The sequence below is a fragment of the Melanostigma gelatinosum genome (assembly GCF_949748355.1).
Source record: "Melanostigma gelatinosum genome assembly, chromosome: 18".
In the NCBI taxonomy this organism is placed as follows: Eukaryota; Metazoa; Chordata; class Actinopteri; order Perciformes; family Zoarcidae; genus Melanostigma; species Melanostigma gelatinosum.
The window spans coordinates 8,647,403-8,791,581 of NC_136651.1; the positions used below are offsets into that span (position 1 = coordinate 8,647,403).

The 144,179-nt window shown below is 42.8% G+C and overlaps 5 protein-coding genes and 1 long non-coding RNA gene across 6 annotated transcripts; all 6 read left to right on the plus strand.

The window, feature by feature from the left end:
- Window positions 1-5,772: 5,772 nt before the first annotated feature.
- Window positions 5,773-11,016, plus strand: LOC306792712 (BCL2/adenovirus E1B 19 kDa protein-interacting protein 3; the record flags this gene model as incomplete). Its single annotated transcript, XM_079289995.1, has 6 exons — window positions 5,773-5,815; window positions 8,782-8,932; window positions 9,174-9,255; window positions 9,812-9,885; window positions 10,587-10,733; window positions 10,906-11,016. 6 exons carry the CDS (start codon window positions 5,773-5,775, stop codon window positions 10,952-10,954), a joined length of 546 nt encoding a protein of 181 aa, XP_079146121.1. The 3' UTR covers window positions 10,955-11,016.
- Window positions 11,017-19,233: 8,217 nt separating this feature from the next.
- On the plus strand, window positions 19,234-32,721 carry LOC306792597 (thrombospondin-4-B-like). Its single transcript, XM_079289843.1, has 22 exons — window positions 19,234-19,501; window positions 22,380-22,577; window positions 23,091-23,341; window positions 23,458-23,560; window positions 23,744-23,826; window positions 23,907-23,958; window positions 24,086-24,237; window positions 24,979-25,116; window positions 25,698-25,772; window positions 25,883-26,035; window positions 26,166-26,270; window positions 26,361-26,468; window positions 26,957-27,116; window positions 28,387-28,505; window positions 28,639-28,691; window positions 28,813-29,006; window positions 29,858-30,036; window positions 30,706-30,754; window positions 30,841-31,037; window positions 31,180-31,352; window positions 31,516-31,655; window positions 31,929-32,721. Exons 1-22 carry the CDS (start codon window positions 19,423-19,425, stop codon window positions 31,985-31,987), a joined length of 2,820 nt encoding a protein of 939 aa, XP_079145969.1. The 5' UTR covers window positions 19,234-19,422; the 3' UTR covers window positions 31,988-32,721.
- Window positions 32,722-46,215: 13,494 nt separating this feature from the next.
- LOC306792299 (thrombospondin-4-B-like) lies at window positions 46,216-52,257 on the plus strand (the record flags this gene model as incomplete). The annotated part of the gene is made up of 10 exons (XM_079289372.1): window positions 46,216-46,411; window positions 47,683-47,801; window positions 47,935-47,987; window positions 48,109-48,302; window positions 49,389-49,567; window positions 50,237-50,285; window positions 50,372-50,568; window positions 50,711-50,883; window positions 51,047-51,186; window positions 51,460-52,257. Coding segments are annotated over 10 exons (1,359 nt in total), but the record flags the coding sequence as incomplete, so codon positions are not given.
- Window positions 52,258-54,809: 2,552 nt separating this feature from the next.
- Window positions 54,810-92,633, plus strand: LOC306792300 (thrombospondin-4-B-like; the record flags this gene model as incomplete). The annotated part of the gene is made up of 13 exons (XM_079289373.1): window positions 54,810-54,849; window positions 57,056-57,195; window positions 66,347-66,460; window positions 86,629-86,788; window positions 88,060-88,178; window positions 88,312-88,364; window positions 88,486-88,679; window positions 89,765-89,943; window positions 90,613-90,661; window positions 90,748-90,944; window positions 91,087-91,259; window positions 91,423-91,562; window positions 91,836-92,633. The coding sequence occupies 13 exons, from the start codon at window positions 54,810-54,812 to the stop codon at window positions 91,892-91,894; spliced, it is 1,617 nt and encodes a 538-aa protein (XP_079145499.1). The 3' UTR covers window positions 91,895-92,633.
- Window positions 92,634-123,407: 30,774 nt separating this feature from the next.
- Window positions 123,408-138,952, plus strand: LOC306792301 (thrombospondin-4-B-like; the record flags this gene model as incomplete). Its single annotated transcript, XM_079289374.1, has 9 exons — window positions 123,408-123,419; window positions 134,218-134,383; window positions 135,655-135,773; window positions 135,907-135,959; window positions 136,081-136,274; window positions 137,361-137,539; window positions 138,209-138,257; window positions 138,344-138,540; window positions 138,683-138,952. 9 exons carry the CDS (start codon window positions 123,408-123,410, stop codon window positions 138,950-138,952), a joined length of 1,239 nt encoding a protein of 412 aa, XP_079145500.1.
- Window positions 138,953-139,024: 72 nt separating this feature from the next.
- Window positions 139,025-140,229, plus strand: LOC306792599. Its single transcript, XR_013772827.1, has 2 exons — window positions 139,025-139,158; window positions 139,432-140,229. It is a non-coding gene; the product is annotated as an uncharacterized lncRNA (long non-coding RNA).
- Window positions 140,230-144,179: the final 3,950 nt, after the last annotated feature.

Here is a 144,179-nt window from a genome sequence, read left to right on the forward strand (position 1 = left end):
ACCAGTTGAAAAAAAGGAGTATTCGACCGCAGCTTGTGTCTTTGATCCACATGGCACTGTAAAGAGTGTCGAGCACACATCATGTTGTGTCAGATCTCCTTTCCTCTCTGTATATATCTTTCCTTATCTGGATTTGTGTTGTCCACGTGAGTCATTTACCATCCACTCGAGGTGAGCCCACAAACTGTAATTATTTTTTCATCAAGCTAATAAGCTCCCTGCATATAGCCAATCAGAATAATGTTTTTTAACTGTGCCCACAGAGCCACCAGAAGAACACCACTAGTTTCACTGGCACTCATTAATCAGCCTCTGAGTCTGAACAGCTACAAAAAAAAAGAAGTGAATTTTACGCAGATCCTTTTATGTACGCTCAGATCAAGTCATCAATCATAGGGTTGCAGGACAGGGGACGTGCCTAATGGCGAGATCTAACTGCGGCCATTACCTGAAAAGGTTTTATTATTTTGCTATCTCAGTTTCAAGCATGATGGATGAGCAGGGTGGGCAGTCACTTACCGGACCTGACTACAACTGGCGTCTCTCTCTTTGATCTGAGCCGGGGTCCAGGACATTGTCAAAGATCTTAAGCAGCTTTGATGGATGAGGGAACTTTCTCTGCTTTGTTTCTGGGCCGAATAATGACTTTCCGTGTCCGTCCTCTTGTCTAGGAACAAGGCTGGAGGTCAGAAGAGAAATGCTACTTGGCAACATAATAAATGGCTGAGAAGATAGATTGTGAAAGCAGAGAGATTTCGGGCTGCTGCTGTGCACCAGAAGGCACGAACAACACATTGCATCATTCTTAATTTGGTCTTCTTGTCTACCTCAAATAAGTCTTACAAAAGTGAGTTACACAAAAGTTATAAGGCAGTTGTATGGAGCTGTATTACATGAAAGTTTTCATTTTGATGCTGGTAGATAGAATTGCCTCGGGACAAGGACGTCTTTTGGTTGCTCTCTCCACCAGGTGGTGATGTTGTTTTTCATTACAATTCACCCTCATTGTTTGTGTTGACTGAACTGTTCATTGTTCGTAAGTAATCAGAGTAAAGGGGTTAAAACATGATGATGATGAGAGTGTAGTGTGTGCATATCCTCTCTGTTTGCTCTTGGCTACATGACTGAAATCGCTGCTGATGTCGCTGATGCCAAGCGTCTTAAAGGAATGCCACAGAAATAGACGACGATGGTGATGGGGCCATGGGGCTCATTAGATACGGCCACAATCGGAAAAAATATTAACGAATGCTTGATCTCATTCATTAAAAACAGTGTAAATATAACACTGAGTTCTTAAATGTTCTCCAGGTATATGATGCCGATGATGCAGCAACCGTGAACATCCTGATCTTCTCTGGTCCATTTCATTTGATGTTTTTAAGGCACACATCAAAGGGTACTCTCCAGCCTACATGCAGCATGCCAAAGATTAAAAGGGAGTGCTTTTAAAACTATCTATATATTTTCTAGATGTTGGCACTAGCCTTAATAATTTGACTTTAGAACTGCAGCCCACTAGAAAGATCTTGACATTTTGCATGGAAATCCCTGGATTAGAGAGCTGAAATATGTTGTGAAATATATTTATTCTATATTTTTCAAAACAGGTTACAGTGTAATGTTGTAGGTGTTCAATACAAACTGTTCCATACCTGTGAGGAAAGATTTTAATGTATATATATATATAAAAATTTTAATCTTCAGAGGTTCAAAACAGACGTATGTCAGATGTAACAAGTTCCAGATTCCAGGTTTCAGGGAGCACATAACTGAATCCAGATTACAGCACATGGCAACAACATGGAGCAGGTGTGGAGAGAGTGGAACAGGGCTGGTTAAATATCGTCAGGGCTGAGAGGGACAGTAGGAACAGGTGAGCAGGTGGTCGGGGATGGTCAAGTGACTGGAACTGGAGGAAAAGGGGCTTTTGCAGGGCAGGAGGGAGTGTCTGGATGGGACGGGGGAAATAGTCAGAGGGCATCTGGTGGACAAGAAGAGAATGCCAATGAATGGGTTTGAGGAAGTGGGAATGTGGCTGGAGGGCAGAATGTGACAAACCATGTGTCTCTTGATCATGAACAGATCTGTAGTTTTGCTCGTCAGATTGCCACGGAATTTTTTGGATGGACATTCATGGTGCCCAGAGGATGATTTCTAATGTTTTTAGTGACAGATAAAGTTACCCCTGACTGACGATTTGGTTCAAACCAAACCAAATGTACTGTGAATACACCTAAAATATCAATGTTTTGGTAACCCTGTATGTGGTACCACCATCGGACCAGAATACGATTACGACTTCTACCACTACCAACTTTGTGGGTAAATGTCAATTGACCCTTTCCTTTTAAGATAAATAGAATATATATCCTCTCTTTTTAAAACAAAAATGCTGTTTAACTTCTACCACAAATGAAATGTGCGCTCATTATACTGATACGGTTTCTTAAGGTGATTGCTACAGCTTTTAGTTTATGTTTATTAAAAGTTTTTTAAATATGTATGTGATTTTGAAACCAGAAATCAGAACTGTTTACTGTTTACTGTCGAGGTGTTCTGGGCTTTAGTTATCAAGGACACTGAGGCCATTCATTTCTTGGAATTTGCAAGTTGTTGTTTCCAAACTGTTGCTTCATCAAATGAGTGGAAGTGGTTACTGGCTGGTGTTTGGTCCTCCAGAAAGAGACTTGACTGATATTTTTAGACAGTTATTTAGTTTATCAGGTAGACACTCTTATGAACCAATAATATGGAAAAAATAAAACCCTTAAATAATCAACTTATTAACTTTTAGAATTGATAATTCTAGACTTGTTGACTTATTAGACAGTGTGAAAGTATTTTCTGATGAACTGCCAACATCTGTAACTGCTTTATTACAAAAGGATACACACCAGCCGAAGGGAATGTTTTAAAGCTGGACACCCAAAATGATGTATTACCATCAATAAAACCACTAGTACTCTAATATTCAGATTCTTGTTCAACTCTTTATAAAGTCAGGATCTTTAATTCCCCAGCGTTCCCGCACCACTGCTGTTTTCCTCTACATCAGTGATTCTTAACCATAGGGCCGCGGCCCATGATTGGGCCGCGAGCGCCACCTAGAGGGCCGCGAAAAACTTTCAGTTTTGCACCTGTGGGCCGCGGGACCGCATAGGTTATCAATTGAAGACACCAGAGATATTACTGTTATCCATGAGACGCTCAGTTACAATATAGCTTCCCACCACCTGGTGGCGGTAATGCGTCAGTCAGTTGTTTAACAAGCTGCAATAAGCAGAAGAAGACACTCAGCTAGCCGCTAGCCTGTAGCGAAAGTTATGGATAAGTTATTAAAAAGAAAAAATTAAGACGACAGTGGTGCCATACCCCCCCAAAGGTCTAAATGTGTGCGCAAGTACAACCCTGACTTTCTTAAGTACGGCTTTGTGAACGGAGGCAACGAGGCAGAGCCGAGTGCTCAGTGTGTGGAATGTGAGCTAATGCTATCAAACGAAGCACTGGAGCCTTCAAAAATAAAGCGACACGTAGCGACGAAACATCCAACGCTCGTGGGAAAGTCTGTTGGGCTTCTTGTTGTGTGTGCAGGTTTACATACACATGATAATAAATGTCTTTGTGATCATCACATTCTATCATCTCATTTATTTAACAAGGGTTTTGCCTGGTCAACACCGGCATCCTCGATCCCCTCCCCTTCCGTTCCTACGGCTTGTTTGCGCAAATACGTCACAAAACATGTCCGTGTTTGGTATCCCAGCATGCCCAAAATCCTCTTCTTTGCAAAGAAATCATCGATTTTCTTTCATTTCTTATGGTTTCTCCACAAAAGGAGACCACACACACACTGTCCAAAGTCGCCATAACCGCTGCAAGTCGTATCTTGCAGCATTTCGACGGAAAAAGACACATTACAGACCCAACAACGTGCTAGCGGATGTTACCATGGAGCTAGTGCCTTCAGAAAACGCTAGTACTTATAGTACAAACCGTATCCTCCTCTTCCATAAGCCGTCAACCAACGTTTGCGTAACTGAGCTATTCTCATTCTCGTTCGTGCGCTCGGTCGCAGCCATTAAGCACAGCAAGTCCGCTACTCACACACCATGTCTTCGACCATATATACATAGTTTTTGCAATTTGCAAAGGCTAAAAATAAAAGGAAAATAATATAAAATCACAATATAAAGGGAGAAACACCTTTAGTGTGTCAGAATATCATGTGGTTACCATGTGTCCATTTGGGCCTCCAAATGTCCTTTTAGAGCTCCGCCTGGATCTCTTCATGAAGAAACACTGTAGAATGGTCATACTTTGTCCAATCTTCTTCAAATTTGAGGCAGTTGTTCACTGATAGTGTAGTTACAGCCCTACACTGTCCTTTACCTGTACAGATACAGCCACCGGCAGTTATTTATACTGAAAGATACTTTTTTATTTTATGCGGACAAAAATCTTAAATTTTTACTGACTCCAAAGGCCCACTGCTCTGTTTCTGTATGACCTACAGGTTGTCCGACACTTTTGATGCATATAGTCAGAGTGGGCCCCGGGACACTTTGTACTTGAAAAGTTGGGCCCCGAGGTCAAAAAGGTTAAGAACCCCTGCTCTACATAAACCTGAACCATCCTTTATCCCTAATCCCAACAGAAACACTATTCAACAGACAGATGACTATTGGGGGCAGCTGCGGTCATCGCAACAGACATGTTAAACATGTAGCGACATATTCACACCCACATAACAGATAGAAGCTCAGCTCATGATACACATTTTTTACCAAAGCGAAACACAATTCCAACACCAAGAAAACTAAATGAACATACAGTAAAAACACACAAATGCTGCTTTCAATTTTGCTACTTCATGCCACCCGCAAAAACAGAAACATGAAGCTGAGACTCCAGATTCCAACAGTCTTTCCGACCAAAACTCACTAAACCAGCAGTCGAAGAAGAGAAAACGTTAACTTCATACAGCCATAGCCATTATGTCTTACCCAAATGGCCAATTTGTAGATCATGTCTTAACATGTTTTTTTTCTAAAACGTCTCCAACTTTGCTCTGCTTCATTTTATTAGCGTTAGTCTGTTCACAAAAGTGTTACCTTCATTATGACAGTGAAATCATTTAAATAGGCAGAGCAGCTGTAGAAATATTCATTTTGGGCATGTTTCAAGCGGGCCTGAGCCAGAAGTCTATCACATGACTTAGTCTCTCCAATATTGTAATTGCTGCCAATAGATTATGTGATCGTCATCAACAGCGAGCTGAGAGGTTTAGTACGTGATATGTAGCCTGCATAGAAGTTAAAGTGGTGTTTTTGTACTTTCATGTCAAATTATAAAAAGGTAATGAGGTATAAATAAAACTTAAAAGTAATGAGGTATAAATCAAAATTTCTTACGCAATCATTTTATGGATAACTTTAAGTAAATTACCAGTAAAATGGTGGTTAAGGTGCAATTGTTTGGGCACACACTGCGTCATGCACCTTGTTGTTGGTGTGGCTTTTGACCCTGCTGAGCTCTTTCTCAGCTTGTTTTGTTTACCGCTTCCCTCCTGGCACGTGGGAGAGGGATGGTGAGGGAGGGGAGGGGGGAGATTAGCGCAGCGTCGGTGCCCGGTGTCTCTTTTAGACAACAACAAACTCAAGAGTGAAAAGCGTACACGGCAGAAAGCCATTTGCACCCGCTAGTCCTCGGCCAGTGTCAGCATCTCTCCGAGCTCTGTGCTTCTCTCCATCCAGACCCCGGCGTTCAAGCATGTCTCTGTCCGGCTCGCAGACACCAGAGGACGGACTCTACGGTGAGTGATGGTGGTACATGAACCAGGCAGTTTGTTTTTTCTGTCATATGACATTTATTTATTTGCCTTTCACGGGCCGTGACGTAGAGGCTGTTTTTGCGCACGTGTATAAACAATAACCGAGATCCTTATTGAAGCCGTTGCGTACAGATCGATTTCCCAAAACGCAAATATCAACAAAATGGGTAAACAACGAGTCCATTCATTCGCTCAGTGTGATGTGCAGACATCCTATTATCGCCGGTGTAGTTTGCATTGTTGTTGCCACTGACACTGTCATTGTGTAAACGGATTCCCTGACTCACCTGTTTGTATCTCTTTCAGCCAATTAAGATGTGGAGATTTCCTGACGCTTATAGCTCCATTGTGCTGCATGCACATTGGCACAGAGGCTGCTGGGTAACAATGTCACGGGAGCAGGACATAAGGGACTATATGGAGGTGAAGTTGAGCCTTATATTTGACTTTTTAAAAAGCAAGACAGGGTTATCGGTTATAGGCCATTAGTTGCAATAACTGAGTTTTAAGGCCAATATATCAAAATTTGGAAATTTGAAAAGTCAGATTGTATATATATATATATTAACTTACAATATTAACAATCCTTTAGGAGTTGTTTTTTTGTAAGAATTGTGACAGAGATACAGTCAGTGGGACATTTTAAAGTTGTAAAATCATCTTGTCAGTGTTCTGTTAACTTGTCATGTAATGGTGACACGGTTTCTAAATACCTCAAACCTAGTTTTGCATTTCTGTAAAGCAATTTATTCTTATTCATCAGCTGACACACACAAACCCATAAATCTACAATAAGGTAATATCGGCTGATATATTTGGCAAATTTATCGGCCAAGCTGTTATAATTGTTTGCTTTGAACGACCCCCCCTACGTGTAATACCCAGTTTAACGTGTTTAATGTGAATGAGACAATATTTTTTTACACTGCCTGAATTGCACATAATAGGTAGCAATTGCCCAAAAAAATAACAAATGTGTGTAGCGTTTACAGAAAATGTCCCGCTGCTCTCTATGTTTGAACTAAGGGCTACTAAATGAACAGTTATTACCAGTTTCCATCCAAATGTGGCGCAAATTGAAAGCAAAATCTGCAAAAGGAAACGCTATTTTGTGTCCGTCCAGTACTGATTCTCATGTCCGGGGCCATTCAATTACTCAAGAAGAATAGGGCACCTTTTGTTCAGCATTGGCACTTGTGTATTTTTATCCTCAAATTGAAAAGATGCATAAAAAAGATGCATGAAAATTAATTTCGTTAGATTGGACACAAAATCCGCCTTTGTAAATGCACACAATGTAACTATTCAGTCTGTCTAAAAGCTGAAATTAAATCTAAATTCCAGGCAAGAAAAAACTATCCCAAAACAATCCCACTACCCTCCCTCCAGCAAAAAAGCATCGACAACATAACCTCCCCACTTTTTGCCCCCTCCCTGTCCTTTGACATTTCTCTAAACTGGAAGCAGACATTCATAGCAAATCAAAAACAAGCCTGTTGTGCTGCAGTTCATTGATTCTTTTAGCATCCAGCTCTTGTCCACATTACATAAAGCTGATTTGGCAGTGTCACGGATGAATGAGTAAGGGATTGCACCATATAAACTGATTTAGTGCTGCAGAATGATGACAGATAGATAGGTCAGGCAGCAAGGCAGTTGTTATGTCATAACCCCCCTCTGTAAAAAACAAATAAATAAATAACTATAGCAATGGCACAGTTCCCATGCTCTCCCCTCCCTCCAGCTCTGTGCCCACTTACTCTATCCCCTCTGCTGCTTTTTGTGCAATTACAGTGTCAAAAACCCATGTAAAGTGAGGATGAGAGCGATCAGATGAGGACAGATGAGGTGTTGATATTTTGTAAATGCTGCCTATGTCACAGAGGGATGCAGACAGCATGACAAGAGAGAACCAAGGGGAGGAAGGCAGAGGGGGAATGGCTAATCTCTAAATAAGATCTTACATAAGCAAGCATGCTGTCAGCCTGAGTTAGCCTTGCCCTACTGTTTGACTGTGGGTGTGTGTGGGTGTGTGTGTGTGCGTGTTTGTGTAAATCTCTTCCTGCTCATGCACCCAATGAACCGGAGTGACCATTCATTCATTCATTCATAGGCTGTGTGCGTTCTCCAAACTCATTGATTGAGGGACGCAGATTCTGTCTTTACTCTTGGTCTCAGTGTTTGCGTGTACATGTGTGTAACACGACGCTGTCCAGCTGAATGTCCACCTAGCGTCCATCGTCTCGCCGGTCATCGAATGTCATGTCAGGACATCCGTGGTGCTGCATAAGTCCCCATATGTCAACACACACACACACACACACACACCTGTCTACTCACTGACCAGCTGCAACATTATAGAAGGAAACTAATTGGCCGATATGGTTGAAATAATAATATTGCAATTGTGGAATTGTTCAGAGAAAAATATTTATTGTACGAGTGAAAGAAGGTTCACTTCATGCATCATTCTGAGCCTCATAATGGGATTAGTGGGTTATTCAGGGCAACAAAAGATACAGTGGCCAGTAATGGGGGAAAATCTTAAGTTAAATGCAGTTTCATGCATTAATATAATGCGTTTCATGTCCTGTGACTTACAACCACATTACAAACACAATTCAGTTGATTTTTATTTCATTCGTTTTTTTGTTTTATATGCGTTTGTAAGTCACATAACATGAACACATTATATTAATGAATGAAACTGCATTTAATTTAATATTTTTAATATTTTATTCCCAGTGCCAGGTCTGCTCTCAGCAGCAAAACAAAATGTGACTCAACACTAAATTATTCGGCTATGGGTTTGTTTACCTTCCTCCTGTTTACTCCTTTCTGGCTTATGCAGTGTGGCATATGTGCATGAAGCCTCATCGCCGTCTGCCTCCTTGCCGGCTGCCTGAGCATCATCACAAACTCTGCTGCTCCTATTGTTTCCTCATCAGGCTCCTGGGTCGAGCTGGAGGAGCTGATCACAGCCGTGAGCCGCAGGGAGAGTCCTGCAGGGCCGCAGGACGGCGTCTCCTCCACCCTGCAGGGGGAGCTGGAGAGCATCCTTCTGGAGGCACAGCTGGAGTGTGAGAGGAGCAGAGACAGGTAATGGTGCAGTTTCTTTGTGTGGGTGGTTTTTTTTTGTGTCCGCTTTGTTGTTAGGGGGTTTGAGCTGCACAGCGCGGTGTAAGAATAATTTGCACAGTAATGAGTTTCATTCTGTGCTTGTTGTTCACAATATGTGTTTACTTTCTTCGTGTTTGTTTGTTTGTTTTAACAGAAGCTGCAGTCTGTCCATATCTTGTTACTTAAACCCACATTGTAAATGTCTGTTTGTGGTCCACAGTCCTACGCAGGAGGGGACTCCACGGTCCACCGGTTCCCCGAGACCCAGTAGTGAGCATGACAGTGACTGTATCACCATTCAGGTATTCATTCTGAACACTGACATGTGTCGTTAATATCCATCAGATAAGTGCATCCTCCGTTTTGTAATCTTAAATCAAAAACAGATAAATCAGAAAAATAGACATTTCATTTTGTTGTGACTGGTGTTTGTTTTTAGAGCCCATTACCTACAAATCAAATACAGTATACTTTTAATTCAATTTATTTTAGATTATTGCCGACCACTTACCAAAGAACCTTTTTTTTCTTTTTGATTTCCGACTTTCCTGCCACTCATTTCCATTTATTAAAGTTAAACAATCATTTCAGAGATATTATTTGCTTTAGACAGGTCATCGATCTCATGGAAGTTGTTCTGTTTTGCTGATCCGTCTTTGAGCCGTAGCTTCTCGTTAAATGGTTTTGTTCTTTGAGATTTCCTCCCGAAGATTTATGTTCAAACTCAAGTCGATGTGGATGTAGGTATCAGTGATGTGTGCTGAGGTTTCTCAGGTTAAAGTCACTTTCTCTGTCTGGATTTTCTCTTCTGTGTCGTCTGGTCTTTGCACATCATCTGATCCCTTATGCACGTTGCAGGAGGAAGCTGAGCGGCGAGTTGACACTGACTGGGTGTGGGATTGGTCCAGCAGACCTGAAAATATGCCACCAAAGTAAGACCAGCTCTTTTTAGTTCACTTTCTTTTGTAGTTATTTACGTTTGCTTTCATTTTTTTTACAACATCCCTCAGTTATTAGAGTACATGGAAGCACTTGCAAAGACGTATAGGTGTTCAAAAGTTCAAAAGGAATAGTACTTTCCTGCCAAGAGTTGGACGAGAAGATCAATACCTCTCACTTTGGTGCATATAGAACTGGAGGCTATTAGCTTAGCTTAGCATAAAGAGTGAAATCAGGGGAAACCACTAGCCTAGCTCTCTCTGCCTCCCAGCACCGCTAAAACACACTAATCAGCGTGTTGTATTTAGTTTGTTTAAATCAGTACAAAACAACAATTTTGTGTTTTTATGGGGAGTTATGTGTTGCAACTATTTCTTGGCGCAGTGAGTCTTTTCGTCACCGGGTCTCTTGACTTTGACAGCATGTTCCAATGCTGTGCCTTAAATTATGTTTACGCATTATACCTTTGAGTGTTGAGGAGCACATGAATCACACTCATTTTCTTCTACGCTGCCACACTTGACGTTGAATCTTCTGCATTTCAATAAGTCTAATTGACAGACAGCAGCTCTTAATGGTCTCTCTACTTCGCAACTGTTCTTGCATTCTCGGTTTTCTCTCTCGTGTTCTCATTACCTCTGTTTTTTTCCTTTTCCATCCTCCCTTTGCCTGCAAAACTCTACTTTCTCTGCAGAGAGTTTGTGTTTCAGCACCCTAAGCAGCAAAGCTCCCTCAGCGTGAGGAAGACTGAGGTGATGAAGAGAAGAATCTTCTCCTCTGATGTTTTCCTCATCCTTGTTCCCGCTCTGCTGGCTTCACACCTGCTCACACTTGGAGTCGGGTGAGACACACACAAACTTACTCAATATCTGTAGCAAAACGTGTCAAGAAACCCAAAACATGACAGGCCTTCTGAAGCTAGTTACAGTTCCTAAGTTATGATTGGACAACTGCTGTTTGTGGGAGGGGTTTAGCAAATTATCAACTTTCTCTTTCCTACTGTCTCTTTTTAGGATCTACATAGGAAAGCGTTTGGCCGCTTCTACAACTAGCACGCTGTGACGTCGGCTGTAGCCCAGTTCCCCCTTCGCTAACAGTCCGGCCATTAAGGTCGGACTGTTAGCGCACTAATATGCCTCCTTCCTTCTCCGTCATGGGGCAACCTCAGGACCCTGCCCGCCTGTACCTCCGTCTCTCTGTCCATCTGTCTACCCAGAAGCACTCTGCCAGTCTGTCTCTCTGTCAGCCTCTGCATGTCGTAGAGGCCGGACCAATGAGTCAGGCTGAGGTCACTTTTACTCTCCCGGAGAATAACACTGATCTCAACCAGCATGATCAGAGAGGAGAGATAACCCAGATACAAGAGAAAGGAGAGAAAGAATTTTAGCCAGCTAGAACAATACATCCCTTTGATTGGAGGAGATGAAAACGGTGATTTGGGAACCGTGTGTTCGGACGAAGTGAGAAAGATAAGATGTGGCAGCCCATCGCCTAACCTTCGAAAAAAGCAACATATGACCCTCTGTAACACTGAGCTGCTGAAAGCGGTTCTGGAGGTTTATCCTGCACTGATGGTGTAACGTAGAGACTTTTAGTTGGCTGAGTGAATGTAGGAGTGGCTCTGGTTGTGCTTTTTGTCCTGTAAACCAATTCAATATTTGACCACCGACAAAGACAATCATGATCCCATTAAACTTCACTCCTCAAAATCTTTAATGTGCCTCTAGGGTCTTTTATTCTTCTCTTCCAGTCTCATCCTGCCAGTTTTCGCCGGACACATGTTCATCTCGTTTAATATATGCAGGGAAATTGAATCACTTTCAGCAAGATTTACTGAATTAAGCCTGGGCCAGTAATTTATACTGTATGTGTGCAGTGTATTTTTAGTTTTTGTCTGAAGATTATGTGCAGGCAATCATATAAAACTAAAAAAACACTTTGACAACCCACTCTGTTGTTGACAAAATGCAAATGAACCTGAGCATCTGTTCAGAATTTATTCCCTTTTCCATATGAGGTAAATCACTGAAAATCACTCTGTTGATTTGTCCTGATAAGCTCTTTGATGTGCATTTCATTCTTGTTTTTTAAACCTGATCTCCACCAGCAATGACTCCACGTCTTGTCTAGCATGACATCACACCAGCCTGTCTCTTTCCATCTGCCGTTGTCATTCTTTACCTCACAAAAGTCTTTTCTCTTTTTTTATAACAAGCTGCTACTTGACCAGTCAAGAATTTGACATTTTATTGGTTTCCCATAAACCAAAAAGCCGTTTCCTCCTCACATCTCGTGACAATAGCTGGCTTGGATCAAGAACGAATGGCTTGACAAGCAAACTGAGGTTTTGCTGTGCTGCCTTGAACGTAAACGTGCCCATTTGCTGTCCGGCCCGACCAAACCCAATGAGTTTATCAGCCATTAGCGCAGTGTTTGATGTGAGGGGTCCTGCTGAGCTCGTTAAGCTACTTCTAGATACACCGAGCTGACGATGCAACAACAGCACAAAAGCACCTGGTTTCCATTCCCAGATATCCACACATAAGACACCCACATGTAAACTAAGCCTAGTTACTAGTACATGTTTTGGCATCACTTTTACACAACAAGGAACAACAGGAAGTGCTCAGTACTGTTTAAATGTGCTTATAAAGTGTCCATTCATCCTTCACTGCCATTAATTAATTTATGTTGTGTAATGTTGCAATTAAGGGTGTATAACAACTTTGTTTACGACAACTTTGTCGTAACCAAAGCTATGACTAAAATACTTGTTGATGTCATTTTTTGATGACAAGACACTAAACACATAAACCTTTTTTAGAACAAAACTGTGATGAAATACAACCACCCAAAATGTCTCTTCCTCATAAGGGGATTTAGCCGCTTGAGGTGCGTTTGCGGTTATTGGAAGGAAAAAAAGCAACAGATCTATAGACGTAACGGATCCACAGTCCTGCTGAAAATGAATCAAGAGGCGGCAACAAAAACAGATGCATGAAGACACACAGGCCAGCACTCAGAAGGTAAGCTACCTTTAAGCTTTATGGCCACCTGTAAGCATGGAAACTGTACACAAACATGGTGACAGCTGTAGACTTTTGTTGACTAGAAACTGACCAACAACTAGAAAGGTGCACTCAGCAGAGTGTAGAGCTCTGCAACAACCACTGCTGGTATGTTTGATTGACTGAATACAACCCACAATTGGGTTCGAGTGAGGAGTCAGCAGTCAATCGATGGCAGTATTACTCAATAAAAGACGTTTTGAGAAATTGTGAGTCACTGTAACCCCAAGAGGCCCTTGGGTAGGAAGCCATAAATGAGCACCCAAAACAAGATGCAGTTTGGTGCAGCAGTATGCGAGATTAGCCGTGGACAGACAAATAGATGCACACTCACTCACACACAACCATACTCAATCTCATTATCTCCTGGTGCCGATGATAATAATAATAAATTGACTAAAATGTGACTAAAACAGTTCAATTGTTCATCAGGTGACATTCTACTAGCTTTGCCTGCTGTGTTCCCAGATCTCAGTGATTGCTTTGATAAGCACAGTTTTATCATAATCTAGAGAAATCATAGTGAAAGCTATACGGCAATAGATCAGAATTATCCTTAAAGCAGTTTTTTGTGCCTGATTCAACCCCCTGACTCGTTTATCCTCAGCTTGGGGCAAACAGGCAGTCACAGGTGGCACAGGCTGTTGTAAATCACCATGTTTTCACACAGTTATATCCTCTGTTGCTGTGAACCTGGTGACTTCTTTATAGCAGGGGACTGTGTTAGGATCCGTCGACCCTGTATTATCCTCCCTGAAGGAAGGGGGACAATTACTACAGCAAACAGCCTTAAATGCCACATGTGATTAAAAGTGAAGTAGCCGACTTTCGGATACATATGGAATACGGCGGTCAACAGAAGTCTGAGCGTTTGGCATTACGTAAGAACTTGTAGCTGTTGAAGGTAGAGGACACTAAGGCTGAAACAAAATGTGGAATAAATCTGTTAATTTCCTGGACTCTACTTCAGAGATCGGACATCTGACTCTCTCTGGGAAATGCATTATCTTCCTACTCCTATACTGCTAGACAGGAAATAGAGAGAGAGTCCCGTTTCAAAGGGTTTGGATGTAACAAAGGAAGTCAGTTAAGTTGGCACGCTGTCCGTGCATCGACATTCAAACAAGGGCACTAATTTGAGCCTTACTAGCATCTCAAGTAACTTCACTTTACCACATGTGGCCCACTTCCCCCTCACAAACCACGTATTATAAGAAATAGTAGGTCATAGTTCCACATCAGAGAATGATGTTCTCCCACTCAAAAATCAGACGTATAATAACACTAACCGATCCAGCACACTCCTACGCGAGTAAAAGGAAAACTTTTGTACATAAATAGTTGCACTCGTGCGCAATAAATACATCTGATATTTGATGTCTGCTTCAATGAATATGTAATTAATGTTTGTAGGAGGAGATCACCGCATCCCTTCAGATGTGATTTGACGATGAATGCCCTGCCGGAAACATTTTCAGACAGAGATCCTTGTATTTTTTTTTATACTCTTGTCACTCTTGAAAACACTGCAGCAATTTCACTGTGTCTGAACAAATGACCCAGTGTGCTCTCCCACTATGTGCCGTTTCCCAGCGTATGGCGGGCCTTCCTAGCCCAGACACGCTTGGTCTCAACGTGCCAGAACTATGAAGGATTAATGAGAGCACCTGGAATAAGGCTCAATGGAGCTTAATGGAGCACAATGCAGCGCTGTTCGTACTGTGTAAACAAGCTGCTTAATATAGCGTAGGTGTGTTTTGTCCTCAAAAAATTGTTGTGCAATTGTTTGATATCTGTTTTTTCTATTTAGAACGCTTGTTGTTGGAGAGCTGACTAAAATGGGACATTCAGTGTTTTTTACATTTATGTGTGTCGGTTTATAATAAATGCTGAAGAGAGGAAACAACTCAGAACCTGCCAGTAAGCTTCATCAGAACTCCTTGTCAGATGGCCAAACAGCTTCGGAAACCCCTTCCCACCTTTCTAACGTCAGCATTTGGGAAACCAAGAAGTCAGGATTTGAACTTTTGAATTTTTTCCAATCTTGACACAACTATTTCTTTCACTTTTTGTATGAATAACCGTAACCCTTCTCTCTCTATGCCCAATTCACTCCGCTTTCAAGTGTGGCTTTTCGGAACAACTATAAACACTTTCCAATGTGGTCGGACAACACATCATTCAAAACAGTTCTTTCATTCATAACCTGGCCCGAAGAGTCTACAGCCATGCTTGGGGCTCATTAAGGCTGTAAGCTAAATGCTAATATCAGCATTGCTAGCATGCACGCAATGATGATGCATGCATCTTTGTTTAGCCGGTTTTAGCAGGCTAACATTTGCTGATTAGCACTAAGCACAAACCACAGCTGAGACTAATGAAGAAGAATTTAAAGTGTACCCTGATGATTGAGGTCATGCGATATTAAATGTCAGAGGAGTTATTACAATTCATCCTGAGGGAAACATGAATGTCTGTACCAAATGTTGTGGAACCGTTCACGCAAAACCTCATTCTCACACTAGAAAACAACTCAGGGGACCACTTAAGTCATTAGGATTCATCCTCTTGGGAACATGAATGTCTGTGCAAAATAGTTTGGCAATCTATCAAACAGTTGTTGAGATATTTCAGTCTGGATCCAAGTGGTGATTTGAAAAGGCCATCCCCAGAGACATGCTGCTAGCGTGGCTAAAAACGTAAAAGGAAAGAGAGAAAGTTTAGAAAAATAGGAAAAGGTTGCATCGGGGGCGGTGTTGTGAAAAACAGAGATTGCAGCGTGGCTGACTTGGCGTCACGTATCCGAGATGATTTACAGCAGTCTGCGACCATGAGGTGTAGGTGAGACATGCATTAGGATGGAGTGAGTGAGTGTGAACACATCCAGCTGGTGTGAGTGACTAAAGGAGCAGCTGGATCGTCTGAGATGGTCACAGAGTGAACTCACAGTTTACACATGGCAAAACCATCAACAGCAGCTTCAACCGGCGGGGCCTTCATCACGTATTGCATAATACTGAGAAATGTAGTGAGACACTCGAACCACATTGTTGTTTTAGAAACGATATGTTCCCCTGATCGCACTTGGGCTATTCTGAGAATACCTCAGTGCACCTATCATCAATCTTCAGGCGTAGGAGCCATGTTTTTCCAAGAAGGGGTTGTGTTACGGCGTCCACAACCGAGATCATTTTGAGTGATTTTACAGAGCGATGTGAAGGCGGGCGGTTCGGTCAGGTAAATGGAATTGAAAAAATCTATCATTGGTTTTATTCGTTTCCTGACGTCTGCTTACAAAAATCCAGTTTGTATCGTACACACACCAGACTAACGGTCCATCTCACAGTCAGCGCAAACAAATATGTTTGCAGAAATGTGGTTTGAATAGCTCAAGGCCAACAACTGAATAAATCTACAGTTATCAGGAGCAGTGCCTTATTTATAAAGATTTTCTGTTGCTTATTAGCTCAGAATACTTTTTCTGATTAATTTGGGTTCGATAACTTTTTATGTATAATTTGTATTCATGCCCTCTCTGCTGTGTTAGACGATTCCAGGAAACTCGACGGCATTATCCACCATGACACACCAATTTGGCTCAAGAGTTGAGCCAAATTGTGGTTTGCTGTGTTGTAAAAGTCTGTCAAGCACGAGGGCACTGATGTAAGTCGTTTCATGAAAGAACTTCTTGTGAGGAGGAACCTTCATGTGGTCAATGTAAATCTGTTTTAAATGTCTGTAATATATTGTATACTTATGTGTACCAAGAGAATAAAAATGGTATAGAAGTAAGAAAAGCAAAATACTTGCAGTGGCATGCGAGTAAATCATGTTACCATTTGTGCACAGCATACTATTCACAATTAAATCAATGGAGCTCTATAAATGATCCTTCAATAATGTACCAGAAGAAGAAAAACAATTAATTCAGACAAATGTTTAGATTAAGGGTCCTTTCACATGGGTGGTTTGGTTTATTTTGTCAGGACCAAGGAAAAAAAAAGAAAGAATAGATTGTTGGATTTTAGTTTTGGTCCGGTTCCTGTTCCCACTAACTTATTAGAAGTGGGGAAATCAAATCCTGGTGACTGACAGCAGTTTATCCAGCACTTAATCCATTCTGATGTGGATATTTGTGTATGTTGTCACAAAGAGTGCACGAATAAATAACCAATTATAAACATTCGTAGTAGGACTAGACTGCAAATCAACCCGCATCTTATGAATAATGACTAAAAGGTCGTGCCAGGGCAGTACAACAGCCTCTTTGGGCACTCCCAGATGACGGTGAACCGTGAGGAGCACACAGAGGTGTCTCGTACAGTAACACATCGGGACTTATTACTGTGGGATCGCTGTCACACACTTTTAATGGACTTAATGAACTGACAAAGTAGGGCTTGGAGACAGAATTGTGTTGAAACATTTCATGATAAAATGAGATAAAAGTGATAAATATATATATATTTTTTGAATCCATTTTTGAATATCCAATACAATGTAGGCTCTGCCGAATACTCCTTTGCTGCTGCTGTAAAACAAGAATCTCAACATCGATCAATATTTAAAAAAACAAAACCTATTGTGGTAAAAAAACAAAAACAGAGTTTGATTGACAGCTTTCACACCAGCCCAAACAAACTGTACTAGCCGGGCAAACGAACTGAGTGTTCCTAAAACACCATAAGGAACTTGAACATGGGTAAGAAAGACACACACAGAATAGAAAAACATAGAAGGATGAATTTCCACTGCGGGTGGATTTGATGAGAATAAATAATATCAATAAAGTATTAGTAGGTCAAGCATGTTTCTCCTTTTGTATTCCGTGGACAAGACACATTCCTTCAATGAGCGATTAATGCACCACATGCTTCCCATTATGCACCTTTAATCATTCTTGTTTCTGACCAATTTGTATTGTTTTCTTCTACGATTCAGAGGTTTTGAAAAATGCTAATTGTCAGACCTCCGCTGAGAGCACATGCAGTCGTTACATGCAGTCTGGCTGCTGAACAAAACTACTGCTTCAGGTCGGCTTCATTGGTAACACAGTACATTTTGTTGTCATTGTGGGTCGGTTGCCAACGGACCATATGAGGAGAAGCTGAGTTACGAGTGTTTGAATGTCTCTGGATTCGGTCATATTGGTATCACGAACAAAAATAGTCCAGAGATGGTGTCAGAGACATTTGGGGTTTGGTTTTATGTCCGAGCCAGCTGCAGCGTTCACTGTCTGACCTCATTAACCGCACCATGATGTGACTCTGCCCAAGTCTATTGAGCTCCTCATCGCAGCTGCAGACCATGCATGGAGGTCTGTGGGGCTTTCTGTGATCCAGAACCAAAACGCCTGCAAAGGCTCACTCTAAAAACCAATCAGATGGCAGATAAAACTCTGGGTGTCCTGCTGCCGACTGGCTGGAGTCCATCTCGGTAGACAACAAAATACCGGAGCAGCGGTGTACAGACTAACCACAAGGAACACCTGCGATAGACGTATGGAAACTGTGACTCATTTGCTGCCGTTTGTTGCTATAGATACTTGTGTTTGTCCTTTTAAGTGGGAACATCATCTGGCAGCCACTGAAACTTGGCTTTTATTGAATTAGTGAAACATCATTACAGACTCAGTATTTTTTTTATGCTCAATGGCAGTTTCTTAAATCATGGAATAAGGCTCTGTTGGGTTGAAAATAAGATGCAACACCAGTAGAGGAATGGAAAAACAAACAATCATTAAGACCCGAGCCTCCTCATCTCTGCCAAATGTGACAACTTGCATGGTGCCAGACTTGCTGACGAACTGGAGGCCGCGAGAGCCAGCTCTGAAGCTTTGCTGGCCGGTTAACACGGCTTGTTAAGGTGTCACATCTGATCCCTGGAAGGAAAGTGAAAGCGCCTCTCTGTTTCTCAGACAGAGTGTGAAATAAATTCTCAAAGTCTAATTGCTGGAAGTGGGAAACTTTTTTTATTCAACTTAAGCATGAACTCAAGAGTCAAAAAGCTCAATTTCAGTTGAAAAATGATGTCAGTGGCCAAACATGGGTTCCTAGGCTGGATTAATAGCTACTCGCGTTCAGCATATTTGTCTAAGAGCCGGTGGGAAATGGTAGCAGCCAGCAGGAACCAATGCAAAGAGATTCTCCAGGTCACTCCTTTTCGACATGGGGCCGTCTGAGGAAGGTTTTAAAAGCAGGTTCTGGCCCTGAAGCTCCTCCCTTAGTAAGACTCCTTCGATCTTCACTTTCCCAGACCAATTCAGACACACACACACACACACAAACAGCAGCTTCTATCAAGCTCACCATGACAGTCTTGTCTCACTTCTGATTCAAAAAAGGAGGCAAGGACACAAAAGGCACCACTCACAGCAGGCGCAGACATACGTGAAACTGCGTGTCACATATTGATAAGTCACTACAGAGAAAGTGCTGATCTGGGACCAGCTGGAAGGACAAAATGGGTGTGTGGACAGCCCTGATTCTGGCCTCGCAGCTGCTATTAAAACTGAGCTTACACGTGGAAGCCCAGGCTTTAGGTGAGTGTTGTTTGACGTTTTTTATAATTTCCTTTTCATCTCAGTTCTTTAAACGTCGTTACGATTTTAACAAAATGTGTTATTGATTGGCAATAACCGATTGCAACAGCTATAGCTGCTGCTGGGGATGACAGCAATTCAAGAAATAGAATATCATTGCAGGTTCTCCGTTTACATTTTACTAGACACACACACAAAGATAAATGTCTTTGATTCCATTTCAATGCCACATTTTTCTGACTTCCTGGCTGTGATGTAATCCTCCGTTTTCATTATCTGTCAGAAAAGATTTAATGGCTCCATCACTGGGTATTTTAACACACTATGTATGAGTTCAATGCACAATGGATAAAGCAGCCACTGTGAAAGAGGATATCATATGCATAAAGAACACAAAGGATTAGACATGGTGTGTGATACTCACTGAGGTATGAATAAAATGCTAAATATCCCGTCAGCTCAAGAAGAGAGGAGGCAGCCGAATGCATTTGCGAGAGGAAGAAGGCAAAGGTAAAGAATAAAAGCAGATATCTTTCTGCTAAAGTAAAATGACTCTGCTTTTCATATCCATCCAGACAGATTTGCTTGATTACTTCAGCTTCAGGAGGTTCTGCTTTCTGGCTCATATTAATTCAAACAAAGTCTCAGCTCGGTTACACACATGGGAACAATCAGAGTTGATCTGGGAGCAATATTGAACTTCAAGTCACACATACGCACAAACTCTCCCCTCCCTTTCTCTCTCTCCCTTTCTCTCTCTCTCTTTCACAGTCGCACTGAAATGCATTGAAGGTCACACACAAACCAAGCTGCAGACGACATGCAGAAAGATTGGTGTTGATAGTTTATCAGCTTCTTGCAAATCACTCCAGTGATAGATGGCATACCTTTCATGCACCCATTAATCCCTACAATGTTTGGTCAATAGCTGCCTGATGTTATGTATAAAACAAGTCCAGTTAAATGGAGTTCATCATCTATCATTTCCCTTGCAAATGAGTCATTGCCTGCATGACTGGAATTGTTCAAAAGGAGAAAGGTTAAAGCTGCAGTAAGTAAGATTTTAGCAGCACCAAGCAGCCATTCTATCTCTGTGAAGGGTTATTGATCAGTACGAGTGTCCTTTAGGATGACTTCACCAGGAGCTGAGATTAACTGAATTCAAAACTCACTTTCTACACTGGGCACAAAGGCTCCTTGCCCAGGGACAGAACACATATTTAAAGCAGCTATAATCAATACTGCTACAATAACAATGTATTATATGACAATGACAAAGGAGTCACACGTGGTGATGAACCTACAAAGAATTATCCGCCCAATCTGCAGGTCCCCTTGGCTTTAAAGAGCATCATCATTTCAGCTCTTTCGCAACTTTGCTGTTTTGGTTCACTCTCGGTGCATCATTTTTGACAACTCGTTTCCGCTGCTTCCAACTGTCCAAAACAAATCAGTTGTTGGAGGTTTAAAGGTTTTTGTCGCAAGTGTGACCTCACACATAACATGCCGATGTCATTTCTTCATCATTACTAATGGCTGATTAGGCACCTCTAAACAGGAAAATGAAGTAAATCACAGCTTTCAACATGCATGCTCTCAAATGTGTATTTGTTGAGCAGTAAAATGAAGAATGCTGACCATTTGTACACTTAACAGTACTTTGTAGTCGTGATATATATGCTGGTGTTAAGGAGAGGACAAGACACTGAATTACTTTATGGCTTTCAGCTAAACTAGTTTTATGAAGCTTGAAATCGGAGGTTAAACAGGGTGGGAAATGAGGCACTTTCTCAGGATGGTGTAACACGACACTGACCCCCACAGAGCCCTCCTGTCCAGAAGATTTATGAACAGCAGGACTGTCTGCTTTATGTACGTGTCTGTGCGTGCCGTTGTAGTGTTACAGTAACTCAAAAAACATGCAGCGAGCTTCATTTGTTCCCCTGTTGTTTTGTTCATTTTTGGACTTTGTCAATTTGATGCACCAATGAGTCACACTAAGTCAAAAAGAGACACGTTGGCGTGAAACTCAACAGGTGATCTTGGCAATCACAAATACAAAAGACTCATCTTCGTGGTGGTTGTTGACACTGTGGAAGCAGTCATTTAACTGCAACATTTTTAAAGGCCCTGTGTTTTGCTGAAATTCGGCATGTGACGAACAAAACACAAGGAGAGAGTTACAAGGGGGGAAAAAAGTAGACGTCATCTGGGGATCATGCTTCGCAATCTTGGCTGACAATAGCTAATCTCTGGGAGCATTTGGGAGCAATTTGCTCCCTCATGACTTTGGGCCTTGCAGACTGCTTTTAGGGTGCTTGTGTATTCATGATGCGTGCAGATGGCGGACTAGAGATTCACTGCATATCCTCTCGTGGGGAGCCCAGCTCCCAAGTCACTTTATTAGAAGGAGGACCCTAACCAGGAGTGCAAGTGGCTTTTCACACCCACTAAGCAGCTTCTCAGTAAAGTCTGCCATACCTCTGCCTGTGAGAACAATGAATAGAACTGTGGCTGAAAAAGAGAAATCACATATATATTTTATTGGCCGAGCAGCTTTGGTGGGGATCTGACAAAATAATGACAATAACACCAAACACCTAGCCGTCACAGTACATTGCTCTGATTTGCTTCGAAATCCAAATATTTCTGATTTCTCTGAGCCAACTCTGCCTGCCAAGTCGGTGCTGACTGATTGACACAGCGTCTCGCAAGAGCAACAATCACTGGGTCAACATCATCATCATCTTCACTTCGTCGACTCAGGATGTGTTTACTCAGGGATCGGAGCGGCTGCAGGTTGTAAATATTCATATCTCATCATCATCATTACTCATGTGCATTACCGGCGTCTCTCTTTTCCCATCCCCGTCAACAGTCTATGATCTGCTCACTTCGCCTGATTGCCTGCCAGACCTGCTGCAGGGGGGTCTGGTCGAGCAAGGGGTGCGCGAGGCTTTCATCCTAACCTCCTTCAAGTTGCAGCCCAAGACCGGAACCAGCTTGTTTTCCCTGTACAACCCCCGGGACAACAGCAAGTACTTTGAGTTCACTGTGATGGGGAAGCTCAACAGAGGTAGGAGACCATGCGAGGCCGTGGTTCTATTTTAAGCTGCACTCAACCTTTTTGTATTAATGTGTTAAAAGAAAAAGGAGTCCCTTATAATGGTGAACCCACAGAGAAGTATTTCTGTCGTTCCTCTCACGTCTGTGGGTCATTTTCTCATATTTCAGCGCATTGCTTTGGTTTTACAGGTACTACTATGGTACTATGGTTTTACAGGTACTACTTAGCAAATGTTTGCATTCTACATGAAGACGTTAAACGTGGTAAACAGTATACCCGCTTAAAATCTGCATGTTAGCATCGTCACTGTCAGCATGCTGATGTTACCATTTTGTTCAAAGCAAAGCTGTGCATATACAGCCTCACAGAGCCGCTATATGTCATGGCTGTAGACTTAGCCTTGTTGTAATTTGGATGAATCAACCCTTTACAGTAAAAGCACCTTGTAAATCCTCCTCTATTTCTCCCCATTATCTCTTCCTTGCCACCACCGCTTCCCCTCCTTGCTCTGTCCTCTAAAAGCTGTGTTACGCTACCTGCGGAGTGACAAGCGGATGAGCTCAGTAACCTTCAACAACCTGGTCCTGGCAGACGGCCAACAACACCGACTGTTGTTCCACCTGAAGGGGATGCAGCAGCCCGGGCCGGGCGGGGTGGAGCTGCATCTGGACTGCAAGCTGGTGGAGACGGTCAGGGATCTCCCTGCTGCCTTCCAAGGTTTGCCAGCAGGCTACGGTATGGTGGAGCTGAAGACCATGCAAGCCAGGGATCAGGTGACCCCTCGCTTACAGTATTTACATACAATAATGAATGTGGTTCTGTCCCAATAATTAATCCAGAGGTTTCCAAATGTCTTCGATGTTCACTTTGACCCGTTTTATTCCAACAGGAGAGTTTAGACGAGCTCATTCTGGTGGTTGGGGACACATTTGAGAATGTTGCGGCACTACAAGACTGCCACTTCCAACAAAGAGACTCCGTCCAAACTCTGGGTAAGATTCTTTCTGTGGAAGCAAATGTCCACAAAGACGGCCAAATATTTCTCAGGAGAACAATCTCAGCGTTAGGAAAAAAACAACACTCAAACAACAGTTTGTCGGAGTGGGTTGAGGACAGGCTCAGAGAATCCCCCACCTCTTCTTCAGTTTAACAAAATAACAGTCCTTTTCTCTTAGGGGTCAACACGAAGCAGCTGTCTAATCAAATGCTGGACTTAACCAAGGTGATAAATGAGCTGAAAGACGTCCTCATTCAGCAGGTAACTACCACTAACGGCTCCTCTGAGGCCGCTGCTTCCCCACCCCTGACCTCCCCTGACTTGTTTTTATGTTTTTCCAGGTCAAAGAGACCTCATTTCTCAGAAACACCATTTCAGAGTGTCAGGCTTGTGGTAAGTCACACCACTCACCTTTAAATACCATGCTTAATTAATGAATACTTTTGGATTGTTGGACAAACAAAATAAAATTGCAGATGATGAATTAAATGATTTTTTTTTTTACCTCTGTTGTTTAAAGGTCTGGGTGGTACTGAGGTGGTGAAACCAAGGTGTGCCCCAGGTGTCTGTTTCCGTAATGATATGTGTATAGAGACAGCGGATGGTGTCGAGTGTGGACCGTGTCCTGACGGCTACACTGGGGATGGTTTCAACTGTGATGATGTGGACGAGGTAAGGCTCAGGTTCTTGTATTTCAGGGCTATTTATTGGTCTCCATGGTAAAGACTGGAGTTAGGGTTAAACCTCTTGAACCAGACAGAGCGCCCCCAGCACCGGGGACCATTGCGCATATGGAAACAAACACCTGATGGACACGTTAAACATGTAGCAACGTATTCGTCCTGCATACCCACATAGCAAGAAGAAGCTCAACTAAAAGCTCAGGATAACCATTTTTACTTAAAGAAATACAACTCCAGTAGCTACCAATGTCTCTGGATCCTTTTTTGGGTTGATTCCAGCCGTCTGTATTCATTTTTACATGGCTTGTAGCATTTCCACTCTGCCTTCCTCCAGCATTGAACAGCCTAGCTCAGCCTTCCACGTGAAGCAGCATAGAGGTGACGCATAATTAGGTGAGACATAACATGAAACTCCACAGAAGCTAATGTGGTAGAATGGGGTTTAGGAATGAAAGCCACAGGTAAAAGTTTGGGAATTCAGTTCAAGTTAAGGCACGACTTTTAATGAGGTCATAAGGATAGAAGTACAAAGATATGGGCGTGTGTGTTTGCCTGTCTGTCTTCTCGTGTTTGCACTGACCTCTTTTTATAAGGACTGGCCCCTTCAGCATTCTCTTTTTTGCATGAGCAAAAGTGTCGTCAAAACTAAAAGCTTTTGGGGAGAAGCCCAGTGAGAACCATATACATTTTTCAGCTTCAACAGAGCTCATGTCCTCCTTCCTTCCTGCAGTGCCAGTTTAACCCCTGCTTCCCTGGAGTGAAGTGTGTGAACACTGCCCCGGGCTTCCGCTGCGACGCCTGTCCGCTGGGCTTCACCGGCCTGGCAGTGGAGGGTGTGGGCATTTTGTATGCCCAGACCAACAAACAGGTAAAAGAGTGAATCAAATATGGAAGACACAAATACAACTAGAAAACAAAAAAAAAAGGATGCATGCAAATTACAGCATCAATCAACGACATAAAATATCGTTATGAAAAGAGTTTTCCATGCTTTTGTGCTACAAGAGAATACAATGCTTTAGATTACAGCCGTAAAATGATGGTGTCATTAATTGGTGCATATTGGATCAATATTTACTGGTGACCTAGGACAATGTAGCTACAATGTAGTGTATGTTAAGTTATAATGAAGTACTGAGGACAGGTATTGTAGTTTTGCCATCTATCTGATGATCAAAACGGATACAGAAGAAGAACCTGGAACCGCTTCCTATCATATCATCAGATAATAAACAATTATCCTCTGGAATGAAGTTGAGCAGAAGTATAAGTACCTCAAAATTGTACGAAAGAACAGTACTTGAGTAAATGTACTTAATTTCCACAGCTGTTTATTGAGTATTTTATGCAGTAATTATTGGAACCTTCAAATCATAAAAAGGGAAATAATGTAAATTGTCATTAAATCGAAGCTTTGGATGAATTCACATCTTACGTTCATCATTTCAGGTCTGTGATGACGTTGACGAATGTAAAGGGCCCAACAACGGCTGCGCCGCAAACTCCGTCTGTTACAACTCTGTGGTAAGACCACTGTAGAACAGTATCCGAATATCACACACATGGCTCATGTAAGACATTTATTTCATTGAAGTGGCTGTCCAAAGAAACTAGATGTCCTCATTCCTGCACAGGGCTCGTATCAATGCGGCAGCTGTAACACAGGTTTCAGAGGGGATCAAGTGAAGGGCTGTAAGCCAGAGATCAGCTGTGGTAACAGCCTGACCAACCCCTGCGATAACAACGCCCAGTGTATCGCAGAGAGGGACGGGTCAGTCCATTGTCTGGTAGGATTCCACACTCCAACCCCCCCCCCCCCCCCCACACACACACACACACACTTACTACCTGCACACACAAACTGCACATAGGCACAACCCCACATATATGTCGTCTGAGTTTCCTTTGTCTCGTCAGTGTGGAATTGGCTGGGCCGGTAACGGATTCCTGTGTGGGAAGGATACCGACATTGACGGATACCCAGATGACAAACTCAAATGCAAAGATTCGAGCTGTAGAAAGGTAACCATGGTGCAAATTGTCAGTAAATGCAACGTTGATGCCTTTCAGGCTTTATTTAACTTTTTTTTTTATTGCAACATGTCTTCACAGGATAACTGCATCTTCGTCCCTAACTCCGGTCAAGAGGATGCAGACAGGGATGGTTATGGAGATGCCTGTGACGACGATGCCGATGGTGACGGTATACCAAACGAGCAGGTAGGTGTTCATGTTTTAACAAATGCATGCAAGCACACACTGGCTGCAACTGGTGATTATTTTCCTCATTGATTGATCTGTTGGTTATTTTTTCAGATGAATCGATTCATTTAGTCTGTATTACGCCAAAAATGTATATGCACATCACAGTTTCCTCAAGCTCCCTGGGATGTCTTTAATTCGCTTGGTTTGTCCAACCAACAGTCCAAAAACCCAAAGGTGTTTCAATCGTGTAAAAAAAAAAGAAAAACAGTAACACATTACTACAATTAATTACCTGGGAGTGATAGCTTAGCTTAGCATAACAACTGAAAGCAGAGAAAAACAGCTAGCCTAGCTATATTATCCATAACTAATATAATATATTTATATTTGTATATATATATATAGTTGTATTAATCCGTACAAAAACATGCATGCACATGCAAGCTTGTCCAGTGAAAACAAATACACGTGATGTGAATCTTTGTGTTCTCCGTCTGTCTCAGGACAACTGCAGGTTGAAGGCCAACGTGGACCAGAGGAACAGCGATAAGGACAGCCACGGCGACGCCTGTGATAACTGTCGCACGGTGGAGAACCCGGACCAGAAGGACACCGACAGCGACGGCAAAGGGGACGCCTGCGATGATGATATGGATGGAGACGGTATGGAGATAAATAAAATAGCACCGATGCTCGTGCTTATATAACCAGCACTGAAGGCACTCTCCGTTTAATTAAACGTATTATTCTGTTCCTTCCTTCACATTTACACCCTGCTCTTACATTAAATAATGCAGATTTTACAGTACAAATCTCTCTTAATCATGTTGTAAAAAAATGCAGTTGTATGGATGTTTTTATAAGCCAGCTGAGGCATAACAAACAGCACTGCAAAAAAAAAGAAAAGTTAAGGCCAAAAGCAGTCTGACCCCTGAGCGAACACAAGCTTTGATCATTCACCAGCATGATTACACCTCAGAAAACCCCATGGCAGAGAAGATGGTTTCTCCTCTATTGCTGCTGCTTGACCTTTATGCTTTCGTGGGGCTGCTGCTGCCTCCCTGCGATGAATAAGAAATAGCATCTGAACACAAACTGCCGTTCACCTTCACAGCAAATACAACAGTGCAACCTAGTGGTGGAATTACAAGTACCACGCCATATAATTATTCAGTCGATATAGTTCAAACAGTAGTATGGATGTAATGTCTACATTTTTCATATGCATTCAAAAATCAAATATAAATTCACTGATTGACTTCACTAAGTGTGAGAGAGTTACTTTAATGCATTACTTTGATTTTAGAGCTCAAACCTCAATTCAAACAGATGAAGATAATATCTCATTATGTATCCATGTAATCATTCTTCCATATTGGCAACATCCATATCTGTTAATATGTCCACTGGGCAGTAGCTTGGTTTCTTTTATGATAGGGCTGCAGCCAACGATTCCAATCTGCCGATAATTCTCTCTATAAAACGAGGGGTTTGTAAAATGACCAAAAATAGTGGAAAATGTCTTAAAGCCCAAGTTGAAATATTCAAAAAGCTTGTTTTGTCTGACCAATGGTCCAAAAGCCGGAGTAAAATCAATTTACTAACACATAAGATTTCCCAATTCCTAAAATGAGTAAACTGGAACTAAATATTTTTGGGCATTTTTGGATTTATTATCAGAATTGTTGCAGGTAAATATTCTGTCAATCGACTTATTGTCACAGAATCATAGAAATTCACTGATATCTTTTGTGAGAGTTCAGAAAAAGGGACAATGAGAAGAGTATTTATTCTACTACAGTACAATATTATCTGTACTTGCCACCTCCGAATATGTCATCCATGACAATACCATATATTTCCCTGCTGAGACGGAGTCAGACTGACTGCTAAATAACACGAACCATCTCCTCCTGTTGACTGGCGAGCATAGGCCTGAAGAACTTTCTGGACAATTGCCAGCTTGTCCAAAACAGAGACCAGCTGGACCGGGACGGAGACGGAGTGGGAGACGCCTGCGACAGCTGCCCCGACATCCCCAACCCAAACCAGGTCAGTCAGAACCAGATGGAGGGATGGAGGGACGGATAGCTGTGGTGGAAAGTAACTGAGTACACTTTGTTACTAGAGTCCCTCAAGTGTAAAAGAAATGGTGTTTTTCATGAACTCTCTGCTCTTGTTTCAGTCTGATATTGACCACGACCTGGTAGGAGACTCCTGTGACACAAACCAAGACAGGTAACGATATTCTCCCAGTCTTCATGTTGTGTTCTTGCAGATATCTGAACTGCTGTTTCATACTACTGCTAGTACTACAGCCTTTTTTCACATCATGCGATCGTGTCACTTTCCCTTGTAGTGATGGCGACGGTCACCAGGACACCAAGGATAATTGCCCATTCGTAATAAATAGCTCCCAGCTGGACAGTGACAAAGACGGGCTGGGTGACGAGTGTGACGATGACGACGACAACGACGGGATCCCTGACACTCTGCCACCGGGACCAGACAACTGCCGGCTGGCACCAAATCCTGACCAGATCGACGACAACGGTGAGCGATGGTCTAAAAGACATCGCACCTCCTCATATACCACGCAGTCAAATCAGTTTACAGTAATAATCACATATGATTGTTGATATATTTGGCTGAAAACCAGCCTGGTGATCAGATAAATGTTCATAATTTCATCTCCACATTCTCCCCGAACTGCTCCCTGACTTTCCTTTGAAAGCAATTTTGGTCCCCAGTTGCACACCAACGCAGATCAAACAAAAGCAACTGTGAGCACATTGAGTGGCATTTTTGGTGACTCATTGGGACATTTTCTGTGTAAAACATGCCCCCTGGAGTGTCAATTCAAATCAAGTCAAGACAGCTTTTTTTGGCAGTCAGGGAGTCAAGAGATGTAAGTTGGAGCTGACAGTTGGGAAAATAACAAAACACAAAAAGTGTATTTACTGAGTCCAAATGTTTTACAAGATGCACACAAGACATTCAGGCATTTGCCCGATTGAGCATCAATTCAATCGTTGACACAGAATGAAGCTTTTATGCCAAGAACCGCCAAGTCGGACCTTCTTGACGTCGTAGCAGCTGTTGCACTTAAAGCCCCTTAAGAAAGGACATTTGGGGATGTTTTATATTCAGCTCTGTCGGCCTTTTTGACATTTTTGCTTAAGCCAGTCTGAAATCTCCTCATTGTGACAACGCAGGAAACACGCTGGTTTAAAAAGGATTTAAAAGGAGCTCGTTACTTTGAATAAATGACGCAACACAATCTTTGTCAGTGTGTGTAATCAAAAACTGTTAACAAGTCTCTGCACCTCTGACCTATTGGAACAATGACTCACGGTCTTTCTTACTTTAATTTAAGTCTAAATCTCCTCTCTGTTGTCCCTCAGATGATGGAGTTGGAGACATGTGCGAGTCTGACTTTGACCAGGACAAAGTGATTGACAGGATCGACAACTGCCCTGAGAATGCTGAGGTCACCTTGACTGACTTCAGGGCCTATCAGACGGTGGTGCTGGACCCTGAGGGCGACGCCCAGATCGACCCCAACTGGGTTGTTCTGAACCAGGTGAGATTACTAAAAGCTGAAAATTCCCTCTCCATGTACAAGTTGAAGCTGCTATGGTCGATATTTTTATCTAAACAACAGAACCAATAACAATAAGAAATGTGAATCGTGATGCGTGAAATCGTACCACGACGACAAAAAATACACAAGACAATATACAACAGTGCCTCGTTTAACCGTGTTGTTGATTCTCGATTTTTTAACTGTGAGGTGCCATACCATATTTAATGATGCTTTCCAGCACAGCGTTGTCCAACGTTGACGTGATCTCAGTTCAGTCTGAGTCTGCAGAGAAAGCCTCTGAGCCAGCCTAGCACACGGATAATCAACGTGGACACTCTCAATTTAATTTATTGTCCATTTGTATTCCCGAGTACTTATAGGAGCACACCTGCTCAATTGCACTGTCACCAATGATTACAGGGCCATGAGCTGCAGCTCTCAAATATGATTTCCTCTGTCTTTTGGTATTACCGTTAAAAATGAGGCGGTGGCTGTCACACCAGTCTTTAAAAGTGGCAATCTCCAGCAGCAGACTTAATATAGCCGTATCATCTGAAAATCTGATGGAATTATTTGGCTGTCTGCTTCTGCATTAATTCGTGTACAGTGTAGCAAATGAAGGCATCAGGGTGCAAAATGTCTTATTCACAACTCTTTCTCACACAGGGAATGGAAATTATCCAGACCATGAATAGTGACCCAGGACTTGCTGTTGGTAAGAAGTATTTCCTCTGCGTTGAATATCAGTGAATAAAATGCACAATGTCTGAACATCAGTAATATACTGATTTCTGTTGCCAGGTTACACTGCTTTCAGTGGAGTGGACTTCGAAGGAACATTTCACGTAAATACAGTGACCGACGACGACTACGCCGGCTTCATCTTTGGCTACCAGGACTCGTCCTCCTTCTACGTGGTGATGTGGAAGCAGACTGAACAGACCTACTGGCAGGCAACACCCTTCAGAGCTGTGGCTGAGCCCGGCATCCAACTTAAGGTGAAAGCACAAGTCATCAACTCCCCCAGGCAGCAGATTCGTGCTCATCCTATTTTTAATCCCTCGACATATTTTCCACATTTCGTCCTCTCTCTCTCTCTCTCCCCCTTACTTCTCTCTGTTATCTGTCGCTGTTCATCAGGCTGTGAAGTCTAAATCGGGTCCCGGGGAGCACTTGAGAAACTCTCTGTGGCACACGGGAGACACCAACGACCAGGTGCGTCTGCTGTGGAAGGACCCCAGGAATGTGGGCTGGAAGGACAAGGTGTCCTACCGTTGGTACCTGCAGCATCGCCCACAGGTTGGATACATCAGGTATACGACCAACCGTGTTCCGGACAATCTTCATATTGATTACACGAAAAAACCCGTAATTGTTGCTCCATCTAACTCTCAGCAAGCAAGTGAATAAGCATATTTCCCCAAAGTGGTGAGAGTGGAACGTCGATTATTTGTTTTAATTGTGTGTTTTGTTTAGGGCGCGGTTCTATGAAGGAACTGAGCTGGTGGCCGACTCTGGCGTGACAATTGACACGACCATGAGAGGAGGACGACTCGGCGTGTTCTGTTTCTCTCAGGAAAACATCATCTGGTCCAATTTGAAATACCGCTGCAATGGTGAGGGAGGAACACTGAATCACAAATCCACATATTCTATTATTTTTATATATTTTGAATTACCCTGATTGCATGCTATGCAGCGATTGTCTTGAGGTTTGTTTCCAATACATATCTTCTTACGGTCTTTCATTGCTTGCGTCTGGAAAGTGATTTTAGATTGAGATCTGATGTTGTTGTTGCAGACTACAGCTGTGAATAGAATTGGTTTGGCCTCGTTTTGGCTTTAGAGTCTGAGCTCATCTCATGATACCCGACTTCTCACTTCCACAGACACCATCCCAGAGGATTTCCAGGAGTTCAGCACTCAGCACGGCGCCGACTCACTCTGAAGTCGAGAGAGAAACATGACGCCAGATCTCTGAAGACTGCTTGTGTGTGAATGTGTGAATGTGTGAGTGTGTGTCTGTCCGTCTGTGTATTGACGTGTACAGTTTCAGTGCATATATGATCACAATCTCCGTACTGTATGTGCATATTATCATGTCTCTTTCTGTTACCCGAATGTGTTTTTACTGTTTGATTAACTCTTAATGAATCCAGCTCATTATGCTGAAGGTTATAAGTTATAATGATTTTTACTGAAAATGATGCTATGTGATATGACATAAATACACCGAAAACATGTAACATCAAATTACAAAATGCAAAATATGGTCAATAATGGACAGTTTCCATATATTTTCAAAATAAAGGGAACATTATTATAATTTTTAAACGGTATTTTCCACACGAGAGATTTTAGCATATGTGTAGCATGATAAAATTGTTCAAACAACTGGAAGGAAAGTTACCGCTTCGGATCAGCCTCATACTGATGTTACATTTTGATCATAAACTGGTTTTATTTGTTTATCAGAGCGGTATTTCTACTACGTTTGTAAAGAGGACACCAAGTCTTGTATGACTCAAATGTCAGACTGTGCCTTGCCTCACTTACTGTAGAAGATTAACTTAAAGCTCAGTTTAGCCATGTTTTCTCTTTCCATCATTTGGTCCTTGACATCTTGATCATTTCATATCTATGTAGTCACAATCCTGGTCAAAGTAAAAGGGCTTTAAAGTACATCGGTGTTGAACAGGCTCATTCTTATTTTTCCTTTAAAATGTTGACATGTTTTGATGATTAGATATGTTAAAGACAACACATACTGCGCATGCATACAACAAATGAACTAATTGAATGCATGAAAATAACCTCTATACTTCCCCAGAGGATTGACACGTTCTCGGTTGAAACTCTAGAAACAAAGGCCACGGTTTAGCTTGAGCAGGAAATACTTTCCTAATAAGAACATTCTTATCCCCGATTAGCTGCGCTGATGAATTGAGAGACATTGGTCTTTGCTCCCGGGAGGAGGTCCTCCGGAAAAGAAACAATTAACAACGCTCATTGAGTCCACGCTCAGATTTGGTACTGTCTTTAGCTTGATCCAGTAGACTAATTGAGTTTTTATTTTCTAGTTAGTGTTGGTTTTCTAGAGGGGGCCGGGGACACGCTCACCTGGAAGAAAATGTTGTACATTTTAAAGTTAAATGCATCAGTCTGGTGCACTCTGAGACCAACATCAACAACATGAACATAATTCATGCTGAAAGTAACGCAGTTTAAACTGACAAATGCAGGAAGGACAGCTGGCAAGAAATCACTAACTGTCATTCTGTAAATGAACCGATTTATAATATCACTGCTTCATCTATAACGCGATAGATCTGACTATAATAACACGTGTATTCACGTTCATGTTTTACTTTGATGTATTCTTATTCTTTCAGCTGAGACCCCAGCGATGTGAAACTGACTTTTGGGCAAATAAATAAAAATATATATAAATATGATTCTAAGCAGTAAGGAAGTTTCCTTCCATAACTTAAAATCACCCACACCAAACATTAAAGTAGCCGGAGACTGTGAGACACGACTCAAGAAGCCGACACACGTCAGTGAATGTGTGATGAGAGAATATTTACACATTTCTTTTCTATTTACTCCCAAGTCTGTTTCGCACCACTAAGGCTACAGCTGAAAGAACAAGGCTAAAATATCGTCATACACGCCATGAAAACACATCTGCAACACATTAATTTACCATAATACACACATGTACTTATAGTCAGATCTATCCTGCTCTAAATGAAGCAGTGATGTCATAAATCTGTTAATTTACTAATTCACACAGTCTGAGATTTATTGCCAGCTGTCTTTTTTTGCATTTGTCAGTTTAAACTGTGATTATGTAATATTCATTAACGGTCCACGTCCCGAGCTCTGATTGGTCAGTGTGTATTTGAAGAAAATGAATTCAATCACACGTTGCTGAGGGAGCAGAGGGGCAGAAAACGGTCTGAAGGCAATTCATTGGTGATATTTTGTCTTCAATAAATAAATGTTGGAAAACAATCACTTGAGTCGTCTCGTTCCACGACCCACAACTGTTACATATGTACAGATGGAAGGTAACTGAAGATAGGAGTAATGATATACTTTTTTATTAGTTTAAGGGGCTTTTGTTACCCACCAAGTTGCAGCGGAACCGGATGTTCCTCGTAGAACCTGTCTGAATGGACTTTTATCTATTCACCTTTTCTTCTGGATGGTTCTCCTCTGACTCATCTCCCGAGTCAAAACCACACCCATAATGCATTGCTGGTGAAATCCAGGGAACTGCCATTACATGTGAGGAGAACTGAGTTTGCACTATCACACTGGATTAGAATTCAGGGTGGACTTAAAGGAAATATAGCATCGACTGTCCTGTACAATGGTTGGGAGTACTCGACATTCTCTGGTAAAAGCTTTGGATGGGACATCTTGGCAGGACATTTGGAATTATGACAATAACGGTAGAAATTACAACACAATTCAGACATCAGTCAGAGTGAGAAGTGATGGAAGTAAAAGTAGAAAAGAAGATGTTACTTTCAGATTAAGGTTCGGACATACAGGACTCAATGACACATTATACACATCATGAAAAAGACAGAGTGGGATAAATGTGAGATATGCAACTGTAAAGAAACTGTAGAACATGTGCTGATAGAGTGGAGGAAGTTCAGAGTGGAAAGAGAGACTGAAGAACAGAGTGGTAGATACAGGAAGGGAGTGAAGCATGAAAGGACTGTTAGAGACAGGGGACAAACAAGTTCAGTTTAAAAGGGCTTTATTTAATATTTTGAATGGAACGGGTTAAAAAGCCAGAATATGACTGCAATATGAAGTTTATTTATAATTGTTTCATTATATTTATAAATAACATTATTATTGTGTTTAAATGATAACTGTCATAAAGTCATGATGTTACACACTCCGGTCCAGTAGGTGGCGCCTTACACATTGGTTTGTAGTCCGCCATTAAAGTGAAAGAAGAAGAAGGAGGAGAGGAAGAAGAAGAGTACTAATCTCCTGGTAGCCTATAAAGCTATTGAGGTTAGCTTAGCATGCTACCTGGAAACAGACGGACGAGGACGGAAGTGACCAACACAACGCTAGTCAGAGTTTAATGAGAGTAAACGGTGTTTTTAACGGAGTTCGTCTGGAGGAAAACGGTTGAGCATATTCCTTATATGAGTAGCAAAGCCATGTTGAGTGGCCTGTGCAGTGATGTGCCTGTGTGCTGTTGTGCGCATGCGCAAAATAAACGGTCAGTGAGTTCCCAGACCAAAGAGACAATGGCGGCTTGCTCTTTTTCTCCCGTGAATGCTAGCTACTAGGAGCTACTAGCTAACCACTTTGGTGACTGGAATAACGGGGATAGCTGCAGGAATGTCTAACGCCACAAAAACTTCCTGTGGTTTAGTGAAAATGTCTAAAGTAGAAATGTTGAGATCTTTAGTCAGCCAGCGACTAACTGCGGCTGAAGAAGATATATTAGGTATGTTTGAAAGAACGAAAGCAGAATACGAGGAGGAAATCTCTCGTTCAAAAGAGGCGAATAAGCGACAACGGGAACTTCTGGACGCCGTTCACAACCCGGAAGTCCGGATACAAAGAGCACGTGGGTTCACTTTATTTCTTCTTTCAAACACTGTTCATGCTCCGGCTGATAACTTTTAATGTAGTTTGGAGTGAGACTCTGTTGCAATTCGTCGTTTTCTTCTTGTCCTGATTTAATACCTGCAAACGTGTCGCTTTTCGGTGAAATAAGCCGTTTTGAATCAAAATATATCATCCACGTGAGTGTAGATCCGTAGAGTTTTCAATTTGGGGGGGGGGGGGGTCAACTGGCCAGCCAGCGTTTCTCAGATTGGAGTGAGACAAGGAGAAAATGTGATTTCGTGATCTTCTCAATAAAACATATTTGATGCGACGTGTCGAGTCTTGGCCAATCAGCGTTAAGATGTCTACACTGTCTTAATTTCGATGGTTCTCGCTACTGTAGAAATATGCTTGCGGTATTTACAGGCATTAAACTTATAAGTATTGTGAGGAATTTAAGTGTTAAAGCGCACCTAGCGATGGATATGATGTTACAATCTGTTTACTTGTAGAAGGTTTAAACTAAAGGGAGAGTCACTGAATTTGTTGTGCACTGTGAGAGAAACCAGAGAATTTATGACACCGCAATAAAGTGAGAGAGGGGGGATGTTGCTGAAGAGTTTCTGAGCACAGCCTTAAAGAAGGGGGGTGAATTGGTCAAGGAAGTGGCCGAATGAAGTCCGAAGGGTTCAGCCAATCACTGAGCTGATCGATGGGCTAAGGAATGTGTAATATGAGACATTTCAGAGACTTTGGAGGGACAAAGAAACTGAATCCCCGGAGATAATCAGACCTCATCTGGACCATGAGGCGGACACACCAGTCTGTCGTGTGGTGCGGATGGGGCCTCTATTTCATGAAGTATTACTACTGATAATGTAATTCAGTTTGTAACTGCATTTTCTTTTGTTAGTATATTAAATTCCTTTTGATTTAAACTTCAACCAGCTGATTCGGCCCTGCTTAATGATGGAAGAAAGGGAGGGGGGGCTGCCTCTTCTCCTCTGCATGCTTCTTCATCTCTGGAACAAGGAGGGGGGCTTTTTCCTTTACCTTTTGTTTGAGAAATTTTGAACATAACGTGTGTGTGTGTGTGTGCGCTGATTTGCAATAGTGTTGCGTGTGTCATAGAGCAAAGGTTTGAATCTCCGGGTGAGGCACTCGCGCGCTCCCTGTACAAAGAGGGAGCTCTGACACGCAGGTGGTTCAGCTTAAAACTTGTAACTAGTTGTGTTGTGAATCGGGGTCGTCGGTGGGATATTGTGTAGCAACCTGCAGGAACAGCACCTTCCCCATCCCTGAGACTCCAGGACTCCCACACACAATGTGGCCCAACCCTGGCTTGTGTGTGGGTGAAGATAATGCGTCCCTGTGCTGGACAAGTTCAAATAAAGTATAAAGATACAGGGCTCACAAAACACTGAGAGGAGAGATGCGTATGCGGAGCCCTGACTTTGTTTGTTGCTAGGGCTACTTAATCAATTATTGTGTTTTGTGAAACCATAGATCTATGTTTTTGATGCTTGACTTAATAAATTGTTAATACTTGTAGATCGTCTACCCCCCCGTCCCCCCCGTCCCCCTTCGGGTGCTTGGCACCTCTTTCACCTCTTATGAGTTTGCAGGTATGCTGATTTCTTCTCTCAGCTTCTAGATGACAGGAAATATTTCAACTTAAAGTACAAGTTTGTTCTCTTTGATAACGCCACATGGATTTGGCAGCTTAAAATGGTTCATATGTTCATGTCACATAAGTTGATTACATTATTGTATTATCTGGTTCTAGTGATACTCTGGAAGTGTATGTCCAGGAGACTATTTGCTCAATTCTAAAATGTCTTTGTAACCCCTCTGTGTGTGTTTACTGTTTTCCTGCAGACGTCCAGCAGCTGTTGTTGGTTAAAGAAGAGGTTCCCTCTGAGCAGCAGGAGTGGAGCTCCAGTCTGGACCAGGAGGACCCAGAGCCCCTACACATGAAAGAAGAACAGGAGGAACTCTGCACCAGTCAGGAAGGAGAGCAGCTTCAAGGTCTGGAGGAGGCCGATGTCAAGTTCTCATTCACTCCTGTGAAGAGTGAAGATGAAGAAGAGGAAGCTCAGTCCTCACAGCTTCATCAAAGACAAACTAAACAGATGGGAACAGAAGCTGATGGAGAGGACTGTGGAGGACCAGAACCAGACAGGAACTTGGATCCAGATAGACATCCAGAACCAGATACTGATGAGAAGACTGGAGACTCTTCTGACACTGATGAGGGTGCTGATGGGAAGAAGACCAGAGAACCTCAGTCAGGTTTAAACTATGTGAAACCTGATGAAGTCCGTGTCAGTGATTCACGATGTAGCGCTGGTGAAAAACATTTTAGATGCTCTGAGTGTGAGAAAACATTTGGCAATAGTCAAAATCTGAAGAGACACATGAGAACCCACACAGGAGAAAAGCCTTTCAGCTGCTCAGTCTGTAAGAAATCTTTTAACAGGCGTTCACATTTACAGACACACATGAGAACCCACACAGGAGAAAAGCCTTTCAGCTGCTCAGTCTGTAAGAAATCTTATAACGAGCGTTCAGCTTTACAGATACACATGAGAACCCACACAGGAGAAAAGCCTTTCAGCTGCTCAGTCTGTAAGAAATCTTTTAACCAGAGTTCAACTTTACAGAGCCACATGAGAACCCACACAGGAGAAAAGCCTTTCAGCTGCTCAGTCTGTAAGAAATCTTTTAACAGGCGTTCAAATTTACAGACACACATGAGAACCCACACAGGAGAAAAGCCTTTCAGCTGCTCAGTCTGTAAGAAATCTTTTAACATGCGTTCAACTTTACAGATACACATGAGAACCCACACAGGAGAAAAGCCTTTCAGCTGCTCAGTCTGTAAGAAATCTTTTAACATGCGTTCAACTTTACAGATACACATGAGAACCCACACAGGAGAAAAGCCTTTCAGCTGCTCAATCTGTAAGAAATCTTTTAACCATCGTTCACATTTACAGAGCCACATGAGAACCCACACAGGAGAAAAGCCTTTCAGCTGCTCAGTCTGTAAGAAATCTTTTAACCATCGTTCACATTTACAGAGCCACATGAGAACCCACACAGGAGAAAAGCCTTTCAGCTGCTCAATCTGTAAGAAATCTTTTAACCAGCGTTCAACTTTACAGAGCCACATGAGAACCCACACAGGAGAAAAACCTTTCAGCTGCTCAGTCTGTAAGAAATCTTTTAACAGGCGTTCACATTTACAGACACACATGAGAACCCACACAGGAGAAAAGCCTTTCAGCTGCTCAGTCTGTAAGAAATCTTTTAACCAGCGTTCAACTTTACAGACACACATGAGAACCCACACAGGAAACAATCCCCTTTAGCTGTTGTGGTTGCAGTAAAGTTTCCGTTTGTGATAAAAGCTTTCAGCACGAGTCACCTCTGAAGTGACACATGATTAACCGCGGTTCAACTACACTGATTTCAATACAAAAAGTTATTCACTGAATGAGCGCCAACTGTACAGTTTGAAATAGTTTTGATGATTATATTGATGATTGATTTGATGGTAATGTAAGTTTAAGACGATGGTTTTACCTGCATCTGTGCACAGTATATTGTATTCAAATGATTTCATCAATAAAAAGTAAAAGGTTTGTGTATTTCACTGGTTCATACAGTTGTACATAGCACACTTTGTTCATCAGGATTAAATCCATCAGTGACTGGAGTGAGACTCAATAGTTCTTTGTCTTGTTTGCACTCTTTGCTGCCATTACTGGAATAAAATTGTCATCTTGTCTAACACAAACTTGTAAAAAGGATAAAAAAAGGTCCTGAGATAAAGCAATCTACACATTCTTTGGAATTACAAACCAACAACATCCTTATCTCGATCTATAGTTCCTTCCAGTTGATCAACAGGCCGACACATTCCTGAATGTGTTCACAACTTGTCGATACTTTTTTAGATTGCCGGTGGCTTTTCTTGATCGTACCATCATCTTATCCTAATCGTGCTCCCCAGGCCTCTTGTTCATGTGTATGAGCACTTTTACCAGCTCAACTTTAGGTAACCATGAAACAGGCCCCACCTTTGACTTCATCACACAGCTCCAACACAATATATCAGGATTGGTGCGGCAGCAAAGGGGTTGGACCTGATCACACCCGGCCCTCATACATTGTGTTACATAATGCTGTTTGGAAAATACTAAATGCTAAAAATAGTGCGGAATGAAAGAAATCTATAGAGATTAAAACAATAAATAAAATGTCAGTGAATCAAAAGACTAGCTAACTGATGCAGATCAATCAAAGAAAAACAACTCGCTTTTATACGAGGGAAAAGACAATAGCTCAATCATAGAGTTGGAAATATGTCTTTAATGGTAAATACACGTTTTATGTCGCTCTCACACGGAGCCATCTAAAAAATACATATTACAGGGAGGAACTGAGACAGAGCTCCAGTATTTATCCCACTATGACTACGTCCTCCTCAGTGAACTCATAGAAGGGAACCTCCAGCTTTAGAGGAGCAGGTCCCTTTCTTATCCTTCCTGAAGCATCGTAGTGGGAGCCATGGCACGGACAGTAGTAGCCTCCGAAGTCTCCGGCGTTGGCGATGGGCACACAACCCAGATGGGTGCACACACCGAGGACGATGATCCAGCGGGGGTTAATCACTCTATCCTTGTCATGCTGTGTGTGTTTGTGTGTGCAATCATAATTCCACATGTTTGAAACCCTTTTCCCCTGTAGGCGGTGCTGTCGGAGGCCTTCTGGGCTGCTGGCTGACCAGTGGACAGTTCAAACCGCTGCCTCAGGTCATAATGGAGCTCAGTCCTCAGCAGCAGCAGAAGCTTGATGGTAGTCTTCTGGCCGTGCTGGGAGACATTCAGTGGACAGATTTGGCTCAGCTAACTGCTCTAGTGATGGGCAACGCCACCCTGAAGCAGCAGCTGACGGCGACCCTTCTCGGGTACATCTCCAAGGAGCTCCAGGCGCAGGTGCACTACGTGGATTAGTGTCTGTGGAAGAACTGGGATACTCTCACTCAGGGGCCCACATGCTCAGAATGTCTTTTGAAAAGAATGTGAACTGTTTGTATGACGCTGGAGAGACTCTTTATCAAATATGAAATCACAGATTGTAAATTTGCACAGACGCCATCACAGTCTTGGTTACAGGTTGTTGTGAAAACAGCTGTATACCTGGATTCATTTATTATTGGAAGTACACTCATCCGATGAAGGAATTATTTATTCATCAATGGCACTGTTAATCATATAAGAGACATAGTGGTTCTGTTTGTGATAACGGTTTTATACCAAATGTATGAAATACATTTGACATACCACATGAAACATCACACAGGGGAGGAACGATGGAGCTTTCATCCTATCTTTATCCAAGAGCGTGTTCTTTCAATTTGAGAGCATCGCTCATTGAGTCCACGCTCAGATTTGGTACTGTCTTTAGCTTGATCCAGTAGACTAATTGAGTTTTTATTTTCTAGTTCGTGTTGGTTTTCTAGAGGGGGCCGGGGACACGCTCACCTGGAAGAAAATGTTGTACATTTTAAAGTTAAATGCATCAGTCTGGTGCACTCTCAGACCAACATCAACAACATGAACATAATTCATGTTGAAAGTAAAGCAGTTTAAACTGACAAATGCAGGAAGGACAGCTGGCAAGAAATCACTAACTGTCATTCTGTAAATGAACCGATTTATAATATCACTGCTTCATCTATAACGCGATATATCTGACTATAATAACACGTGTATTCACGTTCATGTTTTACTTTGATGTATTCTTATTCTTTCAGCTGCGACCCCAGCGATGTGAAACTGACTTTTGGGCAAATAAATAAAAATATATATAAATATAATTCTAAGCAGTACGGAAGTTTCCTTCCATAACTTAAAATCACCCACACCAAACATTAAAGTAGCCGGAGACTGTGAGACACGACTCAAGAAGCCGACACACGTCAGTGAATGTGTGATGAGAGAATATTTACACATTTCTTTTCTATTTACTCCCAAGTCTGTTTCGCACCACTGAGGCTACAGCTGAAAGAACAAGGCTAAAATATCGTCATACACGCCATGAAAACACATCTGCAACACATTAATTTACCATAATACACACATGTACTTATAGTCAGATCTATCTTATACTTGGAAATGCCATTACATGTGAGGAGAACTGAGTTAGCACTATCACACTGGATTAGAATTCAGGGTGGACTTAACGGAAATATAGCATCGACTGTCCTGTGCAATGGTTGGGAGTACTCCACATTCTCTGGTAAAAGCTTTGGATGGGACATCTTGGCAGGACATTTGGAATTATGACAATAAGGGTAGAAATTACAACAAAATTCAGACATCAGTCAGAGTGAGAAGTGATGGAAGTAAAAGTAGAAAAGAAGATGTTACTTTCAGATTAAGGTTCGGACATACAGGACTCAATGACACATTATACACATCATGAAAAAGACAGAGTGGGATAAATGTGAGATATGCAACTGTAAAGAAACTGTAGAACATGTGCTGATAGAGTGGAGGAAGAGAAAGACTGAGGAACAGAGTGGTAGATACAGGAAGGGAGTGGAGCATCAAAGGACTGTTAGAGACAGGGGACAAACAAGTTCAGCTTAAAAGGGCTTTATTTAATATTTTGAATGGAACGGGTTAAAAAGACAGACTATGACTGCAATATGGAGTTTATTTCTAATTGTTTCATTATATTTATAAATAACATTATGATTGTGTTTAAATGATAACTGTCATAAAGTCATGATGTTACACACTCGGTCCAGTAGGTGGCGCCTTAAACATTGGTTTGGAGTCCGCCATTATAGTGAAAGAAGAAGAAGAAGAAGAAGACGAAGAAGAAGAAGACGGAGGAGAGGAAGAAGAAGAGGACTAATCTCCTGGTAGCCGATAAAGCTATTGAAGTTAGCTTAGCATGCTACCTGGAAACAGACGGACGAGGACGGAAGTGACCAACACAGCGCAAGTCAGAGTAAACGGTGACAAGGAGTTGACGGAGTTCGTCTGGAGGAAACCTTTCTGTGGTTGAGTGAAAATGTCTAAAGTAGAAATGTTGAGATCTTTAGTCAGCCAGCGACTAACTGCGGCTGAAGAAGATATATTAGGTATGTTTGAAAGAACGATAGCAGAGTACGAGGAGGAAATCTCTCGTTCAAAAGAGGCGAATAAGCGACAACGGGAACTTCTGGACGCCGTTCACAACCCGGAAGTCCGGATACAAAGAGCACGTGGGTTCACTTTATTTCTTCTCTCAAACACTGTTCATGCTCCGGCTGATAACTTTTAATGTAGTTTGGAGTGAGACTCTGTTGCAATTCGTCGTTTTCTTCTTCTCCTGATTTGATACCAGCAAACGTGTCGCTTTTTGGCGAAATAAGCCGTTTTGAATCAAAATAGATCATCCACGTGAGTGTAGATCCGTAGAGTTTTAAAAAGAATGTTGGGGGGGGTTCAACTGGCCAGCCAGCGTTTCTCAGATTGGAGTGAGACAAAGAGAAAATGTGATGTCGTGATCTTCGCAATAAAACATATTTGATGCGACGTGTCGAGTCTTGGCCAATCAGCGTTAAGATGTCTACACTGTCTTCATTTCGATGGTCATTTCGATGGTTCTCGCTACTGTAGAAATATGCTTGCGGTATTTACAGGCATTAAACTTATAAGTATTGTGAGGAATTTAAGTTTTAAAGCGCTCCTAGCAATGGATATTATGCGTTACAATCTGTTTACTTGTAGAAGGTTTAAACTAAAGGGAGAGTTACTGAATTTTGTTGTGCACTGTGAGAGAAACCAGAGAATTTATGACACCGCCATTAAGTCAGAGAGGGGGGATGTTGCTGAAGAGTTTCTGAGTACAGCCTTAAAGAAGGGGGGTGAATTGGTCAAGGAAGTGGCCGAATGAAGTCCGAAGGGTTCAGCCAATCACTGAGCTGATCGATGGGCTAAGGAATGTGTAATATGAGACATTTCAGAGACTTTGGAGGGACAAAGAAACTGAATCCCCGGAGATAATCAGACCTCATCTGGACCATGAGGCGGACACACCAGTCTGTCGTGTGGTGCGGATGGGGCCTCTATTTCATGAAGTATTACTACTGATAATGTAATTCAGTTTGTAACTGCATTTTCTTTTGTTAGTATATTAAATTCCTTTTGATTTAAGCTTCAACCAGCTGATTCTGCCCTGCTTAATGATGGAAGAAAGGGGGGGGGGCTGCCTCTTCTCCTCTGCATGCTTCTTCATCTCTGGAGCAAGGAGGGGGGCTTTTACCTTTTTGTTTGAGAAATTTTGAACATAACGTGTGTGTGCGCTCATTTGCAATAGTGTTGCGTGTGTCATAGACCAAAGGTTTGAATCTCCAGGTGAGGCGCTCACGCGCTCGCCGTACAAAGAGGGAGCTCTGACACGCAGGTGGTTCAGCTTAAAACTTGTAACTAGTTGTGTTGTGAATCGGGTTAGTCGGTGGGATATTGTGTAGCAACCTGCAGGAACAGCACCTTCCCCATCCCTGAGACTCCAGGACTCCCACACACAATGTGGCCCAACCCTGGCTTGTGTGTGGGTGAAGATAATGCGTCCCTGTGCTGGACAAGTTCAAATAAAGTATAAAGATACAGGGCTCACAAAACACTGAGAGGAGAGATGCGTATGCGGAGCCCTGACTTTGTGTCTGTTGCTAGGGCTACTTAATCAATTATTGTGTTTTGTGAAACCATAGATCTATGTTTTTGATGCTTGACTTAATAAACAATAAATTCTTAATACTTGTAGATTGTCTACCCCCCCCCCCCCCCCCCCCCCCCCCCCCCTTCGGGTGCTTGGCACCTCTTTCACCTCTTATGAGTTTGCAGGTATGCTGATTTCTTCTCTCAGCTTCTAGATGACAGGAAATATTTCAACTTAAAGTACAAGTTTGTTCTCTTTGATAACGCCACATGGATTTGGCAGCTTAAAATGGTTCATATGTTCATGTCACATAAGTTGATTACATTATTGTATTATCTGGTTCTAGTGATACTCTGGAAGTGTATGTCCAGGAGACTATTTGCTCAATTCTAAAATGTCTTTGTAACCCCTCTGTGTGTGTTTACTGTTTTCCTGCAGACGTCCAGCAGCTGTTGTTGGTTAAAGAAGAGGTTCCCTCTGAGCAGCAGGAGTGGAGCTCCAGTCTGGACCAGGAGGACCCAGAGCCCCCACACATGAAAGAAGAACAGGAGGAACTCTGCACCAGTCAGGAAGGAGAGCAGCTTCAAGGTCTGGAGGAGGCCGATGTCAAGTTCTCATTCACTCCTGTGAAGATGAAGAAGAGGAAGCTCAGTCCTCACAGCTTCATCAAAGACAAACTAAACAGATGGGAACAGAAGCTGATGGAGAGGACTGTGGAGGACCAGAACCAGACAGGAACTTGGATCCAGATAGACATCCAGAACCAGATACTGATGAGAAGCCTGGAGACTCTTCTGACACTGATGAGGGTGCTGATGGGAAGAAGACCAGAGAACCTCAGTCAGGTTTAAACTATGTGAAACCTGATGAAGTCAGTGATTCAAGATGTAGCGCTGGTGAAAAACAGTTTAGATGCTCTGAGTGTGAGAAAACATTTGGCAAGACTCAAAATCTGAAGATACACATGAGAACCCACACAGGAGAAAAACCTTTCAGCTGCTCAGTCTGTAAGAAATCTTTTAACCAGCGTTCAACTTTACAGAGCCACATGAGAACCCACACAGGAGAAAAACCGTTCAGCTGCTCAGTCTGTAAGAAATCTTTTAACCATCGTTCAACTTTACAGACACACATGAGAACCCACACAGGAGAAAAACCTTTCAGCTGCTCAGTCTGTAAGAAATCTTTTAACGTGCGTTCAACTTTACAGACACACATGAGAACCCACACAGGAAACAATCCCCTTTAGCTGGTGTGGTTGCAGTAAAGTTTCCGTTTGTGATAAAAGCTTTCAGCACGAGTCACCTCTGAAGTGACACATGATTAACCGCGGTTCAACTACACTGATTTCAATACAAAAAGTTATTCACTGAATGAGCGCCAACTGTACAGTTTGAAATAGTTTTGATGATTATATTGATGATTGATTTGATGGTAATGTAAGTTTAAGACGATGGTTTTACCTGCATCTGTGCACAGTATATTGTATTCAAATGATTTCATCAATAAAAAGTAAAAGGTTTGTGTATTTCACTGGTTCATACAGTTGTACATAGCACACTTTGTTCGTCAGGATTAAATCCATCAGTGACTGGAGTGTGACTCAATAGTTCTTTGTCTTGTTTGCTCTCTTTGCTGCCATTACTGGAATAAAATTGTCATCTTGTCTGACACAAACTCGTAAAAAGGATAAAAAAGGTCCTGAGATGAAGCAATCTACACATTCTTTGGAGTCACAAACCAACAACATCCTTATCTCGATCTATAGTTCCTTCCAGTTGATATATATATAGTTGTATTAATCCGTACGAAAACATGCATGCACATGCAAGCTTGTCCACTGAAAACAAATACACGTGATGTGAACGGGGCCTTTGTGTTCTCCGTCTGTCTCAGGACAACTGCAGGTTGAAGGCCAACGTGGACCAGAGGAACAGCGATAAGGACAGCCACGGCGACGCCTGTGATAACTGTCGCACGGTGGAGAACCCGGACCAGAAGGACACCGACAGCGACGGCAAAGGGGACGCCTGCGATGATGATATGGATGGAGACGGTATGGAGATAAATAAAATAGCACCGATGCTCGTGCTTATATAACCAGCACTGAAGGCACTCTCCGTTTAATTAAACGTATTATTCTGTTCCTTCCTTCACATTTACACCCTGCTCTTACATTAAATAATGCAGATTTTACAGTACAAATCTCTCTTAATCATGTTGTAAAAAAAATGCAGTTGTATGGATGTTTTCATAAGCCAGCTGAGGCATAACAAACAGCACTGCAAAAAAAAAGAAAAGTTAAGGCCAAAAGCAGTCTGACCCCTGAGCGAACACAAGCTTTGATCATTCACCAGCATGATTACACCTCAGAAAACCCCATGGCAGAGAAGATGGTTTCTCCTCTATTGCTGCTGCTTGACCTTTATGCATTCGTGGGGCTGCTGCTGCCTCCCTGCGATGAATAAGAAATAGCATCTGAACACAAACTGCCGTTCACCTTCACAGCAAATACAACAGTGCAACCTAGTGGTGGAATTACAAGTACCACGCCATATAATTATTCAGTCGATATAGTTCAAACAGTAGTATGGATGTAATGTCTACATTTTTCATATGCATTCAAAAATCAAATATAAATTCACTGATTGACTTCACTAAGTGTGAGAGAGTTACTTTAATGCATTACTTTGATTTTAGAGCTCAAACCTCAATTCAAACAGATGAAGATAATATCTCATTATGTATCCATGTAATCATTCTTCCATATTGGCAACATCTATATCTGTTAATATTTCCACTGGGCAGTAACTTGGTTTCTTTTATGATAGGTCTGCAGCCAACGATTCCAATCTGCCGATAATTCTCTCTATAAAACGAGGGGTTTGTAAAATGACCAAAAATAGTGGAAAATGTCTTAAAGCCCAAGTTGAAATATTCAAAAAGCTTGTTTTGTCTGACCAATGGTCCAAAAGCCGGAGTAAAATCAATTTACTAACACATAAGATTCCCCAATTCCTAAAATGAGTAAACTGGAACTAAATATTTTTGGGCATTTTTGGATTTATTATCAGAATTGTTGCAGGTAAATATTCTGTCAATCGACTTATTGTCACAGAATCATAGAAATTCACTGATATCTTTTGTGAGAGTTCAGAAAAAGGGACAATGAGAAGAGTATTTATTCTACTACAGTACAATATTATCTGTACTTGCCACCTCCGAATATGTCATCCATGACAATACCATATATTTCCCTGCTGAGACGGAGTCAGACTGACTGCTAAATAACACGAACCATCTCCTCCTGTTGACTGGCGAGCATAGGCCTGAAGAACTTTCTGGACAATTGCCAGCTTGTCCAAAACAGAGACCAGCTGGACCGGGACGGAGACGGAGTGGGAGACGCCTGCGACAGCTGCCCCGACATCCCCAACCCAAACCAGGTCAGTCAGAACCAGATGGAGGGATGGAGGGACGGATAGCTGTGGTGGAAAGTAACTGAGTACACTTTGTTACTAGAGTCCCTCAAGTGTAAAAGAAATGGTGTTTTTCGTGAACTCTCTGCTCTTGTTTCAGTCTGATATTGACCACGACCTGGTTGGAGACTCCTGTGACACAAACCAAGACAGGTAACGATATTCTCCCAGTCTTCATGTTGTGTTCTTGCAGATATCTGAACTGCTGTTTCATACTACTGCTAGTACTACAGCCTTTTTTCACATCATGCGATCGTGTCACTTTCCCTTGTAGTGATGGCGACGGTCACCAGGACACCAAGGATAATTGCCCATTCGTAATAAATAGCTCCCAGCTGGACAGTGACAAAGACGGGCTGGGTGACGAGTGTGACGATGACGACGACAACGACGGGATCCCTGACACTCTGCCACCGGGACCAGACAACTGCCGGCTGGCACCAAATCCTGACCAGATCGACGACAACGGTGAGCGATGGTCTAAAAGACATCGCACCTCCTCATATACCACGCAGTCAAATCAGTTTACAGTAATAATCACATATGATTGTTGATATATTTGGCTGAAAACCAGCCTGGTGATCAGATAAATGTTCATAATTTCATCTCCACATTCTCCCCGAACTGCTCCCTGACTTTCCTTTGAAAGCAATTTTGGTCCCCAGTTGCACACCAACGCAGATCAAACAAAAGCAACTGTGAGCACATTGAGTGGCATTTTTGGTGACTCATTGGGACATTTTCTGTGTAAAACATGCCCCCTGGAGTGTCAATTCAAATCAAGTCAAGACAGCTTTTTTTGGCAGTCAGGGAGTCAAGAGATGTAAGTTGGAGCTGACAGTTGGGAAAATAACAAAACACAAAAAGTGTATTTACTGAGTCCAAATGTTTTACAAGATGCACACAAGACATTCAGGCATTTGCCCGATTGAGCATCAATTCAATCGTTGACACAGAATGAAGCTTTTATGCCAAGAACCGCCAAGTCGGACCTTCTTGACGTCGTAGCAGCTGTTGCACTTCCACAGTGATAAAAGTGCATCAACACATTTCCTTCCATTTAATAATCCATATCAGAACTGCACACTACAAGACACGAACACCACCGAGTAGACTACAGCGTGGCACTTTTTTAACCACGGCAGACACAGCAGCTCTAATGCTGAACCCACACAGCAGGGTGCAGACTAGAGAGATACAATCCATCTATATTAAACCAATGCAACATACAGCCTTGCTCTTTTGCTTGAAATGTGAATAGCCCCTTAAGAAAGGACATTTGGGGATGTTTTATATTCAGCTCTGTCGGCCTTTTTGACATTTTTGCTTAAGCCAGTCTGAAATCTCCTCATTGTGACAACGCAGGAAACACGCTGGTTTAAAAAGGATTTAAAAGGAGCTCGTTACTTTGAATAAATGACGCAACACAATCTTTGCCAGTGTGTGTAATCAAAAACTGTTAACAAGTCTCTGCACCTCTGACCTATTGGAACAATGACTCACGGTCTTTCTTACTTTAATTTAAGTCTAAATCTCCTCTCTGTTGTCCCTCAGATGATGGAGTTGGAGACATGTGCGAGTCTGACTTTGACCAGGACAAAGTGATTGACAGGATCGACAACTGCCCTGAGAATGCTGAGGTCACCTTGACTGACTTCAGGGCCTATCAGACGGTGGTGCTGGACCCTGAGGGCGACGCCCAGATCGACCCCAACTGGGTTGTTCTGAACCAGGTGAGATTACTAAAAGCTGAAAATTCCCTCTCCATGTACAAGTTGAAGCAGCTATGGTCGATATTTTTATCTAAACAACAGAACCAATAACAATAAGAAATGTGAATCGTGATGCGTGAAATCGTACCACGACGACAAAAAATACACAAGACAATATACAACAGTGCCTCGTTTAACCGTGTTGTTGATTCTCGATTTTTTAACTGTGAGGTGCCATACCATATTTAATGATGCTTTCCAGCACAGCGTTGTCCAACGTTGACGTGATCTCAGTTCAGTCTGAGTCTGCAGAGAAAGCCTCTGAGCCAGCCTAGCACACGGATAATCAACGTGGACACTCTCAATTTAATTTATTGTCCATTTGTATTCCCGAGTACTTATAGGAGCACACCTGCTCAATTGCACTGTCACCAATGATTACAGGGCCATGAGCTGCAGCTCTCAAATATGATTTCCTCTGTCTTTTGGTATTACCGTTAAAAATGAGGCGGTGGCTGTCACACCAGTCTTTAAAAGTGGCAATCTCCAGCAGCAGACTTAATATAGCCGTATCATCTGAAAATCTGATGGAATTATTTGGCTGTCTGCTTCTGCATTAATTCGTGTACAGTGTAGCAGATGAAGGCATCAGGGTGCAAAATGTCTTATTCACAACTCTTTCTCACACAGGGAATGGAAATTATCCAGACCATGAATAGTGACCCAGGACTTGCTGTTGGTAAGAAGTATTTCCTCTGCGTTGAATATCAGTGAATAAAATGCACAATGTCTGAACATCAGTAATATACTGATTTCTGTTGCCAGGTTACACTGCTTTCAGTGGAGTGGACTTCGAAGGAACATTTCACGTAAATACAGTGACCGACGACGACTACGCCGGCTTCATCTTTGGCTACCAGGACTCGTCCTCCTTCTACGTGGTGATGTGGAAGCAGACTGAACAGACCTACTGGCAGGCAACACCCTTCAGAGCTGTGGCTGAGCCCGGCATCCAACTTAAGGTGAAAGCACAAGTCATCAACTCCCCCAGGCAGCAGATTCGTGCTCATCCTATTTTTAATCCCTCGACATATTTTCCACATTTCTTCCTCTCTCTCGCTCTCTCCCCCTTACTTCTCTCTGTTATCTGTCGCTGTTCATCAGGCTGTGAAGTCTAAATCGGGTCCCGGGGAGCACTTGAGGAACTCTCTGTGGCACACGGGAGACACCAACGACCAGGTGCGTCTGCTGTGGAAGGACCCCAGGAATGTGGGCTGGAAGGACAAGGTGTCCTACCGTTGGTACCTGCAGCATCGCCCACAGGTTGGATACATCAGGTATACGACCAACCGTGTTCCGGACAATCTTCATATTGATTACACGAAAAAACCCGTAATTGTTGCTCCATCTAACTCTCAGCAAGCAAGTGAATAAGCATATTTCCCCAAAGTGGTGAGAGTGGAACGTCGATTATTTGTTTTAATTGTGTGTTTTGTTTAGGGCGCGGTTCTATGAAGGAACTGAGCTGGTGGCCGACTCTGGCGTGACAATTGACACGACCATGAGAGGAGGACGACTCGGCGTGTTCTGTTTCTCTCAGGAAAACATCATCTGGTCCAATTTGAAATACCGCTGCAATGGTGAGGGAGGAACACTGAATCACAAATCCACATATTCTATTATTTTTATATATTTTGAATTACCCTGATTGCATGCTATGCAGCGATTGTCTTGAGGTTTGTTTCCAATACATATCTTCTTACGGTCTTTCATTGCTTGCGTCTGGAAAGTGATTTTAGATTGAGATCTGATGTTGTTGTTGCAGACTACAGCTGTGAATAGAATTGGTTTGGCCTCGTTTTGGCTTTAGAGTCTGAGCTCATCTCATGATACCCGACTTCTCACTTCCACAGACACCATCCCAGAGGATTTCCAGGAGTTCAGCACTCAGCACGGCGCCGACTCACTCTGAAGTCGAGAGAGAAACATGACGCCAGATCTCTGAAGACTGCTTGTGTGTGAATGTGTGAATGTGTGAGTGTGTGTCTGTCCGTCTGTGTATTGACGTGTACAGTTTCAGTGCATATATGATCACAATCTCCGTACTGTATGTGCATATTATCATGTCTCTTTCTGTTACCCGAATGTGTTTTTACTGTTTGATTAACTCTTAATGAATCCAGCTGAGCTCATTATGCTGAAGGTTATAAGTTATAATGATTTTTACTGAAAATGATGCTATGTGATATGACATAAATACACCGAAAACATGTAACATCAAATTACAAAATGCAAAATATGGTCAATAATGGACAGTTTCCATATATTTTCAAAATAAAGGGAACATTATTATAATTTTTAAACGGTATTTTCCACACGAGAGATTTTAGCATATGTGTAGCATGATAAAATTGTTCAAACAACTGGAAGGAAAGTTACCGCTTCGGATCAGCCTCATACTGATGTTACATTTTGATCATAAACTGGTTTTATTTGTTTATCAGAGCGGTATTTCTACTACGTTTGTAAAGAGGACACCAAGTCTTGTATGACTCAAATGTCAGACTGTGCCTTGCCTCACTTACTGTAGAAGATTAACTTAAAGCTCAGTTTAGCCATGTTTTCTCTTTCCATCATTTGGTCCTTGACATCTTGATCATTTCATATCTATGTAGTCACAATCCTGGTCAAAGTAAAAGGGCTTTAAAGTACATCGGTGTTGAACAGGCTCATTCTTATTTTTCCTTTAAAATGTTGACATGTTTTGATGATTAGATATGTTAAAGACAACACATGCTGCGCATGCATACAACAAATGAACTAATTGAATGCATGAAAATAACCTCTATACTTCCCCAGAGGATTGACACGTTCTCGGTTGAAACTCTAGAAACAAAGGCCACGGTTTAGCTTGAGCAGGAAATACTTTCCTAATAAGAACATTCTTATCCCCGATTAGCTGCGCTGATGAATTGAGAGACTTTGGTCTTTGCTCCCGGGAGGAGGTCCTCCGGAAAAGATACAATTAACAACGCTCATTGAGTCCACGCTCAGATTTGGTACTGTCTTTAGCTTGATCCAGTAGACTAATTGAGTTTTTATTTTCTAGTTAGTGTTGGTTTTCTAGAGGGGGCCGGGGACACGCTCACCTGGAAGAAAATGTTGTACATTTTAAAGTTAAATGCATCAGTCTGGTGCACTATGAGACCAACATCAACAACATGAACATAATTCATGCTGAAAGTAACGCAGTTTAAACTGACAAATGCTGGAAGGACAGCTGGCAAGAAATCACTAACTGGCATTAACCGATGCCAGTTAACCGTAAATTAACCGATTTATAATATCACTGCTTCATCTATAACGCGATAGATCTGACTATAATAACACGTGTATTCACGTTCATGTTTTACTTTGATGTATTCTTATTCTTTCAGCTGAGACCCCAGCGATGTGAAACTGACTTTTGGGCAAATAAATAAAAAAATATATAAATATAATTCTAAGCAGGAAGGAAGTTTCCTTCCATAACTTAAAATCACCCACACCAAACATTAAAGTAGCCGGAGACTGTGAGACACGACTCAAGAAGCCGACACACGTCAGTGAATGTGTGATGAGAGAATATTTACACATTTCTTTTCTATTTACTCCCAAGTCTGTTTCGCACCACTAAGGCTACAGCTGAAAGAACAAGGCTAAAATATCGTCATACACGCCATGAAAACACATCTGCAACACATTAATTTACCATAATACACACATGTACTTATAGTCAGATCTATCCTGCTCTAAATGAAGCAGTGATGTCATAAATCTGTTAATTTACTAATTCACACAGTCTGAGATTTATTGCCAGCTGTCTTTTTTTGCATTTGTCAGTTTAAACTGTGATTATGTAATATTCATTAACGGTCCACGTCCCGAGCTCTGATTGGTCAGTGTGTATTTGAAGAAAATGAATTCAATCACACGTTGCTGAGGGAGCAGAGGGGCAGAAAACGGTCTGAAGGCAATTCATTGGTGATATTTTGTCTTCAATAAATAAATGTTGGAAAACAATCACTTGAGTCGTCTCGTTCCACGACCCACAACTGTTACATATGTACCAGATGGAAGGTAACTGAAGATAGGAGTAATGATATACTTTTTTATTAGTTTAAGGGGCTTTTGTTACCCACCAAGTTGCAGCGGAACCGGATGTTCCTCGTAGAACCTGTCTGAATGGACTTTTATCTGTTCACCTTGTCTTCTGGATGGTTCTCCTCTGACTCATCTCCCGAGTCAAAACCACACCCATAATGCATTGCTGGTGAAATCCAGGGAACTGCCATTACATGTGAGGAGAACTGAGTTAGCACTATCACACTGGATTAGAATTCAGGGTGGATTTAAAGGAAATATAGCATCGACTGTCCTGTACAATGGTTGGGAGTACTCGACATTCTCTGGTAAAAGTTTTGGATGGGACATCTTGGCAGGACATTTGGAATTATGACAATAAGGGTAGAAATTACAACACAATTCAGACATCAGTCAGAGTGAGAAGTGATGGAAGTAAAAGTAGAAAAGAAGATGTTACTTTCAGATTAAGGTTCGTCAATACAGGACTCAATGACACGTTATACACATCATGAAAAAGACAGAGTGGGATAAATGTGAGATATGCAACTGTAAAGAAACTGTAGAACATGTGCTGATAGAGTGGAGGAAGTTCAGAGTGGAAAGAGAGACTGAAGAACAGAGTGGTAGATACAGGAAGGGAGTGAAGCATGAAAGGACTGTTAGAGACAGGGGACAAACAAGTTCAGCTTAAAAGGGCTTTATTTAATATTTTGAATGGAACGGGTTAAAAAGCCAGAATATGACTGCAATATGAAGTTTATTTATAATTGTTTCATTATATTTATAAATAACATTATTATTGTGTTTAAATGATAACTGTCATAAAGTCATGATGTTACACACTCCGGTCCAGTAGGTGGCGCCTTACACATTGGTTTGTAGTCCGCCATTAAAGTGAAAGAAGAAGAAGGAGGAGAGGAAGAAGAAGAGTACTAATCTCCTGGTAGCCTATAAAGCTATTGAGGTTAGCTTAGCATGCTACCTGGAAACAGACGGACGAGGACGGAAGTGACCAACACAACGCTAGTCAGAGTTTAATGAGAGTAAACGGTGTTTTTAACGGAGTTCGTCTGGAGGAAAACGGTTGAGCATATTCCTTATATGAGTAGCAAAGCCATGTTGGGTGGCCTGTGCAGTGATGTGCCTGTGTGCTGTTGTGCGCATGCGCAAAATAAACGGTCAGTGAGTTCCCAGACCAAAGAGACAATGGCGGCTTGCTCTTTTTCTCCCGTGAATGCTAGCTACTAGGAGCTACTAGCTAACCACTTTGGTGACTGGAATAACGGGGATAGCTGCAGGAATGTCTAACGCCACAAAAACTTCCTGTGGTTTAGTGAAAATGTCTAAAGTAGAAATGTTGAGATCTTTAGTCAGCCAGCGACTAACTGCGGCTGAAGAAGATATATTAGGTATGTTTGAAAGAACGAAAGCAGAATACGAGGAGGAAATCTCTCGTTCAAAAGAGGCGAATAAGCGACAACGGGAACTTCTGGACGCCGTTCACAACCCGGAAGTCCGGATACAAAGAGCACGTGGGTTCACTTTATTTCTTCTTTCAAACACTGTTCATGCTCCGGCTGATAACTTTTAATGTAGTTTGGAGTGAGACTCTGTTGCAATTCGTAGTTTTCTTCTTGTCCTGATTTAATACCTGCAAACGTGTCGCTTTTCGGTGAAATAAGCCGTTTTGAATCAAAATATACCATCCACGTGAGTGTAGATCCGTAGAGTTTTCAATTTTGGGGGGGGGGGGGGTCAACTGGCCAGCCAGCATTTCTCAGATTGGAGTGAGACAAGGAGAAAATGTGATGTCGTGATCTTCTCAATAAAACATGTTTGATGCCACGTGTCGAGTCTTGGCCAATCAGCGTTAAGATGTCTACACTGTCTTAATTTCGATGGTTCTCGCTACTGTAGAAATATGCTTGCGGTATTTACAGGCATTAAACTTATAAGTATTGTGATGAATTTAAGTGTTAAAGCGCACCTAGCGATGGATATGATGTTACAATCTGTTTACTTGTAGAAGGTTTAAACTAAAGGGAGAGTCACTGAATTTGTTGTGCACTGTGAGAGAAACCAGAGAATTTATGACACCCAATAAAGTGAGAGAGGGGGGATGTTGCTGAAGAGTTTCTGAGCACAGCCTTAAAGAAGGGGGGTGAATTGGTCAAGGAAGTGGCCGAATGAAGTCCGAAGGGTTCACCCAATCACTGAGCTGATCGATGGGCTAAGGAATGTGTAATATGAGACATTTCAGAGACTTTGGAGGGACAAAGAAACTGAATCCCCGGAGATAATCAGACCTCATCTGGACCATGAGGCGGACACACCAGTCTGTCGTGTGGTGCGGATGGGGCCTCTATTTCATGAAGTATTACTACTGATAATGTAATTCAGTTTGTAACTGCATTTTCTTTTGTTAGTATATTAAATTCCTTTTGATTTAAACTTCAACCAGCTGATTCGGCCCTGCTTAATGATGGAAGAAAGGGAGGGGGGGCTGCCTCTTCTCCTCTGCATGCTTCTTCATCTCTGGAACAAGGAGGGGGGCTTTTTCCTTTACCTTTTGTTTGAGAAATTTTGAACATAACGTGTGTGTGTGTGTGCGCTGATTTGCAATAGTGTTGCGTGTGTCATAGAGCAAAGGTTTGAATCTCCGGGTGAGGCACTCGCGCGCTCCCTGTACAAAGAGGGAGCTCTGACACGCAGGTGGTTCAGCTTAAAACTTGTAACTAGTTGTGTTGTGAATCGGGTTCGTCGGTGGGATATTGTGTAGCAACCTGCAGGAACAGCACCTTCCCCATCCCTGAGACTCCAGGACTCCCACACACAATGTGGCCCAACCCTGGCTTGTGTGTGGGTGAAGATAATGCGTCCCTGTGCTGGACAAGTTCAAATAAAGTATAAAGATACAGGGCTCACAAAACACTGAGAGGAGAGATGCGTATGCGGAGCCCTGACTTTGTTTGTTGCTAGGGCTACTTAATCAATTATTGTGTTTTGTGAAACCATAGATCTATGTTTTTGATGCTTGACTTAATAAATTGTTAATACCTGTAGATCGTCTACCGCCCCCCCCGTCCCCCTTCGGGTGCTTGGCACCTCTTTCACCTCTTATGAGTTTGCAGGTATGCTGATTTCTTCTCTCAGCTTCTAGATGACAGGAAATATTTCAACTTAAAGTACAAGTTTGTTCTCTTTGATAACGCCACATGGATTTGGCAGCTTAAAATGGTTCATATGTTCATGTCACATAAGTTGATTACATTATTGTATTATCTGGTTCTAGTGATACTTTGGAAGTGTATGTCCAGGAGACTATTTGCTCAATTCTAAAATGTCTTTGTAACCCCTCTGTGTGTGTTTACTGTTTTCCTGCAGACGTCCAGCAGCTGTTGTTGGTTAAAGAAGAGGTTCCCTCTCAGCAGCGGGAGTCAAGCTCCAGTCTGGACCAGGAGGACCCAGAGCCCCCACACATGAAAGAAGAACAGGAGGAACGCTGCACCAGTCAGGAAGGAGAGCAGCTTCAAGGTCTGGAGGAGGCTGATGTCAAGTTCTCATTCACTCCTGTGAAGAGTGAAGATGAAGAAGAGGAAGCTCAGTCCTCACAGCTTCATCAAAGACAAACTAAACAGATGGGAACAGAAGCTGATGGAGAGGACTGTGGAGGACCAGAACCAGACAGGAACTTGGATCCAGATAGACATCCAGAACCAGATACTGATGAGAAGACTGGAGACTCTTCTGACACTGATGAGGGTGCTGATGGGAAGAAGACCAGAGAACCTCAGTCAGGTTTAAACTATGTGAAACCTGATGACGTCCGTGTCACTGATTCACATTGTAGCGCTGGTGAAAAACATTTTAGATGCTCTGAGTGTGAGAAAACATTTGGCAATAGTCAAAATCTGAAGAGACACATGAGAACCCACACAGGAGAAAAGCCTTTCAGCTGCTCAGTCTGTAAGAAATCTTTTAACCAGCGTTCAGCTTTACAGATACACATGAGAACCCACACAGGAGAAAAGCCTTTCAGCTGCTCAGTCTGTAAGAAATCTTTTAACGAGCGTTCAACTTTACAGAAACACATGAGAACCCACACAGGAGAAAAGCCTTTCAGCTGCTCAGTCTGTAAGAAATCTTTTAACCAGAGTTCAACTTTACAGATACACATGAGAACCCACACAGGAGAAAAGCCTTTCAGCTGCTCAGTCTGTAAGAAATCTTTTCACCAGCGTTCAACTTTACAGGGACACATGAGAGCCCACACAGGAGAAAAACCTTTCTGCTGCTCAGTCTGTAAGAAATCTTTTAACGTGCGTTCAACTTTACAGATACACATGAGAACCCACACAGGAGAAAAACCTTTCTGCTGCTCAGTCTGTAAGAAATCTTTTAACGTGCGTTCAACTTTACAGACACACATGAGAACCCACACAGGAGAAAAACCTTTCAGCTGCTCAGTCTGTAAGAAATCTTTTAACGAGCGTTCAACTTTACAGAGCCACATGAGAACCCACACAGGAGAAAAACCGTTCAGCTGCTCAGTCTGTAAGAAATCTTTTAACCAGAGTTCAACTTTACAGATACACATGAGAGCCCACACAGGAGAAAAACCTTTCAGCTGCTCAGTCTGTAAGAAATCTTTTACCGTGCGTTCAACTTTACAGAGACACATGAGAACCCACACAGGAGAAAAACCTTTCTGCTGCTCAGTCTGTAAGAGATCTTTTAACAGGCGTTCACATTTACAGAGCCACATGAGAACCCACACAGGAAACAATCCCCTTTAGCTGTTGTGGTTGCAGTAAAGTTTCCGTTTGTGATAAAAGCTTTCAGCACGAGTCCCCTCTGAAGTGACACATGATTAACTGCGGTTCAACTACACTGATTTCAATACAAAAAGTTATTCACTGAATGAGCGCCAACTGTACAGTTTGAAATAGTTTTGATGATTATATTGATGATTGATTTGATGGTAATGTAAGTTTAAGACGATGGTTTTACCTGCATCTGTGCACAGTATATTGTATTCAAATGATTTCATCAATAAAAAGTAAAAGGTTTGTGTATTTCACTGGTTCATACAGTTGTACATAGCACACTTTGTTCATCAGGATTAAATCCATCAGTGACTGGAGTGTGACTCAATAGTTCTTTGTCTTGTTTGCACTCTTTGCTGCCATTACTGGAATAAAATTGTCATCTTGTCTGACACAAACTCGTAAAAAGGATGAAAAAGGTCCTGAGATAAAGCAATCTACACATTCTTTGGAGTCACAAACCAACAACATCCTTATCTCGATCTATCGGTCCTTCCAGTTGATCAACAGGCCGACACATTCCTGAATGTGTTCACCACTTTTCGATACTTTTTTAGATTGCCGGTGGCTTTTCTTGATCGTACCATCATCTTATCCTAATCGTTGTGCTCCCCAGGCCTCTTGTTCATGTGTATGAGCACTTTTACCAGCTCAACTTTAGGTAACCATGAAACAGGCCCCACCTTTGACTTCATCACACAGCTCCAACACAATATATCAGGATTGGTGCGGCAGCAAAGGGGTTGGACCTGATCACACCCGGCCCTCATACATTGTGTTACATCAGCGGTTCCCAAACTTTTTAGGCCGCGCACCCCCTTCTACATCCCGACCGGGTTCGCGCACCCCCCCCCTTAATAAAAAAAAAAAAAAAGAAGCAACAGAGCCTTTTAAGCCTTCATAGCCACATAAGAATCGGACCAATGAGAGAATAGTTTGCTCGCGCGTGGCATTTGTTTACAAGATTTAGTCCGCTGTTAAATGTTGCAGTGTGAACACAAACCGAACAAAGGAGCAACTGCAACAAAGCAAACGAACTGAAGGTGTGAAAACGCCCTGAAACACTGCAACAAAGTTTCAATAACTTTCAGTGACACAAGGCGTCACTTTTAAAGAGCAATACAGATGCGAGGACACACGCACAGGCTCAGAGGCAGATTATCACATTTAATTTACAATTAATGAGCGACTAATGTAGCCAGGATGTCTTCGGACAAAGCATCGATGCGGCGCGACACAGTGTTGTTGGACACCGGGATCATGTCCAACTTTTTTGCTTCTTTCTCCCCAATCATACATTCCACCATCTCTGGCAGCTGGCGAGCTCACGTCTTCGGCGATTGTGTGCGGTAGCCCCTTTCTCGCTATTCTGTAACCAGATATGAAGCCCGTAGTGCGTCATTTATAGACCCAACACATGAATGAGACTCCAGTTGTTTTTGGCTGTTTTGTAACTCCTCCAATTTCGATATAAACAATGTAAGGGGCTTTTGACTTGCACTGGCGTGCTTGGTGTTCAGGTGGCGACGTAAATAAGAGGGTTTCAGACTGTTAGCCAGAACCTCACTGCACACCACGCACTGTGGCTTTGGGGAATCTGCGTTGCCAATCCAAGTGAAGCCCAGACACAGATACTTTTCATCATATTTCCTCTTTTTTTTTCCCAGTCTGATGCTCTCTCGTTTCCTCTTTTTTCACCTTGACTCCGCGATGGGCCGATGTGCTCCCGATGTGTCTGTGCTATCCCTTCCTCCTTTTCGGTCTCCTCCTTCTCATCTTCCTCTGACTCTGGCTCGATTTCTTCTCCCGGTCTCTCCCCAACGCACCTCTCCTTCCCCTCGCCTCCGATTCCTCTCTCTCTCTCTGTCCCTCTCCTCTTTTACGACTGATAGCTTCAGATGTCCCACCTGACAGTTTTTAAATTAAAATTACATTTTTTTTTTATATTTAATATTATTACACCATCAGACCGCCATTACACTTTTCCTCTCGCGCACCCCCTAGAGGCAGCTCGCGCACCCCCAGGGGTGCGCGCACCCCACTTTGGGAATCCCTGTGTTACATAATGCTGTTTGGAAAATACGAAATGCTAAAAATAGTGCGGAATGAAAGAAATCTATAGAGATTAAAACAATAAATAAAATGTCAGTGAATCAAAAGACATCAAGCTAAGTGATGCAGATCAATCAAAGAAAAACAACTCTTTTGTACGAGGGAAAAGACAATAGCTCAATCATAGAGTTGGAAATATGTCTTTAATGGTAAATACACACGTTTTATGTCGCTCTCACACGGAGCCATCTAAAAAATACATATTACAGGGAGGAACTGAGACAGAGCTCCAGTATTTATCCCACTATGACTACGTCCTCCTCAGTGAACTCATAGAAGGGAACCTCCAGCTTTAGAGGAGCAGGTCCCTTTCTTATCCTTCCTGAAGCATCGTAGTGGGAGCCATGGCACGGACAGTAGTAGCCTCCGAAGTCTCCGGCGTTGGCGATGGGCACACAACCCAGATGGGTGCACACACCGAGGACGATGATCCAGCGGGGGTTAATCACTCTATCCTTGTCATGCTGTGTGTGTTTGTGTGTGCAATCATAATTCCACATGTTTGAAACCCTTTTCCCCTGTAGGCGGTGCTGTCGGAGGCCTTCTGGGCTGCTGGCTGACCAGTGGACAGTTCAAACCGCTGCCTCAGGTCATAATGGAGCTCAGTCCTCAGCAGCAGCAGAAGCTTGATGGTAGTCTTCTGGCCGTGCTGGGAGACATTCAGTGGACAGATTTGGCTCAGCTAACTGCTCTAGTGATGGGCAACGCCACCCTGAAGCAGCAGCTGACGGCGACCCTTCTCGGGTACATCTCCAAGGAGCTCCAGGCGCAGGTGCACTACGTGGATTAGTGTCTGTGGAAGAACTGGGATACTCTCACTCAGGGGCCCACATGCTCAGAATGTCTTTTGAAAAGAATGTGAACTGTTTGTATGACGCTGGAGAGACTCTTTATCAAATATGAAATCACATATTGTAAATTTGCACAGACGCCATCACAGTCTTGGTTACAGGTTATTGTGAAAACAGCTGTATACCTGGATTCATTTATTATTGGAAGTACACTCATCCGATGAAGGAATTATGTATTCATCAATGGCACTGTTAATCATATAAGAGACATAGTGGTTCTGTTTGTGATAACGGTTTTATACCAAATGTATGAAATACATTTGACACACCACATGAAACATCACACAGGGGAGGAACGATGGAGCTTTCATCCTATCTTTATCCAAGAGCGTGTTCTTTCAATTTGAGAGCATCGCTCATTGAGTCCACGCTCAGATTTGGTACTGTCTTTAGCTTGATCCAGTAGACTAATTGAGTTTTTATTTTCTAGTTAGTGTTGGTTTTCTAGAGGGGGCCGGGGACACGCTCACCTGGAAGAAAATGTTGTACATTTTAAAGTTAAATGCATCAGTCTGGTGCACTCTGAGACCAACATCAACAACATGAACATAATTCATGCTGAAAGTAACGCAGTTTAAACTGACAAATGCAGGAAGGACAGCTGGCAAGAAATCACTAACTGTCATTCTGTAAATTAACCGATTTATAATATCACTGCTTCATCTATAACGCGATAGATCTGACTATAATAACACGTGTATTCACGTTCATGTTTTACTTTGATGTATTCTTATTCTTTCAGCTGAGACCCCAGCGATGTGAAACGGACTTTTGGGCAAATAAATAAAAAAATATATAAATATAATTCTAAGCAGTACGGAAGTTTCCTTCCATAACTTAAAATCACCCACACCAAACATTAAAGTAGCCGGAGACTGTGAGACACGACTCAAGAAGCCGACACGTGTCAGTGAATGTGTGATGAGAGAATATTTACACATTTCTTTTCTATTTACTCCCAAGTCTGTTTCGCACCACTAAGGCTACAGCTGAAAGAACAAGGCTAAAATATCGTCATACACGCCATGAAAACACATCTGCAACACATTAATTTACCATAATACACACATGTACTTATAGTCAGATCTATCGTGCTCTAAATGAAGCAGTGATGTCATAAATCTGTTAATTTACTAATTCACACAGTCTGAGATTTATTGCCAGCTGTCTTTTTTTGCATTTGTCAGTTTAAACTGTGATTATGTAATATTCATTAACGGTCCACGTACCGAGCTCTGATTGGTCAGTGTGTATTTGAAGAAAATGAATTAAATCACAAGTTGCTGAGGGAGCAGAGGGGCAGAAAACGGTCTGAAGGCAATTCATTGGTGATATTTTGTCTTCAATAAATAAATGTTGGAAAACAATCACTTGAGTCGTCTCGTTCCACGACCCACAACTGTTACATATGTACAGATGGAAGGTAACTGAAGATAGGAGTAATGATATACTTTTTTATTAGTTTAAGGGGCTTTTGTTACCCACCAAGTTGCAGCGGAACCGGATGTTCCTCGTAGAACCTGTCTGAATGGACTTTTATCTGTTCACCTTTTCTTCTGGATGGTTCTCCTCTGACTCATCTCCCGAGTCAAAACCACACCCATAATGCATTGCTGGTGAAATCCAGGGAACTGCCATTACATGTGAGGAGAACTGAGTTTGCACTATCACACTGGATTAGAATTCAGGGTGGATTTAACGGAAACATAGCATCGACTGTCCTGTACAATGGTTGGGAGTACTCGACATTCTCTGGTAAAAGTTTTGGATGGGACATCTTGGCAGGAAATTTGGAATTATGACAATAAGGGTAGAAATTACAACACAATTCAGACATCAGTCAGAGTGAGAAGTGATGGAAGTAAAAGTAGAAAAGAAGATGTTACTTTCAGATTAAGGTTCGGACATACAGGACTCAATGACACGTTATACACATCATGAAAAAGACAGAGTGGGATAAATGTGAGATATGCAACTGTAAAGAAACTGTAGAACATGTGCTGATAGAGTGGAGGAAGTTCAGAGTGGAAAGAGAGACTGAAGAACAGAGTGGTAGATACAGGAAGGGAGTGAAGCATGAAAGGACTGTTAGAGACAGGGGACAAACAAGTTCAGTTTAAAAGGGCTTTATTTAATATTTTGAATGGAACGGGTTAAAAAGCCAGAATATGACTGCAATATGAAGTTTATTTATAATTGTTTCATTATATTTATAAATAACATTATTATTGTGTTTAAATGATAACTGTCATAAAGTCATGATGTTACACACTCCGGTCCAGTAGGTGGCGCCTTACACATTGGTTTGTAGTCCGCCATTAAAGTGAAAGAAGAAGAAGGAGGAGAGGAAGAAGAAGAGTACTAATCTCCTGGTAGCCTATAAAGCTATTGAGGTTAGCTTAGCATGCTACCTGGAAATAGACGGACGGGGACGGAAGTGACCAACACAACGCTAGTCAGAGTTTAATGAGAGTAAACGGTGTTTTTAACGGAGTTCGTCTGGAGGAAAACGGTTGAGCATATTCCTTATATGAGTAGCAAAGCCATGTTGAGTGGCCTGTGCAGTGATGTGCCTGTGTGCTGTTGTGCGCATGCGCAAAATAAACGGTCAGTGAGTTCCCAGACCAAAGAGACAATGGCGGCTTGCTCTTTTTCTCCCGTGAATGCTAGCTACTAGGAGCTACTAGCTAACCACTTTGGTGACTGGAATAACGGGGATAGCTGCAGGAATGTCTAACGCCACAAAAACTTCCTGTGGTTTAGTGAAAATGTCTAAAGTAGAAATGTTGAGATCTTTAGTCAGCCAGCGACTAACTGCGGCTGAAGAAGATATATTAGGTATGTTTGAAAGAACGATAGCAGAGTACGAGGAGGAAATCTCTCGTTCAAAAGAGGCGAATAAGCTACAACGGGAACTTCTGGACGCCGTTCACAACCCGGAAGTCCGGATACAAAGAGCACGTGGGTTCACTTTATTTCTTCTCTCAAACACTGTTCATGCTCCGGCTGATAACTTTTAATGTAGTTTGGAGTGAGACTCTGTTGCAATTCGTCGTTTTCTTCTTCTCCTGATTTAATACCTGCAAACGTGTCGCTTTTCGGTGAAATAAGCCGTTTTGAATCAAAATATATCATCCACGTGAGTGTAGATCCGTAGAGTTTTCAATTTTTTGGGGGGGGGGGGGTCAACTGGCCAGCCAGCGTTTCTCAGATTGGAGTGAGACAAGGAGAAAATGTGATGTCATGATCTTCTCAATAAAACATATTTGATGCGACGTGTCGAGTCTTGGCCAATCAGCGTTAAGATGTCTACACTGTCTTCATTTCGATGGTTCTCGCTACTGTATAAATATGCTTGCGGTATTTACAGGCATTAAAGGTATAAGTATTGTGAGGAATTTAAGTTTTAAAGCGCTCCTAGCGATGGATATGATGTTACAATCTGTTTACTTGTAGAAGGTTTAAACTAAAGGGAGAGTCACTCAATTTGTTGTGCACTGTGAGAGAAACCAGAGAATTTATGACACCGCCATTAAGTCAGAGAGGGGGGGGGGGATGTTGCTGAAGAGTTTCTGAGCACAGCCTTAAAGAAGGGGGGTGAATTGGTCAAGGAAGTGGCCGAATGAAGTCCGAAGGGTTCAGCCAATCACTGAGCTGATCGATGGGCTAAGGAATGTGTAATATGAGACATTTCAGAGACTTTGGAGGGACAACGAAACTGAATCCCCGGAGATAATCAGACCTCATCTGGACCATGAGGCGGACACACCAGTCTGTCGTGTGGTGCGGATGGGGCCTCTATTTCATGAAGTATTACTACTGATAATGTAATTCAGTTTGTAACTGCATTTTCTTTTGTTAGTATATTAAATTCCTTTTGATTTAAACTTCAACCAGCTGATTCGGCCCTGCTTAATGATGGAAGAAAGGGGGGGGGGCTGCCTCTTCTCCTCTGCATGCTTCTTCATCTCTGGAACAAGGAGGGGGGCTTTTTCCTTTACCTTTTGTTTGAGAAATTTTGAACATAACGTGTGTGTGCGCTGATTTGCAATAGTGTTGCGTGTGTCATAGAGCAAAGGTTTGAATCTCCGGGTGAGGCGCTCCCCGTACAAAGAGGGAGCTCTGACACGCAGGTGGTTCAGCTTAAAACTTGTAACTAGTTGTGTTGTGAATCGGGTTAGTCGGTGGGATATTGTGTAGCAACCTGCAGGAACAGCACCTTCCCCATCCCTGAGACTGCAGGACTCCCACACACAATGTGGCCCAACCCTGGCTTGTGTGTGGGTGAAGATAATGCGTCCCTGTGCTGGACAAGTTCAAATAAAGTATAAAGATACAGGGCTCACAAAACACTGAGAGGGGAGATGCGTATGCGGAGCCCTGACTTTGTTTGTTGCTAGGGCTACTTAATCAATTCTTGTGTTTTGTGAAACCATAGATCTATGTTTTTGATGCTTGACTTAATAAATTGTTAATACTTGTAGATCGTCTACCGCCCCCCCCCCCCCCCCCCCCCCCCCACCCGGTCCCCGTCCCCCTTCGGGTGCTTGGCACCTCTTTCACCTCTTATGAGTTTGCAGGTATGCTGATTTCTTCTCTCAGCTTCTAGATGACAGGAAATATTTCAACTTAAAGTATAAGTTTGTTCTCTTTGATAACACCACATGGATTTGGCAGCTTAAAATGGTTCATATGTTCATGTCACATAAGTTGATTACATTATTGTATTATCTGGTTCTAGTGATACTCTGGAAGTGTATGTCCAGGAGACTATTTGCTCAATTCTAAAATGTCTTTGTAACCCTTCTGTGTGTGTTTACTGTTTTCCTGCAGACGTCCAGCAGCTGTTGTTGGTTAAAGAAGAGGTTCCCTCTGAGCAGCAGGAGTGGAACTCCAGTCTGGACCAGGAGGACCCAGAGCCCCCACACATGAAAGAAGAACAGGAGGAACTCTGCACCAGTCAGGAAGGAGAGCAGCTTCAAGGTCTGGAGGAGGCCGATGTCAAGTTCTCATTCACTCCTGTGAAGAGTGAAGATGAAGAAGAGGAAGCTCAGTCCTCACAGCTTCATCAAAGACAAACTAAACAGATGGGAACAGAAGCTGATGGAGAGGACTGTGGAGGACCAGAACCAGACAGGAACTTGGATCCAGATAGACATCCAGAACCAGATACTGATGAGAAGACTGGAGACTCTTCTGACACTGATGAGGGTGCTGATGGGAAGAAGACCAGAGAACCTCAGTCAGGTTTAAACTATGTGAAACCTGATGAAGTCCGTGTCACTGATTCAAGATGTAGCGCTGGTGAAAAACATTTCAGATGCTCTGAGTGTGAGAAAACATTTGGCAAGAGTCAAAATCTGAAGAGACACATGAGAACTCACACAGGAGAAAAACCTTTCAACTGCTCAGTCTGTAAGAAATCTTTTAACAGGCGTTCGCATTTACAGATACACATGAGAACCCACACAGGAGAAAAGCCTTTCAGCTGCTCAGTCTGTAAGAAATCTTTTAACCAGCGTTCAACTTTACAGACACACATGAGAACCCACACAGGAGAAAAGCCTTTCAGCTGCTCAGTCTGTAAGAAATCTTTTAACCAGCGTTCAACTTTACAGAAACACATGAGAGCCCACACAGGAGAAAAACATTTCTGCTGCTCAGTCTGTAAGAAATCTTTTAACGTGCGTTCAACTTTACAGAGCCACATGAGAACCCACACAGGAGAAAAACCTTTCAGCTGCTCAGTCTGTAAGAAATCTTTTACCGTGCGTTCAACTTTACAGAGCCACATGAGAACCCACACAGGAGAAAAGCCTTTCAGCTGCTCAGTCTGTAAGAAATCTTTTAACGAGCGTTCAACTTTACAGAAACACATGAGAACCCACACAGGAGAAAAGCCTTTCAGCTGCTCAGTCTGTAAGAAATCTTTTAACCATCGTTCAACTTTACAGAGCCACATGAGAACCCACACAGGAAACAATCCCCTTTAGCTGTTGTGGTTGCAGTAAAGTTTCCGTTTGTGATAAAAGCTTTCAGCACGAGTCACCTCTGAAGTGACACATGATTAACCGCGGTTCAACTCCACTGATTTCAATACAAAAAGTTATTCACTGAATGAGCGCCAACTGTACAGTTTGAAATAGTTTTGATGATTATATTGATGATTGATTTGATGGTAATGTAAGTTTAAGACGATGGTTTTACCTGCATCTGTGCACAGTATATTGTATTCAAATGATTTCATCAATAAAAAGTAAAAGGTTTGTGTATTTCACTGGTTCATACAGTTGTACATAGCACACTTTGTTCATCAGGATTAAATCCATCAGTGACTGGAGTGTGACTCAATAGTTCTTTGTCTTGTTTGCTCTCTTTGCTGCCATTACTGGAATAAAATTGTCATCTTGTCTGACACAAACTTGTAAAAAGGATAAAAAAGGTCCTGAGATAAAGCAATCTACACATTCCTTGGAGTCACAAACCAACAACATCCTTATCTCGATCTATCGTTCCTTCCAGTTGATCAACAGGCCGACACATTCCTGAATGTGTTCACCACTTGTCGATACTTTTTTAGATTGCCGGTGGCTTTTCTTGATCGTACCATCATCTTATCCTAATCGTGCTCCCCGGCCTCTTGTCCTCCCCTCCCCTCGTTACAGGAAACATACACCACCCGCCTCACCCGGAAAGCCACTCAAATCGCAAGCGACACCAGTCACCCTGCACATAGTCTGTTCAGCCTCCTACCCTCTGGAAGAAGGTACAGGAGCCTCCGCTGCCGCACCACCAGACTAAAGAACAGCTTCACTCACCAAGCTGTCAGGACACTGAACTCTCTCCCCTCACTCCCCCCACACCCAGGAATACTCTCAGGACTACCCCCCCCCCCCCCCCACTTAAAAAAAAACCTCTCAGGACTTTGAATTGAATGAACTGTCTTATCACCAGCTCACTTTATTGTCTTATATTAATTGCCCCTACAATATTAATTTTTATATTAATTGCCCACTTTTCACACACACACACACACATTATTATATTAATTGCCCATTTTTCCCATTATTATATTAATTGCCCATTTGCCCCTACAATATTAATTATTATATTAATTGCCCACTTTCCCGTTTTTATGTGTATTGAACGTTCTTATGTGTATTGAATGTTTAATCATAGTACAGTATATGTTTTAACTAGGATATCTGTCTTTACCTAGCCTAGGAAGTGTTTTATGTGTTGTGCTTGCACTTTTATGTTCCACCGTGGGAGAGTGGGAAACGTAATTTCGATTCCTTATATGTCCTGACATGCAAGAAATTGACAATAAAAGCTACTTTGACTTTGACTTTGTTCATGTGTATGAGCACTTTTACCAGCTCAACTTTAGGTAACCATGAAACAGGCCCCACCTTTGACTTTATCACACAGCTCCAACACAATATATCAGGATTGGTGCGGCAGCAAAGGGGTTGGACCTGATCACACCCGGCCCTCATACATTGTGTTACATAATGCTGTTTGGAAAATACTAAATGCTAAAAATAGTGCGGAGTGAAAGAAATCTATAGAGATTAAAACAATAAATAAAATGTCAGTGAATCAAAAGACATCAAGCTAAGTGATGCAGATCAATCAAAGAACAACAACTCTTTTGTACGAGGGAAAAGACAATAGCTCAATCATAGAGTTGGACATATGTCTTTAATGGTAAATACACACGTTTTATGTCGCTCTCACACGGAGCCATCTAAGAAATACATATTACAGGGAGGAACTGAGACAGAGCTCCAGTATTTATCCCACTATGACTACGTCCTCCTCAGTGAACTCATAGAAGGGAACCTCCAGCTTTAGAGGAGCAGGTCCCTTTCTTATCCTTCCTGAAGCATCGTAGTGGGAGCCATGGCACGGACAGTAGTAGCCTCCGAAGTCTCCGGCGTTGGCGATGGGCACACAACCCAGATGGGTGCACACACCGAGGACGATGATCCAGCGGGGGTTAATCACTCTATCCTTGTCATGCTGTGTGTGTTTGTGTGTGCAATCATAATTCCACATGTTTGAAACCCTTTTCCCCTGTAGGCGGTGCTGTCGGAGGCCTTCTGGGCTGCTGGCTGACCAGTGGACAGTTCAAACCGCTGCCTCAGGTCATAATGGAGCTCAGTCCTCAGCAGCAGCAGAAGCTTGATGGTAGTCTTCTGGCCGTGCTGGGAGACATTCAGTGGACAGATTTGGCTCAGCTAACTGCTCTAGTGATGGGCAACGCCACCCTGAAGCAGCAGCTGACGGCGACCCTTCTCGGGTACATCTCCAAGGAGCTCCAGGCGCAGGTGCACTACGTGGATTAGTGTCTGTGGAAGAACTGGGATACTCTCACTCAGGGGCCCACATGCTCAGAATGTCTTTTGAAAAGAATGTGAACTGTTTGTATGACGCTGGAGAGACTCTTTATCAAATATGAAATCACATATTGTAAATTTGCACAGACGCCATCACAGTCTTGGTTACAGGTTATTGTGAAAACAGCTGTATACCTGGATTCATTTATTATTGGAAGTACACTCATCCGATGAAGGAATTATTTATTCATCAATGGCACTGTTAATCATATAAGAGACATAGTGGTTCTGTTTGTGATCACGGTTTTATACCAAATGTATGAAATACATTTGACACACCACATGAAACATCACACAGGGGAGGAACGATGGAGCTTTCATCCTATCTTTATCCAAGAGCGTGTTCTTTCAATTTGAGAGCATCGCTCATTGAGTCCACGCTCAGATTTGGTACTGTCTTTAGCTTGATCCAGTAGACTAATTGAGTTTTTATTTTCTAGTTCGTGTTGGTTTTCTAGAGGGGGCCGGGGACACGCTCACCTGGAAGAAAATGTTGTACATTTTAAAGTTAAATGCATCAGTCTGGTGCACTCTGAGACCAACATCAACAACATGAACATAATTCATGCTGAAAGTAACGCAGTTTAAACTGACAAATGCAGGAAGGACAGCTGGCAAGAAATCACTAACTGGCATTCTGTAAATTAACCGATTTATAATATCACTGCTTCATCTATAACGCGATAGATCTGACTATAATAACACGTGTATTCACGTTCATGTTTTACTTTGATGTATTCTTATTCTTTCAGCTGAGACCCCAGCGATGTGAAACGGACTTTTGGGCAAATAAATAAAAATATATATAAATATAATTCTAAGCAGTAAGGAAGTTTCCTTCCATAACTTAAAATCACCCACACCAAACATTAAAGTAGCCGGAGACTGTGAGACACGACTCAAGAAGCCGACACACGTCAGTGAATGTGTGATGAGAGAATATTTACACATTTCTTTTCTATTTACTCCCAAGTCTGTTTCGCACCACTAAGGCTACAGCTGAAAGAACAAGACTAAAATATCGTCATACACGCCATGAAAACACATCTGCAACACATTAATTTACCATAATACACACATGTACTTATAGTCAGATCTATCTTATACTTGGAAATGCCATTACATGTGAGGAGAACTGAGTTAGCACTATCACACTGGATTAGAATTCAGCAGTGGTGTATAAAGTACTCAAAAGCCATACTTGAGTAAAAGTAAAGATACCTTACTGGAAAACTACTCAAGTAAAAGTAAAAAGTCACCTCTTAGAATACTACTTGAGTAAAAGTCTTAAAGTATCTGATATTTATTGTACTTAAGTACAAAAGTACTTAAGTATCAAAAGTAATTTTCTGATATTAAATGTACATCATAACCTGAACATTAAATGAACATCATAACCTGTTCATTGAAAGTAAAAGTACAAGTAAATGCTGTTAATAAAAAAGCAAAGGGTCAGAATTTTGAGAATTATGAAGTTTATTCTTTTAAGCGCTGTGGCACCATGACCAAGGACATGGAGCTGTGTTGAACATAATTGGGTTGGATGTGATCCATTCAGGAGCAACAATGTTCAACATAACATATTGTACATAAGTATACTTTTGCATCGACTATGAACTTATCATCATAATTCTCCGAAAAGCAATATGACACTATGAAGGAGTTGTAACAGTGCGTTTATAAGTCTGCTCATTAGACTAGAGCAGGGATTCCCAAAGTGGGGTGCGCGCACCCCTGGGGGTGCGCGAGCTGCCTCTAGGGGGTGCGCGAGAGGAAAAGTGTAATGGCGGTCTGATGGTGTAATAATATTAAATATTAAAAAAAAATGTAATTTTAATTTAAAAACTGTCAGGTGGGACATCTGAAGCTATCAGTCGTAAAAGAGGAGAGGGACAGAGAGAGAGAGGAATCGGAGGCGAGGGGAACGGAGAGGTGCAGCACAGACAAATCGGGAGCACATCGGCCCATCGCGGAGTCAAGGTGAAAAAAGAGGAAACGAGAGTGAGCATCAGACTGGGAAAAAAAGAGGAAATATGATGAAAAGTATCTGTGTCTGGGCTTCACTTGGATTGGCAACGCAGATTGCCCAAAGCCACAGTGCGTGGTGTGCAGTGAGGTTCTGGCTAACAGTCTGAAGCTCTTATTTACGTCGCCACCTGAACACCAAGCATGCCAGTGCAAGTCAAAAGCCCCTTACATTCTTTATATCCAAATTGGAGGAGTTACAAAACAGCCAAAAAACAACTGGAGTCTCATTCATGTGTTGGTCTATAAATGACGCACTACGGGCTTCATATCTGGTTACAGAACAGCGAGAAAGGGGCTACCGCACACAATCACTGAAGACGTGAGCTCACCAGCTGCCAGAGAGATGGTGGAATGTATGATTGGGGAGAAAGAAGCAAAAAAGTTGGACATGATCCCGGTGTCCAACAACACTGTGTCGCCGCATCGATGCTTTGTCCGAAGACATCCTGGCTGCATTAGTCGCTCATTAATTGTAAATGAAATGTGATAATCTGCCTCTGAGCCTGTGCGTGTGTCCTCGCATCCGTATTGCTCTTTAAAAGTGACGCCTTGTGTCACTGAAAGTTATTGAAACTTTGTTGCAGTGTTTCAGGGCGTTTTCACAGCTTCAGTTTGTTTGCTTTGTTCCGATTCAGGGATTAATATGATACAATGTTGCAGTTGCTCCTTTGTTCGGTTTGTGTTCACACTGCAACATTTAACAGCGGACTAAATATTGTAAACAAATGCCACGCGCGAGCAAACTGTTCTCTCATTGGTCCGATTCTTATGCGGCTATGAAGGCTTAAAAGGCTCTGTTGCTTCTTTTTTTATTTTTTTTATTAAGGGGGGGGGGGGGGGGGTGCGCGAACCCAGTCGGGATGTAGAAGGGGGTGCGCGGCCTAAAAAGTTTGGGAACCGCTGGACTAGAGGATGTAGAGGACCAATGCATAATATTATGTTCAGCAAAACATATCCACTTGATGCATCAGGTCAGTGTTTAGAGAAAGGACGCCTGCCTTGTAAACTCCTGTGGGCTGATTTGAACACAAAGGTTTTGCTCAAGCTGAATCTGCAATTGGGCGACTGCTACCATCATAACTCCATCTGATCATCCACAACATGACTCAAATATCAAAACATGATCAATACTAAAGCAACAACCCAGTCATTACTGGAAACTGAAACATGTCCTGTTCATCTTCAAAAGAAGTTGGTTTTCAAAATTGCGAGAATTCAGTCTCGCTCTTCTTGGGCTGAAGACTCGTCCTGCGATGCTAAATAGTCTTTCACAGGCCGCTGAGGCAGGTAGAGGTGTGTTCAGCGTCACAGACAGCTTGCACACAGCTGCGAAGGATTTCACTAATGCTGCGCTCTCTCGGCTCCTGTCAATCCGTGTATATAGCTACAGCTAACGTTAGCCAACTAGTGCTACACAACCGTCAACACTTCCTCAGCTCACTAACTCGCTAGGTGTTGGTCTTCGTCACCACCGTCGTTTGTTGCGGGAGTAGCAGGTGCTTCCATTTCTGCTTCCATCATGAAATCAGTCATCGTAGAGTGGAATGCTACTCATAGTCGCCCGCTAGCTTATAGCATGTAGCATCCTGGGCATCACTGGGAATCAAAACACCGCGGCTTTGAGAGCACTTGTTTGCAATTGCGCATTAACGTGATTAACCAATGATTTAACTTGCTGCTCGGACCACTGATTCACCAAACCTGCTTGCAGTCTGTGTTCCACCACAGTCCCCGACGCTGCTCTCAGGATTCATTTTGTTTCTAAAGATAGATTTGATTTTGTAGCGAGTAACGAAGGTTTCAGGGGAAATGTATCGGAGTAAAAGTATCAGTTTTCTTTGCAAAATGTAGTGAAGTAAAAGTAAAAGTAAACAGAAATATAAGTAGTAAAGTAAAGTACAGATACCCAAAAAAACTACTTAAGTACAGTAACGAAGTATTTCTACTTCGTTACTATACACCACTGGAATTCAGGGTGGACTTAACGGAAATATAGCATCGACTGTCCTGTACAATGGTTGGGAGTACTCGACATTCTCTGGTAAAAGCTTTGGATGGGACATCTTGGCAGGACATTTGGAATTATGACAATAAGGGTAGAAATTACAACACAATTCAGACATCAGTCAGAGTGAGAAGTGATGGAAGTAAAAGTAGAAAAGAAGATGTTACTTTCAGATTAAGGTTCGGACATACAGGACTCAATGACACATTATACACATCATGAAAAAGACAGAGTGGGATAAATGTGAGATATGCAACTGTAAAGAAACTGTAGAACATGTGCTGATAGAGTGGAGGAAGTTCAGAGTGGAAAGAGAGACTGAAGAACAGAGTGGTAGATACAGGAAGGGAGTGAAGCATGAAAGGACTGTTAGAGACAGGGGACAAACAAGTTCAGTTTAAAAGGGCTTTATTTAATATTTTGAATGGAACGGGTTAAAAAGCCAGAATATGACTGCAATATGAAGTGTATTTATAATTGTTTCATTATATTTATAAATAACATTATTATTGTGTTTAAATGATAACTGTCATAAAGTCATGATGTTACACACTCCGGTCCAGTAGGTGGCGCCTTACACATTGGTTTGTAGTCCGCCATTAAAGTGAAAGAAGAAGAAGGAGGAGAGGAAGAAGAAGAGTACTAATCTCCTGGTAGCCTATAAAGCTATTGAGGTTAGCTTAGCATGCTACCTGGAAACAGACGGACGAGGACGGAAGTGACCAACACAACGCTAGTCAGAGTTTAATGAGAGTAAACGGTGTTTTTAACGGAGTTCGTCTGGAGGAAAACGGTTGAGCATATTCCTTATATGAGTAGCAAAGCCATGTTGAGTGGCCTGTGCAGTGATGTGCCTGTGTGCTGTTGTGCGCATGCGCAAAATAAACGGTCAGTGAGTTCCCAGACCAAAGAGACAATGGCGGCTTGCTCTTTTTCTCCCGTGAATGCTAGCTACTAGGAGCTACTAGCTAACCACTTTGGTGACTGGAATAACGGGGATAGCTGCAGGAATGTCTAACGCCACAAAAACTTCCTGTGGTTTAGTGAAAATGTCTAAAGTAGAAATGTTGAGATCTTTAGTCAGCCAGCGACTAACTGCGGCTGAAGAAGATATATTAGGTATGTTTGAAAGAACGATAGCAGAATACGAGGAGGAAATCTCTCGTTCAAAAGAGGCGAATAAGCGACAACGGGAACTTCTGGACGCCGTTCACAACCCGGAAGTCCGGATACAAAGAGCACGTGGGTTCACTTTATTTCTTCTTTCAAACACTGTTCATGCTCCGGCTGATAACTTTTAATGTAGTTTGGAGTGAGACTCTGTTGCAATTCGTAGTTTTCTTCTTGTCCTGATTTAATACCTGCAAACGTGTCGCTTTTCGGTGAAATAAGCCGTTTTGAATCAAAATATATCATCCACGTGAGTGTAGATCCGTAGAGTTTTCAATTTTGGGGGGGGGGGGGTCAACTGGCCAGCCAGCATTTCTCAGATTGGAGTGAGACAAGGAGAAAATGTGATGTCGTGATCTTCTCAATAAAACATATTTGATGCCACGTGTCGAGTCTTGGCCAATCAGCGTTAAGATGTCTACACTGTCTTAATTTTGATGGTTCTCGCTACTGTAGAAATATGCTTGCGGTATTTACAGGCATTAAACTTATAAGTATTGTGAGGAATTTAAGTGTTAAAGCGCACCTAGCGATGGATATGATGTTACAATCTGTTTACTTGTAGAAGGTTTAAACTAAAGGGAGAGTCACTGAATTTGTTGTGCACTGTGAGAGAAACCAGAGAATTTATGACACCGCCATTAAGTCAGAGAGGGGGGGGGATGTTGCTGAAGAGTTTCTGAGTACAGCCTTAAAGAAGGGGGGTGAATTGGTCAAGGAAGTGGCCGAATGAAGTCCGAAGGGTTCAACCAATCACTGAGCTGATCGATGGGCTAAGGAATGTGTAATATGAGACATTTCAGAGACTTTGGAGGGACAACGAAACTGAATCCCCGGAGATAATCAGACCTCATCTGGACCATGAGGCGGACACACCAGTCTGTCGTGTGGTGCGGATGGGGCCTCTATTTCATGAAGTATTACTACTGATAATGTAATTCAGTTTGTAACGGCATTTTCTTTTGTTAGTATATTAAATTCCTTTTGATTTGAACTTCACCCAGCTGATTCTGCCCTGCTTAATGATGGAAGAAAGGGGGGGGGCTGCCTCTTCTCCTCTGCATGCTTCTTCATCTCTGGAGCAAGGAGGGGGGCTTTTACCTTTTGTTTGAGAAATTTTGAACATAACGTGTCTGTGCGCTCATTTGCAATAGTGTTGCGTGTGTCGTAGAGCAAAGGTTTGAATCTCCAGGTGAGGCGCTCACGCGCTCCCTGTACAAAGAGGGAGCTCTGACACGCAGGTGGTTCAGCTTAAAACTTGTAACTAGTTGTGTTGTGAATCGGGTTAGTCGGTGGGATATTGTGTAGCAACCTGCAGGAACAGCACCTTCCCCATCCCTGAGACTCCAGGACTCCCACACACAATGTGGCCCAACCCTGGCTTGTGTGTGGGTGAAGATAATGCGTCCCTGTGCTGGACAAGTTCAAATAAAGTATAAAGATACAGGGCTCACAAAACACTGAGAGGAGAGATGCGTATGCGGAGCCCTGACTTTGTTTGTTGCTAGGGCTACTTAATCAATTATTGTGTTTTGTGAAACCATAGATCTATGTTTTTGATGCTTGACTTAATAAATTGTTAATACTTGTAGATCGTCTACCGCCCCCCCCCCCCCCCCCCCCCCCTGTCCCCCTTCGGGTGCTTGGCACCTCTTTCACCTCTTATGAGTTTGCATGTATGCTGATTTCTTCTCTCAGCTTCTAGATGACAGGAAATATTTCAACTTAAAGTACAAGTTTGTTCTCTTTGATAACGCCACATGGATTTGGCAGCTTAAAATGGTTCATATGTTCATGTCACATAAGTTGATTACATTATTGTATTATCTGGTTCTAGTGATACTCTGGAAGTGTATGTCCAGGAGACTATTTGCTCAATTCTAAAATGTCTTTGTAACCCCTCTGTGTGTGTTTACTGTTTTCCTGCAGACGTCCAGCAGCTGTTGTTGGTTAAAGAAGAGGTTCCCTCTCAGCAGCGGGAGTCAAGCTCCAGTCTGGACCAGGAGGACCCAGAGCCCCCACACATGAAAGAAGAACAGGAGGAACTCTGCACCAGTCAGGAAGGAGAGCAGCTTCAAGGTCTGGAGGAGGCTGATGTCAAGTTCTCATTCACTCCTGTGAAGAGTGAAGATGAAGAAGAGGAAGCTCAGTCCTCACAGCTTCATCAAAGACAAACTAAACAGATGGGAACAGAAGCTGATGGAGAGGACTGTGGAGGACCAGAACCAGACAGGAACTTGGATCCAGATAGACATCCAGAACCAGATACTGATGAGAAGACTGGAGACTCTTCTGACACTGATGAGGGTGCTGATGGGAAGAAGACCAGAGAACCTCAGTCAGGTTTAAACTATGTGAAACCTGATGACGTCCGTGTCACTGATTCACATTGTAGCGCTGGTGAAAAACATTTTAGATGCTCTGAGTGTGAGAAAACATTTGGCAATAGTCAAAATCTGAAGAGACACATGAGAACCCACACAGGAGAAAAGCCTTTCAGCTGCTCAGTCTGTAAGAAATCTTTTAACCAGCGTTCACATTTACTGAGACACATGAGAACCCACACAGGAGAAAAACCTTTCAGCTGCTCAGTCTGTAAGAAATCTTTTAACGAGCGTTCAACTTTACAGAAACACATGAGAACCCACACAGGAGAAAAGCCTTTCAGCTGCTCAGTCTGTAAGAAATCTTTTCACCAGCGTTCAACTTTACAGGGACACATGAGAGCCCACACAGGAGAAAAACCTTTCAGCTGCTCAGTCTGTAAGAAATCTTTTAACGTGCGTTCAACTTTACAGATACACATGAGAACCCACACAGGAGAAAAACCTTTCAGCTGCTCAGTCTGTAAGAAATCTTTTAACGAGCGTTCAACTTTACAGAGCCACATGAGAACCCACACAGGAGAAAAACCTTTCAGCTGCTCAGTCTGTAAGAAATCTTTTAACCATCGTTCAACTTTACAGAAACACATGAGAACCCACACAGGAGAAAAACCTTTCAGCTGCTCAGTCTGTAAGAAATCTTTTAACGAGCGTTCAGCTTTACAGAGACACATGAGAACCCACACAGGAGAAAAACCTTTCAGCTGCTCAGTCTGTAAGAAATCTTTTAACGTGCGTTCAACTTTACAGACACACATGAGAACCCACACAGGAGAAAAACCTTTCAGCTGCTCAGTCTGTAAGAAATCTTTTAACCAGCGTTCAACTTTACAGACACACATGAGAACCCACACAGGAAACAATCCCCTTTAGCTGGTGTGGTTGCAGTAAAGTTTCCGTTTGTGATAAAAGCTTTCAGCACGAGTCACCTCTGAAGTGACACATGATTAACCGCGGTTCAACTACACTGATTTCAATACAAAAAGTTATTCACTGAATGAGCGCCAACTGTACAGTTTGAAATAGTTTTGATGATTATATTGATGATTGATTTGATGGTAATGTAAGTTTAAGACGATGGTTTTACCTGCATCTGTGCACAGTATATTGTATTCAAATGATTTCATCAATAAAAAGTAAAAGGTTTGTGTATTTCACTGGTTCATACAGTTGTACATAGCACACTTTGTTCGTCAGGATTAAATCCATCAGTGACTGGAGTGTGACTCAATAGTTCTTTGTCTTGTTTGCTCTCTTTGCTGCCATTACTGGAATAAAATTGTCATCTTGTCTGACACAAACTCGTAAAAAGGATAAAAAAGGTCCTGAGATGAAGCAATCTACACATTCTTTGGAGTCACAAACCAACAACATCCTTATCTCGATCTATAGTTTGTTGTGAAAAAATGTGTTGTAGCTGTTTTTCACACTTAGAGCAGGTTTAAGAATGAAACAGAAGCTCTCAGAGGCGTATAGTTATATCAAAGCAATAGATTTATTTATCAACAAAGTTATTCAGCCCAGCCATCAAACAAGCTTGGGAGCTAATGGATGAACCTCGCAGAGATTCACCATGAGACACGCTTAAACACATCAGCGTGAATCTTAATATAGGGATCCACCCCTTGATTCACATTGGCCAAAGTCAAAGATGCAAACGTAGCACGTTTATTACGTGTATTACGCTTGGTTGGAAGCCGTGAATGTCCATTCACCTTGGCCCCTCCCAATAGGCGTTGGTTTCCATCAGTGTGAGTGCGGTGATGCATGCGAGAGGTCCTAAGAAAGAGTGTGTGGAGAAGCCGGGCTCAGCTAGGGCGTTGGCCCTCGCTTGAATCTCACTGTCTTATCTATCTGAAAGATGGCTGCCTGTTCCTTGTGACGCAGTTAAATAAGTAACCTTTCACCTGCTTCTCTCAGGCCCTGTGTATGCTGTGAGCACTGTATAAGTGGTTAATAGAGCTGCATACGATAATGGTTATTAAAACTACAAATATACTAGTGATTAATTAAACTGTATATATAAGCTAGCTGCTGATTAAGCTGTATATAAGCTAGCTGTTAATTAAACTGTATATAAGCTAGTTGCTACTTAAAGCTGCATATAAACTAATTTTATCAACAAATCCCTCTCTTGACGTCTGAAGGACGTCACTTTCTTTACTTTCCTGCCCTGTTCACACGCTGGTGTCTGCCTCTGCCTCTCCTGACCCTACCAGGCTGTTCTGCTCTTCCCCTACTGGGTAAGCTCCATAAGGAGGGGGTGGTAATGGTTCCTTGGAGAGGGCAGTGGTGATAGGACGGCCAACCAAAGAACGAATACAGGGTATTATACAACATCCACACGAGACCAATATTGCAATGAACACACCCATTGACACTGCTATTGACAAGATCAGGTGCTTCCATTTTCCAAACATGTTTTCCATCCAATCTCCAAATGGATTATTCACACCTGATGCTTCCTGCATTTCTTTTGACAGTGCCTTCAGACTATTCAGTGCTTTTGTGACTGAACCGTCCGGCGCAGTGTTGTTGGGGACGATAGTGCAACACAGGTCTCCAAACATTGAGCAAAAGCTCCAAAGCCATTTTGTTTTGCATAGAAATCAAAGAAGTAGGGGCCAGCTGCTCAGCCAGACCCTCTATTGCATTCCTAGTATGATTAGCCAAACGAAGAACATTGTAATGCACATAATTGATACGATCAACATTTTTATTCACAGTTATCCATGGAATAATACTCACAACACTCTCAAAACCTGCTGCAATTTAGTCTATCAATTTGTATTGATTAGGCACTCCTCTGGTTCACTCTGATTGTATCTATGTAGGTTGGACCTTTGTCCAGACTGAACTATCCTACTGCAGTTGCGTTATCAATTGGTGGAAATATGGATGCCAGAGTCATGCATGCGTATCCTGTTGGGTCAGATTCAGGATATAGTGGTGCTGGTTCGGTGAACCTAGCTGGTCTAGCTGCAGCACAAGCTACACAGCCACCCATTTTGTTTTTTATAGCATTATCAACAATTCAATTTAACCAAACATTGTCGTTTCCATGTCCTGTAGCTAATTGGATCACCTGTTGGTGGTTGCTGAAAAGTCAAATTACAAATTACAAAACAAATTATGCATTTTGCGTCAGATTACCTCGGACCTCTGCTAGAGGTCTGGACGGCTCAGATGCTGGGGCACAGTGTGACAGGTGGTGCCAAGGTGCTCCTGCTTTACCTATGACTTGGACCGAGTGTGAAGTAACCTCCTTCACTTCGTACGGCCCTGTCCACCTGGGGTCAGTCCACTTTTCTTATGAACTTTGACCCTGACCCAGTCACCCTCTCGGATGAGATTTTTACCTTTTCCTGGTCAGCTGCACTGGTTCGCTGGACCTGTTTGGAGAGAGCCTCCGCGAGAATGATTAATGCAGTCACATATGCCTTCATTTCAACTTGCTGCACATCTACGTATATGTACATCTATGTATCTATGTACATCTATGTATATGACTACCGTCTCTTGGAGGACCAGGCATTTGCCTCCTTGTCATTAACTCATGTGGTGAAAGATGCGTCTTATTTCCTTGTGCGCTCCTCACTGCCATTAGAGCTAATGGTAAAATTTTAACCCATGTCAGCTTTGATGCTACACATGTCTTTGCTATTTTTGATTTTAGCGTCTGATTTGCCCTCTCTACCAGTCCTTGTGACTGTGGATGATACACTGATCCATAACTACTTCCTGCAAATGCTTATTACTGAAATGTGAACCATTATCGGAGTATCAGCTCTGTCTGCAGCCACTTCACTACTGTCTGTGCGTCTTCTTTTTTAGTTGGGATTGCCTCCACCCACTTTGAGAATCTGTTAACCATTACCAAGACCCATGTCAGTAAAGTCTATGCTGATGTCTTGGAAGCAGGCTGATGGTACAGGATAAGAGCCCATAGGTGTTTTGTACGGTTTCTTCACATTATGATCCCCACAGGTGGTGCATTCGTCGCAGAAGAGGGACACCATACTTTCCATGCGTGGGTGCCACCACAGTGCATCCACCCTTTGTAATGTTCCTTTCTTTCCTTCGTGCGTTGGTCCATGTGCCTCTGGTATCAGTGAGACACACAATTCTGCTGGAGCTACCACTCTGCCATCATGGGATCTCCAAAGTCCACTTTCTCCTTTTGTTGCTCCTTTCCTTTGCCATTCAGACCATTCGTATGGTCCAGCCTTTTTCTGTATCTCAATCAGTGTTTCTTCAGTGATTTCGGGTTCTTGTATGGCTATTTTCAGAATCATCTGTTTTGGTCTGTATCCTCTTCTTCTTTAGCAGCTTCATCTGCCATGTCGTTTCCCGCAGTTATTCTGGTTCTTGCTTTACCATCATGTCCTTTGCATTTCATGATTGCCACTTTTTGGTAGCTTCATAGCTTCCACCAGTGCCATGATTTCCTTCTTGTGTTTGATGGGTGCGTCCATTGATGTTGTGTATCCTCTTCTTCGCCACATGGGCCCATCAACGTGAGCTGCTCCATGTGCGTAAGCAGAATCTGTGAAGATGTTTACTGATTTTCCTTCTGCTATTGTCAAGGCTTGTATGAGCGCTTCGACTTCTGCCAGTTGCGCTGATGCTGGTTGAGGTAGGATACCTGATGCTACTATTGAGTGTTCCATGTCTTCGAATTGTCTCACCACAGCATAGGATGCTGTGTTTCCTTCATCTCCTTTGTAGCAACATTCTTCCTGTTTCATAGACAATATGTGCTCTTGGGCATTCTTTTTGAATTTTCGATTTTCTTGCAGTTCCGAATGTGAATTTCTTTGCTTAGGAGGATTCTTTGATGCAGCTCCTTCTCTTTTCGATGTTCTTGCAGCTCCAAACGTGAATTTCTTAGGAGGATTCTTTGATTTGTCTCTTTCTCCCCCTTTTTTCTGATACAAAACAGCATTAACATCCCTCTTTTTTGTTCAGAAACATCTAGTTGGAAAGGGAGTTAATAGTCAATTCTTGAAGTGCCAATGCACGTGACAGAGCCTGCGTGAGAATGGTGAACACATCTTCTGTTTCTTGTGTTCAAACTAAAGGGGCTGCAGTGTTTCATGATGGAGGATGCTTTGTCTGTGGGCTGTGGGCTGTGGGTTGTTAAGGGAATATGTGGGTCTGGAACTGGATATGACGTAGATATTGTGGCTAATAGTTGCAGCAGTGTCTCTGTTGTTGCCAGGTATGTGAAAGATATTGCTGTTCAGCTTGATTCTGGCTTCTTGGATGCTGATTGCCTGTCTCTCTCTGATAATTTCCTCTTCTTCCACGTGGTGAGCCTTGTTGTTGCTGACCACGCGTGCGGCAGTCACGTGAATAGTGACCAGGTTTTCCACAGTTGTAGCAGTAGAAAGTTCGTCCGTGCTGTTTCTTTTTGTCTTTAGCAGGCTTTGGAGCCACGTCAAGCTTTGCCAGCTGTATTGACACTTTTAGTGCTTCGAGCTCCATATCTGTTCTTTCCACAGCAGCTCTGTATTCATCATAAGTGTGTTCTTCGCTCATTTGTTGCAGCTCCTTTTCAGTGAGAGGACAGTTCAGCAGTTCTCCATCCCAAGTATCTTTAGCCTTCCATGTCTTTATCATTCTTTTGTACGCTTGTTGTTCCACCGGCCAATGTTTGATTCTTCCATTCATCCTGCTCTGATCCTGGACATCATTCTCCAAGTTGCACAGATAAGAGGAGTATTTCTCAGCCATGACGTGTCTCTCTGCAAATATGCAATAAAAGTCTGAAATCAGTATTCCCAAATGTCCACACGATGGAGCCAAAGCTCCTGTCCACTGTTCCAGTTGCAGTTCTTGAAGAGGCCACAGAAAAGCCAACATGCATGACAAATGTTTTTTTTTATTTTTTTTATTATCATGAAGCACCAGCAGAGGGAGCCAACGCTTCTCCCAAGTTTTCTGGTGTCTGGTTGAACTCAGATCAATGTCATTTACACTGGCGCATATCTTAAAACCTGCTTTTCTCTGTAATATGTGTGTGTGTGAAATGATGATCTATTTTATTATTAACACTTATGGTGAAGATGACGAAAACAGTATAGACATAAGTTATTTCGAAGTGTCTGTGTGAATAGACAAAAGCTCGTCCATTATACTAATTTGGCAATTTTCAGCCCTAATCTGATGGTTTTAGCAAGCATTACTGTTCAGGGGTCACTGATATTTATTCTGTTGTACGAAAGAATGACGGAGTGCTTCTTTCGGCGTTTTAAACCTTCATACAGTGACCTCACAACTCCGCAATATAAGCTTTACAAGTATAACGCATATTATTTAACAATGTATGAATATATATTATTTACAAATCTCCCTATATACCCCTGCTAGGTGTGAAATGCTATGTTTTAATTACTCAGCAATGGCTTGTAACTAAATATTTTATAAGGCAGAGAGAGTCAACCTAGCCCCCACCTTTTTAAATATCTGCCGCTAACTGTCCTTGTAAGTAGACACAAAGCAAGGCCGCATCTGTGTTTTTATCAGGAGTAGTCAAACCCTCCCTAATATTCCCAGCGCCTGTCTTGACTGAATGAATAGAAGCTTTGTAGCAGCTTTAGACCTTGTACATTCCTAATTTTTAGCGTCTGTCTGGCAGAATATAGTGGCTGCTGTGTTTCCGCATTAGACTTTGCTAACAGTCCCTGGGGAACCCAATTTTCCAATAAATTTAACTACGCCAGTAAAACTGACACTTATATTAACCCTCAGCTGTCTCTCAGCATATTCTAGTGATTTATGTGTGTGTGTGAATGCAACACTTGTGTATAATGCGTGTTTTTTCCTGCTCAACTGACCATCAACTTTGAAACAACGCACGAACATTCCAACCACAAATCAAGATCTCAACTGCCTGTCCCTCACAGGAACGCACAAACTTTTTACAGCTTTCAGCAGTCCTTCTCTCATATACACGCTTCAGACATTCACTTTCATTCAAACAAAATTGCAACACACTGCCATTTTAAATGCGCACAGATCACAAATACGGTAAAGGAATATCTTTAGAAATACAGTCAAACAAATAAACAAAAGTTAAAACGTACAGCTCAGCAAATAGTCACCCGTATTCATACTAAATAATCAAAACATACGCTTCCGTCTCTTTAAATATAAATCAGTCACAAGCGCAGCCCTCGGATGAGCTGAACAGCTCTTTTTTCTCAAACTAAGCAAACTGACTGTGTACCGCTGACCTCTCGACCACGATACAAATGAAAAACAAATGCTTTTTCAGCAAACAAACAGTCAAATTATAATCAATTCTGTCCCTATCCTACACACAAATCAAAGATTTTAACCACTACTCCATCAGGGTAGCACGTCAACAACACAATTTAACTGCTTTTTTTTTCTTAGGTCATCTCTGGACCTGTACACCAACACAATTTAACTGCTTTTTTTTTCTTAGGTCATCTCTGGACCTGTACACCAACACAATTTAACTGCTTTTTTTTTCTTAGGTCATCTCTGGACCTGTACACGTTCTGGCCATTTTCATTAATCTCGTCCGTCATTAACAACACACCGATATAATCAACTTCTGTGCTCTCGTCCAGAAACTTCGTCAAGGAAACTCTAAGCAGAGTAACATAATTTTCCACTGGACGCCACTCACGGGTTAATGTCCGAAGACTCGATGCTCTTAATACGGGAATTCCGCAGTCAGTTTTCTCAATACAGTTTATCAATGACATCAATGACATATACATATATCCCCGTCATGTTATGCAATTTCTTCGTAGCCCAAAACATCCCATAAGTACGTTAGAAATTACGCCTTTTGTAACATGAATTTGAGTGTTCAGCGTGAAGCGCGTGTCTGCGAGCAGATGCGTTACACGGCTCACAACACCTCACATCTACGCTATCACAAATGCGCAATTTCTCGCCTTTATTTGACGTTTTCTGATGGGCTCATTCATACATATACACAGACCCCCCAAATGGCTGTATAACAACTCTGTTGCTGTGTGTTTAATCTTTACAATTACTCTATACTAAGCAAATACTTACAGTTCGGACAGTCTGAGCAAAATTTGGAATATGTCTATGAATACAATGTTGCAGAATTCAGTTAAATAGGCTTCTGCTCACCTGTGAGAAGTGCACCGGTACGTCTCAGACTCCCCGAAGCTGCAAGTTCGCTCCGATGGCAATTATCGGGTTCCCAGCCTCAAAGGGAGATGCGCCGTTATCTGGAATCAAAAGGAGAGGCCTGTTAACATTCCAACCTGAAGCTCTGTATCGTATCAGATCACGTCGGGATCACCAAATTGTTGTGAAAAAATGTGTTGTAGCTGTTTTTCACACTTAGAGCAGGTTTAAGAATGAAACAGAAGCTCTCAGAGGCGTATAGTTATATCAAAGCAATAGATTTATTTATCAACAAAGTTATTCAGCCCAGCCATCAAACAAGCTTGGGAGCTAATGGATGAACCTCGCAGAGATTCACCATGAGACACGCTTAAACACATCAGCGTGAATCTTAATATAGGGATCCACCCCTTGATTCACATTGGCCAAAGTCAAAGATGCAAACGTAGCACGTTTATTACGTGTATTACGCTTGGTTGGAAGCCGTGAATGTCCATTCACCTTGGCCCCTCCCAATAGGCGTTGGTTTCCATCAGTGTGAGTGCGGTGATGCATGCGAGAGGTCCTAAGAAAGAGTGTGTGGAGAAGCCGGGCTCAGCTAGGGCGTTGGCCCTCGCTTGAATCTCACTGTCTTATCTATCTGAAAGATGGCTGCCTGTTCCTTGTGACGCAGTTAAATAAGTAACCTTTCACCTGCTTCTCTCAGGCCCTGTGTATGCTGTGAGCACTGTATAAGTGGTTAATAGAGCTGCATAAGATAATGGTTATTAAAACTACAAATATACTAGTGATTAATTAAACTGTATATATAAGCTAGCTGCTGATTAAGCTGTATATAAGCTAGCTGTTAATTAAACTGTATATAAGCTAGTTGCTACTTAAAGCTGCATATAAACTAATTTTATCAACAAGTTCCTTCCAGTTGATATATATATAGTTGTATTAATCCGTACGAAAACATGCATGCACATGCAAGCTTGTCCACTGAAAACAAATACACGTGATGTGAACGGGGCCTTTGTGTTCTCCGTCTGTCTCAGGACAACTGCAGGTTGAAGGCCAACGTGGACCAGAGGAACAGCGATAAGGACAGCCACGGCGACGCCTGTGATAACTGTCGCACGGTGGAGAACCCGGACCAGAAGGACACCGACAGCGACGGCAAAGGGGACGCCTGCGATGATGATATGGATGGAGACGGTATGGAGATAAATAAAATAGCACCGATGCTCGTGCTTATATAACCAGCACTGAAGGCACTCTCCGTTTAATTAAACGTATTATTCTGTTCCTTCCTTCACATTTACACCCTGCTCTTACATTAAATAATGCAGATTTTACAGTACAAATCTCTCTTAATCATGTTGTAAAAAAAATGCAGTTGTATGGATGTTTTCATAAGCCAGCTGAGGCATAACAAACAGCACTGCAAAAAAAAAGAAAAGTTAAGGCCAAAAGCAGTCTGACCCCTGAGCGAACACAAGCTTTGATCATTCACCAGCATGATTACACCTCAGAAAACCCCATGGCAGAGAAGATGGTTTCTCCTCTATTGCTGCTGCTTGACCTTTATGCATTCGTGGGGCTGCTGCTGCCTCCCTGCGATGAATAAGAAATAGCATCTGAACACAAACTGCCGTTCACCTTCATAGCAAATACAACAGTGCAACCTAGTGGTGGAATTACAAGTACCACGCCATATAATTATTCAGTCGATATAGTTCAAACAGTAGTATGGATGTAATGTCTACATTTTTCATATGCATTCAAAAATCAAATATAAATTCACTGATTGACTTCACTAAGTGTGAGAGAGTTACTTTAATGCATTACTTTGATTTTAGAGATCAAACCTCAATTCAAACAGATGAAGATAATATCTCATTATGTATCCATGTAATCATTCTTCCATATTGGCAACATCTATATCTGTTAATATTTCCACTGGGCAGTAACTTGGTTTCTTTTATGATAGGTCTGCAGCCAACGATTCCAATCTGCCGATAATTCTCTCTATAAAACGAGGGGTTTGTAAAATGACCAAAAATAGTGGAAAATGTCTTAAAGCCCAAGTTGAAATATTCAAAAAGCTTGTTTTGTCTGACCAATGGTCCAAAAGCCGGAGTAAAATCAATTTACTAACACATAAGATTCCCCAATTCCTAAAATGAGTAAACTGGAACTAAATATTTTTGGGCATTTTTGGATTTATTATCAGAATTGTTGCAGGTAAATATTCTGTCAATCGACTTATTGTCACAGAATCATAGAAATTCACTGATATCTTTTGTGAGAGTTCAGAAAAAGGGACAATGAGAAGAGTATTTATTCTACTACAGTACAATATTATCTGTACTTGCCACCTCCGAATATGTCATCCATGACAATACCATATATTTCCCTGCTGAGACGGAGTCAGACTGACTGCTAAATAACACGAACCATCTCCTCCTGTTGACTGGCGAGCATAGGCCTGAAGAACTTTCTGGACAATTGCCAGCTTGTCCAAAACAGAGACCAGCTGGACCGGGACGGAGACGGAGTGGGAGACGCCTGCGACAGCTGCCCCGACATCCCCAACCCAAACCAGGTCAGTCAGAACCAGATGGAGGGATGGAGGGACGGATAGCTGTGGTGGAAAGTAACTGAGTACACTTTGTTACTAGAGTCCCTCAAGTGTAAAAGAAATGGTGTTTTTCGTGAACTCTCTGCTCTTGTTTCAGTCTGATATTGACCACGACCTGGTTGGAGACTCCTGTGACACAAACCAAGACAGGTAACGATATTCTCCCAGTCTTCATGTTGTGTTCTTGCAGATATCTGAACTGCTGTTTCATACTACTGCTAGTACTACAGCCTTTTTTCACATCATTCGATCGTGTCACTTTCCCTTGTAGTGATGGCGACGGTCACCAGGACACCAAGGATAATTGCCCATTCGTAATAAATAGCTCCCAGCTGGACAGTGACAAAGACGGGCTGGGTGACGAGTGTGACGATGACGACGACAACGACGGGATCCCTGACACTCTGCCACCGGGACCAGACAACTGCCGGCTGGCACCAAATCCTGACCAGATCGACGACAACGGTGAGCGATGGTCTAAAAGACATCGCACCTCCTCATATACCACGCAGTCAAATCAGTTTACAGTAATAATCACATATGATTGTTGATATATTTGGCTGAAAACCAGCCTGGTGATCAGATAAATGTTCATAATTTCATCTCCACATTCTCCCCGAACTGCTCCCTGACTTTCCTTTGAAAGCAATTTTGGTCCCCAGTTGCACACCAACGCAGATCAAACAAAAGCAACTGTGAGCACATTGAGTGGCATTTTTGGTGACTCATTGGGACATTTTCTGTGTAAAACATGCCCCCTGGAGTGTCAATTCAAATCAAGTCAAGACAGCTTTTTTTGGCAGTCAGGGAGTCAAGAGATGTAAGTTGGAGCTGACAGTTGGGAATATAACAAAACACAAAAAGTGTATTTACTGAGTCCAAATGTTTTACAAGATGCACACTAGACATTCAGGCATTTGCCCGATTGAGCATCAATTCAATCGTTGACACAGAATGAAGCTTTTATGCCAAGAACCGCCAAGTCGGACCTTCTTGACGTCGTAGCAGCTGTTGCACTTCCACAGTGATAAAAGTGCATCAACACATTTCCTTCCATTTAATAATCCATATCAGAACTGCACACTACAAGACACGAACACCACCGAGTAGACTACAGCGTGGCACTTTTTTAACCACGGCAGACACAGCAGCTCTAATGCTGAACCCACACAGCAGGGTGCAGACTAGAGAGATACAATCCATCTATATTAAACCAATGCAACATACAGTCTTGCTCTTTTGCTTGAAATGTGAATAGCCCCTTAAGAAAGGACATTTGGGGATGTTTTATATTCAGCTCTGTCGGCCTTTTTGACATTTTTGCTTAAGCCAGTCTGAAATCTCCTCATTGTGACAACGCAGGAAACACGCTGGTTTAAAAATGATTTAAAAGGAGCTCGTTACTTTGAATAAATGACGCAACACAATCTTTGCCAGTGTGTGTAATCAAAACTGTTAACAAGTCTCTGCACCTCTGACCTATTGGAACAATGACTCACGGTCTTTCTTACTTTAATTTAAGTCTAAGTCTCCTCTCTGTTGTCCCTCAGATGATGGAGTTGGAGACATGTGCGAGTCTGACTTTGACCAGGACAAAGTGATTGACAGGATCGACAACTGCCCTGAGAATGCTGAGGTCACCTTGACTGACTTCAGGGCCTATCAGACGGTGGTGCTGGACCCTGAGGGCGACGCCCAGATCGACCCCAACTGGGTTGTTCTGAACCAGGTGAGATTACTAAAAGCTGAAAATTCCCTCTCCATGTACAAGTTGAAGCAGCTATGGTCGATATTTTTATCTAAACAACAGAACCAATAACAATAAGAAATGTGAATCGTGATGCGTGAAATCGTACCACGACGACAAAAAATACACAAGACAATATACAACAGTGCCTCGTTTAACCGTGTTGTTGATTCTCGATTTTTTAACTGTGAGGTGCCATACCATATTTAATGATGCTTTCCAGCACAGCGTTGTCCAACGTTGACGTGATCTCAGTTCAGTCTGAGTCTGCAGAGAAAGCCTCTGAGCCAGCCTAGCACACGGATAATCAACGTGGACACTCTCAATTTAATTTATTGTCCATTTGTATTCCCGAGTACTTATAGGAGCACACCTGCTCAATTGCACTGTCACCAATGATTACAGGGCCATGAGCTGCAGCTCTCAAATATGATTTCCTCTGTCTTTTGGTATTACCGTTAAAAATGAGGTGGTGGCTGTCACACCAGTCTTTAACAGTGGCAATCTCCAGCAGCAGACTTAATATAGCCGTATCATCTGACAATCTGATGGAATTATTTGGCTGTCTGCTTCTGCATTAATTCGTGTACAGTGTAGCAAATGAAGGCATCAGGGTGCAAAATGTCTTATTCACAACTCTTTCTCACACAGGGAATGGAAATTATCCAGACCATGAATAGTGACCCAGGACTTGCTGTTGGTAAGAAGTATTTCCTCTGCGTTGAATATCAGTGAATAAAATGCACAATGTCTGAACATCAGTAATATACTGATTTCTGTTGCCAGGTTACACTGCTTTCAGTGGAGTGGACTTCGAAGGAACATTTCACGTAAATACAGTGACCGACGACGACTACGCCGGCTTCATCTTTGGCTACCAGGACTCGTCCTCCTTCTACGTGGTGATGTGGAAGCAGACTGAACAGACCTACTGGCAGGCAACACCCTTCAGAGCTGTGGCTGAGCCCGGCATCCAACTTAAGGTGAAAGCACAAGTCATCAACTCCCCCAGGCAGCAGATTCGTGCTCATCCTATTTTTAATCCCTTGACATATTTTCCACATTTCTTCCTCTCTCTCGCTCTCTCCCCCTTACTTCTCTCTGTTATCTGTCGCTGTTCATCAGGCTGTGAAGTCTAAATCGGGTCCCGGGGAGCACTTGAGAAACTCTCTGTGGCACACGGGAGACACCAACGACCAGGTGCGTCTGCTGTGGAAGGACCCCAGGAATGTGGGCTGGAAGGACAAGGTGTCCTACCGTTGGTACCTGCAGCATCGCCCACAGGTTGGATACATCAGGTATACGACCAACCGTGTTCCGGACAATCTTCATATTGATTACACGAAAAAACCCGTAATTGTTGCTCCATCTAACTCTCAGCAAGCAAGTGAATAAGCATATTTCCCCAAAGTGGTGAGAGTGGAACGTCGATTATTTGTTTTAATTGTGTGTTTTGTTTAGGGCGCGGTTCTATGAAGGAACTGAGCTGGTGGCCGACTCTGGCGTGACAATTGACACGACCATGAGAGGAGGACGACTCGGCGTGTTCTGTTTCTCTCAGGAAAACATCATCTGGTCCAATTTGAAATACCGCTGCAATGGTGAGGGAGGAACACTGAATCACAAATCCACATATTCTATTATTTTTATATATTTTGAATTACCCTGATTGCATGCTATGCAGCGATTGTCTTGAGGTTTGTTTCCAATACATATCTTCTTACGGTCTTTCATTGCTTGCGTCTGGAAAGTGATTTTAGATTGAGATCTGATGTTGTTGTTGCAGACTACAGCTGTGAATAGAATTGGTTTGGCCTCGTTTTGGCTTTAGAGTCTGAGCTCATCTCATGATACCCGACTTCTCACTTCCACAGACACCATCCCAGAGGATTTCCAGGAGTTCAGCACTCAGCACGGCGCCGACTCACTCTGAAGTCGAGAGAGAAACATGACGCCAGATCTCTGAAGACTGCTTGTGTGTGAATGTGTGAATGTGTGAGTGTGTGTCTGTCCGTCTGTGTATTGACGTGTACAGTTTCAGTGCATATATGATCACAATCTCCGTACTGTATGTGCATATTATCATGTCTCTTTCTGTTACCCGAATGTGTTTTTACTGTTTGATTAACTCTTAATGAATCCAGCTGAGCTCATTATGCTGAAGGTTATAAGTTATAATGATTTTTACTGAAAATGATGCTATGTGATATGACATAAATACACCGAAAACATGTAACATCAAATTACAAAATGCAAAATATGGTCAATAATGGACAGTTTCCATATATTTTCAAAATAAAGGGAACATTATTATAATTTTTAAACGGTATTTTCCACACGAGAGATTGTAGCATATGTGTAGCATGATAAAATTGTTCAAACAACTGGAAGGAAAGTTACCGCTTCGGATCAGCCTCATACTGATGTTACATTTTGATCATAAACTGGTTTTATTTGTTTATCAGAGCGGTATTTCTACTACGTTTGTAAAGAGGACACCAAGTCTTGTATGACTCAAATGTCAGACTGTGCCTTGCCTCACTTACTGTAGAAGATTAACTTAAAGCTCAGTTTAGCCATGTTTTCTCTTTCCATCATTTGGTCCTTGACATCTTGATCATTTCATATCTATGTAGTCACAATCCTGGTCAAAGTAAAAGGGCTTTAAAGTACATCGGTGTTGAACAGGCTCATTCTTATTTTTCGTTTAAAATGTTGACATGTTTTGATGATTAGATATGTTAAAGACAACACATACTGCGCATGCATACAACAAATGAACTAATTGAATGCATGAAAATAACCTCTATACTTCCCCAGAGGATTGGCACGTTCTCGGTTGAAACTCTAGAAACAAAGGCCACGGTTTAGCTTGAGCAGGAAATACTTTCCTAATAAGAACATTCTTATCCCCGATTAGCTGCGCTGATGAATTGAGAGACTTTGGTCTTTGCTCCCGGGAGGAGGTCCTCCGGAAAAGATACAATTAACAACGCTCATTGAGTCCACGCTCAGATTTGGTACTGTCTTTAGCTTGATCCAGTAGACTAATTGAGTTTTTATTTTCTAGTTAGTGTTGGTTTTCTAGAGGGGGCCGGGGACACGTTCACCTGGAAGAAAATGTTGTACATTTTAAAGTTAAATGCATCAGTCTGGTGCACTCTGAGACCAACATCAACAACATGAACATAATTCATGCTGAAAGTAACGCAGTTTAAACTGACAAATGCTGGAAGGACAGCTGGCAAGAAATCACTAACTGTCATTCTGTAAATTAACCGATTTATAATATCACTGCTTCATCTATAACGCGATAGATCTGACTATAATAACACGTGTATTCACGTTCATGTTTTACTTTGATGTATTCTTATTCTTTCAGCTGAGACCCCAGCGATGTGAAACTGACTTTTGGGCAAATAAATAAAAATATATATAAATATGATTCTAAGCAGTAAGGAAGTTTCCTTCCATAACTTAAAATCACCCACACCAAACATTAAAGTAGCCGGAGACTGTGAGACACGACTCAAGAAGCCGACACACGTCAGTGAATGTGTGATGAGAGAATATTTACACATTTCTTTTCTATTTACTCCCAAGTCTGTTTCGCACCACTAAGGCTACAGCTGAAAGAACAAGGCTAAAATATCGTCATACACGCCATGAAAACACATCTGCAACACATTAATTTACCATAATACACACATGTACTTATAGTCAGATCTATCCTGCTCTAAATGAAGCAGTGATGTCATAAATCTGTTAATTTACTAATTCACACAGTCTGAGATTTATTGCCAGCTGTCTTTTTTTGCATTTGTCAGTTTAAACTGTGATTATGTAATATTCATTAACGGTCCACGTGCCGAGCTCTGATTGGTCAGTGTGTATTTGAAGAAAATGAATTCAATCACACGTTGCTGAGGGAGCAGAGGGGCAGAAAACGGTCTGAAGGCAATTCATTGGTGATATTTTGTCTTCAATAAATAAATGTTGGAAAACAATCACTTGAGTCGTCTCGTTCCACGACCCACAACTGTTACATATGTACAGATGGAAGGTAACTGAAGATAGGAGTAATGATATACTTTTTTATTAGTTTAAGGGGCTTTTGTTACCCACCAAGTTGCAGCGGAACCGGATGTTCCTCGTAGAACCTGTCTGAATGGACTTTTATCTATTCACCTTTTCTTCTGGATGGTTCTCCTCTGACTCATCTCCCGAGTCAAAACCACACCCATAATGCATTGCTGGTGAAATCCAGGGAACTGCCATTACATGTGAGGAGAACTGAGTTTGCACTATCACACTGGATTAGAATTCAGGGTGGATTTAAAGGAAATATAGCATCGACTGTCCTGTACAATGGTTGGGAGTACTCGACATTCTCTGGTAAAAGCTTTGGATGGGACATCTTGGCAGGACATTTGGAATTATGACAATAAGGGTAGAAATTACAACACAATTCAGACATCAGTCAGAGTGAGAAGTGATGGAAGTAAAAGTAGAAAAGAAGATGTTACTTTCAGATTAAGGTTCGGACATACAGGACTCAATGACACATTATACACATCATGAAAAAGACAGAGTGGGATAAATGTGAGATATGCAACTGTAAAGAAACTGTAGAACATGTGCTGATAGAGTGGAGGAAGTTCAGAGTGGAAAGAGAGACTGAAGAACAGAGTGGTAGATACAGGAAGGGAGTGAAGCATGAAAGGACTGTTAGAGACAGGGGACAAACAAGTTCAGTTTAAAAGGGCTTTATTTAATATTTTGAATGGAACGGGTTAAAAAGCCAGAATATGACTGCAATATGAAGTTTATTTATAATTGTTTCATTATATTTATAAATAACATTATTATTGTGTTTAAATTATAACTGTCATAAAGTCATGATGTTACACACTCCGGTCCAGTAGGTGGCGCCTTACACATTGGTTTGTAGTCCGCCATTAAAGTGAAAGAAGAAGAAGGAGGAGAGGAAGAAGAAGAGTACTAATCTCCTGGTAGCCTATAAAGCTATTGAGGTTAGCTTAGCATGCTACCTGGAAACAGACGGACGAGGACGGAAGTGACCAACACAACGCTAGTCAGAGTTTAATGAGAGTAAACGGTGTTTTTAACGGAGTTCGTCTGGAGGAAAACGGTTGAGCATATTCCTTATATGAGTAGCAAAGCCATGTTGAGTGGCCTGTGCAGTGATGTGCCTGTGTGCTGTTGTGCGCATGCGCAAAATAAACGGTCAGTGAGTTCCCAGACCAAAGAGACAATGGCGGCTTGCTCTTTTTCTCCCGTGAATGCTAGCTACTAGGAGCTACTAGCTAACCACTTTGGTGACTGGAATAACGGGGATAGCTGCAGGAATGTCTAACGCCACAAAAACTTCCTGTGGTTTAGTGAAAATGTCTAAAGTAGAAATGTTGAGATCTTTAGTCAGCCAGCGACTAACTGCGGCTGAAGAAGATATATTAGGTATGTTTGAAAGAACGAAAGCAGAATACGAGGAGGAAATCTCTCGTTCAAAAGAGGCGAATAAGCGACAACGGGAACTTCTGGACGCCGTTCACAACCCGGAAGTCCGGATACAAAGAGCACGTGGGTTCACTTTATTTCTTCTTTCAAACACTGTTCATGCTCCGGCTGATAACTTTTAATGTAGTTTGGAGTGAGACTCTGTTGCAATTCGTAGTTTTCTTCTTGTCCTGATTTAATACCTGCAAACGTGTCGCTTTTCGGTGAAATAAGCCGTTTTGAATCAAAATATATCATCCACGTGAGTGTAGATCCGTAGAGTTTTCAATTTTGGGGGGGGGGGTCAACTGGCCAGCCAGCATTTCTCAGATTGGAGTGAGACAAGGAGAAAATGTGATGTCGTGATCTTCTCAATAAAACATATTTGATGCCACGTGTCGAGTCTTGGCCAATCAGCGTTAAGATGTCTACACTGTCTTAATTTCGATGGTTCTCGCTACTGTAGAAATATGCTTGCGGTATTTACAGGCATTACACTTACAAGTATTGTGATGAATTTAAGTGTTAAAGCGCACCTAGCGATGGATATGATGTTACAATCTGTTTACTTGTAGAAGGTTTAAACTAAAGGGAGAGTCACTGAATTTGTTGTGCACTGTGAGAGAAACCAGAGAATTTATGACACCGCAATAAAGTGAGAGAGGGGGGATGTTGCTGAAGAGTTTCTGAGCACAGCCTTAAAGAAGGGGGGTGAATTGGTCAAGGAAGTGGCCGAATGAAGTCCGAAGGGTTCACCCAATCACTGAGCTGATCGATGGGCTAAGGAATGTGTAATATGAGACATTTCAGAGACTTTGGAGGGACAAAGAAACTGAATCCCCGGAGATAATCAGACCTCATCTGGACCATGAGGCGGACACACCAGTCTGTCGTGTGGTGCGGATGGGGCCTCTATTTCATGAAGTATTACTACTGATAATGTAATTCAGTTTGTAACTGCATTTTCTTTTGTTAGTATATTAAATTCCTTTTGATTTAAACTTCAACCAGCTGATTCGGCCCTGCTTAATGATGGAAGAAAGGGAGGGGGGGCTGCCTCTTCTCCTCTGCATGCTTCTTCATCTCTGGAACAAGGAGGGGGGCTTTTTCCTTTACCTTTTGTTTGAGAAATTTTGAACATAACGTGTGTGTGTGTGTGCGCTGATTTGCAATAGTGTTGCGTGTGTCATAGAGCAAAGGTTTGAATCTCCGGGTGAGGCACTCGCGCGCTCCCTGTACAAAGAGGGAGCTCTGACACGCAGGTGGTTCAGCTTAAAACTTGTAACTAGTTGTGTTGTGAATCGGGTTCGTCGGTGGGATATTGTGTAGCAACCTGCAGGAACAGCACCTTCCCCATCCCTGAGACTCCAGGACTCCCACACACAATGTGGCCCAACCCTGGCTTGTGTGTGGGTGAAGATAATGCGTCCCTGTGCAGGACAAGTTCAAATAAAGTATAAAGATACAGGGCTCACAAAACACTGAGAGGAGAGATGCGTATGCGGAGCCCTGACTTTGTTTGTTGCTAGGGCTACTTAATCAATTATTGTGTTTTGTGAAACCATAGATCTATGTTTTTGATGCTTGACTTAATAAATTGTTAATACTTGTAGATCGTCTACCGCCCCCCCCCCCCCCCCCCCCCCCCCGTCCCCCCCTTCGGGTGCTTGGCACCTCTTTCACCTCTTATGAGTTTGCAGGTATGCTGATTTCTTCTCTCAGCTTCTAGATGACAGGAAATATTTCAACTTAAAGTACAAGTTTGTTCTCTTTGATAACGCCACATGGATTTGGCAGCTTAAAATGGTTCATATGTTCATGTCACATAAGTTGATTACATTATTGTATTATCTGGTTCTAGTGATACTCTGGAAGTGTATGTCCAGGAGACTATTTGCTCAATTCTAAAATGTCTTTGTAACCCCTCTGTGTGTGTTTACTGTTTTCCTGCAGACGTCCAGCAGCTGTTGTTGGTTAAAGAAGAGGTTCCCTCTCAGCAGCGGGAGTCAAGCTCCAGTCTGGACCAGGAGGACCCAGAGCCCCCACACATGAAAGAAGAACAGGAGGAATGCTGCACCAGTCAGGAAGGAGAGCAGCTTCAAGGTCTGGAGGAGGCCGATGTCAAGTTCTCATTCACTCCTGTGAAGAGTGAAGATGAAGAAGATGAAGCTCAGTCCTCACAGCTTCATCAAAGACAAACTAAACAGATGGGAACAGAAGCTGATGGAGAGGACTGTGGAGGACCAGAACCAGACAGGAACTTGGATCCAGATAGACATCCAGAACCAGATACTGATGAGAAGACTGGAGACTCTTCTGACACTGATGAGGGTGCTGATGGGAAGAAGACCAGAGAACCTCAGTCAGGTTTAAACTATGTGAAACCTGATGACGTCCGTGTCACTGATTCACATTGTAGCGCTGGTGAAAAACATTTTAGATGCTCTGAGTGTGAGAAAACATTTGGCAATAGTCAAAATCTGAAGAGACACATGAGAACCCACACAGGAGAAAAGCCTTTCAGCTGCTCAGTCTGTAATAAATCTTTTAACCAGCATTCACATTTACAGATACACATGAGAACCCACACAGGAGAAAAGCCTTTCAGCTGCTCAGTCTGTAAGAAATCTTTTAACGAGCGTTCAACTTTACAGAAACACATGAGAACCCACACAGGAGAAAAACCTTTCAGCTGCTCAGTCTGTAAGAAATCTTTTAACCAGAGTTCAACTTTACAGATACACATGAGAACCCACACAGGAGAAAAGCCTTTCAGCTGCTCAGTCTGTAAGAAATCTTTTCACCAGCGTTCAACTTTACAGGGACACATGAGAGCCCACACAGGAGAAAAACCTTTCTGCTGCTCAGTCTGTAAGAAATCTTTTAACGTGCGTTCAACTTTACAGACACACATGAGAACCCACACAGGAGAAAAACCTTTCTGCTGCTCAGTCTGTAAGAAATCTTTTAACGTGCGTTCAACTTTACAGATACACATGAGAACCCACACAGGAGAAAAACCTTTCAGCTGCTCAGTCTGTAAGAAATCTTTTAACGAGCGTTCAACTTTACAGAGCCACATGAGAACCCACACAGGAGAAAAACCTTTCAGCTGCTCAGTCTGTAAGAAATCTTTTAACCAGAGTTCAACTTTACAGACACACATGAGAACCCACACAGGAGAAAAACCTTTCAGCTGCTCAGTCTGTAAGAAATCTTTTAAAGACCGTTCAACTTTACAGAAACACATGAGAACCCACACAGGAGAAAAACCTTTTAGCTGCTCAGTCTGTAAGAAATCTTTTAACGAGCGTTCAGCTTTACAGATACACATGAGAACCCACACAGGAGAAAAACCTTTCAGCTGCTCAGTCTGTAAGAAATCTTTTAACGTGCGTTCAACTTTACAGACACACATGAGAACCCACACAGGAGAAAAGCCTTTCAGCTGCTCAGTCTGTAAGAGATCTTTTAACCAGCGTTCAACTTTACAGAGCCACATGAGAACCCACACAGGAAACAATCCCCTTTAGCTGTTGTGGTTGCAGTAAAGTTTCCGTTTGTGATAAAAGCTTTCAGCACGAGTCACCTCTGAAGTGACACATGATTAACCGTGGTTCAACTACACTGATTTCAATACAAAAAGTTATTCACTGAATGAGCGCCAACTGTACAGTTTGAAATAGTTTTGATGATTATATTGATGATTGATTTGATGGTAATGTAAGTTTAAGATGATGGTTTTACCTGCATCTGTGCACAGTATATTGTATTCAAATGATTTCATCAATAAAAATTAAAAGGTTTGTGTATTTCACTGGTTCATACAGTTGTACATAGCACACTTTGTTCATCAGGATTAAATCCATCAGTGACTGGAGTGTGACTCAATAGTTCTTTGTCTTGTTTGCTCTCTTTGCTGCCATTACTGGAATAAAATTGTCATCTTGTCTGACACAAACTCGTAAAAAGGATAAAAAAGGTCCTGAGATGAAGCAATCTACACATTCTTTGGAGTCACAAACCAACAACATCCTTATCTCGATCTATAGTTCCTTCCAGTTGATCAACAGGCCGACACATTCCTGAATGTGTTCACAACTTGTCGATACTTTTTTAGATTGCCGGTGGCTTTTCTTGATCGTACCATCATCTTATCCTAATCGTTGTGCTCCCCAGGCCTCTTGTTCATGTGTATGAGCACTTTTACCAGCTCAACTTTAGGTAACCATGAAACAGGCCCCACCTTTGACTTCATCACACAGCTCCAACACAATATATCAGGATTGGTGCGGCAGCAAAGGGGTTGGACCTGATCACACCCGGCCCTCATACATTGTGTTACATAATGCTGTTTGGAAAATACTAAAAATAGTGCGGAATGAAAGAAATCTATAGAGATTAAAACAATAAATAAAATGTCAGTGAACCAAAAGACATCAAGCTAAGTGATGCAGATCAATCAAAGAACAACAACTCTTTTGTACGAGGGAAAAGACAATAGCTCAATCATAGAGTTGGAAATATGTCTTTAATGGTAAATACACACGTTTTATGTCGCTCTCACACGGAGCCATCTAAGAAATACATATTACAGGGAGGAACTGAGACAGAGCTCCAGTATTTATCCCACTATGACTACGTCCTCCTCAGTGAACTCATAGAAGGGAACCTCCAGCTTTAGAGGAGCAGGTCCCTTTCTTATCCTTCCTGAAGCATCGTAGTGGGAGCCATGGCACGGACAGTAGTAGCCTCCGAAGTCTCCGGCGTTGGCGATGGGCACACAACCCAGATGGGTGCACACACCGAAGACGATGATCCAGCGGGGGTTAATCACTCTATCCTTGTCATGCTGTGTGTGTTTGTGTGTGCAATCATAATTCCATATGTTTGAAACCCTTTTCTCCTGTAGGCGGTGCTGTCGGAGGCCTTCTGGGCTGCTGGCTGACCAGTGGACAGTTCAAACCGCTGCCTCAGGTCATAATGGAGCTCAGTCCTCAGCAGCAGCAGAAGCTTGATGGTAGTCTTCTGGCCGTGCTGGGAGACATTCAGTGGACAGATTTGGCTCAGCTAACTGCTCTAGTGATGGACAACGCCACCCTGAAGCAGCAGCTGACGGCGACCCTTCTCGGGTACATCTCCAAGGAGCTCCAGGCGCAGGTGCACTACGTGGATTAGTGTCTGTGGAAGAACTGGGATACTCTCACTCAGGGGCCCACATGCTCAGAAGGTCTTTTGAAAAGAATGTGAACTGTTTGTATGACGCTGGAGAGACTCTTTATCAAATATGAAATCACAGATTGTAAATTTGCACAGACGCCATCACAGTCTTGGTTACAGGTTATTGTGAAAACAGCTGTATACCTGGATTCATTTATTATTGGAAGTACACTCATCCGATGAAGGAATTATTTATTTATTTTCTAGTTAGTGTTGGTTTTCTAGAGGGGGCCGGGGACACGCTCACCTGGAAGAAAATGTTGTACATTTTAAAGTTAAATGCATCAGTCTGGTGCACTCTGAGACCAACATCAACAACATGAACATAATTCATGCTGAAAGTAACGCAGTTTAAACTGACAAATGCAGGAAGGACAGCTGGCAAGAAATCACTAACTGTCATTCTGTAAATTAACCGATTCATAATATCACTGCTTCATCTATAACGCGATAGATCTGACTATAATAACACGTGTATTCACGTTCATGTTTTACTTTGATGTATTCTTATTCTTTCAGCTGAGACCCCAGCGATGTGAAACTGACTTTTGGGCAAATAAATAAAAATATATATAAATATAATTCTAAGCAGTACGGAAGTTTCCTTCCATAACTTAAAATCACCCACACCAAACATTAAAGTAGCCGGAGACTGTGAGACACGACTCAAGAAGCCGACACACGTCAGTGAATGTGTGATGAGAGAATATTTACACATTTCTTTTCTATTTACTCCCAAGTCTGTTTCGCACCACTAAGGCTACAGCTGAAAGAACAAGGCTAAAATATCGTCATACACGCCATGAAAACACATCTGCAACACATTAATTTACCATAATACACACATGTACTTATAGTCAGATCTATCCTGCTCTAAATGAAGCAGTGATGTCATAAATCTGTTAATTTACTAATTCACACAGTCTGAGATTTATTGCCAGCTGTCTTTTTTTGCATTTGTCAGTTTAAACTGTGATTATGTAATATTCATTAACGGTCCACGTGCCGAGCTCTGATTGGTCAGTGTGTATTTGAAGAAAATGAATTCAATCACACGTTGCTGAGGGAGCAGAGGGGCAGAAAACGGTCTGAAGGCAATTCATTGGTGATATTTTGTCTTCAATAAATAAATGTTGGAAAACAATCACTTGAGTCGTCTCGTTCCACGACCCACAACTGTTACATATGTACAGATGTAAGGTAACTGAAGATAGGAGTAATGATATACTTTTTTATTAGTTTAAGGGGCTTTTGTTACCCACCAAGTTGCAGCGGAACCGGATGTTCCTCGTAGAACCTGTCTGAATGGACTTTTATCTGTTCACCTTTTCTTCTGGATGGTTCTCCTCTGACTCATCTCCCGAGTCAAAACCACACCCATAATGCATTGCTGGTGAAATCCAGGGAACTGCCATTACATGTGAGGAGAACTGAGTTAGCACTATCACACTGGATTAGAATTCAGGGTGGACCTAACGGAAATATAGCATCGACTGTCCTGTACAATGGTTGGGAGTACTCGACTTTCTCTGGTAAAAGCTTTGGATGGGACATCTTGGCAGGACATTTGGAATTATGACAATAAGGTGTTGGGGTCTGACCAAATGGCTTCAAAATGTGCTGTGGACAAAGAGAATCAGGCCTGCACTTTTTCAAGCAAAGGTTTCATCCTGAGTTGTAGTTTGATGAGAGCAAAGGAATTTCACACTCGGGTGTAAATGTCCCCCCCCCCCCAAAAAACCATGGTCACCTGAATGCACCGCTGCCATCTCATTGGCCGAAGGCCAAGAGACCCCAGGACCCCTGTGGTTCAACCACTGTTCAACAAAACTGCCTGCAGATCACACCCCAATGCTTTTTCCAACAATCCCTCCGGGGTAACAGGAGGCACGCAAACACTCTCTTCGCCCTGGACCTGCACGCTTTTTCCCTTCGACCTCGGCTGAGACAGGGAGCACACAACGCTCTCTTCGCCCTGGGACCCGTCCTTGGACATATGAAGACACACCAGCCTCCTACCTCCAGCACGACGCTGGCAACCGAAGGCCACGAGGGAGCCGCGGCCCTCAAACCCTCATCAAACCCTGTCAGGTCACAAGCCATTTCGCTGGACGAAACAACAGTGTTCCACGCTGAGTAAAGGCCCACTCCGCCCGCGATAACGAATCCGCTTCAGCGATCCGTTCTCCGCTTTTTGATTCTTTTTCTTTTTGTGCACACATTCCGGCGAAGGAAAGACGACCAAGCCTCCCTCCTTCACCGACGATTCCTGGTAAGACGCACGGACCACGCCGTCAGCCGAAGTTAGATCACCCTCCCTGCAGCGAGGATAGATCACGTCTGCGTTTCGCTCCAGAGCGAGCTCACGCCAACGGGCCGAAGCCGCACCAGCAAACGCCGTGCGACACACAGCGCCCGCTGCAAAGCCACGCTGACCAGAAAGCTCCCCCTGCTCCCCCTTCCCGACGAGGAAAACGGACCACTTTGCCACGAACATACTTCAACGACGCATCGACAAGTAAGATTCTTGGCATCTGGGCATAGCTTAGCTTAAATTAACGTAAATTTAATTCAGGCCATTCATTTATATGTTGATATTCCCGTGTTTTTGTGTGTTTAAGTTACTGTCGCGTGATATTGAGATATCGCGCAATCATTACGGAGCAGAGAAGCTCCGCTGTATTAGTGTATTAACTGCTATGACTGTTTATTTGGGATTATTTTCATTCATTGTCTTCCACTCCGTGTGGGAGTTCTCTTTTCATTAACTCGAATCTGTGAGTGAGCTGAGGTGCGTGGCTTATCACGGCATATGTTACCGGCAGTTCAAAGACGACAGCGGTATAATTATGCGTGATAGAACCATCAAACTCAGGCTCCCTACAACATCGCACGCCGAAGTGTGATGCACGTCGAGTTCTCGCTCCTTTTTTCCTTTCTTCCTCCTCTCACGTAACACGCACACACAGCTCCTATCTCTGCCCCTGGGGAAACCCCGTTCAAACGATCGCCTCACAACACATGTGTGCATCGGCACACGTGATTACGTACAGCAGTCTCACCGCCATTTTGTCCGAGTCACTCGACTCTGCCATCTGGTGGTAGTTTAGCTGTAGTATCTTAAGGCCCCTCCCCTTTTGGCCAGCGTCACTCGACGCCGCCATCTTTGTAGTCTTTAGCGGTAGCTGTAAGACTCCCCTTCCTTTTCACCCACAGACCCACACACACATACACACACACATACACACACAGACATACACCCTCATCCATTTTATTCATTCTTTAGTTTAGGCATATAAAATTGTATGATAACATTTGTTGGTTGCAATATTAATTGATTTGATCATTTATTATTTTGATTTAATAAACTCTGTTATACTTTAAGGAGCAGTCGTCTGTGATTACTTGTGCATATGTATTTGATAAACCTGTATGTAGTAGCCTGTGCTCGAACTTAAAACCTTCACTGTCACTGAATGTATAGTCATACGCAGACTATTGACATTACGAGTGACTACTAATTATGAGACTTAGTTTTATCGTTTGGTTATTGGTCCCTGTTCGCAGGGTGGTGCCCCGTTGTTATTAATAATCATTAATAATTGTTACATACATTAATAATTCTATTGATGTCAAGAATTCAGTTTCTTAAATGCTGATAACCCAAACACGCTCCTTTAGTTCCCAACAAAGGGTAGAAATTACAACAAAATTCAGACATCAGTCAGAGTGAGAAGTGATGGACGTAAAAGTAGAAAATAAGATGTTACTTTCAGATTAAGGTTCGGACATACAGGACTCAATGACACATTATACACATCATGAAAAAGACAGAGTGGGATAAATGTGAGATATGCAACTGTAAAGAAACTGTAGAACATGTGCTGATAGAGTGGAAAGAGAGACTGAAGAACAGAGTGGTAGATACAGGAAGGGAGTGGAGCATGAAAGGACTGTTAGACAGGGGACAAACAAGTTCAGCTTAAAAGGGCTTTATTTAATATTTTGAATGGAACGGGTTAAAAAGACAGACTATGACTGCAATATTGAGTTTATTTCTAATTGTTTCATTATATTTATAAATAACATTATTATTGTGTTTAAATGATAACTGTCATAAAGTCATGATGTTACACACTCCGGTCCAGTAGGTGGCGCCTTAAACATTGGTTTGGAGTCCTCCATTAAAGTGAAAGAAGAAGAAGGAGAAGAAGAAGAAGAAGAAGAAGACGAAGACGGAGGGGAGGAAGAAGAAGAGGACTAATCTCCTGGTAGCCGATAAAGATATTGAAGTTAGCTTAGCATGCTACCTGGAAACACACGGACGAGGACGGAAGTGACCAACACAGCGCAAGTCAGAGTAAACGGTGACAAGGAGTTGACGGAGTTCGTCTGGAGGAAACCTTTCTGTGGTTGAGTGAAAATGTCTAAAGTAGAAATGTTGAGATCTTTAGTCAGCCAGCGACTAACTGCGGCTGAAGAAGATATATTAGGCATGTTTGAAAGAACGATAGCAGAGTACGAGGAGGAAATCTCTCGTTCAAAAGAGGCGAATAAGCGACAACGGGAACTTCTGGACGCCGTTCACAACCCGGAAGTCCGGATACAAAGAGCACGTGGGTTCACTTTATTTCTTCTCTCAAACACTGTTCATGCTCCGACTGATAACTTTTAATGTAGTTTGGAGTGAGACTCTGTTGCAATTCGTCGTTTTCTTCTTGTCCTGATTTAATACCTGCAAACGTGTCGCTTTTCGGTGAAATAAGCCGTTTTGAATCAAAATATATCATCCACGTGAGTGTAGATCCGTAGAGTTTTCAATTTTTTTTGGGGGGGGGGGGGTCAACTGGCCAGCCAGCGTTTCTCAGATTGGAGTGAGACAAGGAGAAAATGTGATGTCGTGATCTTCTCAATAAAACATATTTGATGCGACGTGTCGAGTCTTGGCCAATCAGCGTTAAGATGTCTACACTGTCTTCATTTCGATGGTTCTCGCTACTGTAGAAATATGCTTGCGGTATTTACAGGCATTAAAGGTATAAGTATTGTGAGGAATTTAAGTTTTAAAGCGCTCCTAGCGATGGATATGATGTGTTACAATCTGTTTACTTGTAGAAGGTTTAAACTAAAGGGAGAGTCACTGAATTTGTTGTGCACTGTGAGAGAAACCAGAGAATTTATGACACCGCAATAAAGTGAGAGAGGGGGGATGTTGCTGAAGAGTTTCTGAGCACAGCCTTAAAGAAGGGGGGTGAATTGGTCAAGGAAGTGGCCGAATGAAGTCCGAAGGGTTCAGCCAATCACTGAGCTGATCGATGGGCTAAGGAATGTGTAATATGAGACATTTCAGAGACTTTGGAGGGACAAAGAAACGGAATCCCCGGAGATAATCAGACCTCATCTGGACCATGAGGCGGACACACCAGTCTGTCGTGTGGTGCGGATGGGGCCTCTATTTCATGAAGTATTACTACTGATAATGTAATTCAGTTTGTAACTGCATTTTCTGTTGTTAGTATATTAAATTCCTTTTGATTTAAACTTCAACCAGCTGATTCTGCCCTGCTTAATGATGGAAGAAAGGGGGGGGGGGGCTGCCTCTTCTCCTCTTCTCCTCTGCATGCTTCTTCATCTCTGGAGCAAGGAGGGGGGCTTTTACCTTTTGTTTGAGAAATTTTGAACATAACGTGTGTGTGCGCTGATTTGCAATAGTGTTGCGTGTGTCATAGAGCAAAGGTTTGAATCTCCGGGTGAGGCGCTCCCCGTACAAAGAGGGAGCTCTGACACGCAGGTGGTTCAGCTTAAAACTTGTAACTAGTTGTGTTGTGAATCGGGTTCGTCGGTGGGATATTGTGTAGCAACCTGCAGGAACAGCACCTTCCCCATCCCTGAGACTCCAGGACTCCCACACACAATGTGGCCCAACCCTGGCTTGTGTGTGGGTGAAGATAATGCGTCCCTGTGCTGGACAAATTCAAATAAAGTATAAAGATACAGGCAGGGCTCACAAAACACTGAGGAGAGATGCGTATACGGAGCCCTGACTTTGTCTGTTGCTAGGGCTACTTAATCAATTATTGTGTTTTGTGAAACCATAGATCTATGTTTTTGATGCTTGACTGAATAAATAATAAATTGTTAATACTTGTAGATCGTCTACCGTCCCCCCCCCCCCCCCCCCCCCTTCGGGTGCTTGGCACCTCTTTCACCTCTTATGAGTTTGCAGGTATGCTGATTTCTTCTCTCAGCTTCTAGATGACAGGAAATATTTCAACTTAAAGTACAAGTTTGTTCTCTTTGATAACGCCACATGGATTTGGCAGCTTAAAATGGTTCATATGTTCATGTCACATAAGTTGATTACATTATTGTATTATCTGGTTCTAGTGATACTCTGGAAGTGTATGTCCAGGAGACTATTTGCTCAATTCTAAAATGTCTTTGTAACCCCTCTGTGTGTGTTTACTGTTTTCCTGCAGACGTCCAGCAGCTGTTGTTGGTTAAAGAAGAGGTTCCCTCTGAGCAGCGGGAGTGGACCTCTAGTCTGGACCAGGAGGACCCAGAGCCCCCACACATTAAAGAAGAACAGGAGGAACTCTGCACCAGTCAGGAAGGAGAGCAGCTTCAAGGTCTGGAGGAGGCTGATGTCAAGTTCTCATTCACTCCTGTGAAGAGTGAAGATGAAGAAGAGGAAGCTCAGTCCTCACAGCTTCATCAAAGACAAACTAAACAGATGGGAACAGAAGCTGATGGAGAGGACTGTGGAGGACCAGAACCAGACAGGAACTTGGATCCAGATAGACATCCAGAACCAGATACTGATGAGAAGACTGGAGACTCTTCTGACACTGATGAGGGTGGTGATGGGAAGAAGACCAGAGAACCTCAGTCAGGTTTAAACTATGTGAAACCTGATGAAGTCCGTGTCACTGATTCACGATGTAGCGCTGGTGAAAAACATTTTAGATGCTCTGAGTGTGAGAAAACATTTGGCAATAGTCAAAATCTGAAGAGACACATGAGAATCCACACAGGAGAAAAACCTTTCAGCTGCTCAGTCTGTAAGAAATCTTTTAACATGCGTTCAACTTTACAGAGCCACATGAGAACCCACACAGGAGAAAAACCTTTCAGCTGCTCAGTCTGTAAGAAATCTTTTAACGTGCGTTCAACTTTACAGACACACATGAGAACCCACACAGGAGAAAAGCCTTTCAGCTGCTCAGTCTGTAAGAAATCTTTTAACCATCGTTCAAATTTACAGAAACACATGAGAACCCACACAGGAGAAAAGCCTTTCAGCTGCTCAGTCTGTAAGAAATCTTTTAACGTGCATTCAACTTTACAGACACACATGAGAACCCACACAGGAGAAAAGCCTTTCAGCTGCTCAGTCTGTAAGAAATCTTTTAACCATCGTTCAAATTTACAGACACACATGAGAACCCACACAGGAGAAAAACCTTTCAGCTGCTCAGTCTGTAAGAAATCTTTTAACAGGCGTTCACATTTACAGAGACACATGAGAACCCACACAGGAAACAATCCCCTTTAGCTGTTGTGGTTGCAGTAAAGTTTCCGTTTGTGATAAAAGCTTTCAGCACGAGTCACCTCTGAAGTGACACATGATTAACCGCGGTCCAACTACACTGATTTCAATACAAAAAGTTATTCACTGAATGAGCGCCAACTGTACAGTTTGAAATAGTTTTGATGATTATATTGATGATTGATTTGATGGTAATGTAAGTTTAAGACGATGGTTTTACCTGCATCTGTGCACAGTATATTGTATTCAAATGATTTCATCAATAAAAAGAGACATAGTGGTTCTGTTTGTGATAACGGTTTTATACAAAATGTATAAAATACATTTGACACACCACATGAAACATCACACAGGGGAGGAACGATGGAGCTTTCATCCTATCTTTATCCAAGAGCGTGTTCTTTCAATTTGAGAGCATCGCTCATTGAGTCCACGCTCAGATTTGGTACTGTCTTTAGCTTGATCCAGTAGACTAATTGAGTTTTTATTTTCTAGTTTGTGTTGGTTTTCTAGAGGGGGCCGGGGACACGCTCACCTGGAAGAAAATGTTGTACATTTTAAAGTTAAATGCATCAGTCTGGTGCACTCTGAGACCAACATCAACAACATGAACATAATTCATGCTGAAAGTAATGCAGTTTAAACTGACAAATGCTGGAAGGACAGCTGGCAAGAAATCCCTAACTGTCATTCTGTAAATTAACCGATTTATAATATCACTGCTTCATCTATAACGCGATAGATCTGACTATAATAACATGTGTATTCACGTTCATGTTTTACTTTGATGTATTCTTATTCTTTCAGCTGAGACCCCAGCGATGTGAAACTGACTTTTGGGCAAATAAATAAAAAAATATATAAATATAATTCTAAGCAGTACGGAAGTTTCCTTCCATAACTTAAAATCACCCACACCAAACATTAAAGTAGCCGGAGACTGTGAGACACGACTCAAGAAGCCGACACACGTCAGTGAATGTGTGATGAGAGAATATTTACACATTTCTTTTCTATTTACTCCCAAGTCTGTTTCGCACCACTAAGGCTACAGCTGAAAGAACAAGGCTAAAATATTGTCATACACGCCATGAAAACACATCTGCAACACATTAATTTACCATAATACACACATGTACTTATAGTCAGATCTATCCTGCTCTAAATGAAGCAGTGATGTCATAAATCTGTTAATTTACTAATTCACAGAGTCTGAGATTTATTGCCAGCTGTCTTTTTTTGCATTTGTCAGTTTAAACTGTGATTATGTAATATTCATTAACGGTCCACGTGCCGAGCTCTGATTGGTCAGTGTGTATTTGAAGAAAATGAATTCAATCACACGTTGCTGAGGGAGCAGAGGGGCAGAAAACGGTCTGAAGGCAATTCATTGGTGATATTTTGTCTTCAATAAATAAATGTTGGAAAACAATCACTTGAGTCGTCTCGTTCCACGACCCACAACTGTTACATATGTACAGATGGAAGGTAACTGAAGATAGGAGTAATGATATACTTTTTTATTAGTTTAAGGGGCTTTTGTTACCCACCAAGTTGCAGCGGAACCGGATGTTCCTCGTAGAACCTGTCTGAATGGACTTTTATCTGTTCACCTTTTCTTCTGGATGGTTCTCCTCTGACTCATCTCCAGAGTCGAAACCACACCCATAATGCATTGCTGGTGAAATCCAGGGAACTGCCATTACATGTGAGGAGAACTGAGTTAGCACTATCACACTGGATTAGAATTCAGGGTGGATTTAACGGAAATATAGCATCGACTGTCCTGTACAATGGTTGGGAGTACTCGACATTCTCTGGTAAAAGCTTTGGATGGGACATCTTGGCAGGACATTTGGAATTATGACAATAAGGGTAGAAATTACAACACAATTCAGACATCAGTCAGAGTGAGAAGTGATGGAAGTAAAAGTAGAAAAGAAGATGTTACTTTCAGATTAAGATTCGGACATACAGGACTCAATGACACATTATACACATCATGAAAAAGACAGAGTGGGATAAATGTGAGATATGCAACTGTAAAGAAACTGTAGAACATGTGCTGATAGAGTGGAGGAAGAGAAAGACTGAGGAACAGAGTGGTAGATACAGGAAGGGAGTGGAGCATCAAAGGACTGTTAGAGACAGGGGACAAACAAGTTCAGCTTAAAAGGGCTTTATTTAATATTTTGAATGGAACGGGTTAAAAAGACAGACTATGACTGCAATATGGAGTTTATTTCTAATTGTTTCATTATATTTATAAATAACATTATGATTGTGTTTAAATGATAACTGTCATAAAGTCATGATGTTACACACTCCGGTCCAGTAGGTGGCGCCTTAAACATTGGTTTGGAGTCCGCCATTATAGTGAAAGAAGAAGAAGAAGAAGAAGAAGAAGACGGAGGAGAGGAAGAAGAAGAGGACTAATCTCCTGGTAGCCGATAAAGCTATTGAAGTTAGCTTAGCATGCTACCTGGAAACAGACGGACGAGGACGGAAGTGACCAACACAGCGCTAGTCAGAGTAAACGGTGACAAGGAGTTGACGGAGTTCGTCTGGAGGAAATCTTTCTGTGGTTGAGTGTGTTGTGAAAATAAAGCTATCTTTCACACTTAGAGCAGGTTTAAGAATGAAACAGAAGCTCTCAGAGGCGTATAGTAATATCAATATCCAGATTTATTATATCAAAGCAATAGATTCATTATCAACAAAGTTATTCAGCCAACACAATTAAACATGCATGGGCTCTAATGATTTTCCTCGCAGAGGTCCACCATAAGACACGCTTGAACACATCAGCGTGACCCTTAATATATGGGGTCCGCCCCTTGATACACATTGGCCAAAGTCAAAGATGCAAACGTAGCACGTTTGTACGTGTATTACGCTTGGAGGCCGTGAATGTCCATTCACCTTGGCCCCTCCCAGAAGGCATCTTCTTCCGTCAGTGTGTGTGAAATGTTGTCGACTGCGGGGGGGTGACTGGTTTAATACAGCCCGAGGCTGCTGGGCCTACTCTAAGCTGCCGGCCCTGCTCTTGTGACGCAGTTAAGCCAGTGATCTGCCAGTAATCTTCCACTGCTGCTCTCTCGCCCTACTGTCTCATATGAGTACTGCCTGAGTCACTATTAAAGCTAAGACTATTTAAGCTGCTATAAGCTACTGGTTATTAGAACTGCAAATAAGCTAGTGTTTAATTAAGCTGCATATAAACTAGTTGCTAATTAAAGCTATTTTATCCCTACTAATTGCGAAGCAGTAGCAGGTGTAAACTATTACACCTTAAGAGAAATAATTTTCTCAACAAATCCCTCTCTTGACGTCTGAAGGACGTCACTTTCTTTACCTTTCTGTCCTGTTACACGCATGTGTCTGGCTCTGCCTCATCTGACCCTACCAGGCTGATCTGCTACTCCCATGCGGGGTAGGCCCTATAGGGAGGGGGTGGTGGTGGTTCCTTGGAGAGGGCAGTGGTGATGAGACGGCTAACCAAAGAACGAATACAGGGTATTATACAACATCCACATGAGACCAGTATTGCAATGAACACACCCATTGACACTGCTATTGACAAGATCAGGTGCTTCCATTTTCCAAACATGTTTTCCATCCAATCTCCAAATGGATTGTTCACACCTGATGCTTCCTGCATTTCTTTTGACAGTGCCTTCAGACTATTCAGTGCTTTTGTGACTGAACCGTCCGGCGCAGTGTTGTTGGGGATGTTAGTGCAACACAGATCTCCAACCATTGAGCAAAAGCTCCAAAGCCATTTTGTTTTGCATAGAAATCAAAGAAGTTGGGGCCAGCTGCTCAGCCAGACCCTCTATTGCATCCCTAGTATGATTAGCCAAACGAAGAACATTGTAATGCACATAATTGATACGATCAACATTTTTATTCACAGTTATCCATGGAATAATACTTGCGATACTCTCAAAACCTGCTGCAATTTGATATACCAATTTGTATTGATTAGGCACTCCTCTGGTTCACTCCGATTGTATCTATGTAGGTTGGACCTTTGTCCAGACTGAACTATCCTACTGCAGTTGCGTTATCAATTGGTGGAAATATGGATGCCAGAGTCATGCAATTTGATGGAGTAGCCATTTTAGTCATATTTGTCATGCATGCGTATCCTGTTGGGTCAGATTCAGGATATAGTGGTGCTGGTTCGGTGAACCTAGCTGGTCTAGCTGCAGCACAAGCTACACAGCCACTCATTTTGTTTTTTATAGCATTATCAACAATTCAATTTAACCAAACATTGTTGTTTCCATGTCCTGTAGCTAATTGGATCACCTGTTGGTGGTTGCTGAAAAGTCAAATTACAAATTACAAAACAAATTATGCATTTTGCGTCAGATTACCTCGGACCTCTGCTAGAGGTCTGGACGGCTCAGATGCTGGGGCACAGTGTGACAGGTGGTGCCAAGGTGCTCCTGCTTTACCTATGACTTGGACCGAGTGTGAAGTAACCTCCTTCACTTCGTACGGCCCTGTCCACCTGGGGTCAGTCCACTTTTCTTATGAACTTTGACCCTGACCCAGTCACCCTCTCGGATGAGATTTTTACCTTTTCCTGGTCAGCTGCACTGGTTCGCTGGACCTGTTTGGAGAGAGCCTCCGTGAGAATGATTAATGCAGTCATATATGCCTTCATTTCAACTTGCTGCACATCTAGGTATATGTACATCTATGTATATGACTACCGTCTCTTGGAGGACCAGGCATTTGCCTCCCTGTCATTAACTCATGTGGTGAAAGATGCGTCTTATTTCCTTGTGCGCTCCTCACTGCTAATGGTAAAATTTCAACCCATGTCAGCTTTGATGCTACACATGTCGTCGCTATTTTTGATTTTAGCGTCTGATTTGCCCTCTCTACCAGTCCTTGTGACTGTGAATGATACACTGATCCATAACTATGTCTGATTCCTAGTCTGGCTTCCACTTCCTGCAAATGCTTATTACTGAAATGTGAACCATTATCGGACCTTATGCATCTAGGAACCCCATAGCGAGGTATCAGTTCTGTTTGCAGCCACTTTATGACTGTCTGTGCGTCTTCTCTTTTAGTTGGGATTGCCTCCACCCACTTTGAGAATCTGTCCACCATTACCACGATGTACCTTTTTCCTTGTACTCTGTTTTCAGGTCCCATGTCCGTGAAGTCTATGCTGATGTCCTGGAAGCAGGCTGATGGTACAGGATAAGAGCCCATAGGTGCTTTGTAGACCTGAGGCTGGAATATGTTGCCCCTGTATCCACCAACAATGTGTGTTCCTGTCCATTTATTGTGCAAGTGAGAGTTGGCTCACTTGCTAGTCCAAATTTCATAGTGTCGGTGCCAGGTGGTTGTGGGGTGTCCTAGTAGGGGCCCTGATTGTAATACCCCCACTGTGCTTGTGGTGCTTGGTTGACATGTTCTCCAGAGCGAGGGTCAGTTGGCGCCCATAGCTCAGTGCCTCCTAGTGGTGGCTGGTATGGCTGTCCAGCTTGATCTTGATTTCTCGGATCCTGATTGCCTCTCCCTCTCTGGTAACCTCCTCTTCTTCCTCGTAGCGGGCCACGCGAGCGACAGTCACGTGAGTAGTGACCTGGCTTTCCACAGTTGTAGCAGTAGAAAGTTCCTCCTTGGCCATCCCATTGGGCGCCTCCTCTTTGTTGGTTCTGCTGCCATGGTTGTTGCATCATCATCACCGGGAGCACCTGTTCTGCTTGTGCTTCCTGCTGGGTCATCTGTTTCTTTTTATCTTTAGCAATCTTTTGAGCCCTTTCAAGCTCTGCCAGCTGTCTCTTCATTAGTGCCACTTGCAGTGATTTGAGCTCCACCTCTGATCCTTCCACCGCTGCCCTGTGTTTATCATAGTGATGCAGTACATGTTCTCTCCATGCAGGTTGAGTGAAGGAGGCAATACCCACTGTGTTTCCAATTGCGTCTCTTACTTTTTCGGGCAAGCCTTTGGTCACCATGCTCCTCCAGAGTGCTAATGATGTTGGCGATGTATCTGGGGACTCTCTGAAGATTGTTCTCCACACTTGCTCCGCACGAGCTAGAAGATCGGCAGCAGCCTCCCCAGGCTTGGCCGTGAAGGTGGACATTTGGCTGTGGTCTGTTGGAGTAGGGTACTCTCTCCTTAGGGACCGATGTAGTTCCTCCCTGATACTGCCTATTGGTGTGGAGTCTGGCAGCTGGTCCGTTCCAGCTGCAATTTCAATTTTGTCCAGCGTGTGCTGGTCAGTAGCTCGGGCTAACAGGCCTCTGTAGTCACCCAGTGCTAGGCTGTGTGTTGACGTGAATGTTCCCAACTCACTGATCCATGGCTCTGCTCCTGAAGTTAGCGACGGCAGTGCGGCCAGCAGTGTCGTCATATCCATGAAGGAGAAGGGGGTGAATGCCATTCGACGAGGCGCGTCGGCTGTTGGAGCCGGCCTGAGGGGCATCATGTGGTGACTGCCGCGGAATAGTTTCCCACTTCGTGTTTGTCCCGCCTCCTCGGCCGTGCCTGTGAAGTCTCCGTTGATTTTCAGTCTCTTTATTGTCTTCACTGGTGTCCGTAGCTGGTACGCTCCTTCCTCCTCCTCTTCTTCTCTCTTATCTCTCGCTTCATCTTCACTTGGGTCGTGAAAAACCGAGTCACCTGCAGCTGGCGGAGGCGACGTTAACAGCAGCCCTCCACCCTCCCCCTCTAGGGTGAGATCTACCAACTTTGATTGTAGATCTGGGCGCAGCGCCATTCGATCGACAAAGTCACTCAACAGACGTGACTCTCTTCTTTCTTGTATTCCCTCCATGCGCTTGAGGTCATTGACGAGGCGCTCTATATCTGCTGGTTCTGTCAATTCCTCACCAGTAGCGTCATAACATGCTCCGCTCCTTCGTCTAGGTGTGCCTGGTGTTTGAAGCTCACGGAGGCGTTCTTCCAGCACCTTCACTGTTCTTTCAACTTCCTTTGCTTTTCTTCTTCTATCCTTCTCTTGGGGGGAAGTCAGTATTTCCAGACTTCCTCCCTCCACTGTGAAGAATCCTTTCAGTTCTCCTTTTTTCACCTCCCTCTGTGGGGCCTGTATGAAGGGGTTGGAGGACACCCTCTCGGGAGGTGGAGGTGGCAGGTCAGGATACAGATTGCTTTGTTCATGCTCCTGCTTATTTTGGCTGTTAGGAGCATCGTTGTCGTGTGGGGGAGGGGCTGAGGGGTTTAAGGACGGAAATATGCCGCTGACATCTCTGGCGGCCCCTAGTGGTAAGCCTACTGCTCCAGCTGCCAGATTCATCTCGTCCTTCTGTTCTCCCATGGGCATCGGCTTCCCGTCCATCCTCTTTGTGTCATAGTTAAAGCACCTCTTGATGTAGGGCCAAACTCCTCTCTCTTCATCTACTTGAGTCGACGCCCTCCTTTTCCCCATGTTAAAACTTTTAGGATTTCTGTTCTCCCATGCCTTCTTCTTCTCTTCGTAGTGTTTCAGTACTTCTTTGTTTATCTGTTGCAGCTCTTCTCCTGTTGGGGGACTCCCACGTTCTCCATTCCAAATGTCTTTATCTTTCCATCTCTTTATCATCCTCTTAAATGCCCCTTTCTCCAATGGCCAATGCGTCTTTCTCCCATTCATTCTGCTCTGATTCTGGACCTCATTCTCCAAACTCCACAGATAATTGCTCACTTTCCCTGCCATGTCAAACTTCTCTGCACTGTTCACTGTGCACTGTGATTTGAAATATAAAATTTTGGAAGTAGTATTCTCAAATGTCCACTAGATGGAGCCAAGCCTCCTGTCAAAATGTTCCTGTTGCCCCTAGCAACTCTCTGTGTCCAGCTGGTTGCTTATCTCCAACTTTGAGCCTCTTGTGGCCTTGTTCTGTTTTCGCTCCTAACTTTGTTTAGTCTCCCAGTAAACTAAAGTATTAACCCTCAGCTGTCCCTCACACATACCAAATTAAAACTGTCGCCCCTAAAATACGCACAAATCACGTATCGATCTATTCTAATGTTTTATGTTTGTGTTTGATAGCTTTTTGTTTGGTCTCATATGTGTTCTCTGCTGCCCAACTGGCCCTCAAACTTTGAAAGTCACACACCAACAATTGCAGCAGTTGCAGCCCTCAGCTTTTTCTCTCATATGCACGCTCCAAATAATCACACTCCTTTAAACCAAAATTGAAACCAAGCACCCTGCCGTCTTTGGAATGCGCACAAATCACAAATACGGTAAAGGAATATCTTTACAAATACAGTCAAACAAATAAACAAAAGTTAAAACGCAAATAGTCACACGCATTCATACCAAATAATCAAAATCACACACTCCCGTCTCTGAACACTCGACAGTTAATCCACTTTCTCCAAACCGACTGCTGTGCTGACTGACCTCTTGGCCACCGCACAAATGACAAACTGCTTCTCAGCAAACAAACACAGTCAAATGATAAACACAAATTAAAATCATCCACTCGATCTGTTCTTTTAACCACTCAACAGTCAATCCACTTCCTCACCCTCAGCAAACAGACTGGCGCATCGATGACCTCTTGATCACGATACAAATGACAAACTGCTTTTTCAGCAAACAAATACAGTTACTGAATTTTGTTGTGCACTGTGAGAGAAACCAGAGAATTTATGACACCGCCATTAAGTCAGAGAGGGGGGATGTTGCTGAAGAGTTTCTGAGTACAGCCTTAAAGAAGGGGGGTGAATTGGTCAAGGAAGTGGCCGAATGAAGTCCGAAGGGTTCAGCCAATCACTGAGCTGATCGATGGGCTAAGGAATGTGTAATATGAGACATTTCAGAGACTTTGGAGGGACAAAGAAACTGAATCCCCGGAGATAATCAGACCTCATCTGGACCATGAGGCGGACACACCAGTCTGTCGTGTGGTGCGGATGGGGCCTCTATTTCATGAAGTATTACTACTGATAATGTAATTCAGTTTGTAACTGCATTTTCTTTTGTTAGTATATTAAATTCCTTTTGATTTAAACTTCAACCAGCTGATTCGGCCCTGCTTAATGATGGAAGAAAGGGAGGGGGGGCTGCCTCTTCTCCTCTGCATGCTTCTTCATCTCTGGAACAAGGAGGGGGGCTTTTTCCTTTACCTTTTGTTTGAGAAATTTTGAACATAACGTGTGTGTGTGTGTGTGTGCGCTGATTTGCAATAGTGTTGCGTGTGTCATAGAGCAAAGGTTTGAATCTCCGGGTGAGGCACTCGCGCGCTCCCTGTACAAAGAGGGAGCTCTGACACGCAGGTGGTTCAGCTTAAAACTTGTAACTAGTTGTGTTGTGAATCGGGTTAGTCGGTGGGATATTGTGTATCAACCTGCAGGAACAGCACCTTCCCCATCCCTGAGACTCCAGGACTCCCACACACAATGTGGCCCAACCCTGGCTTGTGTGTGGGTGAAGATAATGCGTCCCTGTGCTGGACAAGTTCAAATAAAGTATAAAGATACAGGGCTCACAAAACACTGAGGAGAGATGCGTATACGGAGCCCTGACTTTGTCTGTTGCTAGGGCTACTTAATCAATTATTGTGTTTTGTGAAACCATAGATCTATGTTTTTGATGCTTGACTGAATAAATAATAAATTGTTAATACTTGTAGATCGTCTACCGTCCCCCCCCCCCCCCCCCCCGTCCCCCCCCTTCGGGTGCTTGGCACCTCTTTCACCTCTTATGAGTTTGCAGGTATGCTGATTTCTTCTCTCAGCTTCTAGATGACAGGAAATATTTCAACTTAAATTACAAGTTTGTTCTTTGATAACACCACATGGATTTGGCAGCTTAAAATGGTTCATATGTTCATGTCACATAAGTTAATTACATTATTGTATTATCTGGTTCTAGTGATACTCTGGAAGTGTATGTCCAGGAGACTATTTGCTCAATTCTAAAATGTCTTTGTAACCCCTCTGTGTGTGTTTACTGTTTTCCTGCAGACGTCCAGCAGCTGTTGTTGGTTAAAGAAGAGGTTCCCTCTGAGCAGCAGGAGTGGAGCTCCAGTCTGGACCAGGAGGACCCAGAGCCCCCACACATTAAAGAAGAACAGGAGGAACTCTGCACCAGTCAGGAAGGAGAGCAGCTTCAAGGTCTGGAGGAGGCCGATGTCAAGTTCTCATTCACTCCTGTGAAGAGTGAAGATGAAGAAGAGGAAGCTCAGTCCTCACAGCTTCATCAAAGACAAACTAAACAGATGGGAACAGAAGCTGATGGAGAGGACTGTGGAGGACCAGAACCAGACAGGAACTTGGATCCAGATAGACATCCAGAACCAGATACTGATGAGAAGACTGGAGACTCTTCTGACACTGATGAGGGTGGTGATGGGAAGAAGACCAGAGAACCTCAGTCAGGTTTAAACTATGTGAAACCTGATGAAGTCCGTGTCACTGATTCACGATGTAGCGCTGGTGAAAAACATTTTAGATGCTCTGAGTGTGAGAAAACATTTGGCAAGAGTCAAAATCTGAAGAGACACATGAGAACCCACACAGGAGAAAAACCTTTCAACTGCTCAGTCTGTAAGAAATCTTTTAACCAGCATTCACATTTACAGTTACACATGACAACCCACACAGAAGAAAAACCTTTCAGCTGCTCAGTCTGTAAGAAATCTTTTAACCAGCGTTCACATTTACAGAGCCACATGAGAACCCACACAGGAGAAAAGCCTTTCAGCTGCTCAGTCTGTAAGAAATCTTTTAACCAGCGTTCACATTTACAGAGCCACATGAGAACCCACACAGGAGAAAAACCTTTCTGCTGCTCAGTCTGTAAGAAATCTTTTAACGAGCGTTCAGCTTTACAGATACACATGAGAACCCACACAGGAGAAAAACCTTTCTGCTGCTCAGTCTGTAAGAAATCTTTTAACCAGCGTTCACATTTACAGATACACATGAGAACCCACACAGGAGAAAAACCTTTCAGCTGCTCAGTCTGTAAGAAATCTTTTAACCATCTTTCAACTTTACAGCGACACATGAGAACCCACACAGGAGAAAAACCTTTCAGCTGCTCAGTCTGTAAGAAATCTTTTAACCAGAGTTCAACTTTACAGAAACACATGAGAACCCACACAGGAAACAATCCCCTTTAGCTGTTGTGGTTGCAGTAAAGTTTCCGTTTGTGATAAAAGCTTTCAGCACGAGTCACCTCTGAAGTTACACATGATTAACCGCGGTTCAACTACACTGATTTCAATACAAAAAGTTATTCACTGAATGAGTGCCAACTGTACAGTTTGAAATAGTTTTGATGATTATATTGATGATTGATTTGATGGTAATGTAAGTTTAAGACGATGGTTTTACCTGCATCTGTGCACAGTATATTGTATTCAAATGATTTCATCAATAAAAAGTAAAAGGTTTGTGTATTTCACTGGTTCATACAGTTGTACATAGCACACTTTGTTCATCAGGATTAAATCCATCAGTGACTGGAGTGTGACTCAATAGTTCTTTGTCTTGTTTGCACTCTTTGCTGCCATTACTGGAATAAAATTGTCATCTTGTCTGACACAAACTCGTAAAAAGGATGAAAACGGTCCTGAGATAAAGCAATCTACACATTCCTTGGAGTCACAAACCAACAACAGCCTTATCTAGATCTATAATTCCTTCCAGTTGATCAACAGGCCGACACATTCCTGAATGTGTTCACCACTTTTCGATACTTTTTTAGATTGCCGGTGGCTTTTCTTGATCGTACCATCATCTTATCCTAATCGTTGTGCTCCCCAGGCCTCTTGTTCATGTGTATGAGTACTTTTACCAGCTCAACTTTAGGTAACCATGAAACAGGCCCCACCTTTGACTTTATCACACAGCTCCAACACAATATATCAGGATTGGTGCGGCAGCAAAGGGGTTGGACCTGATCACACCCGGCCCTCATACATTGTGTTACATAATGCTGTTTGGAAAATACTAAATGCTAAAAATAGTGCGGAATGAAAGAAATCTATGGAGATTAAAACAATAAATAAAATGTCAGTGAATCAAAATACATCAAGCTAACTGATGCAGATCAATCAAAGAAAAACAACTCGCTTTTGTACGAGGGAAAAGACAATAGCTCAATCATAGAGTTGGACATATGTCTTTAATGGTAAATACACACGTTTTATGTCACTCTCACACGGAGCCATCTAAAAAATACATATTACAGGGAGGAACTGAGACAGAGCTCCAGTATTTATCCCACTATGACTACGTCCTCCTCAGTGAACTCATAGAAGGGAACCTCCAGCTTTAGAGGAGCAGGTCCCTTTCTTATCCTTCCTGAAGCATCGTAGTGGGAGCCATGGCACGGACAGTAGTAGCCTCCGAAGTCTCCGGCGTTGGCGATGGGCACACAACCCAGATGGGTGCACACACCGAGGACGATGATCCAGCGCGGGTTAATCACTCTATCCTTGTCATGCTGTGTGTGTTTGTGTGTGCAATCATAATTCCACATGTTTGAAACCGTTTTCCCCTATAGGCGGTGCTGTCGGAGGCCTTCTGGGCTGCTGGCTGACCAGTGGACAGTTCAAACCGCTGCCTCAGATCATAATGGAGCTCAGTCCTCAGCAGCAGCAGAAGCTTTATGGTAGTCTTCTGGCCGTGCTGGGAGACATTCAGTGGACAGATTTGGCTCAGCTAACTGCTCTAGTGATGGGCAACGCCACCCTGAAGCAGCAGCTGACGGCGACCCTTCTCGGGTACATCTCCAAGGAGCTCCAGGCGCAGGTGCACTACGTGGATTAGTGTCTGTGGAAGAACTGGGATACTCTCACTCAGGGGCCCACATGCTCAGAAGGTCTTTTGAAAAGAATGTGAACTGTTTGTATGATGCTGGAGAGACTCTTTATCAAATATGAAATCACATATTGTAAATTTGCACAGACGCCATCACAGTCTTGGTTACAGGTTACTGTGAAAACAGCTGTATACCTGGATTCATTTATTATTGGAAGTGTAAATTTAGAAATTGGCGAAAGCTTCGGTTCGCTGACCAATGACGGTCTGAAAAGACTGAATCCCGGGCCACACTGTTGATTTATGCGAAGTAGCAAGCTAAAGTTTGGATCACGTATATAGCAACTGTTGAAGTACGAAGTAACGTGAAGAAGTACAGTAAAATACTGCACAAGATATCGCCATTTCGTCCTGGGACCTGGTTCGTACAAGGCGTACACTGTAAACAATAAGATCAATAGATCTTTCCAGACGTGGTCTGTGTGCGATTATTTGTGGAATCACGGCAGTGTGTGGTCGATTGAGTGCTGGGTAATGTCTCAGGGAGACAGAGGTCCAAATTCAGAGAGTGCACAATATATCGCTATTTCCCCAAGGGACCAAGTTCGTACGAAGGCATACACTGGAAAACGCAGATCGGCAGAGATCTCATCCAGATGTGGTTTGTGTTTGAGTAATTCGTAGAACTCGGCAGTGTATGGTTGATTGCGTGCAACATAATGTCTCAGGGAGACATAGACTCAAATTGTAATTGTAAAACTGTGGCAACATAATGTCTCAGGGAGACATAGACTCAAAATTGTAATTGTAAAACTGTGGCAGTGTAGGGTTGATTGTGTGCAGTGTAATGTCTCAGAGAGACATCGATTTAGACTTAGGAAGTGTAGTTGATATTGAGAGCAAAGGACAATTGGAGTTGGATGTTTCCACCAGATTCGTGTGCTTGTCAGTTTTTGACGGTCAGTGGAGCAGCACAAGGATGAGACACAAGCTTTGCACTCACCACAGAAACACAAAACACTAGGATAGACTGAGGGAAGCTGAGGGTTAATATACGTGTCAGTTTTACTGGTAGAGTTAGAAAGATTACAGATTTATTGGGAATTGTATTGCTTAGGGACCGTAAACAATTTAGAAGCGAAAACAGAGCAGGCAGACAGTCAGGCAGAGACACTGAAAAAATGGGAGTAGAACTTAGATAAGAACCAGGTGCAGCTCTAGGGAGTGTGAAAGATTGTAGCTAGGGACAGTTCGAGTCTCGTTCAAGGTCGCAAGGCAGAAGAAAATTTGGCAGGAGCTTTGGCTCCCTCTGATGGCACTTCGGGAACTGCAGAAGAAAATTTGGGAGAAGCTTTGGCTCCCTCTGGTGGCACTTCGGGAACTGCAGAAGAAAATTTGGGAGAAGCTTTGGCTCCCTCTGGTGGTACTTCAGGAACTGCAAGAAGAACATTTGACAGAAGCTTTGGCTCCCTCTGGTGGTACTTCAGGAACTGCGGGAAGAACATTTGACAGGAGCTTTGGCTCCATCTGGTGGACATTCGGGAGTACTGCATACAAACAATTTTGAATTGAAAAAAATTGAAATTTGAAATTAGAAAAAAAAGGAATTTTGAAAAAAAAAACAAAGATTGGAATTGAATTAAAAACCAAAAATAAAAAAACACAAGAAGACATGGCTGGAGCTGTGGCTCCATCTGGTGGCTATTCAGGAGAACTGCGTGCAAAACTGAAAAAAGCAGTCACAGAGACTGGAGGCAAGACAGCATGGAAAAGAGACAAGATTCATTGGGATAACTGCATGAAACAATGGAAAGAGGAGGGATGGTGGAAGGCGGCCAGTCCACTACCTCCTTCGGTCAACAACCTCCTGCTCATTACCAACGATTTGACAAAACGAGTGGCTCAAGCACAGACTGCAGAGAGAAATCAAACGACAAATCAAACCAAGCGATGGGGGTTCGCTAACCCACTGAAGCAAGCCCGCAAAGACAGAGAAGAGGAACAGCGAGTGGCAATGATGGCACTAGGAACGGCCATGACGGATCGGATGCAGGTGGACATGCCGGCCGGAAAAGGAAAAACCAGGTCCCATCTGTCACTCGACATCACCCCCCTTGACATTACCCCCCTCGACATCACCCCTACCACTCAAGCCCCGGTAGGTCTGGAAAAGACTGCACAGGAACCGGGCCAGGCATCTCTGGCCTCGGCCCCTCCCCCGCCCTCAACTGGCCTGTCTCCAGCACTTCCTCCGGTTCCTCCCCCCCCCAGTATCACCTTTGGTCCCATGGCCCGCCCCCCAAAGGAGAAACAGAAGAGATTGATGCCGGTGAATATCCCCTGAGAGCAGCCCCCACTCTCGCGCACCCACTGCGTGTTCAATTTGTGCCTTTTGGGTTTGCAGACATGACCAGCATGGTACAACAGCTCCCATCCCTCCACGCGGGAGCCAATCCATGGATTGAGCTCATGGAATCTTTGACTGCTGGCCACCAGCTGGCAGTTGGCGACCTGAGAGCACTTCTCTCCCGCTGTCTGGACCCAACCCAGTGTACTGCCCTACTATACATGGCAGACGCTGGTGTGGCACCAGATGCCGACCCCTTTGATCGATATCGTACAGCGTTGTGGCAGGAGCTCAGAACTAAGTTCCCCACTCCAGTGAACCAAGGCGCAGTGGCAGCATTCATCTGGGCCCCGGCAGAGCCCCCCACACATGATGCCACATGATGCAAGCATTACCACAGTGGCACTATGGCACACAATGGTAAAACGAGGCCTCCCTGATGGACCTCGCCGGTGCATGGACGTAGTGGTTGGCCTAGAAGAAATAACACAAGACATGTGGAACGCCCAGCTCCGACATTACCTCTCTAAGCACATTCAAACTGAGGCGGGTAGCGACTCAGAAATTAAGGCCCTGCAGAAGGCCCTACTCAAGAAACAACTCAAAGAACAAGACGCGGCTGAGGCAACCATGAAATCTAAGGCTAAACAGCAACAACAGCTGGTAGTCCAACCTGCACCGACTCCACCTCCAACGGCACCTACTCCTTCCGTCCCACTGGAGGTCATGATGGCTATGATGTCAGCAGCCGGTGAACAGTCATGCCCATGGGTCCCACAGGGCCAATGGGGTGGAAGAGGAGGAGCCAGAAGAAGAGGAGCGCCTGGAGGCAGAGGAGCATCCTATTTCTGCTACAACTGTGGGAAACCGGGACACTTCGCAAGAGACTGCATGTCAGCACCGCAGCAAACACAGAGAGGAAGAGGACAATACTCCAGAGGAGGAGGCGGACGGGGCTATGAGAGACAAAGACCACAGCAAGGGGCCCATCAGGCTCCTTGGGACGAGGGACATGGTCCCCAAGGCGGGGCCCATGCCACACAGGCAAGTAGCCAACAACAATGGCCCAGAGGTTACAACAGTCCTCCCTATTGACACGCCCCTCAATCACTGGCGTCACACACTCTACATTTCGGCCTCACCAGCGAGCCCTTAATAAGGTGCTCAGTAAATGGACAGGATCACATCTTCCTCGTCGACACTGGAGCCACCTATTCGAGTGTGATGACTACGCAGCCGTTGTCGGACCGGTTTGTGTCAGTGGTGGGAGTCTCTGGCACTCCAGTTCGACAATTTTACACCACCCCTCTCCCCATCACATTTCAAGATGCAACCCTCATGCACAGCTTTCTCTCTGCTCCAAACTGCCCAGTCAACCTGCTAGGACACGATCTGATGACTCGCCTCAATCTGATCATCTGGATGAACCAAGACGGTGTCCATGTCTCGTCCAACCCACCAACTAGTACGTTGTCCATGCCAGTACGCATTCTCTCCCTTGCTCCCGTTACAGAGACGGTGTCCCCCACAGACGAAGAGGTTTTCTGGCTACGCTGTCTTCAAACTGGCCCCCAGACCCCTGCCATCCAATATTGGTTCAACATTCTCAAACCAAAAATCACTCCCACTGCACAAAGACTCTCAGCCCATCTTCGCCTTCACCTTCAATGATCAGCAGTATACCTATGTCTCCCTACCCCAGGGCTACAGGTGCGCCCCAGGCCTATTCAACCACCACTTACGCCTTCATCTTGCTGACCTCTCCCTCCCAGAAGGCGTAGTTCTGATTCAATATGTTGATGATCTGCTTCTGGCAGCAACGTCAGCAGCTCTGCCTCGATTCCTCTGTCCGACTCCTCACTCTATTGGCCGAAAAGGGCTACAAGGTCAAACGTTCAAAGGTGCAGTTCACCAGACGCCAAGTGTTGTTTTTGGGTCGCAATGTTTCATCAGACGGGCAAGGCCTGTCACACATGCACAGGGTCACCATCTTGCAACATCCCCAACCGCTCACTGTTGCCGCTCGCCTCTCATTTCTGGGCTTAACAGGCTACTCACGAGCCCATATCCCAGACTACACCAACCACACCACCATTCTCAGAGAGATGTTGAAGGAAGTGGGCACCAGAAATCTTACTGCCAACTGAGGGCACACAGCACCTTTGTGCCAGCCACAAGAAATATGACGGCTAACTTTACGGATGGACAACCACGTGTGCGAGGAAGTTGCAGTACAAGAAGAAAAATTGAGACCGGATCTCCAGAACACTCCCCACCTCACAGCTGAGGCCTGGCTGTACACAGATGGTTGCTGCTACAAAGGAGAAGAAGGGAACATTGCATCCTATGCAGTGGTGGAACAGAAGAGTGATGGCTATCACCAAACAGTGGAGTCAGGGATACTGCCACAACCCGCTTCAGCACAACTAGGGGAAGTGGAAGCACTGATTCAGGCTCTGAAGTGGAGCACGGACAAAATTGTAAATATCTTCACAGATTCGGTTTACGCCCATGGAGCGGCCCACATCGATGGCCCTGTATGGCGAAGACGCAACTTCACCACTTCAAATGACCACCCCATAAAACACGAAGCAGCTATGAGAAGGCTGGTGGAAGCAATCCAACTACCAAAGGGGGTGGCCATCATGAAATGCAAAGGACATGACACAATCAGATCACGAATCAGCGCCGGTAATGAAGCGGCAGACAGAGCAGCAAAGAAAACGGGAGGCTACACACCTCGCCAAATGGTTATGAAGCCAACATCCGGCCCACCTGAGCTCACAATCGAGCACATCAAAGATCATCAAAAGAAAGCAGGACCTTATGAATGGTCTGAATGGACACGAAAAGGAGCCTCAAAAGACAAAGAAGGTCTGTGGAGAGCCCACGACGGCAGAGTGGTTGCCTCAGCAGAACTGTGTGCAGCACTCCTACCAGGGGCCCACGGACCTACGCACGAGGGAAAGAAATGGACATTGGAAAATTTAAAACAACTATGGTGGCATCCGCATATGGAAGCGATATCTTTCCTCTTCTGCGATGAATGTCAAATTTGTGGCAATCACAACCCAAGAAAACCATTCAAGACACCGATGGGATCTTATCCCGTGCCCTCAGCCTGTTTCCAAGACATCAGCATAGATTATACAGATATGACCAGAGAACAGAGTGCAGGGAAAGAGGTACATCTTGGTAATGGTAGACAGATTTTCAAGTTGGGTGGAAGCAATTCCCACCAAGAGAGAAGACGCGCAGACAGTTGTAAAGTGGCTGCAGACAGAACTGATTCCCCGTTACGGAGTACCGAGATGCATCCGCTCCGATAACGGATCACACTTTAGCAACACCATGCTCGCACAGGTAGAGCAATTTCTGGGAATTACACACCGATTCGGGTCAGTCTATCACCCGCAATCTCAGGGCCTGGTGGAACGAGCGAATCAGACCCTTAAGGCCAAAATTGCCAAAGTTTGCGCGGGCTCCAAATGAACATGGGTTGAGGCCCTGCCCCTGGCCCTTATGGCCATGAGGTCCGGAAAAGGGGGAGAAACACATCTCTCCCCACACGAGATCATGACTGGCCGGCCGATGCCAGGTCCACCCAGAGATGGAGGTCACATGCCACCTCTGGATGTACAGCAGATTGAAATGTCTGACTATATGAGTGCCCTAACTTCTCTTGCTGAAGCTCTCTCCAAGCAGATTGAGAGGACTCGAGCAGTACCTGAAGCAGCGGCAGCTGGAAAGCAGATACAAGTAGGTGATTGGGTCAGGGTCAAGGTTCACAAGCGCAAGTGGACTGACCCCAGGTGGACTGGGCCGTACGAGGTGAAGGAGGTTACTTCACCCTCGGTCCAGGTCAAGGGCAAATCAGGCGCCCCTTGGCACCACCTGACACACTGTGTCCCAGCACCGGTACCAACCAGAACACTGGGAGAAATTCGTACTGATTTGGAAAATGCATCGGGAACTTAGACGCTGTCTAGGGGACCCTTCTGCAAACCCCGCCGACCGAGGTCGGCAGCGCTTCACCTGGAAAGGGGTGGGATGTGGGAAGAAAACTATAATGGGGGTGGGTATGGGCATACTAGTTGCCCTCCTGATCTGGGGACTAGAAACCAAGTATCAGACACACCAGCACCCATCTCATTCAACTGCCCCTCTTCCCTCTCCATCCCCGAATCAGACACACACCCGAACTAGACATAGCACCCCACCAGCTTCCGATCCAGACAATTCAGATGATAGGGACCTAAACATCGAGTTACAGCCATTGAATGAGTAGTTCCAAGTCTAATAAGTTCACACCTAGCAGGTGTGAAAAGGGGGATTTGTAAATCAAAATATATTCATTCAATGTTAAATAATATGAGCTATACTTGTAAGCTTATATTGCGGAGTTGTGAGGTCACTGTAAGTAGGTCAAAAACTCCAAGCAGTGCATTCCGTCGCCTGTTCGCACGATAGAAACAGATACAGTGGCCCTGAAAGAAACACTTGCTTAAACCACCAGATTAGGGCAGAAACTGCCATCTTAGAGTAGGAGAAGAGTTCTCTTTATCTATTCACACAGAGACTTCGAAATAGCTTAGAACTGCACCCTTTTCCGGCACCTTAAGTGTTAACAACACTGACGTTCCAGAGAAGGCGGTCCCGGAACTGAGCCAGTGTGGGTGAAGTTGCACAGAGCTCCATCAGGTCATCTGAACGCTAAAAAACAGATCCACCTCCTACTTTGTATTCAACCAATAGGCTTCCATCAGAAGAACCTTTAACACACATGCGCACTCGGTCTAAGCGCCTTTTAGCTTTTCATTCGCTCCTACAGAGTGAACTTTTCTAGGTCCGTGCACGTTTAACTGCTGGACATAATACTTCTGTTACAAATAAACCTTATTGCTTGAATTGAGCTAAACGCCTCGACCTAAGTTTGTTCACCTGAGTTTTCTCCTCAACATGAGTTATATTCTTAACAGAAGTACACTCATCCGATGAAGGAATTATTTATTCATCAATGGCACTGTTAATCATATAAGAGACAAAGTGGTTCTGTTTGTGATAACGGTTTTATACAAAATGTATGAAATACATTTGACACACCACATGAAACATCACACAGGGGAGGAACGATGGAGCTTTCATCCTATCTTTATCCAAGAGCGTGTTCTTTCAATTTGAGAGCATCGCTCATTAAGTCCACGCTCAGATTTGGTACTGTCTTTAGCTTGATCCAGTAGACTAATTGAGTTTTTATTTTCTAGTTAGTGTTGGTTTTCTAGAGGGGGCCGGGGACACGCTCACCTGGAAGAAAATGTTGTACATTTTAAAGTTAAATGCATCAGTCTGGTGCACTCTGAGACCAACATCAAGAACATGAACATAATTCATGCTGAAAGTAAAGCAGTTTAAACTGACAAATGCAGGAAGGACAGCTGGCAAGAAATCACTAACTGTCATTCTGTAAATTAACCGATTTATAATATCACTGCTTCATCTATAACGCGATAGATCTGACTATAATAACACGTGTATTCACGTTCATGTTTTACTTTGATGTATTCTTATTCTTTCAGCTGAGACCCCAGCGATGTGAAACGGACTTTTGGGCAAATAAATAAAAATATATATAAATATAATTCTAAGCAGTACGGAAGTTTCCTTCCATAACTTAAAATCACCCACACCAAATATTAAAGTAGCCGGAGACTGTGAGACACGACTCAAGAAGCCGACACACGTCAGTGAATGTGTGATGAGAGAATATTTACACATTTCTTTTCTATTTACTCCCAAGTCTGTTTCGCACCACTAAGGCTACAGCTGAAAGAACAAGACTAAAATATTGTCATACACGCCATGAAAACACATCTGCAACACATTAATTTACCATAATACACACATGTACTTATAGTCAGATCTATCCTGCTCTAAATGAAGCAGTGATGTCATAAATCTGTTAATTTACTAATTCACACAGTCTGAGATTTATTGCCAGCTGTCTTTTTTTGCATTTGTCAGTTTAAACTGTGATTATGTAACAATCATTAACGGTCCACGTGCCGAGCTCTGATTGGTCAGTGTGTATTTGAAGAAAATGAATTCAATCACACGTTGTTGAGGGAGCAGAGGGGCAGAAAACGGTCTGAAGGCAATTCATTGGTGATATTTTGTCTTCAATAAATAAATGTTGGAAAACAATCACTTGAGTCGTCTCCTTCCACGACCCACAACTGTTACATATGTACCAGATGGAAGGTAACTGAAGATAGGAGTAATGATATACTTTTTTATTAGTTTAAGGGGCTTTTGTTACCCACCAAGTTGCAGCGGAACCGGATGTTCCTCGTAGAACCTGTCTGAATGGACTTTTATCTGTTCACCTTTTCTTCTGGATGGTTCTCCTCTGACTCATCTCCCGAGTCAAAACCACACCCATAATGCATTGCTGGTGAAATCCAGGGAACTGCCATTACATGTGAGGAGAACTGAGTTAGCACTATCACACTGGATTAGAATTCAGGGTGGACTTAACGGAAATATAGCATCGACTGTCCTGTACAATGGTTGGGAGTACTCGACATTCTCTGGTAAAAGCTTTGGATGGGACATCTTGGCAGGACATTTGGAATTATGACAATAAGGGTAGAAATTACAACAAAATTCAGACATCAGTCAGAGTGAGAAGTGATGGAAGTAAAAGTAGATAAGAAGATGTTACTTTCAGATTAAGGTTCGGACATACAGGACTCAATGACACATTATACACATCATGAAAAAGACAGAGTGGGATAAATGTGAGATATGCAACTGTAAAGAAACTGTAGAACATGTGTTGATAGAGTGGAGGAAGAGAAAGACTGAAGAACAGAGTGGTAGATACAGGAAGGGAGTGGAGCATCAAAGGACTGTTAGACAGGGGACAAACAAGTTCAGCTTAAAAGGGCTTTATTTAATATTTTGAATGGAACGGGTTAAAAAGCCAGACTATGACTGCAATATGGAGTTTATTTCTAATTGTTTCATTATATTTATAAATAACATTATTATTGTGTTTAAATGATAACTGTCATAAAGTCATGATGTTACACACTCCGGTCCAGTAGGTGGCGCCTTAAACATTGGTTTGGAGTCCGCCATTATAGTGAAAGAAGAAGAAGGAGAAGAAGAAGAAGAAGAAGAAGAAGACGGAGGAGAGGAAGAAGAAGAGGACTAATCTCCTGGTAGCAGATAAGCTATTGAAGTTAGCTTAGCATGCTACCTGGAAACAGACGGACGAGGACGGAAGTGACCAACACAGCGCAAGTCAGAGTAAACGGTGACAAGGAGTTGACGGAGTTCGTCTGGAGGAAACCTTTCTGTGGTTGAGTGAAAATGTCTAAAGTAGAAATGTTGAGATCTTTAGTCAGCCAGCGACTAACTGCGGCTGAAGAAGATATATTAGGTATGTTTGAAAGAACGATAGCAGAGTACGAGGAGGAAATCTCTCGTTCAAAAGAGGCGAATAAGCGACAACGGGAACTTCTGGACGCCGTTCACAACCCGGAAGTCCGGATACAAAGAGCACGTGGGTTCACTTTATTTCTTCTCTCAAACACTGTTCATGCTCCGGTTGATAACTTTCAATGTAGTTTGGAGTGAGACTCTGTTGCAATTCGTCGTTTTCTTCTTGTCCTGATTTAATACCTGCAAACGTGTCGCTTTTCGGCGAAATTAGCCGTTTTGAATCAAAATATATCATCCACGTGAGTGTAGTAGATCCGTAGAGTTTTCAATTTTTTTAGTCAACTGGCCAGCCAGCGTTTCTCAGATTGGAGTGAGACAAAGAGAAAATGTGATGTCGTGATCTTCGCAATAAAACATATTTGATGCGACGTGTCGAGTCTTGGCCAATCAGCGTTAAGATGTCTACACTGTCTTCATTTCGATGGTCATTTCGATGGTTCTCGCTACTGTATAAATATGCTTGCGGTATTTACAGGCATTAAAGGTATAAGTATTGTGAGGAATTTAAGTGTTAAAGCGCACCTAGCGATGGATATGATGTGTTACAATATGTTTACTTGTAGAAGGTTTAAACTAAAGGGAGAGTTACTGAATTTGTTGTGCACTGTGAGAGAAACCAGAGAATTTATGACACCGCAATAAAGTCAGAGAGGGGGGATGTTGCTGAAGAGTTTCTGAGCACAGCCTTAAAGAAGGGGGGTGAATTGGTCAAGGAAGTGGCCGAATGAAGTCCGAAGGGTTCAGCCAATCACTGAGCTGATCGATGGGCTAAGGAATGTGTAATATGAGACATTTCAGAGACTTTGGAGGGACAAAGAAACTGAATCCCTGGAGATAATCAGACCTCATCTGGACCATGAGGCGGACACACCAGTCTGTCGTGTGGTGCGGATGGGGCCTCTATTTCATGAAGTATTACTACTGATAATGTAATTCAGTTTGTAACTGCATTTTCTGTTGTTAGTATATTAAATTCCTTTTGATTTAAACTTCAACCAGCTGATTCTGCCCTGCTTAATGATGGAAGAAAGGGGGGGGGGGCTGCCTCTTCTCCTCTGCATGCTTCTTCATCTCTGGAGCAAGGAGGGGGGCTTTTACCTTTTGTTTGAGAAATTTTGAACATAACGTGTGTGTGCGCTCATTTGCAATAGTGTTGCGTGTGTCATAGAGCAAAGGTTTGAATCGCCAGGTGAGGCGCTCCCCGTACAAAGAGGGAGCTCTGACACGCAGGTGGTTCAGCTTAAAACTTGTAACTAGTTGTGTTGTGAATCGGGTTAGTCGGTGGGATATTGTGTATCAACCTGCAGGAACAGCACCTTCCCCATCCCTGAGACTCCAGGACTCCCACACACAATGTGGCCCAACCCTGGCTTGTGTGTGGGTGAAGATAATGCGTCCCTGTGCTGGACAAGTTCAAATAAAGTATAAAGATACAGGGCTCACAAAACACTGAGAGGAGAGATGCGTATGCGGAGCCCTGACTTTGTTTGTTGCTAGGGCTACTTAATCAATTATTGTGTTTTGTGAAACCATAGATCTATGTTTTTGATGCTTGACTTAATAAATTGTTAATACTTGTAGATCGTCCCCCCCCCCCCCCCCCCCCCCCCTTCGGGTGCTTGGCACCTCTTTCACCTCTTATGAGTTTGCAGGTATGCTGATTTCTTCTCTCCGCTTCTAGATGACAGGAAATATTTCAACTTAAAGTACAAGTTTGTTCTCTTTGATAACACCACATGGATTTGACAGCTTAAAATGGTTCATATGTTCATGTCACTTAAGTTGATTACATTATTGTATTATCTGGTTCTAGTGATACTCTGGAAGTGTATGTCCAGGAGACTATTTGCTCAATTCTAAAATGTCTTTGTAACCCCTCTGTGTGTGTTTACTGTTTTCCTGCAGACGTCCAGCAGCTGTTGTTGGTTAAAGAAGAGGTTCCCTCTGAGCAGCAGGAGTGGAGCTCCAGTCTGGACCAGGAGGACCCAGAGCCCCCACACATGAAAGAAGAACAGGAGGAACTCTGCACCAGTCAGGAAGGAGAGCAGCTTCAAGGTCTGGAGGAGGCCGATGTCAAGTTCTCATTCACTCCTGTGAAGATGAAGAAGAGGAAGCTCAGTCCTCACAGCTTCATCAAAGACAAACTAAACAGATGGGAACAGAAGCTGATGGAGAGGACTGTGGAGGACCAGAACCAGACAGGAACTTGGATCCAGATAGACATCCAGAACCAGATACTGATGAGAAGCCTGGAGACTCTTCTGACACTGATGAGGGTGGTGATGGGAAGAAGACCAGAGAACCTCAGTCAGGTTTAAACTATGTGAAACCTGATGAAGTCCGTGTCACTGATTCACGATGTAGCGCTGGTGAAAAACATTTTAGATGCTCTGAGTGTGAGAAAACATTTGGCAATAGTCAAAATCTGAAGACACACATGAGAACCCACACAGGAGAAAAGCCTTTCAGCTGCTCAGTCTGTAAGAAATCTTTTAACCAGCGTTCAAATTTACAGTTACACAAGAGAACCCACACAGGAGAAAAGCCTTTCAGCTGCTCAATCTGTAAGAAATCTTTTAACAAGCGTTCAAATTTACAGAGCCACATGAGAACCCACACAGGAGAAAAACCTTTCAGCTGCTCAGTCTGTAAGAGATCTTTTAACCATCGTTCAACTTTACAGAGACACATGAGAACCCACACAGGAAACAATCCCCTTTAGCTGTTGTGGTTGCAGTAAAGTTTCCGTTTGTGATAAAAGCTTTCAGCACGAGTCACCTCTGAAGTGACACATGATTAACCGCGGTTCAACTACACTGATTTCAATACAAAAAGTTATTCACTGAATGAGCGCCAACTGTACAGTTTGAAATAGTTTTGATGATTATATTGATGATTGATTTGATGGTAATGTAAGTTTAAGACGATGGTTTTACCTGCATCTGTGCACAGTATATTGTATTCAAATGATTTCATCAATAAAAAGTAAAAGGTTTGTGTATTTCACTGGTTCATACAGTTGTACATAGCACACTTTGTTCATCAGGATTAAATCCATCAGTGACTGGAGTGTGACTCAATAGTTCTTTGTCTTGTTTGCTCTCTTTGCTGCCATTACTGGAATAAAATTGTCATCTTGTCTGACACAAACTCGTAAAAAGGATAAAAAAGGTCCTGAGATGAAGCAATCTACACATTCTTTGGAGTCACAAACCAACAACATCCTTATCTCGATCTATAGTTCCTTCCAGTTGATATATATATAGTTGTATTAATCCGTACGAAAACATACATGCAAGCTTGTCCACTGAAAACAAATACACGTGATGTGAACGGGGCCTTTGTGTTCTCCGTCTGTCTCAGGACAACTGCAGGTTGAAGGCCAACGTGGACCAGAGGAACAGCGATAAGGACAGCCACGGCGACGCCTGTGATAACTGTCGCACGGTGGAGAACCCGGACCAGAAGGACACCGACAGCGACAGCGACGGCAAAGGGGACACCTGCGATGATGATATGGATGGAGACGGTATGGAGATAAATAAAATAGCACCGATGCTCGTGCTTATATAACCAGCACTGAAGGCACTCTCCGTTTAATTAAACGTATTATTCTGTTCCTTCCTTCACATTTACACCCTGCTCTTACATTAAATAATGCAGATTTTACAGTACAAATCTCTCTTAATCATGTTGTAAAAAAAATACAGTTGTATGGATGTTTTTATAAGCCAGCTGAGGCATAACAAACAGCACTGCAAAAAAAAAGAAAAGTTAAGGCCAAAAGCAGTCTGACCCCTGAGCGAACACAAGCTTTGATCATTCACCAGCATGATTACACCTCAGAAAACCCCATGGCAGAGAAGATGGTTTCTCCTCTATTGCTGCTGCTTGACCTTTATGCATTCGTGGGGCTGCTGCTGCCTCCCTGCGATGAATAAGAAATAGCATCTGAACACAAACTGCCGTTCACCTTCACAGCAAATACAACAGTGCAACCTAGTGGTGGAATTACAAGTACCACGCCATATAATTATTCAGTCGATATAGTTCAAACAGTAGTATGGATGTAATGTCTACATTTTTCATATGCATTCAAAAATCAAATATAAATTCACTGATTGACTTCACTAAGTGTGAGAGAGTTACTTTAATGCATTACTTTGATTTTAGAGATCAAACCTCAATTCAAACAGATGAAGATAATATCTCATTATGTATCCATGTAATCATTCTTCCATATTGGCAACATCCATATCTGTTAATATTTCCACTGGGCAGTAACTTGGTTTCTTTTATGATAGGTCTGCAGCCAACGATTCCAATCTGCCGATAATTCTCTCTATAAAACGAGGGGTTTGTAAAATGACCAAAAATAGTGGAAAATGTCTTAAAGCCCAAGTTGAAATCTTCAAAAAGCTTGTTTTGTCTGACCAATGGTCCAAAAGCCGGAGTAAAATCAATTTACTAACACATAAGATTTCCCAATTCCTAAAATGAGTAAACTGGAACTAAATATTTTTGGGCATTTTTGGATTTATTATCAGAATTGTTGCAGGTAAATATTCTGTCAATCGACTTATTGTCACAGAATCATAGAAATTCACTGATATCTTTTGTGGGAGTTCAGAAAAAGGGACAATGAGAAGAGTATTTATTCTACTACAGTACAATATTATCTGTACTTGCCACCTCCGAATATGTCATCCATGACAATACCATATATTTCCCTGCTGAGACGGAGTCAGACTGACTGCTAAATAACACGAACCATCTCCTCCTGTTGACTGGCGAGCATAGGCCTGAAGAACTTTCTGGACAATTGCCAGCTTGTCCAAAACAGAGACCAGCTGGACCGGGACGGAGACGGAGTGGGAGACGCCTGCGACAGCTGCCCCGACATCCCCAACCCAAACCAGGTCAGTCAGAACCAGATGGAGGGATGGAGGGACGGATAGCTGTGGTGGAAAGTAACTGAGTACACTTTGTTACTAGAGTCCCTCAAGTGTAAAATAAATGGTGTTTTTCGTGAACTCTCTGCTCTTGTTTCAGTCTGATATTGACCACGACCTGGTTGGAGACTCCTGTGACACAAACCAAGACAGGTAACGATATTCTCCCAGTCTTCATGTTGTGTTCTTGCAGATATCTGAACTGCTGTTTCATACTACTGCTAGTACTACAGCCTTTTTTCACATCATGCGATCGTGTCACTTTCCCTTGTAGTGATGGCGACGGTCACCAGGACACCAAGGATAATTGCCCATTCGTAATAAATAGCTCCCAGCTGGACAGTGACAAAGACGGGCTGGGTGACGAGTGTGACGATGACGACGACAACGACGGGATCCCTGACACTCTGCCACCGGGACCAGACAACTGCCGGCTGGCACCAAATCCTGACCAGATCGACGACAACGGTGAGCGATGGTCTAAAAGACATCGCACCTCCTCATATACCACGCAGTCAAATCAGTTTACAGTAATAATCACATATGATTGTTGATATATTTGGCTGAAAACCAGCCTGGTGATCAGATAAATGTTCATAATTTCATCTCCACATTCTCCCCGAACTGCTCCCTGACTTTCCTTTGAAAGCAATTTTGGTCCCCAGTTGCACACCAACGCAGATCAAACAAAAGCAACTGTGAGCACATTGAGTGGCATTTTTGGTGACTCATTGGGACATTTTCTGTGTAAAACATGCCCCCTGGAGTGTCAATTCAAATCAAGTCAAGACAGCTTTTTTTGGCAGTCAGGGAGTCAAGAGATGTAAGTTGGAGCTGACAGTTGGGAAAATAACAAAACACAAAAAGTGTATTTACTGAGTCCAAATGTTTTACAAGATGCACACAAGACATTCAGGCATTTGCCCGATTGAGCATCAATTCAATCGTTGACACAGAATGAAGCTTTTATGCCAAGAACCGCCAAGTCGGACCTTCTTGACGTCGTAGCAGCTGTTGCACTTCCACAGTGATAAAAGTGCATCAACACATTTCCTTCCATTTAATAATCCATATCAGAACTGCACACTACAAGACACGGACACCACCGAGTAGACTACAGCGTGGCACTTTTTTAACCACGGCAGACACCGCAGCTCTAATGCTGAACCCACACAGCAGGGTGCAGACTAGAGAGATACAATCCATCTATATTAAACCAATGCAACATACAGCCTTGCTCTTTTGCTTGAAATGTGAATAGCCCCTTAAGAAAGGACATTTGGGGATGTTTTATATTCAGCTCTGTCGGCCTTTTTGACATTTTTGCTTAAGCCAGTCTGAAATCTCCTCATTGTGACAACGCAGGAAACACGCTGGTTTAAAAAGGATTTAAAAGGAGCTCGTTACTTTGAATAAATGACGCAACACAATCTTTGCCAGTGTGTGTAATCAAAAACTGTTAACAAGTCTCTGCACCTCTGACCTATTGGAACAATGACTCACGGTCTTTCTTACTTTAATTTAAGTCTAAGTCTCCTCTCTGTTGTCCCTCAGATGATGGAGTTGGAGACATGTGCGAGTCTGACTTTGACCAGGACAAAGTGATTGACAGGATCGACAACTGCCCTGAGAATGCTGAGGTCACCTTGACTGACTTCAGGGCCTATCAGACGGTGGTGCTGGACCCTGAGGGCGACGCCCAGATCGACCCCAACTGGGTTGTTCTGAACCAGGTGAGATTACTAAAAGCTGAAAATTCCCTCTCCATGTACAAGTTGAAGCAGCTATGGTCGATATTTTTATCTAAACAACAGAACCAATAACAATAAGAAATGTGAATCGTGATGCGTGAAATCGTACCACGACGACAAAAAATACACAAGACAATATACAACAGTGCCTCGTTTAACCGTGTTGTTGATTCTCGATTTTTTAACTGTGAGGTGCCATACCATATTTAATGATGCTTTCCAGCACAGCGTTGTCCAACGTTGACGTGATCTCAGTTCAGTCTGAGTCTGCAGAGAAAGCCTCTGAGCCAGCCTAGCACACGGATAATCAACGTGGACACTCTCAATTTAATTTATTGTCCATTTGTATTCCCGAGTACTTATAGGAGCACACCTGCTCAATTGCACTGTCACCAATGATTACAGGGCCATGAGCTGCAGCTCTCAAATATGATTTCCTCTGTCTTTTGGTATTACCGTTAAAAATGGGGTGGTGGCTGTCACACCAGTCTTTAACAGTGGCAATCTCCAGCAGCAGACTTAATATAGCCGTATCATCTGAAAATCTGATGGAATTATTTGGCTGTCTGCTTCTGCATTAATTCGTGTACAGTGTAGCAGATGAAGGCATCAGGGTGCAAAATGTCTTATTCACAACTCTTTCTCACACAGGGAATGGAAATTATCCAGACCATGAATAGTGACCCAGGACTTGCTGTTGGTAAGAAGTATTTCCTCTGCGTTGAATATCAGTGAATAAAATGCACAATGTCTGAACATCAGTAATATACTGATTTCTGTTGCCAGGTTACACTGCTTTCAGTGGAGTGGACTTCGAAGGAACATTTCACGTAAATACAGTGACCGACGACGACTACGCCGGCTTCATCTTTGGCTACCAGGACTCGTCCTCCTTCTACGTGGTGATGTGGAAGCAGACTGAACAGACCTACTGGCAGGCAACACCCTTCAGAGCTGTGGCTGAGCCCGGCATCCAACTTAAGGTGAAAGCACAAGTCATCAACTCCCCCAGGCAGCAGATTCGTGCTCATCCTATTTTTAATCCCTCGACATATTTTCCACATTTCTTCCTCTCTCTCGCTCTCTCCCCCTTACTTCTCTCTGTTATCTGTCGCTGTTCATCAGGCTGTGAAGTCTAAATCGGGTCCCGGGGAGCACTTGAGGAACTCTCTGTGGCACACGGGAGACACCAACGACCAGGTGCGTCTGCTGTGGAAGGACCCCAGGAATGTGGGCTGGAAGGACAAGGTGTCCTACCGTTGGTACCTGCAGCATCGCCCACAGGTTGGATACATCAGGTATACGACCAACCGTGTTCCGGACAATCTTCATATTGATTACACGAAAAAACCCGTAATTGTTGCTCCATCTAACTCTCAGCAAGCAAGTGAATAAGCATATTTCCCCAAAGTGGTGAGAGTGGAACGTCGATTATTTGTTTTAATTGTGTGTTTTGTTTAGGGCGAGGTTCTATGAAGGAACTGAGCTGGTGGCCGACTCTGGCGTGACAATTGACACGACCATGAGAGGAGGACGACTCGGCGTGTTCTGTTTCTCTCAGGAAAACATCATCTGGTCCAATTTGAAATACCGCTGCAATGGTGAGGGAGGAACACTGAATCACAAATCCACATATTCTATTATTTTTATATATTTTGAATTACCCTGATTGCATGCTATGCAGCGATTGTCTTGAGGTTTGTTTCCAATACATATCTTCTTACGGTCTTTCATTGCTTGCGTCTGGAAAGTGATTTTAGATTGAGATCTGATGTTGTTGTTGCAGACTACAGCTGTGAATAGAATTGGATTGGCCTCGTTTTGGCTTTAGAGTCTGAGCTCATCTCATGATACCCGACTTCTCTCTTCCACAGACACCATCCCAGAGGATTTCCAGGAGTTCAGCACTCAGCACGGCGCCGACTCACTCTGAAGTCGAGAGAGAAACATGACGCCAGATCTCTGAAGACTGCTTGTGTGTGAATGTGTGAATGTGTGAGTGTGTGTCTGTCCGTCTGTGTATTGACGTGTACAGTTTCAGTGCATATATGATCACAATCTCCGTACTGTATGTGCATATTATCATGTCTCTTTCTGTTACCCGAATGTGTTTTTACTGTTTGATTAACTCTTAATGAATCCAGCTGAGCTCATTATGCTGAAGGTTATAAGTTATAATGATTTTTACTGAAAATGATGCTATGTGATATGACATAAATACACCGAAAACATGTAACATCAAATTACAAAATGCAAAATATGGTCAATAATGGACAGTTTCCATATATTTTCAAAATAAAGGGAACATTATTATAATTTTTAAACGGTATTTTCCACACGAGAGATTGTAGCATATGTGTAGCATGATAAAATTGTTCAAACAACTGGAAGGAAAGTTACCGCTTCGGATCAGCCTCATACTGATGTTACATTTTGATCATAAACTGGTTTTATTTGTTTATCAGAGCGGTATTTCTACTACGTTTGTAAAGAGGACACCAAGTCTTGTATGACTCAAATGTCAGACTGTGCCTTGCCTCACTTACTGTAGAAGATTAACTTAAAGCTCAGTTTAGCCATGTTTTCTCTTTCCATCATTTGGTCCTTGACATCTTGATCATTTCATATCTATGTAGTCACAATCCTGGTCAAAGTAAAAGGGCTTTAAAGTACATCGGTGTTGAACAGGCTCATTCTTATTTTTCCTTTAAAATGTTGACATGTTTTGATGATTAGATATGTTAAAGACAACACATACTGCGCATGCATACAACAAATGAACTAATTGAATGCATGAAAATAACCTCTATACTTCCCCAGAGGATTGGCACGTTCTCGGTTGAAACTCTAGAAACAAAGGCCACGGTTTAGCTTGAGCAGGAAATACTTTCCTAATAAGAACATTCTTATCCCCGATTAGCTGCGCTGATGAATTGAGAGACTTTGGTCTTTGCTCCCGGGAGGAGGTCCTCCGGAAAAGATACAATTAACAACGCTCATTGAGTCCACGCTAAGATTTGGTACTGTCTTTAGCTTGATCCAGTAGACTAATTGAGTTTTTATTTTCTAGTTTGTGTTGGTTTTCTAGAGGGGGCCGGGGACACGTTCACCTGGAAGAAAATGTTGTACATTTTAAAGTTAAATGCATCAGTCTGGTGCACTCTGAGACCAACATCAACAACATGAACATAATTCATGCTGAAAGTAACGCAGTTTAAACTGACAAATGCTGGAAGGACAGCTGGCAAGAAATCACTAACTGTCATTCTGTAAATGAACCGATTTATAATATCACTGCTTCATCTATAACGCGATAGATCTGACTATAATAACACGTGTATTCACGTTCATGTTTTACTTTGATGTATTCTTATTCTTTCAGCTGAGACCCCAGCGATGTGAAACTGACTTTTGGGCAAATAAATAAAAATATATATAAATATAATTCTAAGCAGTAAGGAAGTTTCCTTCCATAACTTAAAATCACCCACACCAAACATTAAAGTAGCCGGAGACTGTGAGACACGACTCAAGAAGCCGACACACGTCAGTGAATGTGTGATGAGAGAATATTTACACATTTCTTTTCTATTTACTCCCAAGTCTGTTTCGCACCACTAAGGCTACAGCTGAAAGAACAAGGCTAAAATATCGTCATACACGCCATGAAAACACATCTGCAACACATTAATTTACCATAATACACACATGTACTTATAGTCAGATCTATCCTGCTCTAAATGAAGCAGTGATGTCATAAATCTGTTAATTTACTAATTCACACAGTCTGAGATTTATTGCCAGCTGTCTTTTTTTGCATTTGTCAGTTTAAACTGTGATTATGTAATATTCATTAACGGTCCACGTGCCGAGCTCTGATTGGTCAGTGTGTATTTGAAGAAAATGAATTCAATCACACGTTGCTGAGGGAGCAGAGGGGCAGAAAACGGTCTGAAGGCAATTCATTGGTGATATTTTGTCTTCAATAAATAAATGTTGGAAAACAATCACTTGAGTCGTCTCGTTCCACGACCCACAACTGTTACATATGTACAGATGGAAGGTAACTGAAGATAGGAGTAATGATATACTTTTTTATTAGTTTAAGGGGCTTTTGTTACCCACCAAGTTGCAGCGGAACCGGATGTTCCTCGTAGAACCTGTCTGAATGGACTTTTATCTATTCACCTTTTCTTCTGGATGGTTCTCCTCTGACTCATCTCCCGAGTCAAAACCACACCCATAATGCATTGCTGGTGAAATCCAGGGAACTGCCATTACATGTGAGGAGAACTGAGTTTGCACTATCACACTGGATTAGAATTCAGGGTGGACTTAAAGGAAATATAGCATCGACTGTCCTGTACAATGGTTGGGAGTACTCGACATTCTCTGGTAAAAGCTTTGGATGGGACATCTTGGCAGGACATTTGGAATTATGACAATAAGGGTAGAAATTACAACACAATTCAGACATCAGTCAGAGTGAGAAGTGATGGAAGTAAAAGTAGAAAAGAAGATGTTACTTTCAGATTAAGGTTCGGACATACAGGACTCAATGACACATTATACACATCATGAAAAAGACAGAGTGGGATAAATGTGAGATATGCAACTGTAAAGAAACTGTAGAACATGTGCTGATAGAGTGGAGGAAGTTCAGAGTGGAAAGAGAGACTGAAGAACAGAGTGGTAGATACAGGAAGGGAGTGAAGCATGAAAGGACTGTTAGAGACAGGGGACAAACAAGTTCAGTTTAAAAGGGCTTTATTTAATATTTTGAATGGAACGGGTTAAAAAGCCAGAATATGACTGCAATATGAAGTTTATTTATAATTGTTTCATTATATTTATAAATAACATTATTATTGTGTTTAAATGATAACTGTCATAAAGTCATGATGTTACACACTCCGGTCCAGTAGGTGGCGCCTTACACATTGGTTTGTAGTCCGCCATTAAAGTGAAAGAAGAAGAAGGAGGAGAGGAAGAAGAAGAGTACTAATCTCCTGGTAGCCTATAAAGCTATTGAGGTTAGCTTAGCATGCTACCTGGAAACAGACGGACGAGGACGGAAGTGACCAACACAACGCTAGTCAGAGTTTAATGAGAGTAAACGGTGTTTTTAACGGAGTTCGTCTGGAGGAAAACGGTTGAGCATATTCCTTATATGAGTAGCAAAGCCATGTTGAGTGGCCTGTGCAGTGATGTGCCTGTGTGCTGTTGTGCGCATGCGCAAAATAAACGGTCAGTGAGTTCCCAGACCGAAGAGACAATGGCGGCTTGCTCTTTTTCTCCCGTGAATGCTAGCTACTAGGAGCTACTAGCTAACCACTTTGGTGACTGGAATAACGGGGATAGCTGCAGGAATGTCTAACGCCACAAAAACTTCCTGTGGTTTAGTGAAAATGTCTAAAGTAGAAATGTTGAGATCTTTAGTCAGCCAGCGACTAACTGCGGCTGAAGAAGATATATTAGGTATGTTTGAAAGAACGAAAGCAGAATACGAGGAGGAAATCTCTCGTTCAAAAGAGGCGAATAAGCGACAACGGGAACTTCTGGACGCCGTTCACAACCCGGAAGTCCGGATACAAAGAGCACGTGGGTTCACTTTATTTCTTCTTTCAAACACTGTTCATGCTCCGGCTGATAACTTTTAATGTAGTTTGGAGTGAGACTCTGTTGCAATTCGTAGTTTTCTTCTTGTCCTGATTTAATACCTGCAAACGTGTCGCTTTTCGGTGAAATAAGCCGTTTTGAATCAAAATATATCATCCACGTGAGTGTAGATCCGTAGAGTTTTCAATTTTGGGGGGGGGGGGGGGGTCAACTGGCCAGCCAGCATTTCTCAGATTGGAGTGAGACAAGGAGAAAATGTGATGTCGTGATCTTCTCAATAAAACATATTTGATGCCACGTGTCGAGTCTTGGCCAATCAGCGTTAAGATGTCTACACTGTCTTAATTTCGATGGTTCTCGCTACTGTAGAAATATGCTTGCGGTATTTACAGGCATTAAACTTATAAGTATTGTGATGAATTTAAGTGTTAAAGCGCACCTAGCGATGGATATGATGTTACAATCTGTTTACTTGTAGAAGGTTTAAACTAAAGGGAGAGTCACTGAATTTGTTGTGCACTGTGAGAGAAACCAGAGAATTTATGACACCGCAATAAAGTGAGAGAGGGGGGATGTTGCTGAAGAGTTTCTGAGCACAGCCTTAAAGAAGGGGGGTGAATTGGTCAAGGAAGTGGCCGAATGAAGTCCGAAGGGTTCACCCAATCACTGAGCTGATCGATGGGCTAAGGAATGTGTAATATGAGACATTTCAGAGACTTTGGAGGGACAAAGAAACTGAATCCCCGGAGATAATCAGACCTCATCTGGACCATGAGGCGGACACACCAGTCTGTCGTGTGGTGCGGATGGGGCCTCTATTTCATGAAGTATTACTACTGATAATGTAATTCAGTTTGTAACTGCATTTTCTTTTGTTAGTATATTAAATTCCTTTTGATTTAAACTTCAACCAGCTGATTCGGCCCTGCTTAATGATGGAAGAAAGGGAGGGGGGGCTGCCTCTTCTCCTCTGCATGCTTCTTCATCTCTGGAACAAGGAGGG

Coding starts and splice junctions, on each gene's coding strand:
- LOC306792597 (XM_079289843.1), top strand. CDS start 19,423: ATGGGTGTGTGGACAGCCCTGATTCTGGCCTCGCAGCTGCTATTAAAA. Junction 23,959..24,085: donor TTCAGAGTGTCAGGCTTGTG/GTAAGTCACACC, acceptor TGTTGTTTAAAG/GTCTGGGTGGTACTGAGGTG. Junction 25,773..25,882: donor CCGTCTGTTACAACTCTGTG/GTAAGACCACTG, acceptor ATTCCTGCACAG/GGCTCGTATCAATGCGGCAG.